The sequence below is a fragment of the Vipera ursinii genome (genome assembly GCF_947247035.1).
Source record: "Vipera ursinii genome assembly, chromosome: 3".
Taxonomy (NCBI): Eukaryota; Metazoa; Chordata; class Lepidosauria; order Squamata; family Viperidae; genus Vipera; species Vipera ursinii.
The window spans coordinates 81,457,569-81,564,472 of NC_139516.1; the positions used below are offsets into that span (position 1 = coordinate 81,457,569).

Below are 106,904 nucleotides of genomic sequence, written 5' to 3' on the forward strand. Positions count from 1 at the left end.
GTGTATAATATATGTTCTTATTTGTGGTTTTTACTTGTGTGTAGTGTGCACTGTGGACAGCACAATTTCATTGTTACACAATGACAAAGATTATTCTATTCTATTCTATTCTATTCTATTCTATTCTATTCTATTCTATTCTATTCTATTCTATTCTATTCTATTCTGATAGAGGGACAACGTAATTTGTACCTGAGTGATCTGAATTGCCCATCTAAAGTAGTGATGCTGGGGAAGATACAGTTAAGCCATCTTTTGGCTCCTACCAGGATTCTACTAATCCATTCACTTTGCCTACTAAAATTCTTTAAGAATATAATCTTCAAAGCACCCTTTTTTCTTTTAATAATGAGGAAATTCTGTTCTGTGCCTGTTTTCATGTCTGTTTCTAAAATTCCACATTACATATGTTTCATAATTCAATTCCTTTTCAAAAATAAATATATCAGAAATTAATTAGCAAGGCAGCCTCGCCAAAAGAACTCAAGGTTCAAGCAGACTGCTCAAGTTATTGGCAAGACAAGGAAACAGGAACTTTTTCCATTATCTCAGCACATGAGTATCTCTGGATTCAGTAAATGTGGCCGGAGATCATTGTAGGTGACTGATCTACTCCAGGGAAGCATTTTCTATTCTTTATTTGTAGATATAAACCTTTGTTATTGTACATCTAATAGTCTCCAACAAGTACAGAGAATGATACATTACCATTATGCTAAAAGCACTAGCGTTACATTTGCAATTTAGTATAAAACAATCAGAAAAATGGTCAACGGAAATGTATTCACCTACCATATCAAGCCATGGTTTAACCATGATTTATGCAGTGTATTTCCACTGGTTTGGATATACCAAATAAACCAGGGGTCCTCAAACTTGTCCCTTTTATGACTTGTGGACTTCAACTTCTAGAATTCCTCAGCCAGTGTGCCTGGCTGAGGAATTCTGGGTGTTGAAGTCCACAAGTCATAAAAGGGACAAGTTTGAAGACCCCTGCAATAAACCGAGCCACACATCAAACGCTGTTATTATCTTGGGCACTCACCTTGTTTTTTTGTTGAGATGCTTAGAATTAAATCACTAAAGGTCATGTCCTCACATGGAGAAACAATAGACTATTAGACCCAACCAGAGGTACAGAATGTTCTCTGTAGTACTGCGAAATTTCCAAAGGAAATACTGTGCAAGGCAGCCTGAACTACCATATCTGTTTTCTGAGTGAATCTTGGCTCAGGAAAGAGCACAGTTCATGAACAAGAGATATGGAGGATCCCAGAATATTGCTAAGGACAGGACTTTCCCTCTTTTAATTCATTTCTGATCTAACTACCCTGTTGTAAACTGTAATTCTGTAAAAAAAACAAAACCCAATGTTCTCTATGGAAGCCAGCCTCTTAAGGCTAATTTGAAACAGCAGACACCTGAAAGGGATGAAAATATTGCTCTGATATGGGGTACGCTAGCATAGATTTAGATTTAGATTTAGATTTTATTAGATTTATATACTGCCCTTTTCCCTTAGGACTCAGGGTGGTTTACAAGGTGTTTAAAACATCAATACAATACAAAAATTTAAAACAATTAAAAATGATTAAATTCGATCCCTGAAGTAAAAATATAAAAACCCCAATTAAAAACTCTCAGCCTGGGCCGGAAAGCTCAGAGCCAGGTCTTTAAGTCCCGGCGAAATGAACAAAGGTCGGGGGCAGTCCTAAGCTCCATGGGCAGCTGGTTCCAAAGGGCAGGCGCACCCACAGAGAAGGCTCTCACCCTGCGTGTCATCCGCCGGCAGTCTTTTACCGGCGGCACCCTGAGAAGGCCCTCCCTGTGGGAGCGCACAGGACGAAGGGAACTTGATGCCGGCAGCAGGTGTTCCCTCAAATATCCCGGACCCAAGCCATTTAGGGCTTTATAGGTCATCACCAGCACCTTGAATCTCACCCGGAGGGCAACCAGAAGCCAATGCAGCTTGCGGAGTACAGGTGTTACATGGGAGTATCGGGAAACCCCCATCACAACTCACGCGGCTGCATTCTGCACCAGCTGAAGCCTCAGAGTGGTCCTCAAGGGCAGCCCCATGTAGAGAGCGTTGCAGTAGTCTAACCGGGAGGTCACGAGCGCATGAGTGACTGTGCGTAGGGCATCTCGGTCCAGGTAGGGTTGCAACTGGCGCACCAGGCGAACCTGGGCAAAAGCCCCTCCGGTCACGGCTCCTATATGATCTTCAAAACTGAGCTGTGAATCCAGGAGGATGCCCAAGTTGCGAGCCCTATCAATGGGGGGTAACACCTCACCCCCCATTGTTAACGATGGAATAAATTGGTTAACCCGAGATGCCGGTATGCACAGCCACTCAGTCTTGGCAAGATTGAGACGAAGCCTGTTTCTCACCATCCAGACCCGGACCGCCTCCAGGCAACAGGACATCATGGCGAGGGCATCACTGGGTTGGTTCGGGGTGGAGAAAAAAAGTTGGGTATCATCAGCATACTGATGATACCCCACCCTGAAACCACGAATGATCTCGCCCAGCAGCTTCATATAGATGTTGAACAGGAGGGGAGAGAGAACCGACCCCTGAGGAACTCCACAAACGAGACCTCGGGGCAGATCTCTGCCCTCCTGTCAACACCGACTGCGAGCGGCCCAGGAGATAGGAGAACCACTGTAAAACAGTGCCTCCCACTCCCAACCCCCTGAGACGCCGCAGTAGGATACCATGGTCGATGGCATACAGGTATAGGTTGTTGTTGTTGTTTTGCTTTTTGAGTTTATCAGTTTCAACTATAATGAGAAAAAGAAACTTTTTTAAATAAATGTACAATAAAATCCAGGAAATACTATTAAACACACCCATCAAACGCAATAGATTCCTCCTGAAAAGCACCTGTTATCAGCACTGCAACATCAAAAACATCAGGGATAATTAACATCAGATGTTTATAAGGATTATTTCTCCCCCAATGCCCAGTGAATACTGAATTGGACAGAGATGTAACAAATGATATCGCGATGCTAATGAATCATAATTCTGCATCGTGAGATGAAGTAAAACAAAAACAGGCAGTAATGGTTCCCCAAAGGACTATGAAATCAAATCTAAAGGGATGTGCAGAATATACAGATGATGTTGCTAAGAAACAGCAGTAATTGTTGAAAGGTTCAGCTCCAGAAGGCAACATCTTTGATTGGCCATTCTAACTAGCTAGCAAAATATTTAATTGGTGAGGAGGGAATAATGACCTGATAGCAAAGCCTTCTCCAATTTGACAATAGCTCAAGCATAAGCTGTTTATTTTAGTCAGCCAAAATATTTAAAAGAGTGGTTATAGGGGAGAAAGTGTCTTCCATTTTCCCCCCCTTTTGGCCCAGAACTGGCCCAGTGATTCTATGGGGGCAAAAAATCAAGACAAATTGAATTGGCTAAACAACGTTAACAATTTAAAGTTACCTGGAAGATACAGTCAGTGTTATTGGTACAATAAGGATAAAATAGGTGATACACTGAGATAGGCAGTCATGCGTGGATCTGTTTTATTGCTGATATTTTCACTAGAATTCCAGGACCCATTAGCCTGAGTTCCAGGAATAGTTTGTTATGGGATGGCCTAGTTTATATAGACATGATTTATTTGGTTCTGGCTTTGTTCATAGTTTAATATGCTGTTCAAGTCTATGAATAGCAAGCAGTATGTTCTGTTCTACCAACTGCAGTATAAGGACTTTCTGAAACTTGGTATATTAAGGCATTTTAAAAATGAATAATTGTGCAGCATGAAATAATTGGCATTTTAAGGACTGTGGGAAGCTCTGTTGCATTTTATTAGACTTGCAACATTCGAGGCTGACAGTAGATAAGTCAAATAATGCTACTAAATAGAACAAGTTGAAATAATTATGCTTGCTGTCTGGATCCATGTCACCAGGGATAGCTTTAATTCAACCATGTGTGCATGTGTTAATATACTTAATAGCTCTTTTGCCCCCCCCCCCAAGATTTACTTGATTCGATATTAGATAAAAATAAATATTTTATTTAAAAATAAATAAAAAGGAAGCTTATAGACTGAATTTTATTCTCAGACCTTTTCTGTAACCTACATGAAAACCACAGTCACGTTCTTTGAAACTAAAAATGGAGGGTTGCATCTCAGTGTGTTGTCTGGAATGTACCAACTAAAGATATGGTGAACATCTGTGGGGCAGCTAGGGAGAAATAACATCACTTTACCTTCTGGTAGGTTGGTTCTTCAGGATTCACTGTTCCATCCATGACCACCATTTTGTAAAACCTCTCATGAGGATATGCCCATTGGACCATAAAGCTTGAAGACCCATGAACCAAATATTGATGTCTGTCACACTCTTTGGGCTTCCTGATTTTAATTTGGCCAGGGTTCTCATCTGACTTAGCTTACTTATAGTACAGCCTTCTTTAAAAGCTACTGAGACATTCTAATTTCAATCTGATTTGACTTCCCGTCGAGGTTAGCAGCCAATCTTGCATCCATGGTTATTTTTGGAGCCCAGTCTTTGTAATTTGCCATTCTACCTTGCAGCCCCAACTTTCACTCTCTATTATTGGCTTGTTACCTAGTTTCAGCTTCACTTCAGTTGTTTATGATCCAGTTCTATGTATCAGTCATCAACTATATTCCATTTTGTTTGAAATGTCTATCCATATGCTATTTTCTACTTTGTTCTTACACTGGAAATAGTGACTAGTGTTTTGGAGATGAGATAGAAATATGTTCATAAATATAAGAGTAATAAAAGTATAATTTGGCAACTAGAAAATATTGTATTTATTTCTAATTTATTAATAAGGCATGATAGGAATGATATTCTTCTGGAATAAGAATATTCATTAGCTCAGATGTCATTTCTCATTCCTTGACTGTCTGTGTAAGATCCATGTTTCTATTGCTTCAGCTGATATTATTTTAGCATATGGTCTCCTGTTCCTTTGAGAATTTATTTTCCATGTCATCCTTAAATCATAAAAATGAACAGAAAACAGGGCAGAGTCACCATTAATCTATTTACTAATTTACTCATCATCTGTGTGGAAATAAGAACAATCTGATTTCCTTCTGGGTTTCTGCTTCCCATCAGAAGGAAATGCAGTAGAAAAATATGACTTTTCCCTATCTTATATTTACTTTTTTATATTTTTCAGTGTAATAGTTAGGGTTATAATATTAATAGCATAACTAAATTAAACTACAGTTGCATCTAACATTTGTAATGATTGGTTCATTCAGCTCCTACCTTATGCATAATCTGGTTTGGTTATACATATACATTTTAGTTTTATTCGTTCAGACAAATATAGACGCCAACATCAAGCTCAGATAATGTTCAACAACAACATTCAATAAACAAACATCTCCTAACAAAGTAAGAATGGAATGGACTGATGGATGGATACAAATTGTTCAAAAGAAACAGGTCTACTGTACAAAAAGAGGGGGAGGGGGAGTTGCACTATAGGTAGGAGAATGCTACATATCTACAGAAAAGCACATGATCAAAGATAAAATCTCTCCAGAATGCATAAGGGTCAATATAAAAGAGAAAAAAAGTGACATTGCCATAGGTGTGTACTACAGCCCACCAACCAATCAGAAGAGATAGATGAAGTCTTTGCCAACCAGTTAACAAATGTGTGTAGGAAGCATACCACAGTAGTAATAGGAGACTTCAACTATCCAGATATCAACTGGGAGACAAACTCTGCAGTGAGCAGGAAATCAAACAGATTCCTAACCAACATAGCTGACAACTTTGTCACTCAAAAGGTGGAGGAGGGAACTAGATGCAAAGCTATACTGGACTTAATCCGTACTAATAGAGAAGAGATAGAGGGAATTGAAATTGCCAGAACCTTGGGTGAAAGTGACCACATCATACTGGAATTTAATATAATGCAATAGAAAACAATCCAACCAGTGTCTTAAACTTCAAAAGAGCTGACTTTAACAAACTCCGCAAAGACCTAGGGAAGATCCCATGGATGAAAATCCTAAAGGGGAAAACAACCCAAGAAGTGTGGGAAACTCTGAAAAATGTGATCATAAAGGTCCAGACCAGCACAATACTACTGAAAAAGAAAAACAAGAAATTCAAGAAGAAACCAGCATGGCTGCACAAAGATCTCTCTGACAAACTGAAAGACAAAAAGAACAAATACAAAAAATACAAAGAGGGCCACATAACTAAGGCCAATTATCAGCAGACAGCCAGAACATGCAAAGATGAAGTCAGGAAAGCAAAGGCTCAGAACGAACAAAGACCTGCAACAGAAATCAAGGATACTAAAAAAGGTTTCTTCCAACATATTAACAAGAAGAAGAAAATCAAGGAAACTGTAGGTCCACTAAACAGAGAAGATGGCAAGGAAATAACAGGCAACAGGGAGAAAGCAGAGCTGATTAACTCATTGTCAGGACCCACCCCAATCCACATCTTAGGAAAACAACAACTCTTGGGAGTCAGTTCTAGTCCAACAGGAATCTTTACTAGGACATGCTTGGTTGTGGGAATACAAGACAGGACTTAGTATTGTTTTACAAATTGAAATTTTATAAAGGGTACCCGGTTCAACCCCCCTTCCCTCAACCCCATTTGGTCAGCCCCCATACTTCTACTTCGTGTCATCCCTTTCGTGGGGAAAAAAAGGAACTTCGAATCTTTATGGTTATTGCCTTCTTCCTCTCCAGAATTAAAAGAAGACACAAGCCAGAAGCCTTCTTCTCTAACCCTCCCTTTTGTTCCCCCCAGTTCAAAAAGTTCCCTTGGCCTTTGAAATAACCTAAGGCAGGCTGAATCCACATATGCTCCTCCTTCCTCGGGAGATGGCAGAATCCATAGGGAGGGGATAATGTTTTAAACATACATTTATGAATGTGATATAAATGGATTCTGACACTCATGCTTTGCATCAGTCTTCACACAAAAAGAAACTATAGCCCAACATACAAAAAAAACCATGCAAAAGACAAACTAGAAACAAAAATTAAAATAAGAAAGAAAATGGTAAGAGAACACTTATCCGACCTTGACAAATATAAATCACTTGGACCTGACAGATTACATCCCAGAGTTCTGAAGGAGCTGGCAGATGTTATCTGAGAACCATTGCATCACATCTTTCATAAATCCTGGAGCACTAGGGAAGTACCTGAGGATTGGAAAAGGGCTGATGTGGTTCCCATCTTCAAGAAACAAAAAAAAAAAAACCCGGACCCAGTAAATTACAGACTACTCAGTTTAACATCAATACCTGGGAAGATCCTAGAAAAGATAATGAAGAAACGGATCTGTGAACAACTAGAAGCAAACAAAGTTATAACTAGTAGCCAGCACAGGTTTGTTAAAAACAGATCATGCCAAACCAATATTTCATTCTTTGATAAAGTGATTAAACTAGCTGTTGTTGTTAGCTGCGAAGTCGTGTCTGACCCATCGTGACCCCATGGACAACGTTCCTCCAGGCCTTCCTGTCCTCTACCATCTTCTGGAGTCCATTTAAGCTCACGCCAGTCTGAGATGGTATAGGTTCTCCTGCTTGAGCAGGGAGTTGGACTAGAAGACCTCCAAGGTCCCTTCCAGATTCTATTCTATTCTATTAACGTTTATGCATATTTTATGCATTGTAATTGATAAACAAAAACAAGGCCTCAGTAAATGCATAAAGGTTTTCACCTATCTTCAGTTTCACTTTTTATTACTTTAAAAAGATAAATGTTTCCTCTGTCCAGTTATGTCCTGGAGCATATACCATAATGTCACTTGAAGTTTTAAAGTCAGATCAGTGAGTATGCTTTTATTAAGGAGGAGCACTGAAGTAATATTTTTCTTCATTTGTTTCAAATGAGGTTGGTGCCGCAATTCTTGTGGCTGGGGTCTTTATACAAGGACACTTGGTCAGCAGAGGGAGCTCTTTGAGAAGCAGAAAAGCCAAGTCTGCTAAAGTCATTAAACAGCAATTTGACTAGTTGATTTTGAAATATTGTTTTTAATCCTAATTGTTTGAATAGTGATTTTTTTTTGAAAAAATTCAACATTGAGTTTGGGGATGCAAAAATAAAGGCAGAAGCAAGTAAAAAAAATGAGATTTTTGTCTTGGTCACTGTACTCAACGTTCTACACACTGTACTTACATTCAGACTGAATTATTGATAAGTTTAGTGCATTGGTAAGGTAAACATATTTTGAATGAACATTAGATGGCAACATGGTGGTAGAGAAAACCCTCAACTCTCTGCTGCTATCTATTCTGGATTTTGTAGCCCAGATCTGGTAGCTCTGTATGCTGGGCCTCCCTGAAAGAGGAACAGCCCACAAAATGTTTTTAGACTCTCAATAATAGTTAAGATTTTAAATTTTGTTGTGCCCTCTTCAATAGTGCAGAAATGGGTTAAATATTTCCCAAATCATGTACAGCTTGTAAAATGAGTCTGTCAAGTTGTTCCCATGACATAAACATCTCCCACTTTTAGCTTCACCTTTTTCCCCCCCAGGCAGTGATAGGAGAAAACTCTAATGGGCCTTTACGCTAGTTTTCAAGATACCTCAGAATCCTCCTGGGTTCTTAAAACTGTTCTGTAAAGAATTAATGCAGGGTTAATAAAGTTTATCTTTCAGTGTTTATGTCTATGCTACTAAAACTCTCATTGTCATGATCTTAATTTGGACCAAATGGTGCATCGTAGTTCTATTTTTTAATGTGTCCTCATGTACTGTATATTTAGTTTTCCTAAAGAGTTAATAAAATTAAAGGCCTTCTTTATGCTTGAGCTGCCAATTAATCTTTGAGCTGTTGTAATTTAAGTTTCTATGTTTATTAATGCTTTGTGCTGAGTTAATTTGGAACTTTGAACCTTTTCTATCTCATACCCTTTTATTTATTATTGAAATTTAAAATACATTTAGTACTTTTAATGGCACTTGCTTATCCTTTATATTTATAAGATGTTTGCCCTGCCTCTCCTCCAGAAGTTCAAGGCAGTTTATGTGGGGACTTCCCTTCATTGGATTCCCACAACAGTCTTGTGATCTAAGTTGGACCAAGACAAAATGATTGACTGAAAATCATCAGTGAGTTTCCACACCTGATAGTAGTCTAGAACCTGATTCTTTCCATTCCACTCCAGCAATATCTGAGATTTTAAAAGCACCTCTGTATCTTGTCAAAAGGGTCTGTAAAATATCAACTTGCTGTTCTATATATTCTTTACTCAGCATTAAAGCAAAATTATCTTCTTTTGTATCAGCAGTGATCTAAAATACAAGTCATGGAAGTGGAATTCTTTAAGGAAGGTTGAAAGAAATGGTTGTAAGTCGAGGATTACCTTTAGTTATCAATTGTTATCTAATACAGTGTGGGAAGATTCCAGAGAAAGAAATATTTTGGGGAATATTAAAAAGGCAGAATATGTTTTCCCAAAGGAATAATGGAGAAGATCTTTAAAAAGACAGAAATCAGCCCCCAGAAACTTCTTCCTCCTCACAGCCAAAAAACTCAGCAGAAACCAGCTTTTAGAAATGCAGATGTAATAATCCATTCAGGAAGGTTGGAGCCAGGAAGCTAGAAGCTGATGAGATTAGGAAGCCAAAGACATTTAAACTAACCTGAATGCCTAACAGCACATAATGTAACCTAGGTTTACAAACACACTCACATGAACCGTGATTGCCTGTTGAATATATATGGGTTGCAGCTTAACTGGTTCAGTTAAATATTAGTTTTTTTAAAAAACAGTTATTGTGAAATTGCATTCCATTCTGCAAGCAAGCAAACTGCATTTTAACTCTATACCTTGGGTGAACTCAAGTGAAGGAAAAGTCTTCATCACAAGCCTACAAATAATTAGCAAATTCCCTCAGAACTGTTTCTGATTTAACAGTGAACAGAACAAAACCTTCCATCTACATTGTATTTTTTTAAAACTCTTAACACATCACAAAACTTGTTTGTTTTCAGCCTGCTCAGTCCTAATCAAGCTTAGGGGTTTTGTTTTAGACTCTAAACCATCTTTTAATATATTGTGAGAATCCTCCCCATCGTGGCTTTTCTATAAACCACAGTGAAACAAACCATGATTTAGAAAAACATAAGCTTTTCTAAGGAAGATGATGGGCTTGGTTTAAGGAGTATCTGGCCCCAAACCAGCCCAAGCTTCAAGGGAAAACATCAAATTCTACTCTCCTCCTTTTCTCAAACCAAAATCATACAATATGAAGGGACACGGTGGCTCAGTGGGTTAGGACGCTGAGCTTGTCGATCAGAAGGTTGGCAGTTTGGCGGGTCGAATCCCGAGTTCTGTGTAACAGTGAGCTCCTGTTACTTGTCCCAGCTTCTGCCAACCTAGCAGTTTGAAAGCACGTAAAAATGCAAGTAGAAAAATAGGGACCACTACGGTGGGAAGGTAACAGCGTTCCGTGCACCTTTGGCCAGCCACATGACCACGGAGACGTCCTCAGACAAGTGCTGGCTCTTCGGCTTTGAAACGGAGATGAGCACCGGCCCCTAGAGTCGGAAACGACTAGCACGCATGTATGGGGGAACCTTTACTTATACATACATACATACATACATACATACATACATACATACATATATATATATATATATATATATATATATATATATGTAAATTTTAGATTGCTAACAAAGAATTAAAGGGAGACTGATTAATTAATTCTTTGTTAGCAATCTAAAATTTACACAAATATGAGCTGTCACTGTTGTGACTACTGCCTGTTGATGGCCTTCGGTTGGGCTGAAACAGGAAATAAAGATTTGTCCCATGTTTGGGGCCTAGCAAGGTAATCTAAATACTTAACAAACATTTTATATATATACATACATACATATATATACATATATATATATATATACATATATACATATACATACATATATACATATACATATATATACACACACACACATAATCACGTCACTCCGCAGGAACCAAGTTCTGCTACTAATGGAAATCTCCCATTAAAGGCAGGCCTAGACTCAAATCCTCTTTTAGCCCTCATAGCGCATTGGGTGATCTCGGCAACACCGTGTCCAGCTCATCCGGCTCACAGGGCGGCTGAGCAAGGCCTGGCCAGGATGCCAAAGGGATCAAGGTCACAGGCTGCAGAGTAGCTGGCAGAAGTCTCCTCCTCCCGAGCGCATCTCTGCGCGCTCTACCACGTTCACCTGTCTCCAGGAGAGGGGGCAGAGGGGGCATTCCCGCCCTTGGAGACAGGCGCCCGGCCAATCTGCAAAAAAAAAAAAAAGCAAGCCCCCGGGCACGAGCGGGGAAGCGCCGGCGGCCACGCGCCGGACTTTCTTCCTTTCGGGCCCTGGCTCGGTTTGGCTGCACTGCACCTGAACGGCGAGAGGCAGGGAAGGAGAGGAAAGGCGTCGCCGAGCAATCACATGGGCTCCCTGCTTCGGGTGCCATTGGATAGGGGCCTAGCCATTAGCTTGGCTCTGCGTTGAGAGAGGCGAGGGAGCCAGACCGGGCGTGCAAAAAACAAAAACAAAAAAAATGGTGGAGGTTTGCTTTTTCCTTCCTCCAGCAAGGCCGAAGAGGTAAGCTGTGTGTGTGTGTGGGGGGGGGGGGAACGGGGGGCTTCGTCTAGCTTGCCTCAACCGTGATTTTAGCCCAGCGCTTTGGCCCCGCCTGCTGCATGGCTCGGCTGCTAAGAGTGACTCGCTTCGCTGGGGCTCCCGCCGCCAGCTGAGGCGCGTAAAATACCCCGGTTTTGCCAGACGATTCGTATTATTTCTAACCGGGTGCTTGGATGGTCTACGGCAGCGTTTTCCAACCTTAGGAACTTGAAGATGCGTGGACTTCAACTCCCAGAATTCCCCAGCCAGCTATGCTGGCTGGGGAATTCTGGGAGTTGAAGTCCACGCATCTTCAAGTTCCTAAGGTTGGAAAACGCTGGTCTACGGTACTCGCCCCGTTGTATTGCGGATAAGGGATTTGGTGCAGTCTCATCCATAATGCTCGGCGGTGACGGTTTTCCAAAGCTCTCGCCACAATGCCGTGCATCCCTTTTACAACAATCTTGTTCGGTGGGCCGGCGTTGGCGTCCCTTTTGGGGGAAGAAGGGGCGCTGAGTTGGTGAGAAAGTGATTTGCCTCGGCCGCTCGAAGCACAAAGCTCAGGTTTTTGTGGCTGTTGGAAAGTAAAGACTTTGTATTCAGTGAGTCTTGTGCTCAGGTAAGTGAAGGTAAGATTATATAGCCTTAGACTTCAAACTTGCACCTGATTGCCTGAAAGTCAGTGCAAGTAAACGCAGCGCAGCTTATTCTTGGTTTATTTAATGAGTCAGAATTGACCGGTTTCAAACGCTTGCAATGTTGACAAAGCCACGTTATGGCAGTGTGCGATACTGAACACGACTTTTGCTGGTATTAATAGATGTGCTTATTCTTGCCCTGCAAATAAATTTGGATTTGAACTTTGGATTCTCTGATCTTTATTTTGGGTTTTGCTACTGTGTGCTTGCACCACTAGCTCTCTTTTGCAAATAGAAACAGATAGCTCTGCTCCTCACGTTTCTGACTGCTTTGGGAAGGATGCTCAAGCTGCTAGTTTCTTGAGTATCATACTTCTCTCCTTTTGTAAAAGTTAAGAAATATATGAAATATTAACAGACTAGTTGGCTTGTGACACAGTCCGTAAACTTATCTTGTGTGCTACTGTATAACTATATGGTATTAACTATCTGAATGAGAATGGATTTTCATGGTAAAGATGAAGCTTCATCTCCTTGTAAATTAATGAAATAAAATTCAATAGTCTATATAGTTGGGTTTTTTTTTAGCAGAAACCAACTTCATTTATAATATGAGAAAATGAAATACTGCAGACTTTCCTTTGAAGAAGATATTGTGTTTTAAAGATGAGCCTTGCAATGCTGGATTGGATTAAATTAAATCTTATTCAGAAAGCTGTACCCTTATGACACAGTTGTATGACTTCATCTTCTGGGGGAATCCTCAGGTCACTCCCTTACCTTCTTTCTCTGGGCAGAGGTAAGAGAAGTGGAGTTTTTTGCCTGAAGAACATGTAAAAATAAACTGAGGTATTAGTACTGCTGAAAAAGACATCAGCTACAAAGCCAAAGCATTCTAAAGCATATGACACCAATGTATGAGAAATGCTTAGGGTTTTTGCCATACCAATACACAATACAGTGACATATCATGTTGCCAAGATCTGATGCTTCCCATTCCTGTCATGGAGATAGACAGTTATGAATGGAAACTGGAACATATCCAGACTTGTAGCAAGACCACTGAAATTGGGAAGGCTAATATCCTCAGATTAAATTCCATTGCAAAAGTCTTTTGTTTGTTCTCCCCCACTCTCACCCCCCCTTTGGCTGCCAACAGAGACTTGCCCAAAGGCATCCGTAAATGTTGAGAATAGCAGCTGCTGCTGAGAACAGAAAGTAACTAATAGTACTGCTGATATGGGAAGGAAAGTAATTGAAGGGAGATGAATCTCTCCATAGTTGAGTACTGTATGTGCCAGGAGAAAGGAGGAAGTGTATTGCAGTCTAGGTGTGGTAGAAATGAAAGACTATAAATACGAAATGTTATTTGTCATGCCCTCCAGGCATCACTCTTTTAATTTGTGAAGCCTCAGGTGGCAGCAAATGCATTCGTGTCCTTTTTGTGCTGGGAAAAGCATCATAAAGACTTTGTATAGTTCAGTGCTATGTCTTCAGGAAGTATGATTTTGCTTATAGCAGGTTTAACAGTTTTCCGCTGGATTAAAGATTCTTTGGTTGGCTTTGATTCTTAAAGATTCTTTGGTTTCTATACAGGTAGTCCTCAGCTTGCAACCAAAATTGAGCCCAAAACTTACGTTGTTAAGTGAAAAATTTGTTAGAGTGAGTTTTGCCCCATTTTAAGACTTTTCTCACCACAGTTGCTAAGTGAATCTGCAGTTCTTAAATTAGTAACACTGTTGATAAGTGAATCTGGTTTGCCCATTGGCTTTGCTTGTCAGAAGTTCACAAAAGGGGATCACATGACTCTGGGACACTGCAAAGGGACACTGTGTGTCAGTTGTCAAGCATCCGAATGTAAATCATGTGACCGTGAGGATGCAATAATGGTCATAAGTGTGAAAAGTGGTCATAAGTCATTTTTTCAGTGCTGTTGTAACTTTGAACAGTCACTAAATGAACTGCTGTGAATCAAGGACTACGTGTAATCCAAGGTATCATTTCAAAATATTGTGAAACACTCTTGGATGGTTCCTTTGGTTTGCCACCCTAACGGTTGTACCAGTTGAATGAGAGATGATATTTTTAATAACCTTTCATACAGTTTCCACTGGAGTGATTGTATCTTGACTTAAGCCATGTTTTTACAATTGATTGGGGCCTTTGATCAATGTAGAAATACAATTATAGGTTTAGATTACTTTTTTTAGAATTTTCAGTGCACAATGGAAAAATTGTACATTATGAAAAATGTACATAAAAATGCTACTTTAGCAAGATGAAACAAATGTATGAAGAAATAATGAGAAATTAAGAGGAGTGAAATAGTTAATCCTGTCCAGTTCTAATAGGACTACACTATAACAGCCTCAAATTTCCTATTTTGGATTAAATATGAAAACAATCCGTCGGCGATGTTCACATATGAAACTAGTTGAAAGCTCCATAGTGACATGACTGAAGTTACTTATTCTGGTTAACGTAAGCATGGCTAAGCATATATAGAGGAATCCAGTCATATGATGTGCAAAACATAAATGCACAATTCTTTTTCTAGTTGACAAGCTACCATGACTGTTTTGAAATGTAATGCTAAATTATATGTGAGAATTACTCTTGGCCTTGTTCAGTTATCATTTCTCCCTTTTGCCGCAGAGGATATTAGGCACTTCTTTTAGACTAATCTCAATTTAGCATGTCATCTGAACTTGAACAAACTAATTGACCTTAACTCCAAGTTTATTAAAAACAAGCAAGTTTCATAAACTATGGTTTGAAGTATACAAGTAGTTCTCAACTTAACGACCAAAATGGCATCTGCCCATTATGGTAGTAAAGTTGTGAAGATCATAAAGTGAATCATCCACATTACCAACCTGATTTCACAACTTTTTTGTGTGTTGATCACAAAAAAGAAAATCACTTGCAGTTGTTAAGCAAAACTGCAGTCATTAAGCAAAACCAGTGTATGCTATGTAAACACAGGTTTTCAGCAAAAACATTATAAATCACCATCGCATAATCACAGGAAATGACTGTAAATGGGAGGGGGGTTGCCAAGCACCCAAAATGTGGGAGGGGCAGCTGTCAGAACTTTAGAATTGTGTCATAAATACTTTGGGGGGGGGGGGAATTGTAACTTAAAACAGTTGCCAAGCAAATGTGTAGTGTTTGCGGCGGGTTCCCGGCAAAGATACGCGGACAGCAGGCTTCAACTCAAACAGCTGTTTATTGCCTCACAGGAACAACAAGCAAGTGTGAACCCCCCTTATATAGAGATGCCGGTGAGTCTCTGTCCAATCCCTGTCCTAAGATATTTCCCGCCGTTTCGGTTTCCTCCAATCCGCACGGACTGCGTGTGCAGCTGTCAGATTCAGCTGTCACTTGTAGCCGCGTGTGGAGCTGTCATCGGAAACCGCGTGTACGGCTGTCAGCTGTCAAAAGAGCTGTCACTTGCATTTCTTACATTGAACAGTGTTTCACTGTTCAATGTACATATAATGTACATGTACATATAATACATCCCTTCCCCCCCCCAGAGTTAAATTGACGTGGTGGGGGTGGTGGTTCAGGTTCAGTCGTTACCCTGTCTGGGTGCAGTCTGTCCAGTCTGGTGGTTAGGCGATGGCCCCAACGTAATTCCGCTGGGCTTTTGCCAGTAGCTGTGCAGGGGGTTGAGTGTTGTGCTAGCAGGAACTGTGCCAGCCGCTGGTGCCAGTTGCCGGAGATGATACAGCGCAATGAGTCCTTGGTAGCTCTCACCATAACTTCTGCCAGGCCATTGGTGGAAGGCCAGAAGGGGGCCGATGTGATATGCTTAATTAAGTTGGCCTTGATGAAAATGTGGAAATCAGCAGAAGTGAATTGCAGTCCGTTGTCAGACACGATAATATCTGGGAGACCATGTGTGTCTGAAACTTTGTGTACTGCTGTTGGAGTGCGTTGATTTCGTTATCGGGTCCCGTGATTTCCTCCTCGCTGTCAGCTTGAAGGCATTGATGGACCGACCTGTTGGCCCCGTTGGTGGGGAATTCTTGATGTTCCTCGTGTGTGGCTTCATAAGCCCTTATTTCACTCACTACTTCAGTGAGGCTTAAGGTCGGCTTGGCGACTATTTTCCTCTGTAGTCGCTTGTCCAAGAGTCCAAGGACAATCTGGTTCCAGATCCTATCCTCTAGGTCCGGGAAATGGCACCATCATGCGGCGTGTCGAACGGCTGCAATGAAGTCGGTTGCCGCCTCGTTGGACCTCTGGGTTCGATGGGCGAATCGGAGCCGCCAGTAGAGCTCCGATCGGGCAGGCACAAAGTGCTTGTTTAGCATTTCCGTCAGCTCTGCATATGGGATGGCACTAACTGGGTCTGGATTGCAGAGGCCGGCCGCGACATCGTATACAGCTGTGCCGCTGAGGCAAAGTAGAGCCGCAGCTTTCATGCGGTCTTCGGTTATTCGGTTGAACAAGAGGTAGCCTTCGACTTGACCTAGGTGCAACTTCCATCGCTCTGGGTATTTGATGTCGAACTCCTTGATTTGTCCAACTGCTGTCATGCTGTCTCGTTAATCACTGCTTCACGGTTATTACGGGAATTAGTTTCCCTCAGTGACTCTGCTCAGTGACTAGTCAGCTTGTGACTTCGCTCTTGTTTCCCGTGAAGCAGTACCACCTTCGTCGCCAGTTGTAGTGTTTGCGGCAGCAGGCTTCAACTCAAACAGCTGTTTATTGCCTCACAGGAACGACAAGCAAGTGTGAACCCCCCTTACATAGAGACGCGGGTGAGTCTCTGTCCAATCCCTGTCCTAGGATATTTCCCGCCTTTTCGGTTTCCTCCAATCTGCGCGGACCGTGTGTGCAGCTGTCAGATTCAGCTATCACTTGTAGCCGCGTGTGGAGCTGTCATTGGAAACCGCGTGTACAGCTGTCAGCTGTCAAAAGAGCTGTCACTTGCATTTCTTACATTGAACAGTGTTTCACTTACATATAATACAAAATGGTTGTTAAATTGAGGACTACCAGTACTTGCTTCAACTAGCCTTATAAAAGGTTAATCACTAAGATTATGCTAAGCAAAACAGTTAAATGTTATGTCCCATTTTATGATCTTTCTTGCCACAGTTGTTGAATGAATCAATGTAGTTATAGTTAGTTTATAGTTTATAGTTTATTTGATTTATATACCGCCCTTCTCCTTGGTAGGGACTCAGGGCGGTTCACAGGGCATATATAAAAAAGACAATACAAAAATTAAAAAAAGATTAAACCCATGCCCAATTAAAACAGTAATACAAATTTAAAAAACAATTAAAAACCCCCATCAGGCCAGACCAGCTATTTCAAACAGGTGGGTCTTCAGGCCCCGACGGAAAGTTCGGAGGTCTGGTGCCATCCGGAGCTCCACCGGCAGTTGATTCCATAATGCCGGAGCGCCCACAGAGAAGGCCCTCCCCCTGGGGGCCACCAGTCGGCATTCCCTGACTGGCGGCACCCTGAGGAGGCCCTCTCTGTGGGAACGCACAGGGCGGAGGGGAATCGATGCCGGCAGCAGGTGGTCCCTGAGGTATCCCGGACCCATGCCATGTAGGGACTTAAAGATCGTAACCAACACCTTGAACCTCACCCGAAAGACAACTGGTAACCAATGCAGCTCGCGGAGCAAAGGTGTAACATGGGAGTACCGGGAAACTCCCAAGACAACTCTCGCGGCCGCATTCTGTACCAGTTGGAGCCTCCGAGTGGTCTTCAAGGGAAGCCCCATGTAGAGAGCATTACAGTAGTCAAGGCGAGAGGTCACGAGCGCATGAGTGACCGTACACAGGGCATCCCGGTTCAGATAGGGCCGCAACTGGCGCACCAGGCGAACCTGGGCGAAAGCCCCCCTAGTCACGGCCACTATATGATCTTCCAGGGTAAGCCGTGAATCTAGGAGGACTCCCAAGTTGCGAGCCCTATCCACGGGGGGGGTAAGAGCTCACCCCCCATAGAAAGAGATGGAACATTTTGAATGTCCCGGGATGCCGGAATGCACAGCCACTCAGTCTTGTCAGGGTTGAGTTGAAGTCTGTTCCTCCCCATCCAGACCCGAACCGCCTCCAGGCAACGGGACATCACGGCGAGGGCATCACTGGGGTGGTTTGGGGTCGAAAAGAAAAGTTGGGTATCATCGGCATACTGATGATACCCAACTCCAAAACCACGAATGATCTCACCCAGCGGTTTCATATAGATGTTGAACAGGAGAGGCGAGAGAACCGACCCCTGAGGAACTCCACAAACGAGAGACCTAGGGGCCGATCTCTGCCCCCCTGCCAACACCGATTGCGAGCGTCCCAGGAGATAGGAGGAGAACCACTGAAGAACTGTGCCTCCCACTCCCAATCCCCTGAGACGCCGCAGCAAGATACCATGGTCGATGGTATCGAAAGCCGCTGAGAGGTCTAATAGGACTAGGACAGAGGAATATCCCCTATCCCGCGCTCTCCAGAGATCATTCACCAGAGCGACCAATGCCGTCTCCGTGCTGTACCCGGGCCTGAAACCCGATTGGTAGGGGTCCAGATAATCCGCTTCATCCAGGACTAGAGGGAGCTGATGCGCCACCACACTCTCAACAACCTTCGCAAGAAAGCGAAGGTTGGAGACTGGACGAAAGTTGTTCAAAACAGCTGGGTCCAGGGCAGGCTTCTTGAGGAGAGGTCTCACCACCGCCTCCTTCAAGACGGTGGGGAAATAACCCTCACTCAGAGAAGCAGATATAACCGCCTGGAGCCAGCCTCGTGTCCTCTCCCTAGCTGCATAAACCAGCCAGGAAGGGCACGGGTCCAACAAACATGTGGAGGAGCTCAGCCTCCCCATAATCCTGTCCACTTCATCAGGGGTCACAGAATCAAACTCTTCCCAGATAACATTGACAAGACCGCCCGTGTCCTGATCGCCTGACTCTGCCCAGCTGGAGTCCAAACCGGTCCGAATCCGAGCGATTTTATCTGACAGATGTTGACTAAATTCCTCGGCACGACCTTGCAAGGGATCCTCCCTCACCTCCTGATTAAGAAGTGAGCGAGTCACCCTAAACAAGGCGGCCGGGCGATTATCTGCGGACGCGATGAGGGTGGAGAAGTAATTACACCTCGCCATCCTCATCGCTGTGAGATAAGACCTAATATAGGTTCTTAACCGCAACCGGTCGGGTTCGGATCGGCTAGACCTCCAGCAGCTCTCTAGGCCCCGTTTCCGTAACCAACACCTTGAACCTCACCCGAAAGACAACTGGTTGTTAAGTTAGTAACAAGGTTGTTAAGCGAATCTGGCTTTCCCTTTGACTTTGCTTGTCAGAAGGTCGCAAAAAGTGATCACATGACCCTGGGACACTGTAACTATCCAGTTGCTAAGCAGCTGCCAAGTTTTGATCATGTGACTAAGAGGATGCTGCAACGGTGGTAATTATAAAAACCGGTCATAAGTCACTTTTTTCAGTGTTGTAAGTGGAGAATTACTTGTAGCTCATTTTTGTAATGTTAAATCAGGGATAGACAACCTGTGACCTTTCATATGTTGCAAACTAATGAAATAAAATTAAGTAGGCTATAGGGTTTTTTTGCAGCAACCAACTTCATTTATAATATGAACTATATTGAACTATAACCCCCAACATCTTTTTGTTATCCATGGAGTTGGGTATCTGTCACATTTTCTAACAAACCTAATACCAAACAAGCAATAAATAAATGAATCAAGATTCATCCATACCATATAGCAGCGGTTCCCAACCTTTGAGGCACCAGGAACCGGTTTTGTGGAAGACAATTTTTCCAAGGTCCGGGGGAGGAGGGGCGTGCAACCTTGATCCCTCACATATGCAGCTTATAGGAGGGTTTGAGAATCTAATGCCTGATCATCTGAGTGGAGCGGCTGCAAACACAGATGAAATTTGCTTACTCGCCCGCTGTCATCTCCAGCTGTGCAGCTTGCTTCCTAACAGACCATGGACCGGTACTGGTCACATGGCATGGGGGTTGGGGACTGTATTATATGTAAGATTGTTAACGTTAATAGTTAAACAGTTGTATTATTCGTGAGGCAAACACCATGACAGCCGAACACGCGGGAGTTTTGACAGCTGTCAAAACCTCCCCAGCGAAGGCGCAGGCGCAGCCAGTTGACAGCTCTCTGCTGTCAACACAAGCACGGAACCACGCACGCACCCAGCCACGCGGACGAAGGAGCTGTCAAACACAGCCTACAGTGGATTGGCTCCGGAGTCCCGGCGGGAGAAGAACGGCCGCTGATTGGACTAGCCGGCCGGCTGCCGGCTAAAAAAGAACGGAACCTAACACCTGTTTGTCCGATTCTAAATAAACCAGTTGACGTTAAGCCTGCTGTCTCTGAGTGGTCTGTCAGCCACTTCAGGGACCCCTACCATATAGGGCCTTTAGCAAGTTTTTCTCTGTAATCCTAAGTGTCTTCATTGTAGATGGAGAGCCTTACCCAGCAACATCTGAAGGGTGAAAACTGCTGGGAATTCAAGGAACAGAAGTTGCTTGAGCTACGTTATGGCTTAGCATTGTGACACAATCAAGTCTGTTTAGGAAACAACTAAGGAGGAAAAAGTGTATCAGCCGGCATAATGTAGGCCGAGCTGCAGCTGCCTTGGCAATAACACGTCCGTTTTTCTTGATAAATAAGCAAAAGCTCTTGAAGGTGAGGAATTATGCATGTGGATTGTTTAACCATTAACATCATTGTACAGATAAACAATCTATTGGCCCTGTCCTGATTTAGGAAGGTATGACTTATGATACTTTAATAGTACCATGAAGTCCATTATGTTCAATAGGTTTATAGCTATTAAATACAACATTTATATCCCTCGTTTCCAGTAAAAATATACTGTCAAGGCAGTTAATAATAACATTTGGATAAAATAACAGCCTTTAGAATTAAGCTGTTACATCTCAAATAAAAACATCCAATAAAAGAGATTGTTGAAGAAGCATATAAAGGTCTGAGAGAGCTGCCAATAGGGTTTGAACAGTGCAGAAAAAAAAGGAGACCGGGCTTAGTTAAGGAATGACCAGGGTGAAGCTGAAGAGAGAAAGAGACTCCTAAGGTCAGCCATAGTTATCTCTTTGGACTCTACAGCTGGTCTTGTGGCCCAAACTATGAGATGGAGTAGCCCTCTCTCTAGCATTCTTGTGAAATGGCCCTCAAGATTAGAGGGATTTAAGAAAGCTGTCCGGTAATTTTAGCAGGTCTTTGAGTGGGAGATGAATTGGGGGAGATACTTCCTCTGTACAAGTGCACATAATATGGTTTTTTTTAATGATTCCTCAAGATAGGAGTATTCAACCGTGTATTGTTATTTATGTGGTTTATTTCTTAATTGTTTTAATCTGTCTTACGCATGGAAAGGTTGTAAGCTGCTCAAAATCAGGTAACAGTTGAAGTGGTAGGTAAGCCCCTAGTAAAAGAAATAAGTGCTCTTCAGGGAATAGTTTTCTACTTGTGAGTATTTCCTGAACAGCGACCATTTTTAAAAGAGAAATCATCAGAAGGGAAGAAAAGCAGGATTTTGTGTTGCCCCTTAGTGGAATGAGCCAGCCCATATATCCCTATATTCCCACTGTGCTAAGGGTATCCTTGGCTGGACTCAAGGAAAAAGTCAAAATGGCAACCACAATGATCAAAGTCCTGCCCCTTTTAAGAAGGGGAGGGGTTTCACTGAAGTTGTGGTTGACATTCCCCCCTCCCTGGCTGAACAACTCTGCACAGTGCTGAAAAATGTTACTTGTGTTTCTATTGAATTTACAGCAGCCAATTCTGAATTTGCATGTATACATCTTAGATTTGCAAATGGAAATAGGTCAATCTTTTTTGGGGCAATACAGGAATGGCCACTCTGGGGCCTTTTCACTGTGTCTCACCAAAGCTGTTTCACCTAGGAAGGAGAATCAATCTGCTTTTTCAAAAACTCTTTTCTCTCATCATAGCAAATGAGAACTAGATTGCTTCCTCGATTTATGATTCACACTATTTCCCTTTGCATAAGGCTTTAACCTACTTTTTTCAAGGCCTTTTTAAAGGGCATTAAAGGAAGAAAACTTTTTTTCTGCCTCTCTTTAAGCTTTGTTGAGAGGATTAATCTGGCCTTTCATGTTTTTTGCATTATTACTGACATTACAAGACATAAAACCCCATAAATCGTCTACCTAATGTAGTGTAATCAAGATTTAAATTTTTTAATATTAGTGCATGATAAAATCATGTGCGCCTCATAGTCTTTGAACCCTTGAAACTTTTTGCTCATTAACCTTAGTTACCACTAATTTTTATCATCTGCAGATTTTTCTGTTTATCAGCTGTGCACCAGCCCACTCTAAGATGTGGTAAATATGGGACAGTTGGTCCTCAAGGACTATCTAGTCATTATTTTACAATCATAGCTTTGCTGAAAATGTAACTAACAACAAATTGCATCTGTTCCTTTTGGCATTAGAAAAATGTTTTTCTTCCTTCCACCAGAAGTAAAAAGACTAAGGAGTCATCCAGGCAGCTGCTTTAATGTGCTTTCCTTCAATCAGTGAAGTGGCACTAAAGTATGTTGGCAGAATTTGGACTGTCCTGATAGCTGATCTTTATTGATTTAAGGCCATATTTATGTAACTCAACCGACATGATTCTGGGTGACCTACACTAAATGTGAACAATAAGAAAAAAAGTTATATTATTAAAAGACAACCAGGATGTGTAAAATGACAAACTGAATGGAATAGATGAAAACAACCAATAGTTGTTGACTGCGAAAAAAAGTCGAGTCTTGACTGCTTTTCCAAAGGCCAGCAGAGTTAGGCCTGTTGTATGTGGGAGAAGATGTTTGAAGACAGCACGGACACTGAGAAGGCCCACTTCCTAGGTCACATGACATAGCAATACTTAAATGAAGGAACCTGGAGTGTTCCCCCCTTATGGGGATAAGTAGCCCTGGTGGCGCAGTGGTTAGAATGCAGTATTGCAGGCTAACTTTGCCCACTGCCAGGAGTTCAATCTTCGAGGTTGACTCAGCCTTCCATCCTTCTGAGGTCTGTAAAATGAGGACCCAGATTGTTGGGGGGCAATATGCTGACTCTGTAAATCTGCTTAGAGAGAGGGCTGTAAAGCAATATGAAGTGGCATATAGGTAAGTCTAAATGCTATTGCGACTATATTGGAAGCAGGCAGTCCTGCAACTTACTCGGCCCTGTATGCCATGCAGGGCTTTAAAGTTAACCAGCATCTAGAATTACATCTGGGTTTGTTGGAAGCCAGGTAACTTGAGGAGTAGCAGTGTGCATAACAGATTGGGTCTGTAACTACCCACATTGCTGAATTCTGGGCTAAAATAAAGAACTAATACAAACTAAAATCAGGAAGAAAAAAACAAAAACTCAGAGAAAGCGAAAAGTGCAAGAAAGAAAAAAAGTTAAAGAAAAAAAGATACAAAGAAGTGTTTTCTGATATTCTTCACAGTACAATTATGCTTTAACCTCTCTCTACATCATGATACCCTTTTAGGCCAGAGGGGAAACTTGTTAACATTAAAATAAGTCATAGGTTGCTCCTCTTGTTTGTTCTGGCTTAAAAAGGCCATTACGCTCTGTTCAGCCCCAAGGGGCATTGCAAATAACTCTAAGCTGGCATTAGTAATGCCACCGAGCTATAGTCGAGAGTTGTCTGAAAAAAAGCATGGTCGATTTTTGTAGATAATCTAAAACTATAAAATAGTTTTAAAAATGGTTGGAAATAGAAGTCTTTAAGTAAAAAATACTCTTGTACTGTATGTTATGAAACTCATCTGTTTAGGATACGAGTTTACATTTGGCTTTATAGTTCACTATGCAAAGTTCAAAAGAACATTATTTTAAGAGAGGGTAGGTATTACCTTAGCAAGATTGCATAAAGAGAAAGCTACAGTGCCTTTCCAGTGTAAATGTCAGAAGCAAGAGGTACAATGATTATTTCTGTGTAGAGAGAACAGGAAAGATTTTTGCTTGGTAAAAAAATAATCTTGGCTTTCAGAAGTCAATCTATGGCTGCCGCCATGATCATCTATTTTATTTTGTGCCTTTATTTTCCAGGATTTCCTAACCTTGGTAAATCTTCGGTATGTGGACTACAACTCCCGGAATTCTCAGTAAGGGCTATACTGGCTAAAAAGAATGTAGGCTTTGAAATCTACATGCCTGGAACTTGCCCAGGATGGGAAACACTGAGTTAGAGTAGGCAAAACTGTTTGAGGGTATAACCAAAGTGTTAGATCAGGGGTGTCAAACTGCCGGACCACGGGCCGGATGCATCATGACGAAACCGCGCCCACCCCATTGCCGGCAATGGGAAAAAGCTCCGATACGTTGCGAGTTTGACATGTCTGTGTTAGTTGTTAATTTGGTATATAGTTTTATCTGATAGAATTGACTCTACAAGAAGCAAATTTTGGAAGGTAAGGGAAAAAAATACAACTAAAATTATTGTTTTAGTTCCTGTTATTTTCAATTTTTAAAAATATTGTTACCTCCCCTTTCTTAGTGTAGTCCTAAAATGTTAATCAGGATTTATATTTGGAAAATTACAGATATTTTTAAATATTGCAGTATTTTCCACTGAAATATAACACTACAGTCCAAGATTAATTTCTGTGTGCTAAGTGACTACATTAAACCAACATTTTATTTTTTAGTGTGCGAAAAATAAGTTTGTTTCTACCAGGTGACCAGAACTATTAAGGCTGGTAGAATTAACTAATATCACCAGAGTTTTATAAAAGTCTTGGGCTGCAGAAATAGCCTGTTCAATCAAGTTTAGGATTTCATAGTAGAAATCAGAAGGAAAGAGACTGAAAATAAAATTGCCAACATTCTAATGTCCTTACACCAATTTTTAAAATACAGTATTTGCGTATATGCAATTTTAGTTGCCAGATTTGAAAAAAGATATCACAAAACTGGAAAAAGAACACTTGAGCATGTTCCTTACAGGAAAAGACTGCAACATCTGGAATTTTTTAGAAAAAAAAAGATGACTCAAGGAAGATATGGTCAAGGAAGATGTATATAATATTATGCATGGGGCAGAGAACAATTCCATTAGGACTAAAAGCTCCCTAAAATGGGACTTGGCATGATCAAACGGTGCAAAACATGATTTGGAAAACAGAACAATGTTCTCTGGAGGAATAATTCTCCCAGTGGTGTAGAGAAACAAAACATATATCTCAGGTGATTTTGATTCTCTGTTGAGTCTAATTGAGAAAAGACTCTGAGAGCAGCTGCTGTGTCTGCTTTTCCCAGAGATGCTTAGTGTAAAGAATTATGGGGTAGCCATCCCCTTTTTTTAACCCTTCCCTGTTGGACAACCAATGCCATACAGCACAGGTGTCAAACTCACCACGTCACGTGAATGTCGCGACATATCGTGACTCTTTTTGCATTGCCGGCAATGGGCTGGGCCTGGTTTCGGTATGATGAAACCGGTCCACAAGCTGGCAGTTTGACACCCCTGCCATACAGTCTCTCAAGAAACATTAAAACAAAGGTCTGCATGACAAGCTGTCACCTTCAGATGACATACAAGTCTTGCCACTAAACTTGCTAGAGAGTAGGAGGAAAGGAAAAATTGATAGTGTTGTTCCAAAGCCTAATGACTACAATGACCTAGCTTGACTCCAAATAGCCACCTTTTGAATCAGATGTGATTCTGTAGAGACATCCTGCATTGTTTTGGGGAACAAAGGTGCCTTCAAACCTCAGCCACTACATGTTTTGGCTTCTTCTGCTGTGTCCTCCAAACTCCTAATAAATTCTTTGTGCTTGCAGTTGAATGATTGGCATTGCTCATTGATGACAGACCCTTTCCTGATGACATTGCCCATCTATTAAAGGCACCACTCATGGACAGGACAGATGGGTTGATCATTTGGTCCAGTTTTCCTCCCTCCTATGCCCATCACCACTAGTTTCAGGACAGTGGCATTGGAGCTTTGCAGAGATTTTGACAGATATCATAGCGAATTGGAACTATTTATTCCTTCTCAAGTAATCCAACATCCATTCTGAATTACCCTGATTACCCTGATTTGGTCATCCTTCAGCTGCTTTTATTACTGCAGAACTGTGAAAAAGTTCCAAGAACTTGGTTGAAGGAATATCTTTATATGGTCCTTATTTCAGCTACCAACTAAGGTAGAATACTCTACTAAAATTTAATTGTACCTTTCCTTTTGTACAAGGAAATAAAAATACTTACTGCTCATAATCAATTCATTTACAATTAACTTTTAACTATGACTATAACTCAAACATTTTGAACTTTGAGAAATGTTTTGGTATTGATGCTGTTCAAGTTTACTGTTTTATGAGAATTTGATGAGGGGAGGAGGGCTGTGTTCTACCCTGATTTTGTTCACAACTATTGTGTAGTGGTTTCTGGACCGCATGGCAATGAATGAACAGATGAGTATCGCATGTCAGCTCTTTATTAGTGGTAGGCGCGTACTGAACAAAGGGGTTACCTGGACCCCTTATATACCTAGCCAGGTATCACTCTGGCCAATCCATCCATCCGTATCTCCCGCCGAAAACACTTCAGCCAATCCGGCCACAGCACAGCACCACCTGCTGGTACATGCAGAGCTGCTGCTTCTACCCCATACATAACAACAACAGTGAGCAAGCAATTCTCCAGCATGACGAATGGAGAATCCACAGATGGGTTGATCTTGCCTTTCTGCCCTAGAGACTAAGTGAATCAACCTTTTCCATGCCTCTCTTCCTCCAGCTAGGAATCCCCAGTCATGACTTAGTCTTAGCCCAAGAGAGACATGGTGAAGATTGGCTCTTGTTTCTAGCAGAAAGACAAAACTGTTGGATTTTCCCAGGTTGTACCTTTCCCTTCCCTTCCCTTCTCTGCACTGATATCCGCGCTGATGCGTAGGACATGATTCTGGTTCTTAAATTGACTTGAATGTGCTGAGATGAGGACCTGAGCATTTTTGATTGACACATTTAAAATGTGACCTAAGCAGTTATGGCTTGCAATACTCCTGGGCTCTTTCATTGGGAAGAATCCTAATACAGGGCTTTTCAACCAGTGGTATGGGTACCACCTGTGGTACATTGGCACCTAGCAGGTGGTACGCGGCCATCCTAGAAAAATGGTAGTGGGGGAGGGGAATGAGCTGAACTGGTGGTAGCACCGCACAAGCCTGAGCGAGAGACGGCTGGAGCTGCAGGGCTGTCAGGGCTCAGTGGAAGCGCCAGGATTGGAGCCAGGTTCCAGCTGGAGCTCAGTGCTGATCCTGGCACGTCTGCTGAGCCCAGAAAAAGCACCGATCAGCTGGAATGTTGCAGCATCTCCAGGGTCTTTTGATTTACATTTAGATGCTTGGCAACTGATTCATATTTATGATGGTCACAGTGTCCCAGGGTCATGTGAAGTGACCAAAGCCTGCTGCAACCACCCAGCAGATGGGGGGAATAAAAACAAAACACCCCCCACCCACCCCCGCTGCCAATCCTCAACAGAAATGCTCACAATGAAAACCTCGGACAGGAGGAAAAGCACTGCTGGGCAGGCAGGCAGGTGTCTTGCTCAGCTGTGGCTTGGGGGGCACTTTTTCAGTGCCATTGTAACTTCGAACAGTCACTAAGCAAACTCTTGTAAGTTGAGGACTACCTGTAGTTTATCACTTTTTTTCCTTTTTTTTGTTTTGTCATCATGTTTTTGACACCTTGCTAGGCGACTGGTGGTACTCAGATGTTGCTATATCCTAAAAGTGGTACAATGGGTGAAAAGGTTGAAAAGCCCTGTCCTAATACACTCTGTGTGTACGGCTTATTTCTAAATAGATTGAGCTGTGGAACCTTTCCCATTATGCATATTCTATAAAAGCCTCAAGTTTTACAAGCAAATTTGTTGTTTTCTACATTATCCAGCAACTGCAAATATAATGTCAGCTAGATGATCCTTTTTGAATCTTCCATCGCTTCTATTAAAAGTTGATCTACTACTATTGATCTGTAGCTTTATCATATAATACCCAAATGCATATTTTTTTCTCTTTTTTGGGGTCAAACTAGTTATACTGTACTGTAATTCTTGGTGTTATGTTATGTAGTCTGCTTTTTGTTTTAATTGCTTAGTAAATAGTTGGTATGGATTGTAGAGCAGGCCAGATAGCTTTGAACACAAATGGAATTAGTTTATCCCTCCTTTAAAAAAATAATGTAAATTTAAAAATGTGGTCACATATGATCAAACCATCATTGGTTGGGTTCACACATCAAACTAAGTTGTTATGTAATAAATCACAGAGGCCTGGTTCATATGTAACACAAACCAACTAAGTTAGAATCATGCTAACTCAGCTATTGTATCTACTTTGAATTGCACTGAGCATCTTATTCATCTCCTGCCTTGAGGAACAGATAGAAGCTTTGATGGGCTGATTTTAATCAGGAAATTCCTTCACACTTTTCCCCAGAATCACTTTTTAAAATAATAATTCCAGTTCCCTGCTGCTGTATTTAATTAAAAATAATAATTATTCTTTTTGTATGCATACTTTGACTATTTAGGATATGCAATAATAAGACTAGTTGGAATAGTATGTCTGCTGTAACGGAACAAAGCCAGCCTTATTCAGATTTAACTTGAATAATCTTTTTGTGTTTGGGCAAAATGTGTTTCCCAAAGTCAAGTTGGCTGTTCAGCACAGTAAGTAATGCTTACTTCCCCATTCCTAATTTTAACTGACATAGCCCCTCTGTCTCTAGTGGTAAAAATTATTTTAATGTGGAGGAATCAACACTGTTTTTGAAGTACAGGCCTTCACTGTTCTTCAGTAAAGCATTTTCCATCCTCTTATAAACAGCCATGGAAATCTGCCAGAGAGGATTTAGGGGCTACAACTGTTGAGAGAGAAAAAGCTTGGAATGTTCTTTGAGAAAGTGAATTATGTATTTCCTGGAATGCTTCTATTAATAACGTTTTACTGTCGTATTTTAAAGAATAGAAGATTTGGTTCAGAATTATTGCCTATTATATCAACCCTCTGCATTGTTCCTCCTATGTTGTAGGTGTGTGTGTATAGGAAAGAGCTTTATTTGTCAATATTGCCACTGACTTCCTTTATTTTTCTTCTCCGTTCTTACTTCTTGCCTGTTCAGTCTGTGGTCTAGTACTCCCACCTCCAAGTAAGCCATAATGTACTTTGTTTGGTTTTGGTTAAGTGTTGTATGTGAATCCAGTCAGTTGTGTTTTAGTAAGTCATGTTTAATGGCTTAGAGCAACATGTAAGCTCAACTCTTGGGGTTTACTTAACAAACTGTGGCTTGGCTTGATACATGGATCCAGACAATATCTTTTCAAGGAGATGAAAGGAATCTGTGTTACGTCAAGTGTCAGGGAACGTTTTACTCAAAGCTGAAAACCTAATTTCAGTTGTGGATGATCCACAATGTAACAATAATGAAATTATACCATATGTAACTTCATTAACAACCATAATGCAGCTAATAAGGTAAGTCATGTCAGATTTGATTCATGATGACTCCATGGACGTTGATGTATAATTCTGGGCAACAATATTAAAGTAGCTTGACTTTGCTTCTGAGATTTTTTTTTCAGATCCCTGATATTCCCTGGCAGCTTCCCAGATTTTATCATACTTAGATTCTGAGTCCAAACAAGGCTGCCCAGGTGCTAAAAGGTAGATTTCTGGACCACCTTTAATTATGGAATATTGTATTAAATTACCACAAGTAAACTACAGAGATTCCAATAATTTGTATCATATTTCATACAAACGTGCATATATTTGATAGATATTAATCTAGATTGGATTTCTTTTTGTACTTAAAAGTGCATAAAACCCACTTACTATAATTACACTCTTTAATAATGTTATCATTTATCAATACAGGTTTTGAATTTAATAAGGGCGATGAACTGAAGTTACATTGGCTTATGCTCCTACAAGACTAATAGGTTGAATTTATCAGCCTTTTTTTTCTTTTCAAACTGTCAGGTTTCAAATATTTTTCCTATTAATAATTCAAAATTTGCTGTCCTCTCCCAAGGTCCTCAGTTTTGTCTTTCCTTCAGCCTGTACATCATTATCAAGAAAAACTAGAGGCCTGGTTGAACATAATAGTGCACTATATTTTAACTTTAGCAAGATACACACCATTTTACAAAGTAGGATCTATGAGGATAGACTAACAATTGTTTCATTTAGAATGTGGCCAAATCATCTGTGTCTTGAAAAGTTGAGCTCTTGTGTTTTGTGGGCCTGCCAGACTCCAGATAAATGGATCCCAGAACATATTTTTGATTTGGTGAAGAGAACCGTCCCATCAACTAATGAACCGTCCCATCAAATATTGAAATTGACTACCTCACTGTTTTCCAGGCGTTACAAATATATATTTTCTCTTTAGCAAATGATGCTTTATGAACAGTTTCTTTAAATTCAGGGCCCCTTTTTGGATTGAAACTGCCCTTCAATATTCTGAAGAGTTGAATAGGGAGAAATACGGGTAGTCCTTGACTTACAACAGTTTGTTTAGTGACCAAAGTTACAACAGCACTGAAAAAAGCGACTTATGACCGTTTTTCACACTTACGACTGTTGCAGCATCCCCAAGATCACATGATCAAAATCCAGACGCTTGGCCACAAATTCATATTTATGATGGTTGTGTTGTCCCAGGGTCATGTGATCCCTTTTTGTGACCTTCTGACAAAGTCAATGGGGAAGCCAGATTCACTTAACAACTGTTACTAACATAACAACTGCAGTGATTCACTTAAAAACTGTGGCAAGAAAAGTCATAAAATGGGGCAAAATTCACTTAACACATGTCTCAGCAACATAAATTTTGGGCTCAATTATGGTCGTAAGATGAGGACAATCTGTAGATGATATTTACGCTGTATTCCTGTTGTCCTTGTGACTCAGCCTTCCATCCTTCTGAGGTAGGTAAAATGAGGACCCAGATTGTTGGGGGCAATTAAGCTGACTTTGTAATAATGCCGCTTGGGGTGTGTGTGAAAGCCCTAATAAGCAGGCATATACATAGAATGAAGGCTACTGCTAAGCTTGTAAGCCGCCCTGAGTCTTCGGAGAAGGGCGGGATATAAATGGAATTAAAATAAATAAATAAAATAAATAAATACACCTTTTTTTGGGATCTGCGCATTCAAAATAAAATAAAAAAAAACTTAGTTTCATTCCTCTCCATATATAGTGTCTGGTATTTTTATTTGGTATGCCCTTACATCTAAGTGCAATGAAAGACCTATTTTTTTTCTCATAACCAAAATCACATAAAGTACGTTGGGTTTAGAGAGGATGAGTGGCTTAGGCCAGACACCCCCAACCTTTTAAGCACCAGGGTCCGGTTCCGTGGAGAGAAGTCTTTCAGCAGACCGGAGGGGGCATGATTTTGTGTGCTGCCTGCATCCCACAGATGCGGCTTTGCTTGTTTGCACGGACCGGTTTATGGAATGCCGCAGCCCGGTGCCAGTTCATTGACCAGAGGTCGGGGACCCCTGGCTTAGGCAACTTCCAAGTCCTAAACTCTTGGTCTCCCATTCCTAGTGCAACACTGTTAGGTTGGTATGCAGGGAAGCTTACATTTTTCTCATTTTAATTTTGTTTTGAAAACATATCAGCAGCTGACTGGTGGGCATTGTAAGAGGTTGAGGGATTCTTCTGCCTGTCTACTGTGATCTGGATGGGTGTATCTAGATTTTGGACTTCTATCGACTCTGTAGTGGATGACCCATCGCCTCAATAATTTTGGAACTCCTGTGGTCACAGGAAAGCAGGAATTCAGGGTAAGTCATTCCCATTTAATGAAAAAGCCAGATATTCATTTTTAGTTATTTGTTCTAATATTACCCTTGAGTAAAGAACTTTAATTTTGTTGATGGCATGATAAAAATATTTTATGTAATATATGTTCTAATTACATGACACATTCTAATTTGTGCATTAATAAAGAAAAATAAAGTATGTGGCTGGGAACGTTTTCTGTAGGCATTTCCAGCTAGCTTCATAAAGCATTCCCAGGAGCTTCAGGGCTTAATAGGAAACATACATGGCTGCAAAATCTGGGATTATCACATGTCCTACAGTAGAAAATGTTAAGAATGATCCAGCTTTGTTCTATTTAAAGGCTCCTAATTTCATAATGGAATTCAATACTTGAAGATAACGTAATTTGAATATTCTCTGTCCCAAACTACAAACTTTCCCAGGAAATCCTAAAAACTATTCTCTATCACATTTATTTCAGAAGAGTAGTTAAGCACATAATTATTTTAAAAAGTTTGTTAATGTTAAATCTTAGTTAGATCCATTAATTTTTTTACACTCTTTCACAAAACATATACCGTATATACTTGAGTATAAGCCGACTCGAGTATAAGCCGAGACCCCATTTTCACCCCCAAAAACTGGAAAAAGTTCGTGACTCGAGTATAAGCCGATCCGCCGTTCTGCAAGCCTCCGCCGCCAGCAGAGGCTCGATCCGCCATTTTGCAAGCCTGAATACACAGGAATACCCTGTGTGGCCGCGGCTCTCGGGGAAGCCCTGGCTGTCCGCTTCCTCGCTCCACGCTGCCATTCAGGCCCGCGCGTTCCCCGGGCAAATCGCGGCGCCCAGCAGGCGAGGAAACACGCCCGCTCCAGTGGCCCCCCCTTCCCTCAGGAGACGCGAAGCAAGTGACCGCCCGGAGCTTACCGAGGACTTGCGCGCGGCCGAGGCTTCGGTGCTTCCAGGATCGCGCGCACCTCTCCCAAGCCGCTGCCGTCCGGAGACCTGCCGAAGTTTGGGGAGATTTGGGGAGGTGCGCGCGCACCTTCCCAAACCTCCCCAAACGTCAGCAGGTCTCCGGATCTCCGTGACCTGCCTGCCTGCTTCTTTCCGCAGCGGAAAGAAGCAGGCAGGCAAGGCACGGAGATCCGGAGACCTGCCGACGTTTGGGGAGGTTTGGGGAGGTGCGCGCGCACCTCCCCAAACCTCCCCAAACTTCGGTAGGTCTCCGGACGGCGGTGGCTTGGGAGAGGTGCGCGCAATCCCGGAAGCACCAAAGCCTCGGCCGCGCACAAGTCCTCGGTAAGTTTTTTTTGTTGACTGGAGTATAAGCCGAAGTGGAATTTTTCAGCCCAAAAAGTGGGCTGAAAAATTCGGCTTATACTCAAGTATATACGGTAATCAGATATCAATATTTAACAAAAAATATCAGTCTATATAGCTTTTTCAGAACAAATTACTTACTAACTTCATGTAAAATGCCACAGAATCAAATAGCCCAATATTATTAAAGTAAGGAGATTTGAAATCATTATCGCAAAGAAGATTAAGACTAGCTAACCAGGATCATTTTGATTGCTTACTTTAATAACAGATCATTAGTTAAAATAGTATCCCAAAAATATTGAATGAATACCAAATTTCAATTGATTTCAACATTTTTTCATTCTTTTTTAAAAATTTATTTAGTTAATTCATGCATTAAGACTATCTTTAATCTTAAGGAAAAAATTAAAAATACAAGTTAAAAATACAACTATGGAGGAAAAAAACTTTTTATAATAGTCATTGGTTTACTAATGAGTTCACTACTATAATATGAGCAATACAATACAGTATAAGACATTACAAAATCCATGCCATGCTAACACACATTTCCGCATTCTTTGATTAATAGAAAATAATTGTTTTTTTCCAAAACAGGTAAATCACTCATATGCAGCAGGCATTTATTTTTCTTGATATCATGAAGTGGCCATTTCAAAAATTTAGGACTACATAAAATATTGTGCCCGGAGCACAAATTAAAAAGAAAATAAAATAAAATCACCAGGACTAGCAACAGCACATCTCTGAAGAGGAAATTGTTACATATATTTTTTTTTGTCAAACTAGACTCTGGGGCCACAGATAATTTCACTGAATCTTCCTTTGCATGCAGATAGATATGTTGTGCTACTCGCCTCATCAAATTTTCTGTGGGAATGAAAGTATCTTACAGAATACTCATGGAATTTACAGGATATCTGTATAGAGCTCCTGTAATAATCTAATCTAATCTGAAATTTCAGAACACTTTTAAAGCGGTGGCTCATAGAATGTGTGTAGACACTAGTCTGGTGGGTGAGCAATATAATTACTTGCTTACCAGGTCTCCAAAGGAGGGCAAATCTATCCAAGACAGACTGAATCTGTTCCATGATCTGCCTCCTGAATGATTAAAAGCATCGCTATCTTATCTGGAGTCCATGTTAGGTTCTTCGCTCTATTTCAGTCCATTGTCACTAAAAGACAGCAGTTCAGAACTTAAGCAGCTTCCTTCTAAAAGGCATGGATTTCATTGTGTACCTATATTTATATGGAATTTATATGTATTTCTATGGAAAGAGGTGTGTATTTAACTAGTGTTTAGTAATATCTCTGATCCTCCACTATTTCTTTCAGCAGTTCAGTAGAACTATCAAATAGCTGGAAGGATAAGATAGAATCTTGAGAAGCTCTACTGGCTGATGACCACATAGACGTCTGCTCCAACCTCACACAAACTGTATAGAATAATAAAGCAGTTGTTTCCAAGTCCCAAACCAGTTAAGCAGCCCAGAAAGGTAATACGATACAAAAACACACAGATCAGTTAGCAAACTGGCAAGGGTGTACTCTTCTCTATCCAGTTTCAAATAAAGATTGTCTCCTAAGGCAGTCAACCCTTTTAATTGCTAACCATGGTAATTACCTCAGTCTAATCCAGCAATTCATTGCATATATTGATTTTAAAAAAAATGTCATTGTATGAAATTGCACCAACCACCTCTGTTACCTGCCTGCTAAAAAAAAGTGCTGGTATTCTGAAAAGCACCTGATTGGTATAAATCTCTGTACGCAAACATTTCACTCCCACAGAACTATTGTTCCATAGGCGGCTCTTAAACATGAATCTCCTGGGCTTTCTTCATCCTGCTGTGCTGTGCAACCCAAAGTCGTTTGTCCCCAAATTGGTTGACCCTCAAATAATATTGGCCCATGACTATCTAATGGGAAGAACTGCAGTAAAGCCTTTGAACAGCATGAACCTGAAAATTGTTTACATAAGCTGCTGCTTTTATGTATTTTGCATGGAGAGTCTCTCAGATTGCATCTGAAGATACTTAGGAGTTCCAAAGGAGTTCTTGTGAGTTTCATGAACACACAGCCCTTCTGTTTTTCTAGAATCACTCTCGAAAGAGATACGTAGCAATTTAGCCACCTTATTGTATAATAATTACCACTGGTTTACAGGACTCTCTTAATCAGTTGAAGGTAAAGATGATAAAAACAGTGGAACAATAGCTAGACCTGACTAAGTCTCTAGAATGGGTCTGATGTCCTGTTCAGTGACAGCAATGACAGCAAGCAAAGCCATCATTGCATCTGCAGAAAGGGGTGTGTGCCAAACTGTGATGGATGCTTGTCCGTTTCTCTTTTAAAAATGGAAAAAATATTATTGAAGAAGTGAAACCTACCATGCATGTATCTAATGTTTTTCTTCTTGATGTTGGAAATTAGTAATGTAGAGCAGGGGTCCCCATCCCCTGGACCGTGGCCCATTGGGAACCGGGCTGCACAAGTGGCAGGAGAGCACGCAAAACTTCATTTGGATCATTTGACGTAGAGAATGAGTGGATAGATAATACTTTACATGAAAGTATTATTTACTTTAAATAATATTTACATGAAATCAGATGTTATCTTTTTTTTTGTTGTTATAGGAGGAAAACTTGTTAGTCTCTATACAAGTATGCAAATCTGTACCTGATTTAGTAGCCAAAAATCAGGTAGCACTTTTTCCAACTAACTCCTTTTACAGTAGTCCTTGATTTATATCAGTTCATTTAGTGACTAAATCAAAATTATAACGGCACTGAAGAAAGTGACTTATGACTGTTTTTCACACTTAACAGCTGTTGCAGCATCCCAGTGGTCATGTGATAAAAATTTGACACTTGTCAACTGGCAAGTTGCAGTGTCCCGGGATTATGTGATCCACTTTTGTGACCTTCTGACAATCAAAATCAACGGGGAAGCCAGATTCACTTAGCTGTGTTACTAACCTAATAACTACAATGATTCATTTAACAACTGTGGCAAGAAAGGTAGTAAAATGGGACAAAACTTACTTAACAACTGTCTTACTTAGCAACAGAAATTTTGACTCAATTGTGGTCGTAAGTCAAGGACTACCTGTATTAAAATGCATAGCATTTTTGAATTGCAGCTCGTTTCATCAGCTCCAGAGTTGGTATGGTATGCTTTTTAATAACATTTGTTATCTAGAAAAATTGGTGCTGGATGTGTTCTATAAAGCTAACTTCTGTGTGTTTTCACTAGCTAATCCTTCTTGAACAAAGAAAATCAAACAGCAAAAGAAATAATTGCTGTACAATGCTTTCTCTTTAGTGGTCAGCTTAATTTCTTTTTTCGTGAGAGTAGTAAACTACGTTGCAGCTCTTTTGACTTATTTAAAATTTTCATTTCGTCACTCGTGAGTTAATAGAAAATGTTCAGTAAGAATCTTGTGCAATGATTTGAAGAAAAAAAAATCCCTTACAATCTGAAGAACTTGTAAGGATGTTCCGTGAAGTCCTGTTAACTATGGAATAAAGCCACGTAATTGCTGATATTGCAAAGCGCCAGAAAGCACACTAATAACCTCAGCAAGTCAATATGAACATAGCCATTACATAAGGGTGGATCTGCTTCCTATCTGATGATTACATAAGTATGAATTCTGAAAGATTCACTCTCATTCAACAAATAAACCTGTGAATGGAGGAGGTGAATATTAGGTAAGCAGCACACAAATCTTAAGTCTCTTTGCTGAAAGGATGAACAAAGGATACCTCTTCAAAGAATACCACAGGGTTTTTTGGGGGTGGGTGGGCGAGGAATGCATCAATCAATGATCAATTATAGAATCCCCATTGTCAAGTATCAGGAAAATTTTTCTCCATAGAATCCCAGTTCTACTGCAAATTCATAGGTAGTCCATATATCTCAAGCTGCAGGAATGGAACCTATTTGATGCCCTCTCCTTAGAGAAGTATATGGAATTGTGATGCTGTACGTGTTGCGGAACAATTGCCACCAGAACACCAGTGATACATACCAGTGATCTGAATCTTTTCTTCACGAGGGACCCTCTTTAAATACCTTTTGTGGTCACGGAGCCCCAAGGCTTAAAATTTAAGTCACAACATTTCTTAAAGTCTATGCAGATCCCCTGTGATGACATCATGCCCCCCCCCCAGGATCCCGCAGGTCACAGGTTGAGAATCGCTGGAATAAACAGAGTGTAGTTTAGCAACATGAAGAAAACAAATTCCTTAACCTGACCTAAGAGACCAGCATTCTGTTCTTCCTAGCGTCTAATATTCCATGTACAGGTGTATCTTAATATGAGGCTGTGCTAAATTCACCTGCAGTTTGACATAGTAAGGTCTGGATATGGCAGGTCTGGAATGGGCAATGGTTTTTATAGCCTCTTAATGGTGGCTCAGTGGGTTAGGACGCTGAGCTTGTCGATCAGAAGGTCGGCAGTTTGGCAGGTTGAATCCCGAGTGCCGCGTAACAGAGTGAGCGCCTGTTACTCGTCCCAGCTTCTGCCAACCTAGCAGTTCGAAAGCACGTAAAAATGCAAGTAGAAAAATAGGGACCGCTCCGGTGGGAAGGTAACAGCGTTCCGTGCGCCTTTGGTGTCTAGTCATGCTGGCCACATGACCACGGAGATGTCCTCGGACAAGCGCTGGCTCTTCGGCTTTGAAACGGAGATGAGCACCGGCCCCTAGAGTCGGAAACGACTAGCACGCATGTGTGGGGGAACCTTTACCTTTACCTAATGGCTGCAGGGGAAAAAGAAATGGGTCACTGGAGAGGATGGACCTGATATTTTGGGGTCTTGAGAAAAATTATTTCATCCCTTAAGTTTTAAAAAGAATAATTTTGCCGTTGAATTTTGAAAGTGCAAATTAGGAGTCCACAAAAACAGGCCTAGAAGTTTACTTACAATCCATGGGCTTAGGTAGGTTGTCCCTGTTTTACGAACGGTTATTTGAAATAGTATATTTATTATATTATGAAATGTTATACAGGCAGTCCTCAACTTTCAGCAGTTCCTTTAAGTGACCGTTCAAAGTTACAATGTTACTGAAAAAAAGTGACTTATAACCATTTTATACACAACTGTTGCAGGATCCCCCTGATCAAAATTTGGACACTTGGCAACTGACTGATATTTATGATGGCTACAATGTCTCAGAGTCATGTGATCACTTTTTGTGACCCTCTGACAATCAAAACCAATGGGGAAGCTAGATTCAGTTAACAAGGATGTTACTTAATAACTGCAGTGATTCACTTAACAACTGTGGCAAGAAAGGTCGTAAATGGGGCAAACTTCACTTAACAAATGTTTCACTTAGCAACAAAAATATCGCAGTCCCAAGGACTACCTGTAATTATGGAGTCCCAGAATATATGTATTTGTAGTTTTCAAAAAAAAATTATGGTCTTGAAGCAGTAGTGGCAGGCAGGAGAGAATAACAAAAATTGTGAGAAAAGAAATGCTCATGAATGCTCAAAGCCAGTTTTGAGGGCATGAGCATGGAAACACTATAGGAGTTTCCTGCTTTCATCAAAATAATTATTATCCCATAAGTCTGTCTTTCGGAGATAGATATGCTGTGTCTCTCATGCACAGACAAAAGGTAGATTTACAGCAAACAGTTTTGTCATTCTGCATCTTCCCCCCACCCAAGTTCATTCTCATAGAATGAAGCAATGAGGTTTTTTTTGTAGCCTACACACCAAAAGTACAAATATCCATTTTCCACATTACCAGATACAACTGTGTAGTTGTTACAACTGCAAGGTTTATTTACCATAGTCTTCCTTCTTGTAGAATGGGTAGCAGGTGCAAATCCCAACAGAATATTTTTAGCTCAGGGTTGAACTGTGGAGTCCTTGGTAGTCTCTGCATTTGGTTGTTTTCTTGTAGATAACGCGAGATGCAGTAACATTGTGCAAGAAGAAAGTGGGGTTGAACCCTGATGAATGCACAGCAATCGTGTCTAGAACTCAAGGCCTTCTGTTCTGAGATTTATGATTGTGTAGAAACAGCTGCTCTTCTCTCAAGAAAAGTAAGATTTTGCTTGTTAGAATAGTGTGGAGCAGAAAGTCTAGCAAGCAGAATGGTGGATGTTAAAGGAGTCTTCAGTTGAACAGGCTTTCTTTTACTAGTCCTAGATAATAGCCATGCAAGCTTGAACCGAGCAGGTTTAAACTAGTTAAACTTCCTGTTTCTTGCTCTCTTGATATATTCTAGTTCATTTAGGTGCCAGATTATGGACTTTGCTCTCCTAGAGGTTGAGTAGGATTGTATCCAGAATTTTTTTATGATGCAAAGATACTTTAAGAACTGGGCCATAGACACAGCAGTAGTGAGATGTTTTTTTTAAAAAAATACTAAATTAATTTCCTGAATGTTTGTACCACTTAATTGGTCTTGAGCTATCTATTCATTATGCACCTTCCATTATTAGTGAGAAATCCTGCTGCTTTTAAAATTGTATTTAATAAAGAAGAAAGGGAATGTTCAAAAGGTGATAAATATCTACATTTAAAAAGGTTAGTCTGGCTTCTGATTCAGAAGCACATCAACGTGGATTAAAAGAATAATTGCACATTGCTTACATCTAGGAACATTTTAGATCAGAGGTCCCCAACCTGTGGGCTGCGTTAGAGGCTGGCTGGTGCACGTGTTTATGCATGTGGACAGCCCCACTTATGCAAGCATTGCAGGCATTTGCAGCCCCAGTAGCGTGAGCGCTCATTTCCACTCACGTGAGCCATGTGTGTGTGTGTGCATGCACATGTGCACACATGCATTCACCCCACACACACAAAACCATCCCTCACCACCCCCACCGCCGCTCTGCGCCACCAACCATGAAAGATTGGGGAACTCTGTTTTAGATGTTTCAAGAATATGGCAAATCTACAAAATCTTTTCTGTAGGATGTACAGATAGCCCTCAACTTACAATGGGTCACCTATTGACCATTCAAAGATATGATGGACCTCTCCAGGGCTACTTATGACCCATATTCAAAATTCCAACATCCCCCAGGTCATGTGACTGTATTTGAGGTGCTCGGCAATCGTCACTTTTACTGTTTGCAGGGTCCTATGGTCATGTGACTGCAATTTATGATACTTTTTTGCTGGAAATCAGTGCTTCTGGTTGCCGACAGTGGATTTGCTTAACAATTGCTGCAAAATAGAATAAAGTCGGGTGCAGTTACCTGGTGGCCTGCTTAGGGACTGGAACAACTTACTTCTGTAATTCCAAGCTCAATAACAGTTGTAAGTTGAAGGCTACATGTAGCGAAGTTCAGTATAGTATAGCGCAAGTACTTATGTGGAGACTATTACATTTAGCCTACCATGTCAGTAGTCCACCAGACTAGAAACTGGGAGACTGTGAGTTCTAGTTGTGCCTTAGGCACAACTGGGTGACCTTAGGCCAATTATTCTCTCTGATCCATGAAGGAGGCACTGTCAAATCTTGCCAAGGAAACTGCAGGGGCTTGTCCAGGTATCTCCCAAAACAAAGACAATTATATTGTGCCTTTTGTAGATGAGTTCAAGATACAGAGTGCTCTCTTCTACTCTTCTCCATAACAACAACCCTGCAGGATTCAGCTGCACGAGAGTAAGTTGGACAAAGACACCCCCTAGAATAGAGGGAGTAGACTAGCGCAGAGGTCCCCGGGCCGTGGGTTGGTAATGGGCCGCAGCATGCCAGCAACCAGGCCACACAAATAAGCAAAGCCCCATCCACGGGATGCAGGCAGCACACAAAACCATGCACCCTCCGGTCCGTGGAAGAACCTCTCTCCACAGAACCGGTCCCTGGTGCCCAAAAGGTTGGGGACCTCTGGACTAGTGTGTATTAGAGCAGGGCTTTTCAACCTTTTCACAGATTGTACCACTTTTAGGACTTAGCAAGGTGTCAAAAAAGGGGGGGAATTTTGGGTTTTACTGGTTAGATTCATTTGTTGTTACAGAAATGGTTAATTTATACTATTATGGAAATGTAAAAAGTTGAGGTTCGATGTTAATGCTTCATTCTGCTGCAACAGAGGAAGTTGGAAGTCAATGTCTTTTCTTTTTCCTTTCTCCCCCTCACTTTTTCCCCCTTCTTCCTCCCCGCTGTGTCCTAATATTTGCTTTTGTATTTTTGTATTTTATTCCATGATCTAATAAAATGTTACAAATTGTAAAAAAAAAAAAAAAGGAAGAAAGTACCGGTTTTAATTTTTTTGGTGGTGGCGTTTCCTTTGCTCTCAGGCCACACGGAGGACCCCCGGTGTTGCAGGCTGCCCAGAGTCCTGGGCAGTGGAAGGCAAGCGCCCAGGTCAGCCCAACCTTCCCCAAGGGGGTGTCCGGCTGGGCTTACCTTCTCTGCGAGGCTGCTGCTGCTTGGCTCACTCTCCTTGGCCAGGTTGCTCATGGTGTGTGTGGGAGGGCAAAATGTGTGGGTCAGAGGGAGGCCCACTCCCTCTCCATGCGAGGAGACTCAGCTTTGTAACCAAAGCATCCTCAGCGATAGGATGGGAGACCACCAGGAGAGTCAGGAGGAGAGGACAAGGGGATGGCAAAAGGGCAGCAGGGCTGGTCGTGACCAAGTGCTAAAGCAGGGCTTCCCTCAGACCCTCCCTCCCTCTCATAATCTCCCTCCTTCCCTTCCTTCCTTCCCTGCTTCTCTTTCCTTCCTCCGCGCTCAGGAAGGCATGACAGCGGGGGAAGATTGACAGCGCTGCCAGTGGCCATGCTGCCGCTGGCCGTCGCTATGCCACGCAGGCAGGGGTGGTCCTGGTGAAAGGGAAGCCTGGTGGCTGCGAGGCTAGGTCAGTGAGCAGGCATGGCGCTGATCTACTGGCGGGGGCCATCAAAGCTGAACACACTCAGGCTTAGATCCACGGGGCCGCCCTGGAGCCACTGAGCCCCCCATTGGTCATCTCTGCCCTTGCCCCCTGGGGGTGCACAGAGAAGGCGGCGAGTGCTGGCATCCTGGGGGAAAGGGAAGCACTTCTCTTACCTTTTTTCTTTCTCAGTGGTCACCAGGGACGGTCAGCAGGGATGCCAGGTGCGCTCTGCCTCCTCTTCACTTGCCCACGGGGTGGGGTGGCTGCAGCCCCTCGCTGGCCCTTTCCTACTAAAACAATCTTTTATATCCTCTCCTCTCCCCTCCTCCTCCTCCTTCTCACTTCAGGGCACCTCCAGCTCCCAGAAGCATCAATCAGCTGGAGCCGGGAGCTGATCCTGGGGCTTCTGCTGAGACCCGACAGCCCTGCAGCTCCAGCTATGTCTCCCTCAGGCTTGTGCGATGCTATTACCGCTTCAGCTCATTCCTTCCCCCCCTCCCCCGCTACCACTTCTAGGATGGTTGCCAAAGTACCACTGGTGGTATGCGTACCACCGGTTAAAAAGCCCTGTATTAGAGGGCAGACTAAAATCTGGGTCTTCCTTATTTAATCCAGCACTGAAAGGGCTAAACCACATTGTCTGGCTTCCAATTTTGCAGTCTTGTTATTTGGGAAGGATTGGGGTGCTAAAAAGGGACGGATGCTAGAATAGATATTCCTAACCAGTGGACAATTCGGCTCCGGTTGCTTGCATGGCACCAGCGCAGGCACATTCCCAAGTATTCAGGTAGGCTTTTCTGTCATGTAGTCCAGAAGAAAACAGAACTCCAAGTTGCACCCAGCAAACAGGAAGTGTGGTTACTTCGCGCTGTTCCCCTGTATATCAGTAAAACTTCCTGCCCATGGCCTTATCTTGTCCACAATACTGGAGGAATGGATAACCTTGAGAGGTGGTTGAATAGCAGACAACTGTTGTGAGATAAGCCGTAGATGGCAGGGAGAGGGAAACGATCACAACGTAGACATAATATAACAGCACTCATTTCACCTTCCATTTTAACTCGGCGTGCTGTGATTAACGTGGCCGCTTAGGCTAAACCCGTTTTGAACCCGCGCCAAGCCACCTTCAGATCCGTGGCCAGGGCGGAGAGGTGTCTAGCAGGGCAACACTCGAAAGTCTTCGTTAAAAGCAACCACCTATGAAGTTTTTGGCCTCGACATAAGACAGAGAGAAAACGCTGTTGTTAAAGTGGGATGAAATGTAGGGAGTGAGGCCCGCTCTAACTCGCGCGCGGAGGGCAACTGAGGGGAGCGTGAAGTTTCACCACCTTTTTGCTCAAGCAGGCGGGCCGCCAAGCCCGCCCGGGGAACGGTGAATTTATTTATTTTTTCTCCTTAAAAAAAAAAAGGAGAAAAAAATTATGCAAGCCGATAGATACTTCGACGCACAGTCCGGCTCTCGCGTTTTATGCAAAACGGGGAGCCGGTTGCAAGCAGCCCTTCGCTGTAATACGTCGAGGGATCCTAGTTCCCGCCTCACAGCAGCTAGCAAGGTGCCGGTGTGAATCCGCTTGGGCTTTGGCGATCCAACGGCGGAGAGCGAAGCAGCGGCGGCGCCAGGCGAGGAAGAAAAAAAACAAAAAACAAAACAACTTTGCAAGCGATTCACGGGTGCCCATCTCAAAACTCGGCGCTGGATCCCGGTGAGAGGGAGCATCAAGCGAGGATCCCGCGCGGCGGGGTGGGGGGCAGCCGGGACGGGCAGGTTTTGTTTTTTTTTTTTGCCGGGAAGGGGGTAGAGGGGGAAAAAGAGCTCCGCTTCGGGTTCCTCGGGGCAACCTCGAGGGAGAAAATGGAGGTCCGGGTAGCAGCTGCCGAGGACAAGCCTGACAGCCCACCCTGCTTTTTGTTTTTCTCCCCCCTCCCCCCTTGTCTTCTAGGAGACCCTCGCGTCTCTGCAGGGCTTGAGCAAAATGACTGAGTGACTCTCGGGGTCGCCGCCTTCTCCAGCTTCCCCCCCTCCCCGATCCTCCAGGAAGCCGCAGCTTTCAGCCCCGCTAGGAAGGAAGGAAGGAAGGAAGGAAGGCGGCAGAGAGAGAGAGAAGAGCGCGGCTCGGTCAGGTACCGACGAGTCCAACTGAGGAGCGAGCAGTCTGCACCCGTACGTACGTTTACGGTGCGTGCCCGCCTGCCCCCCCCTCCCCCCCGCTGCCTGCTTGCTCAACGCCAGGCTCGGCGCTGCTGCTGCTGTTGCTTGCTGCTGCTGCTGTTGCTCGGTGCAAATGCGCAGTTGACAAGTTTGGTTTGGAGGGAGGGAGGGAGGGAGGGAGGGAGGGGGGAAGAGGCGAAGGGCGGGGGTAAAAGGCACGTTGTTTTCCCCGGTTGGGGCTTCCCGGGGAGCGGAGCTTTTCCGGGACCGGCTTATTCCAGCCTGCGAGGGCCGGTGGCTCTTTGTTTCCCCCCCCCCCTCCTCGGCCGGCCGCCACCTGAGCGCCTGTATCGCGATCCGGGGAGTCTGGGCAGACAATGGTGGAGGAGCCGCCGCCGCCGCCGCCGCCGCTCGCCCAGCAGACCGAAAAGTAGCATCAGAGCAAAACCGGCTCTAGCCGGGAGGCGCCGGAGGAGGGGAATTGAATTGACGCCGGACTGGGAGAGCGCTTTTCCAGGAGAGCAGGCGCAACTGGGGCTGAGGTTGGCTCTGCTCTCTCTCTTTTTATTATTATTATTATTATTATTAAAAAGAAAAGGGGGGGGAGAAAAGAAAAGGGGGGGTGGAAGGGCCCGCCGTCGCCTTTTGTCACATCTTCTCTCTCCCGGCAGTAAGTTCAGCCTTCGGTCTGTGGAAGGAAAAGGCAATCCGGCCGGGCGAGGAGAGTGTTTGGCTGAAGCCTTCGGGTGCATTGAAAGGAGGAGAACGAAGGTTTCCGGCGTAAAGTTCTTTTGGCTCAGCCAGGAGGGTCGGGAGAGCTGGGTCTGCCCTGCGTGCGTCCTGCCCTATCAGGAGGGGAAGCTCCGGTGACATGTGTGATGCGCCGGTGGCTTGGAACAAAAGATGTATCAATCACTTCCTTTGGCACTGAAGGGGGCAGTGTGCAGGGTACAAAATACACCCCCTTTCCTCGGGTAAAAAAAAAAGCCTTGTTTCATAGGGATCATTGCCACTGCTTACAGTAAGGAATGACCAATTTTTTATTTATTTTTTTGTGGTAGCTGAGAAGCCTCTGCCATGATTGATGCGAGCGCTGTTTATGTGCCCTTTTTTGCAAGCTGTTTTATAGCCTGGCAGAGCAAGGAGTACTTAGCTGATACAAATATATATATCTATATATCTATATCTCTATATCTATATCTATCTATCTATCTATCTATCTATCTATCTATCTATCTATCTCTATATCTCTATCTCTATCTCTATCTATCTATCTATCTATCTATCTATCTCTATATCTATCTATCTATCTATCTATCTATCTATCTATCTATCTATCTATCTATCTATCTATAAATCAAGGCCTGGATGGGGGTGAAAAAGCCATCCCATTTTTCCACTGAAATATAAATGGAGAAGGGTGACAACCTGACTTTCTGTCTACTCTCTTCTCGCTTAGCCCATGTAACAGTATAGCTTTGCAACCAGAGCTTTTGTTTTGAGAGTTGTAGATGTATTGATAAGCAGTCATAATATGGGTTAAATATTTTTCATTGAAGGATCGGGTTTAACATGGAACTCTTACTCTTTTCTCTGGAAGCTCTTGTGACTTTATTAATAATTGTGCAGCATTCAGCGTGTCAGTTTTATTTAATAAATAAGTCAACCTAGCAAGCCAATAGTACGTGCACAAAAACTTGGTCCAAGTGAATGTTTTCTTTTTTTCTTGTTCTTTTTGCTCTGTTAATAAAATACTAATGTTATAATCTCGTCTCCAGATTAGCTTTTGAGCTGGAATTTTTCTGATTTAGGCTGCAGTCACGAGATACTCAGTACTTCTGAAAGTGAGTTCAATTTGCTTATCCTCTATATCCCAATCCTTTCTGGAAGATAAAAGCAGATGTTTGACATTCTCTGGTTCAGGAATGTGTATTCCACTGGTCCTTGCCGTGTCGAAAATGGTCAAGACTTGTTTTAAATTTGCAGTGTCTAAAAACGAAACTGTTGGTTAGATTTGTCACAGGTTAAATGAAGATGATACCAAGGCTTACTACTCTTTTAAGTAGTAAGGGTGAGTTGGATAATAGTATTTATGAATAGTTACCCCATCCTTGGATATCTGAGGCCTAAATTGCATACCAACTCTTTTTCTCAAAAGACCAAACTAGATATTTTGATAGCAAATCCGTTCCCTGAAAGTATGCATCTTGTTCAAGGGATAGGAGACCATTCCTGTCAGAAGGAATAACCAAAATAAGTCCTTTTCTCTTTCTTGGAAAAGGTTCTGTCCTATTTCAGTTTGATAGAACCCAAGATTTTTTTTTAAAAAAAAGTTTTACTTGGGCCTCTGTAATAACTTCATTTTTTCAGACTTTTTATATTTATCTTCTTTGAACTGTCTCTTCTATGCCTTCACTCTTTTCTTTTTTTTGCATGATAATATTTGGCTTTATCCTCTCTCCAGGAAGGCTAGAAGAAGGTGATGCATTCCTTTTTCCTTCATATTTACTCTCAAGAAAATGTTTAATGCCCTTAGCGGTATTGAGATTGGAAAATTCCTGGAGAATTTGGTTGTAAAGAAATATGGCAATGAAGACATTTTGGATCCCCTTTGCTTTCAAGCTGTTGATTAGAATATCCTTGGAAAATTCTGCAGAGCTAAAGGGACGTGGTGGCTCAGTGGGTTAGGACACTGAACTTGTCGATCAGAAGGTCGGCAGTTTGGCGGGTCAACTCCTGAGTGCCGCGTAACAGAGTGAGCGCCTGTTACTCATCCCAGCTTCTGCCAACCTAGCAGTTTGAAAGCACGTAAAAATGCAAGTAGAAAAATAGGGACCACTATGGTGGGAAGGTAACAGCGTTCTGTGAGCCTTTGGCGTCTAGTCATGCCGGCCACATGACCACAGAGACGTCCTCGGACAAGCGCTGGCTCTTCGGCTTTGAAACGGAGATGAGCACCGGCCCCTAGAGTCAGAAACGACTAGCACACACGTGCGGGGGAACCTTTACCTTTTTAAATCTAGCTCTCAGTGATTCCTCAGGCTTATCTTGGTATACCCATCATAGTTTTAGATAGTAGAGTAGGGTATAGTTATCCAACCTGTCTGGCAAAATGTACATTCTTCCTGCTCTTTTCAAGGCTTATCAGATTAACAAAATAACTTGCATGTTACCAGAAAGTCCTAAAAAATATAATTACCCCCTTCATGTTCAGTCTCAGTTACAGAATGTTATATTATTATGAGTAAGCATAGTTCTTTGAACTTAACTCTTGAACCCTTAGGGATGATTCTTCCACTCTCCGGCGTCCAACAAAGATTGGACAGTAATTATGTTCATGGACCATCCTGAGCTCATGTGTGGCTTGTTTCAGATGTGAAGCCAGCCCTTGAAGTACATTAACTATAATTTACACATGAATTAAGCCATTATAACTAGTTCTACAAGTCATGCCTAAAAGAAAGCATGGCATAATGTAATGCCATAATGAACCTATATTGCCTCTGATGATAGATCTTAGATAAAACTTTATGCCATTTATTTCTGATATGTTATCAGAATACTGCTTATGTAGTTTGCCAAGAAAAGAAGAGGTAAAGTAGAATCGCCCTCCTTGAAATATTTATCAACCAAGTCAATATCAAATGGTTTGGCAAACTTGGTGTTCTCCACATAAACATTCTTAATGATTTCAGAAGAAGTATTAAGATAATGGACTAAGTTAATGGAGATCTAAAGCTGTTGGCATGATGATCTGGATATGACTTAATTTTTAGGGAAAGTATATACGGGCAGTCCTTGACTTACAACATTTCATTTAGTGACTGTTCAAAGTTACAACGGCACCGGAAAAAGTGACTTATGACTATTTTTCACACTTACAACTTTTGCAGCATCCCCACGGTCACATGATCAAAATTTGGTTGCTTGGTAACTTGTTCATATTTTTGTCCTGGTGTCATGTGATCCTCTTTTGCGACCTTCTGACAAGCAAAGTCAATAGGGAGGCCAGATTCACTTAACAGCCATGTTATTAACAACTGCAGTGCTTCACTTAACAAATGTAGCAAGAAAGGTCATAAAATGGAGCAAAACTGACTTAACAAATGTTTCACTTAACAACATAAAATTTGGGGCCAATTGTGATCATAGTTTGGGGACTACCTGTACTTTTGACCTTCAATGATCATGTATTCTCTCTTTCATGGTTATTTATTTGATCTTATAAAAAAGGTGGATATTGGAAAATACTTTTTTTCCTAGCCCTATTGATTGATTTTTTTTAACTTCTTTACTGTAGTTAGAGGTGCATCACTACTTGTATGTTTTTAAAATATTTTTCATGCAGGAATAGACTTGTACAAATTTAATACAATACTTTGAATAGACATTCTGTTTTAAAACATATTTGTTATCCAGCCCTGGGGAACAGGCCATGTTAAAAATCTCTTCCAATTAAATGGCTGATGTGAGGATTTCCAACTACTTTTATTACAGGGTTAGGGTTAGGGACCACAATTGAGCCCAAAATTTCCATTGCTAAGCGAGATGGTTGTTAAATGAATTTTGCCCCATTTTACGACTTTTCTTGTCACAGTTGTTAAGTGGAGCACTGCAGTTGTTAACTTAGTAACATGGCTGTTAAGCGAATCTGGCGTTCCCATTGACTTTGCTTGTCAGAGGGTCACAAAAGATGATTACATGACCTTGGGACATTGCCATTGTCATAAATATGAGTCAGTTACCAAGCGTCCAAATTTTGATCACATGACTGTGAGGATGCTGCAATGGTTGTAAGTGTGTAAAATGGTCATAAGTCACTTTTTCCAGGGCTGTTGTAATTTTGAATGTGTAGGAGATATGACCAGGCTGAACCTGAGGGAGGGTCAAATGCGTCATTAGACATGAGTCCCTGCACTCCCACAAAAGATCTGAGTGCAGCCCACCTTGAATTCCTTTCTTAACTCTTGCATTTCCCCCAATTTTTCTTGACTGTTAGTAGTTCAGATTCTTGTAGAGAGCTTAAGCTTGCAATAAATCTTTATACTCATTTGAACTGCCTGGATCTTCTAATTTCCCTGGTGCTTGACAGAACGGTCTCTAAATGAACTGTAAGTCGAGGACTACCTGGGTTTATATCTTGATCTAGCTTTTTAATGAGGTCTTGGGTCAGAGAGAACTATGATAATCCTGAATGAAGCCCATGTAAATTGCCAGGTTGAACATTTTAGATATTGGGGATAGTTAGGCAGATGGACAGACAGACAGGCAGACGATTTTACATTTAAAGCATTATCTGCATGCATATAATCTTACCCTTAAAGCATTTTAAATTATAAAAGTTTACATTTAAAAAGACAGTTGCATAAATATATTTAAATCTTCTGTGTGTGTGTGGAGGGGGGGAGGTTACTGTGAATTGCAAAAGAGGAAAAGTAGGTAAATGCTTCCAACATCTTTTCTTAGTTTTATTTGGGGTTTTGTTTGGTTTTTTTTCCAGCTATCCAGGTTTTGAAAAAGTGTTGTTTCCATTTTGTTCACGGAATTTATAGTGAATTATATTTTCATTGAAAGCAGGGATATAAGGCTGCATTTATTCATATTAATAGTTAATGTGTATTTTGCATGATACAATTTGTCCTTAAGCAGGGCCATTTCCAGAAGTTTTGGCAAAGACATATTCTGGCGCCCCCTGTGGTTCAGTTCATCTTTTGATTTTGTTTGGAATTTTGAAAAGGCGCCCTCTTGTTTTTTTTCCTTTAAGTTTTTAAGGTTTATGCTTTCAATTTTCAGCTTGGAATTTTTTTTCTTTTCTTGAATGGAATCAGAGTCCATAATCTTATTTACATCAACATGCATTGTTATCCTATGGCAACAATTCCACAAAATTACATATAACCCTTGAGTAGGATTGCTGGCACATGGAATGTGCTATTATTGCTTTTTGCCTTTTTTTCAAAATTGTGGTTTTTAAAAGTCTTTTTCATTTTGGTGCCCTAGGTCAGAGGTCCCCAACCTTTTGGGCACCAGGGACTGGTTCCGTGGAGAGAGGTTTTTCCACGGACTGGAGAGTGCATGGTTTTGTGTGCTGCCTGCATTCCACGGATGAAGCTTTGCTTGTTCGTGCGGACCAGTTGCTGGCATGCCATGGCCCGGTACTGGTCCACGGCCCGGGGATTGGGGACCCCTGCCCTAGATAATCGTCTTGATTATCTAGATCAGGGGTAGGCAACCTTGGCTCTTTTATGACTCATGGACTTCAACTGGCTCAGGAATTCTGGGAGTTGAAGTCCATGAGTCATAAAAGAGCCAAGGTTGCCTACCCCTGATCTAGACCTAGCACCAACTTTGCCTTAAGAAATGTTTTGAGTTAATAGATGGAGGTGGAGTCTTCTGAAGTGGTGGGTGGAGTTAAGAGATTGGATAGCATGAAATCCCTGAAGGAGAGGAAGTGACAGAAACCTGACTTTCCCTAAATCCCTAAAGGGTTTACCTGGTTGTTCTCTAGAGAATGCAGTTAGGCTGGCGAGATTCCTGTAAATATGCAAGTAGCAATCAAGAAACTTCTCTGATCAGCTCATAGTGTTGTTCTGGTTCCTTGCACTTGACAAGGAATTTTTGGAAAGAAATTCTTAATTTGTCCTTTCATTACATTTTTTCCCATTAAACATGTAAATTAGTTGGAAGTTTGCCTAGCACAACACAAACCACTTTAGTAACATTCACCTATTATTAAGCTGTTTGTTTCTGCAGTAGCTTTCAGTGTTACTGAAAAAGTACAGTGGTTTCAAAAACTGCTGAGAATGTCTGAATTTAGCTGATATTGTTGCTATAACATCTAAAGATAAGGTAATAGGCAAGTCTCCTATTGCAGCGGTCCCCAACCTTTGCGGCTTGGCGGTCCCCCGGGGGGGGGAGAGGGGAACTGGGCCACGTGAGAGGTGGGCTGACCCGCATGTTGCACATACAGCTCAACTTACGCAAGTTGAGCTGCGTGTGTATGTGCACACGCGCCGGTCCGCTGCTCGTGCAAATCAAGCTGCTTGTGTATGTGTGTGCACTTGCCCACTGCTCATGCGGCTTGGTTCCAAATCGGCCACAGCCTAGTAGTGGGCCGTAGCCCGGGGGTTTGGGACCCCTTCCATATTCGACAGAAACTGCTACCAGATTATAAAGAGAACTGATTGTAAACCTGCTGAGCTCTTTTTGTTTGGTAATTAAAATGGCTGTGTTGTACAGGTAGCAGAGACATTGCTAGATGTGAACCCTGGCGAAAGATTAGAGAGTGCCACTTACTAATGTGGCTTATTGATCTTTCTGAATTGCAGAAAGAGGGAATTACATTGGGTGAAGGTTAGGAGAGGGTTAAATCTGATCCTGATGGTGTGGTCAGATTGCGGCACATTTTTATCACATTTTCATCTTCAGATAATTTTTAATTATGAGTGGAAGAGATGATAACGTGTATAAAGATAAGAATGATGTAAACAATTACTATCTTTTGTGAGACACCTTGCAGTTTACAATAAGGTGTGTGAAAGTTAAAGGGGAGGAGTATCAGAAGAATGTTTGACCTTATGTGCGTTGTGTATGTGTTTGTATGTATATATATAAATATAAGGCGTGTGTGTGTGTGTGTGTGTGTGTATGTATGTGTGTATATATATATATATATATATATATATATATATATATATATATATATATATATATATATTTATGCAACGGACGTGGTGGCTCAGTGGGTTAGGACGCTGAGCTTGTTGATCAGAAGGTTGGCAGTTTGGCGGGTCGAATCCCGAGTGCCGCGTAACAGAGTGAGCGCCTGTTACTCGTCCCAGCTTCTGCCAACCTAGCAGTTCTAAAGCACGTAAAAATGCAAGTAGAAAAATAGGGACCACTACGGTGGGAAGGTAACAGTGTTACGTGCGCCTTTGGCGTTTAGTCATGCCGGCCACATGACCACGGAGATGTCCTCGGACAAGTGCTGGCTCTTCGGCTTTGAAACGGAGATGAGCACCGGCCCCTAGAGTCGGAAACAACTAGCACGCATGTGCGGGGGAACCTTTACCTTTTCTATCTATCTATCTATCTATCTATCTATCTAGGTATAGGTATAGGTATAGGTAAAGGTTCCCCCGCACATGTGTGCTAGTTGTTTTCAACTCTAGGGGCCGGTGCTCATCTCCGTTTCAAAGCCCAAGAGCCAGCGCTTGTCCAAGGATGTCTCCGTGGTCATGTGGCTGGCAAAGGCGCACGGAACGCTGTTACCTTCCCACCGTCGTGGTCCCTATTTTTCTACTTGCATTTTTACATGCTTTCGAACTGCTAGGTTGGCAGAAGCTGGGACGAGTAACAGGCACTCACTTTGTTACGCGGCACTCGGGATTTGACTCGCCAAACTGCCGACCATCTGATCGACAAGCTCAGCGTCCTAACCCACTGAGCCACCGCATCCCTTATACATAATACATACATACATACATACATACACACACACACACACATACACACACACACACACACACACACACACACACGTATATGAAGAACTGCAATTCATTCAGAAAGCTGTAATAGTCTTACATCCAAGCATACAAAGCCTATTGAATTTCAGATTTTCTAAGAGTGGGATCATAGAAGAGTTTCAAACAAAGCAGAAATTGTTTACTATTTCAAAAGCACTGATATGTATCTCAGTTGCCCTATTGTTAAAGGTTATAATTCTAGTGGTTCAGAAAGAAATACATCCACTGTGTAGAATCTTTTGGGTTTGGAATGCTAATCAGTGCAATGTTTTAGAAGTTACTAACTACTCAAGAGATTTTCTGAATGCTTCTACTGAAACCGGTGTCATTATAAACAGTAATAATTTCAGTTTTGTCTAAATGCACACAGATATAGGTAGCCCTCCGTTTATGACCGTTCATTTACCAACCTTAAGTTACGATGGCACTGGATAAAAATATGGCATACATCTGGTCTTCGGACGTAACACTGTTGCAGTGTTCCTGTGTTCACGTGATTGTGATCTGGTCACTTGGCAACTATTTACGATAGTTGCAGGGTTACATGATTGCCATTTGTGACCTTCCCAACTGGTTTCTATCAAGCAAATTCAGTGGGGGAAGCTGGATTCATTTAATGTCCATAGCAAAAAATCCAATAAAATTGGGAATAGTGACGTGATGACTTTCTTCACTGCCTTGCTTTGTGATAAATTTTGGTCCTAATTGTGATTGTAAATTGAGGATTATCTGTATAAATGTTTAGATGTATTGTCATGAGAAAAAGACTTAAGAAGGCCTCTATTCGTACAATCGCTGCCATTGGCAAGGGAGTTTCCCTATGTCTTCAAAACTTAATTCTGAAGATTTGGGAAACACCCTGATTACGGAGCATGCAGAAGAAAGGAAGGGAGAATAGGCTTCTTAGCCTTAAAGACTTCTGCTTGTATAATGTTGTGAAACCTCTAATTTGAAACATAGCTCTACAGTTTATGCAATGTATTTTCTTTCTTCTTTGTCCAGATCTTCTTGTTAAAAAAAACCCCAAAACTTGAAAAATGACAACTGAGACTAGTGAAAAGTAGAAAGTTCTCTCCCATTCATTGCTGGTTTTTTTTTCCTTTCTTGTCTTTCCCTCTATTGTTTTCATCCTGAGTTACTTGACAAGAAGTTTCATAATATATGACGCAAGACAAGGAAAAGGGCAGAGTTAGTTTTGCAAGTTTTAACCCATAGAACGGGGGCATTTTTTTACTTTATTCTGTATGCCCTGTGCATGCTGTAATCTCTATCTCTTCTATTTTTTAATTTTTTGTTAAATTTTTTTAAAAGCTTTTTACTGTCTGCCATTCATTAAAAAAAACCTCAAAGGAAGTGGCAGAAGATATACATGCTATACATTTTGTAAATATATAAATATATGCTGCCATAGACTTCGTTCTTAATAACAAAAAATGAGGAATAGAGGTAAGAATGAGTCTAAGGTCTTTCTGAGTCCAACAGTAAATCTTAGAGGCCTTGTTCATGTGCTGTATTTTTAACCCCATTTTTAGAAGCAACCTTGGCAACAATATCCCATATGTTGCACAGAACAGACTTAAATTTATTTCATTAATTGTAATGAAATAATCTGCTTGGGTCATTTTACCCACTCTTGGGTCTGTTATGCACTGTGATTAATCTTAATGTGGCTTGTTTGGTTTGGATCTAGTATGATAAGAGTCCAAGCAGTATGGTTTTCAAACATTGGCGTATGGTTTTGTGTTGCTTGTTACTCAGCAAACCGTGGGATAATGTGATCATGTGAAAACCACCATATCATCAAAGTGCTCATGTAGGTGGTCCTTGACTTACGATCACAATTGAGCCCACAATTTCTGTGTGAAGGGAGACATTTGTTAAGTGAATTTTGCCCCATTTTACAATCTTTCTTGCCACAGTTGTTAAGCGAATCACTGCAGTTGTTAAATCAGTCACCCGGTTGTTGAGGCTTTCCTATTGACTTTGTTGTCGGAAGGTCGCAAAAGGTGATCACATGACCCCGGGATGCTGCAACCATTATAAATATGAGCCAGTTGCAAAGCATCCAAGTTTTGATCCTGTGACCGTGAGGATGCTGCAGTGGTCATTGCAATGGTCATAAGGGTGAAAAAAGTCATAAATCACTTTTTTCAGTGCCATTGTTACTTCAAACAAGTCACTAAATGAAATGTTGTAAGTCGAGAACTAGCTATATGTGTATTCTGTTGTATTATTGTAAAAATATAGATAAAAACTGTCAAGAACAATGTTTTGTACATGGTAACTCTCTTTTGTTAGTTAAATTTATTTTGTTTTGGGTAGGAATCCATGAGGCTCAGTTACTTATAGCAATTAAGTAAAATGCACTCTTACTATATCAATAATTGATTAAATCATCTTATTTGTTTCGAGCATTTATGCAGAAATGTTCGGAACAGGAGAGTGGAAAGATGAATGTACCTCTATTCTTCTTCCTTGCCCAATTGTGATGAGACTGTGATTGGAGTATAAATTGGGACTGGGCAACAAAAGGTCATCGTGTTTGTAATATATTTAAATTTCCAATTATAAACATGCATTGCCTTTTTTCCCTTTGTAAAAGCAGAAGAATATTTTTCCGAAATTTCAAGCAAGCCTACCTCTACCTGGAGATCTGTTCTAAATCCTGACTTTCTGCTTTCATTATGCCATGTACAAGAAGTTGCCATAAGCTATCAGGAGTGCCAAACTGGCTGTGTTGGCTTTGTAAAACATCCATATATGATTTTCCAATGCCATCAGTTTCCCCACAGTCATGCCAAGTCCCAGTATGAGGAGACAGAAGTTAGCACAAATTGTGAGTTGCCATTATTGATGAAGTGTTACGGGAGGGGTCTTCAAACTTGGCCCTTTTATGACTTGTGGACTTCAACTCCCAGAATTCCTCAGCAAGCGTGCCTGTCTGAGGAATTCTGGGAGTTGAAGTCCACAAGTCATAAAAGGGCCAGGTTTGAAGATCCCTGTGTTATGGACAGTGGTGATATTGGAGATGATACAGAAGGATGGGTTCCTTCTTCAAAAAATGATCTATCCAAAATTAGGTATATCAGTACAAGATAGTAGACAGAAGAGACCAATGAGGGACAGAATCTGAACACAGTGTACCTGTTTTGGGAATGAAGTGAGCAAAAGGAAAACAAATGTAACTCAATGACTAAATACACTAACATGCACTGTAACTGTATCTTTCTATTCTTGCAAATCATGCTTACTTTTGCATGCCACTCATACTTTGCCTTTTGTTCTTTAACTTTCTCGCTCTTTTTTTTTTAAGGTTTCATCTCTTGTGTCTACTTAGTTTTCATGGTCTTTGTCTTTCTTTGAAGCCGTTCACTCTTCTTTCACATATTTAGTTTGTGATTCAGTCATTATCCATTCCTTCTATAGAATTAACCTTATATTATATTTTTAGATAGAGAGCCAGTTTGGTCTACTGCAGGGGTAGGCAACCTTGGCTCTTTTATGACTCGTGGACTTCAACTCCCAGAATTCCTGAGCCAGCCATGCTGGCTCAGGAATTCTGGGAGTTGAAGTCCACGAGTCATAAAAGAGCCAAGGTTGCCTACCCCTGGTCTAGTGGTTTAGGGCTTCAGGTAGAAACAAGGAAACTGTGAGTTCTAGTCCCACTTGACAATGAAAGCATGCTGGGTGACTTTGGGCCAATCATTTTCTCTCAGGCCAACTAACCTCTTAGAGGAAACCAGGAGGAGGAAGGAGTATTAGGTATATCACCGCCTTGACATATTTATAAAATTGTTTAGTTACAAAAATAATACAGGTGGGATACACGCACAGATGTAGACATAAAGGTGCAGTCTTCGGCTTACCACCACAACTGAGCCCAAAATTTCCATTGCTAAGCAAGGCATTTGTTAACTGAGTCATGGCCCAAATTATAACCTCTTTTGCCATGATTAAGCAAATCGCTACAGTTGTTAAGTGAACCATTCAGTCATTACTCCAATCTGACTCCCCCCATTGACTTTACTTGTCAGAAGCTCCCTAAGAAGGTTGCAGATGACAAACCCAGAATCCTGGGATGCTGCTACCATCGTAAATACATGGCCAGGAAGCTGAAGTTTGATCACGTGACTATGGCAATGTGGTCACAAGTGTGAGGACTGGGTCATAAGTCACTTTTTCCAGCGGCGTTGTAACTTTGAATGGTCCTTAAATGGATGGTTTGTAAGTTGGAACGCCCACACCTACAAACACACCCCACCTTTACTATTTTTATAAATAATTCAAGGCAGTGAACATGCCTAATACTGCTCCTATTTTTCTACAGCAACAACCACACTGTGAGATGAGTTCAGCTTAGAGAGATATTTCTTTCCTCTGTTAATTTAGATTTGCACAATCAACACACTTGCGACGCACATTGTTTTTGATCTATCCCTTCATGTTTATGATAGACATGTCAGCCCTTTTAGGTAAACCAGACCCGAAACGTGACTAGAAGAACTAATTCCAGTTTATTGTAAGACTAGATTAACAGTTGCAACTCTGAAAGAACGAACTTTCTGCCACCACTTTTAACTCCTTGATCAATTAAGGTGAATTCTTAAATTTCATTCTCTGACCAGGAAGCCACTGGGTGACCCCGGCCTCTCTTATCTGATTATTTCCTAGGTAGCATCTCTTCTTCTCTTTCCCCAAGGTCATCTGCACATTCCCCAGTACAGTAACCCATTTCTGCTACAGTCGGTTTATTTTTATCCTTCCGTATACCAGTCCTCAGTTTTCTATAACAAAATGGGCAGAATGGGACTGGTATACAGATGGATAAAAAGAAACCAACTGTAGCAGAAATGGGTTGCTGTGCTGGGGAATGTATGGATGACCTTGGTAATACACAACCATCATCATTTTTTTCAACAATCACTCATCCCTGGCAATATAGAGCACCAACTAAAGATAAAAGGTTTCCCTGTCCAGTTGTGTCTGACTCTGGGGCACAGTGCTCATCTCCGTTTCTTGTCTGAGGAAGCCAGCGTTGTCTGAAGACAGTTTCTGTGGTCATGTGACCAGCATGGTTGTATGCCAAAGGCACATAGAACACTTACCTTCCCACCGAAGTGGTACCTATTAATCTACTTGCATTTGCATGCTTTCACACTGCTAGGTGGGTAGGAGCAGAGCATCAATTTTATACATTACTTTCTTATCAGTATTTGGACATCTCCGTTTTTCCAACCGTTTCCTATCTTTAACAAATGCTCTGCCTGGCTACACAAATTCAACTACAGGTAGTCTTTATTTAGCAACCATAGTTGGGGCCGGAAATTCAGTTGTTAAGCAAAGAGGTGACTTAAGTGAAACCATGACTGCATTTATGATGTTAATATCAGCTTTCCTTGATGACCCGTGAATGTCATCATGTGAGGATTGGCTGGAAAGTTAACTTTTCATCTCCATTGCAACTGTGAATGGTCACTAAACAAGTTAACCACTAAATGAAGATTACCTGTATATGTAAATATATACCTGTATGTGTTTGTTTGTGTGTGTGTGTGTGTGTATCCACAACCATATTTATACATATTTACATCTTTCTCTTTGACTACATCCTTTACAGCTATCTCCCCCCCCCCACCGTTTGCAGTATACAGTGTCTTTTTAAAAAAAAAATAATCCTGAGTTTTGGTAGCAGTCATTCTCTTAAATACATTTTTTTCTCATCCACAGTCTTTCTTTTTTCATTACTCCACCCAGCATTTCTTTTCATAGTTCCCACTGTAACTCCATACACTTCTGTAGTAGTTTGTAATACAACTCTTTTCATTCGGTTCCAAGCAGCTGCCACATATTTTTATTTTTTCTTTTATGTCTGCTTTCCATTCAGCCTGTTGGGAGATTAATCCATCCTTTTGATATTCTTTCATGCAGAACCCCTATGTTTTCTTCCTCCAGTTGTTCTGCTTTCACTTTAATTTCTTTCCTTCTGTGATTTTATTTATTTAAACATCTATGGAGCCACCCATGTTTCAACCAGCTCTGATGCACTCTTGATACTGTAAATAATGGTCTGTTCCTTTTTTTATCCTTCACAACTCTTCTGAATCTTCCTTTGTAAACAGTTAAATTAATCATGCTTTTCGCTTCATTTAGATCCGTATATATACATGAATAGACTTTCACATATATCGTTTAATTTGAAACAGATATTTTGATAAGAAGAGATTCACCGCATAGTCACAGTTCTCTTTCATTCTTTGGTCTCTGAGCAGCCCAGTTTTTTTATTTGTATTGACTCATTTTTACCCACTGATTCTTGTCTCTTTAAGAATAATTAGAATGTTGCACAGCTGTCCCTCAGACTGATTTCCAGTTGATCTATATCACCATTTTCTGGAGCATGTTATGCTATCCCCAATTTATTCCTACTTTCATGTGCATCCATCTCAACCTAAATGACACCAGTTTATTTTCCCTGACTTTTTTTAGCCCTTTCATTCAAAATCAAACCTAAATTTACAATTCTATTGCTTTGCAAGTATTAATCAACTGTGCCCAACAAGATTCAGGCCTATTCTATCCGTTCTATTTTTCTTATTCTTGTTTTCTAAGTCAGGGGTGTCAAACTGCTGGCCCGCAGGCCGGACGCGTCATCAAGAAACTGCGCCCACCCCATTACCGGCAATGGAGAAAAAGCTCCGATACGTCACGTGACATCACATGACATCGCGAGTTTGACATGTCTGATCTAAGTGGTCATTAGGAGTCGAAAATGACTCGATGGTACCTAATCCATCAATTTGTCTTATTTTTGTAGATACACAACTTTTTTTTCCTGTTCTGTTCATTTCTTAATTCATACTTTTTACCACATTTTCTTTTTACATTCCAAGGCAATTTTCCATTCGCTGTGGACATCATTTTATTGACCCAAAGATATTAACTTCAATTTTCTATCATGGCTTTGGTCAAGAGGCTATTACAAACTGCTAATAAGTAATACTTGGAAAAAAGATAGGCTAAGACATCAACCTTAACTATCTTGACAATACATGTAGCACAGGGGTGTCAAACTCAATTTCATTGAGGGCCGCATCAGCATTGCGGTTGCCCTCAGGGGGCCGGGTGGGTATGGCCAGGGTGGGCATGGCCTGCTGGGTGGGCGTGGCTAGAGTGCGTATGGCCTACTGGGTGGGCGTGGCCAGCTCTACATCGTTCGCATCAAGGGTGCCTATGGGGGCCTGGGCAGGAGTGGGACAGATCTGAGGGTCTCTGGCAGAAGGAGGGTCTCTGGGCCAGGGCCAAGGCAGTGGGGGCCGTTCCCTCCCTGTTTCCAGGATGGCTTCGCGGGCCGCATGAAACCACTTCGCGGGCCGGATCCGGCCCCCGGGCCTTGTGTTTGACATGTCTGATGTAGCATTTCCTGCTAATGTTCAGAGTAATGCCAGCTGGTTTTGGCACATTTTGGTCAGTGTCCATTTTCACTGCATGTATCCCCATGCTATTCCATGCAAACCAGGAATTCTGATCTAGAGATACCTTAAAAGCCACCATACTGTGAATCAAATGCCACCATCTAGGAGGTGTATAAAATATACTGCCACCACCAGATGTTGTGGCACAACCTAAATGATGGAGTCTTCAATATCTATTTATTTGTTAGATTTCTATCTTGTCTTTCCTCCTGGAGATCAGGGTGGCCTACATAATCTACTCTTGCCTCTTCAGTGTTGTCTCCTTCTGTGACAGTTTCACCTCACTCAAAATTGCCCAGTGAGTTTCCATGGCAGATGGTAGTTAAAAACATTTCTTTAAAAGTGTCATTCCAGTCCCTTAAGGCAGGGCTTTTCAACCAGTGGTACGGGTACCACCTGTGGCACATTGGCACCTGGCAGGTGGTACGCGACCGTCCTAGAAAAGTGGTAGTGGGGGAGGGGAATGAGCTGAACCGGTGTCAGCACTGCACAAGCCTGAGCAAGAGATGGCTGGAGCTGCAGGGCTGTCAGGGCTCAGCGGAAGCACCAGGATCAGTGCCAGGCTCCAGCTGGAGCTCAGCGCTGATCCTGGTGCTTCTGCTGAGCCCAGAAGAAGCGCCGATCACCTGGAATGTTGCAGCATCTCCAGGGTCTTTTGATTTATATTCAGATGTTTGGCAACTGATTCATATTTATGATGGTCACAGTGTCCCAGGGTCATGTGAAGTGACCAAAACCTGCTGCAACCACCCAGCAGACGAGGGGGGGGGGAAATAAATAAAAACCAAACACTCCCCCCACTCCACCCCCACTGCTAATCCTCAACAGAAATGCTCACAACAATGAAAACCTCGGACAGGAGGAAGAGCACCGCCGGGAGGGCAGGCAAGTGTCTTGCTCGGCTGTGGCTTGGGGGGGCCACTTTTTTCAGTGCCATTGTAACTTCGAACAGTCACTAAGCGAACTGTTGTAAGTCAAGGACTACCTGTATTCATCACTTTTTTCCTTTTTTTCCTTTTGGTCACGTTTTTGACATCTTGCTAGGCAACTGGTGGTACTCGAATGTTGCCGTATCCTAAAAGTGGTACAATAGGTGAAAAGATTGAAAAGCCCTGCCTTAAGGTAATGATTTTCGTGGCACCTTTTGAGTCAGGAGATCCATATTTGATTTCAATTCATTTTGATAAAGTAAAAAAATAATAATAATGGAAATTTGAATATCTACATTATCTTTTCTTTCCTGTTAGAACCCACTTTGCTATTTGATACTTTTTGCTTATTTCTACTTTCTGCTTTTTGGAAAAATATTTTACAGTGGAAGCTTTTACAGAAGTTTACAAAAGCTGTTTTAGTATTAAATATACTGTGCATACAGGCTGTAACTGCTGCTAAAGATGCTTCAACCAAGTTCTGAATGAAGAGTATTAAAAATTATGCCAATGTGATATTTCTTTAAAGAGTGCTCCTAATCTCAGCTCATTACCTGTATAAAAGACACCTGGGAGCCAGAAATCTTGCTGATTGATAGGGGATCAAATACTTATTTCACTCATTAAAATGCAAATCAATTAATAACTTTTTTGAAATGCGTTTTTCTAGATTTTTTTGTTGTTATTCCGTCTCTCACTGTTAAAATACACCTACCATTACACTTATAGACCGATCCTTTCTTCGTCAGTGGGCAAACGTATAAAATCAGCAGGGGATCAAATAATTTTTTCCCTCACTGTAGCTAGCTGTCCGGGGCCACATGTGGCCTGTGGTTATACACAACTGGTCCAAACCTTTAAAGCAAGAAAAAATTGAAGATCTCATGGAATTTAAAAAGAAGGCAGCTGAAAAAGATAATTCATTTAATTATTTTTGTTTATATCCCACTTTTATTTTGTAAGTAATTATTAATATTTAATTATTAACTTTGGCCACCTAATGAGAAGGAAGGACTCACTGGAGAAGAGCCTAATGCTGGGAAAGATTGAGGGCAATAAAAGAAGGGGACGACAGAGAATGAGGTGGCTGGATGGAGTCACTGAAGCAGTAGGTGTGAGCTAAAATGGACTCCAGAAGATGGTAGAGGACAAGAAGGCCTGGAGGAACGTTGTCCATGGGGTCACGATGGGTCGGACACGACTTTGCAACTAACAACAACAACAATTATTAATAAACCAAGCCTGGGAATGCACCAAATAGATATGATGTGTTGAATTGGGACTCACAGGATGAAAGTATAGTGGACCATTCCACTTATACTGTAACAGCAGGAAACCCAATTCCCTGGGCTCCATAGACAGAACAGTTTTCTCTTCTGAGGCACTGCAGCATGTTCAATTCCAGCATTTGTGACCAAAAGTTGTCAGGAAGAGCGTTTTCAAAATGAGACTAGAGATCTTGTGTCTAGGCAAAACTTAATCACGGCGCAGACCTTTCTATCTTTTTTAAAAAAAATTAAGAGAAATAAAAAGAAAGTGGATTAATAGAGTCCCTTATCCACTTGGTCCATTTACAGTAAGTTAACATAGATGGCTGAAGAAGAAAACTCTTGAGTCCCCAAAATGATCAAGCTGTTGTGACCCAAAGTAAAGACTCTATATCTGAATCTACTGAGTAAAGGGACCAACGTCTGCAAACAAATCAGATGGGCCTGCAAAGCACCCATAACAGAAGCAACAGCGGATGGTGGGATTCAAAGAAAGCAATGCGTTATTCCCAAAGTCAGTTCCTTCAGTGTCAATTGAATGTCAATTTCAGACACAGTTGGGACCAGAATTTCCATTGCTAAGCTGGGCATTGATTAAGTGAGTCACCCCTGATTTTATGACCCTTTTTTGCCATGGTTGTTAAGCAAATCATTGCAGTTGTTAAGCAACCGTTCAGCGAATCTGGCTTCCCCATTAACTTTCTTTGTTGGAAACCATCTAGGGAGATGACAAATACCCCAGGACATTACGTCAGTCATAAATACATACAGGCTGGTTGCCAAGTGCCTAAATGTTGGTCACATGACCGTGGGGATGCTGCCATGGTTGGAAGTGTGAGGGTCATAAGTAATTCTTTCCAGTGCCATTGTAACTTTGCACTGTCACTAAACAAATGATTGTAAGTTGAGGATTACCTGGGCTATGCAACTAACTTACATTTGGCGGAGAGGCATTCTAGTAATGTGGGGGGGGCTGTAAGCAAATCCTACTGACATTCAAGCAGTCCATAATTCCAAGTATGCTTTTTAAAATGAAGCTTATGCCAACCACTTTCCTAATATTCCCAAGGCCTGTGTTTTGTCAGACTCAGATCTCACCACTTTTTTGAGTCACTACATCAGGATGCTGCCAGCACCTCAAATGAGAACCCAGGAATGGATCCTGATGCTGCTGCCGAAGATAACAAACCAGCCCTTTCCCTGGAAGAAGTTTATTCAAATAAACATTTTCAGGCAGAGAGAGGAGGACAACTTGCAACTGAACCACTGGAGGCAGAATTAATTGACACCTTTGGAGCTTTGCTAAGCAGTGAACAGAAAGATTTATTGAAAAAGTTGGAGAATTGTATGCAAACGTGCATAAGACAGCTGTCCCATTAATTGACTTGATGTCTGTGCCCTTATACAGAAGGCTGCAAAAGTAGTACTAATCTGAGTTTGTCTCCGACACCCCTCAACTAGACAGATAACTAGTTTGTGTCACTGAAGATTCAAATACACCATCGGGAGATGCAAATTCCGCCTGCAAATTACAGAGATTGCAGATCAGCCCTTACAGGCCTCCATTTTAACTATATTAAAAGGCTCTTAGATATTTGGTGCACGCTGTTTCCAGGAAGTGTGTACAGCAATAACTTTGGCTGCCCAGACTGAATGACATTCAACTATTACTTCCCTTCATTTCCTGCAGAGCCTTTTCCCGGGATAAAGTTACCCATTTTCTTTTCCTTATTTATTGTTTTACCTCATGAGCAAAATGATCCATTTATCTTGGCCATTCAAAAATAAAGGTTGACACCTTGAAAAGTGTTTGTTGCTTAAAATTCCTGGTCCTATCCTGGTACAAAGTAGGCTTCTTTCTCTCATGTTTGGTATTTCACGCTAAATTTAATCCTAAATATTTAATTATTTATGTACCTATGCACATGTTTATATAGTTATTGGTATCCTCGTACCTTCATTATTTTTACAAATAACTCAAGGTGGCGAATACACCTTCCTCCTCCTGTTTTTCCCACAACACCAACCCTGTGAGGTGGATTTGACTGAGAGAGAGAGAGATTTGCTTTCATACCTAAGGTGGGACTATGATGCCTACCAAGCTGGGTTTTGTAATCAATCACTATGATGGTTTTATTACTATTTAGAGACCTTACACTCCTTGAATTGCATGTGGTTCTCTAGTAATTTAATAACAACCGACTTTCAGTTTTAAAGGAAAGAACAAAAGTACAAATAGAAATAGGCAGATAAAGTTGCATTGTATGTTTGTTCATTCTGAAATGTGTGTTGTTTTGAATATTTCTCTTTATTTCCTCTCCTTTACCTGAAATGCTTGTCTGTTTCAATCTCAGGATGTATCTGTTGACGACTGATAATATCAAATGGTGTTTGTACAGTATGTGCGTATCTTAGATGAAACATACAGCTAGGCCAGGGATGGAGAACCTTGGCTCTTTTATGACTTGTGGACTTCAACTCCCAGAATTCCTGCTGGCTCAGGAATTCTGAGAGTTGAAGTCCACAAGTCATAAAAGAGCCAAGGTTCCCCACCCCTCAGCTAGAACTTTTATATGCCACAGATCAAACACATAAACAGAGCTTTCATGTAAATACTGGGGCCACTCATGTTTTAGGAATCTTCCGGGCATTTCAGAAGAGATGCAGTCTCTATTAAGATACTATTTTACTCAGGCAGCCATCCAGTTTGTTTGTGCCTTACCTTCCCACTGCAGTGAGAGGTTAATCCTACCGCATTGTTTAGTTTTTATTTGTAGTATGGACAAGCCAATAGACTCTCAGTTCCTTGTAATCTTGTTGTAGTTGAATTTCAGGAGTTTCACATAAAGGTAAAGGTTCCCCCGCATATGCGTACTAGTATTTTCCGACTCTAGGGGCCAGTGCTCATCTCCGTTTCAAAGCCAAAGAGCCAGTGCTTGTCCGAGAACGTCTCCGTGGTCATGTGGCCGGCATGACTAGACACCAGAGGCGCACGGAACGCTGTTACCTTCCCACCGTATTGGTCCCTATTTTTCTACTTGCATTTTTACGTGCTTTCGAACTGCTAGGTTGGCAGAAGCTGGGACGAGTAACAGGCACTCACTCTGTTACGCAGCACTCGGGATTCGACCCGCCAAACTGCCGACCTTCTGATCGACAAGCTCAGCGTCCTAACCCACTGAGCCACCGCGTATATAGCACAAAAGGAAATTGAAGCAAAAACAATGCAAGGATCCTAATTTTAGTAACAATTGAATAGAGACCAACTATGATTCAAGTAAGATTAAAATAATTGCGTAAAACCTAAATATAGGAAGGCTTTCAAGAAATATCCTGGGAACCAGACTCTCCTTGAAAGGGGAGCAAAAGAGTTATTGGCCTCAGTGGATATGCTTTAGCTTTGTGAGGGCTTTTTGAATCTGCCAGCTTCCTGCTACCCATCGCTCCAGGTAAAGCATTAGGGGTGATACTGCCCCCAGGAAAGAAGATCCTCCACAGGCAGGATCTGTAGTCTGAGCCAGAAGAAAATGCAATGAATAGAAATGGCAAGGATGACTGACTGTTCAATATCACTGTCCATGCCTTTCTGGAACTTGCTGACCTTTGCTGTTTTCTTTTGGTAAAGATGTAGACATTATTAAGAGAAGGGGTTTCCCCCCCCACACACACACACGAAAACTAATCTCACTGGAATTCTGAAAAACACTCTTTAATTTACCAGTATTATTTGATAGGGATTTGGGGAGAATTAATTCAGCCCAGTGAGTTTGCCTTTTGAATATTAACTCATACTGTCAGACAAGCTTTGAGAACAGATTCCAGAAAGATCAAAAGCCCTTTTATGATCACTTTCTCTGTTGTAATCGCATAAGCAGCAACAAGGGTTTCAAAAATTAATTTAAAATGTGAATCCTTGGAAGTTTTAAAGCTTTTTCTTTTCTTTTTTTTTAAAAGTAATTGTTTTTAAAAAATAATCACTGTTGCAAAATTTCCCAAGTCCAGCAATTTTCTCCTTCTCTCCTAATATGTAATTGTTTAAATCTGAGATCTAACCAGAGACTCAAATATTCAACAAAGCTTTAAATGATATTTCAAAGGTGCCTGGCTTGATGTTTCTTAGATTCATTCTATAATCAATAGCAAAGTGTTCTTTTTGCTGCAAAGGTCAAGCACTTCTAGGAATATTGTCTTTGATGGAAGTTGAAAGGATTGCACCGTCTTTTATAGTTATGAAAAAAATTGTTTTCAGCTTGTAAATCAATGAAATGAAGTATTTGCTCTGTTCAAGGGCCAACCAGTGTATCTCCATTTGCAACAGAAAATACTAAAATAATTAAACTGAGGCTTCTCTTTAATTTGGGCGCCTGACAAAAACTGGAAGAACCGGATTTGTTCTAGATGTTTCTTGTTGCTTTCTCTTCACATAACGGGAAAAAAACTTTTGAAAGAAAGATATCTTAAAAGCCTTCTTCTTTCAGGAGAAATTTTGTTTTGTTTTTCCCCCGTACTGTTATCACAACAAATTTTGACTGACCAAACAGTTTTATTTCCAAACTGTTACAAGACTGCAGGATGATAATGAAAGGACAAGCGTTTGACATTTGGAAACTAAATTTGCCCTCTGTATTGACTGCCAAAAAGGCTTTATGTAATAATTTAACCATTTCATCTAGTGAAAGAAAGCTAATCAACTGCTATTCCCAGCCTGTTGTTCGAATGAAATTCACATTGAGTTTTCTAGCATGTATTTTACAACCTTCCAATTCCCAGACGTATGCAGGATTCACTATACTATTTTTTTTCTACTAAAATGCTGACTCGTTTTTTCAGATGTTAAAATAAAAACTGTAGAGGTATATTTTTGGAATGGAAATGGAATGCTTCTAAATTTGGCTATAAAAGATTGGAGACATAAGATGCTGGGTTGAGTCATTAGCCTATTTCTAGTGTTATAAAAGACATTGGTAGTTCTTTAAAATAGACATATGAATATCTTTGCAGACTGTAGTCTGGGTGTATTGAACAATATGCTCCACTCTCCTGAAAATTTCTGGGGGGAAAACCACCACAATGTGTTTGGTGGTGAAAGTACTGACCTTGAAAATAGGGAGACCCAAATCCATCCTCAGAGTTCAGTGGGTGAACTTCAGCCAGTGATTGTCTCTGAATTCAGCCAATCTCATAGGGATGCTTGTTGGGAAAATGGGGGATAAAACATTACAAAATGTTCTCTTGAGCATCTAACTGAAAGGTGGGATAAAAACCTAACAAGAAATCAAGGGACTGATTACTCCTAGGAATAAAGTAGTGGCCTGCTTCTGTATCAAGTTATGCCATAGTTTGCTTTACTGTGATTTATTGACTGAACCACAATGTTTGGATATACAAGACATGGTGAGCCATAAATTACGGCTTGAAAACCACAGTTTGCCTAACTAAATAACATTATGACAACATGGCAGTGCTTTATATAAATTCAGCAGCCTGTTATTACACTTGATATCTTGAAAGCATTCTGTAAACTTTTATAGTCCTCCTTTGTTTTTCTTCCATATAGTCTTCCTTCGATTTCCATGCCTTTGGCAATATCAAGACAGTAATGCTAGTAGGTAAAACTGCTTTTCTATTAGTCTTGCAGTCAGAGAAGCTTATATTAATTCTTCTCTTGAGTTATTAAATTAATACATAATTTGTAGCGTCCTTCTTAAAATAGCAAATATCTTGAGAATCTTGCCTTGGGTAGCAGGTTGGATTAGAAATTCTCCCAAGTCTTTTCCAGCCCAATGTTTCTGTGGAATGCTTTTCTCAGTTGGACACTTTAATATATCTGCCTTACAATTGGTAAAAAAAAACAAGTATGGGATATGAGTATGGGGTATATATATCACATACATACATACATACATACATACATGTATGTATATGTATGTATGTATGTATGTATAAATGTATAAGGAAATCAAATGTTATGGTGCAAAAATGAATGTTTTAATTTTAATACAATTCATGGATAAACTAGAGAAGATGTTTGAATGTGGAAGGCATAGACTTGTATGATTAATAATATTTATTTATTTATTTATTTTAATCCCATTTATATCCCGCCCTTCTCCAAAGACTCAGGGCGGCTTACAATTTAAGCACAAACCAATGTGCTTAGCAATAGCCTTCATTCTATGTATATGCCTGCTTATTAGGGCTTTTGCCCCCTCCCCCAGCGGCATTATTACAAAGTCAGCTTATTGCCCCCAACAATCTGGGTCCTCATTTTACCTACCTCGGAAGGATGGAAGGCTGAGTCAACCTTGAGCCTGGTGGGACGCGAACCTGCACTAATTGCAGGCAGCTGGTGTTACTTAAGGAGGCCTTAGCCCACTGCTCCACCAAGGCTCGTTATGCTTTTTCTTGTGCATTTTCTTGTGCCAAATCTCACCAATGTATAAGGCTGCCGACATTTTGTAGCTAGAAAATAAAACTAGACACACTGTAACAATCAATTTTAATTCTACTAAGTTTATAATTCTGTAGAATTGCAGTTTGCATGGATTCATAACCGTCCTTGTGTCACTGCTGAGAGACTTTTTTTGCTGGGTGAGTCTGGGACACTGCGTTCCACTGTTGTCTCTTACAGATGTTTCATGGGTACAACTCAAGTGGTACCATAAATTGAATACAGAAGGGAATGAAAATATCAGACTAATCAAAAAATGCTTGATTGTCTTGGATAGGAATAAATGAAGGGAATTTCAAATGCATGGCATACCTTTAGTCCTCAACACTTCTCAGAAAAAAGCTTTCTTTTTTCTTCTTTCTTTCCTATTGCTGCTAGGCTGAATGATTACAACTTACAGCCATTCGTTTAGTGACTGTTCAAAGTTACAACAGCACTGAAAAACTGACTTATAACCATTTTTCACACTTACAACTGTTGTAGCGTCCCCATGGTCACATGATTAAAATTCGGGTGCTTGGCAACTGGCATTGATTTATGATAGTTGCACTGTCCTGGGATCATGTGATCACCATTTGCAACCTTCCCAGTTGTCTTCCAAAAAGCAGTCAATGGGGAAAGCCTAATGACAGCACGATTCATTCAACAGCTGCAGTGATTCGCTTAACAACTGTGGCAAACAGGTCATAAAATGGGGCAAAAGTCACTTAACCTTCTGGCTTAGCCATGGCAATTTTGGGTCAGTTGTGGTCATAACCCGAGAAATACCTGTATTTCAACATAAATGATGCCTTTTAACATAACCAACTCCCTTGGTACTTTCACAGCAAAAATGTATTCTTCCTATATGTGAAACTATCAAAGATTTCCTTTACACAAAGATTATTTCCATATAGATCCCTTGCCAGAGATTTAAACCTCCCTCAAACATCCTTCATAAACTTTTGCTTCCTTAGATCCCTTTTTAAAAAGATGCTGTTCAATCTCTGAGAGTCCTAAAAGCTGCTGAAGGTGCAAACAAATCTCAACCAGGCACTTGGTGGAGAAAAAATATCTGCCTTAAGTGACCATAACCCAGAAGCGGTTATTGAGGAGCTGTTTGTGATGAAAAGATAAACCTAAATGTAAATCAAAATAAAAATGCTCCTTTACTTTACAAAAATACAGTATTAACAAGAAAAGATGATATTCATTTATCTGAAATTGATAAAAGTATAGCTGAGTAAAGTAACATTGGCTTGATGGAAGCTCAGGTTTTTATTCCAGCCAAGGGAGAGTAACATGAGCTCTCAAGCCTGGCTCCAGCCTCAAGACTTAGTGATAGAAATACATGGAAAATGTAGTGGATGAAATTGAAGTACAGTTTGAAAACAAGAATCCAGAATTCCTACCAACAGCAAATTCTGGATCAATAATGTGTTATATAACTAATCATTTAATGCCTTGTTTGGTTACTGTCAAATAAAAGCAATTAGATATAAAAGATATGTTGGGTTCTATTAGAATGAAACTGCTTGTTATCAATAAAAAGATAAAAATTTAAATTTAATTTTAGTCTGAATAAATTATTCTATCTGGCAGCCCTCTCAGTATGTGTAAGTTTCAATATTAAATTTGTTTTGTTTATGATGGTTGAAAAAAAAATTACTTTCTATATTGTGCTTAAAAAACCCTTTGTTCCACATTATTTTATAAAATTCTTCCACAAAGTAATCCTTCTACATGTATGTCTTCGGCTTTGAATAAATGATTCTTGAATGCATGGTAGGTGTATTTGCATGTTAACAATATACTAAAACCAAGGAGAAATGAAAGCATCTTTGGACTTCTGATTTGGTTTGTAGTGGGTTGTTTTGTGGGAGGACAGCGGGGTGCAGGGCATGAAGTCTGTTTTTTCCATATTATGTCATGTGTCATAATAAACTGTTTGTCACAGGAAGTATTCCTGTGGAAGTCAGAGCTATTGCTTGCATCAAAAATCATTACTCAAACTAAGCTAGAAATAGAAGTGACACGGTTTTTGCAGACTTTGATGATTTTTGCATTCTCTTGTGTTTGTTGTTAACTTTGCACTATTGATTGTGTGTCTATGTGCATGAACCTTTGAGTCGTTACTGACCTTTGCCAACTGCCCGGATGTGCCCCTGCATTTTTCTTGGCAGGATTCCAGAAGCCATTTGCCTTTGCCTCCTTCCTAGGGCAGAGAGAAACGGGCTGAAGGTCAACCAGATGGTTTTGTGGCTAAAATGAGACTAGAATTCACAGACTCCTAATTTTTGATTTGATGCCTTAACCACTACTCCTAACTGGATGTCACTTTTGAAATTCCATAATTAACAAAGGCTAAACCAGGGGTAGGCAACCTTGGCTCTTTTATGACTCATGGACTTCAACTCCCAGAATTCCTGAGCCAAGTCCACAAGTCATAAAAGAGCTAAACCATTGAGTTAAAAAAAATCTAAAATAAATTTGTGGAAAGAACTGAATTATATGTTTTTTTTGTTTTATATTGTCCCCTAAATGTAATGAATGATTTTCTGACATACTTAAAATCACAACTGAAAGATTCTGGCAACTCTTTTTGAAGTTTTGGGTGGTTCCCCAAGACCCTAAAATTGTGCAACATTGAGATAAGCCTCCCGAAAACCATTAAGGAAAACCTATTTTATCTCTATTATGTATAGGAGTTAAGCTTTCAGGTGACATGGATGGTGACTCACTTATTTGTTTCTTTTTTGAATTTGGTCATATCCTTGTTAATAAATGTTGTCATGCCAGCTCACACAAGGGATTTCTTTGTTGTATGATAATTACCCGATCATGTTAACAGAATTTTACAAGAGTTCTGTTGCTGCTGCTTTCATGTCTTACATTTATCCACTGCTTCTATTACTTTTACTGTTATCAAAAAAAAGCACAGATTAAGGAAGAAAAGCTAGAACAGTAGTTTAGGGGCTTAATTTTTTTTAAAATTAGGAGCTGGTGGCATCATAAACATGAAATGTTCAGCTCTTAAGCAACTCTTTGCTCTAAACGTAGAGCAAAGGAGTGCAGATTACCATTGGACTGATATAACACAAGAACAATTAAATCAGAAGTATCCAGTTTCCAAAAGCAGCGTTTCTCAATCTCAGCAACTTTGAAAGATGTACAGTAACATTCAAAGACGAAGTCAGGAACGCAAAGGCTCAGAACGAACAAAGACTTGCAACAGAAATCAAGGATAATAAAAAAAAGTTTCTTTCAACATATTAATAACAAGAAAAAAGTCAAGGAAACTGTAGGTCCGCTAAATAGAAAGATGGCAAGGAAGTTAAAAGCAACAGGAAGAAAGCAGAGCTGCTTAACTGATTCTTTGCATCAGTATTCACACAAAAAGAAACTATAGCACAACATACCAAAAAACAAATCCTGCAAAACATAAACTAGAAACAAAAATTAAAATAAGCAAGAAAATGGTAAGAGAACACCTATCCGACCTTGACGAATATAAATCACCCAGACCTGACAGATTACATCCCAGAGTTCTGAAGGAGCTGGCAGATGCAGAACCATTGCACCATATCTTTCAAAAATCCTGGTGCACCAGAGAAGTACCTGAGGATTGGAAAAAGACTGATGTGTTTCCCATCTTCAAGAAAGGGGGAAAACAGACCCAGGAAACTACAGACCAATCAGCCTAACATCAGTACCTGGGAAGATCCTGGAAAAGATAATAAAAAAAAAACAGATCTGCGAACAACTAGAAGCAAACAAAGTTATAACTGATAGCCAGCACGGATTTGTTAAAAACAGATCATGCCAAACCAAAGTGACCAAATTAGTAGACCAGCGAAATGCTGTGGACATAGTATACTTAGATTTCAGTAAGGCATTCAACAAAGTAGATCATAATCTACTGCTTGGTAATCTAGAAAAAGGTGGAATACACAACATCACCACCAGATGGATTTGTAGCTGGGTGACAAACCATATTCAACTAGTAGTCCTTAATGGTACTATATCCACATGGAGAGAAGTAAGCAGTGGGGTACCACAAGGCTCCGACGTAGGCCCAATACTCTTCAATATTTTCATCAATGACTTAGATGAGGGAATAGAAAGGGAACTCATTAAATTTGCAGATGACACTAAACTGACAGGAATAGCCAACACCCCAGAAGATAAGCTCAGGATCCAAAAAGATCTTGACAAACTTGAACAATGGGCTCTATCCAACAAAATGAGTTTCAGTGTGGAGAAAAGCAAAGTTTTACACTTAGGCAGGAAAAATCAAAGATATAAGTACAGATTAGGTGAGACCTGGCTCAAAAACAGTAACTGTGAGAGGGACCTTGGAGTCCTAATCGATGATTACTTGACTATGAGCCAGCAATGTGTAGCAGCAGCCAAAAAAGCTAATACAATCCTGGGTTGTATAAACAGAGGCATAGAATCAAGATCACACGAAGTATTAGTACCTTTTTATAAAACCCTAATGAGACCACACCTGGAATACTGCAACCAATTTTGGTCACCATACTACAAAAAAGATGTTAAGACCTTGGGAAAAGTTCAGAGAAGAGCAACTAAGATGATCCAAGGCCTGGAGACTAAAACAAATGAAGAACAGCTCCAGGACTTGGGTTTGGCTAGTCTAAAGAAAAGAAGAAATAAGGGTGACATAATAACAGTATTCCAGTATTTGAGAGGCTGCCATAAAGAAGTGGGGGTCAAATTATTCTCCAAAGCACCAGAGGGCAGAACAAGAAACAATGGTTGGAAACTAATCAAAGAGAGAAGCAACCTGGAATTAAGGAGAAAGTTCCTGAAAGTGAGGTCAATTAACCAGTGGAATGGCTTGCCTCCAGAAATTGTGGGTGCTCCATCACTGGAAGTTTTTAAGGAGAGACTGGACAGTCACTTGTCTGAGATGGTATAGATTCTCCTGCTTGAGCAGGGGGTTGGACTAGAAGACCTCCAAGGTCCCTTCCAGCTCTATTCTATTCTTACAATTTCCGAGGCCATCAGCAGGCTATTCACATGGTTGCTGAATGAGTGGTCATTAAATAGAAACCACCTTATTTAATAGTGCCCTTTAACTCTATTTTTATTAATAGAGTTTTTCTTTATCTGTCCACTGATCTTGTTAAAACCTATAGGCAACCAATACAGTTGAAAATGCTATCGCAGGAAAATCTGAGGACAAAGTCCTATTAGATATTTCTGCTGATGGATCTGTTTCTATAGGCAGACGTAGGACCTGGAATTTTTCTGGCTTTACAAATTTGTTCCAGCTAATCACTTTTCTTCCAAAGCAGAGTCTTTCAATACATAGGTCTTGTCCCTAATCTATCAAGTTTGGTCTTCTGTACATTCATAATTATTTAGTGATACATTAAATATAAAACAATAATGTTAATGAATGTGTGTAATATTCTTCTCAGAACTAAAAAAATGCTACTGTTTCATGGTGAATAATAGCTGGCTATATACCCTTCAGTTTACTCTCTTTCTAGAGTACAAAAGCAGTGGAAAGTCTTAATTGCTTTTAAAATAAAATTATATAGTAATGAATTATTTACTGCTGTCAATAACAGCAGTGAGATTTCTGGATTTGCATTATGTTAGGAATGAACTATAGAAATATTTGCAGAGGAGATGAAAAATGTTTAAGAGTTATAGAGGGAAGAGTTGGATTTTGCTGAGGATATGGTTTTTATATCATTTGTAAATCTGCTTTTCTCAAGGCCACAAAAACAAACCTTTGACAGATACTCCATCTTGAAGAATTCAGACCCAAGGCAGCCTGGTTGTTTAAAAGGAAATACATATGAAGTAAAAGGATTATAAATCTGGCAGCATTCCTCAAGCATGCATTTCCCAAATATATTGGATTACAACACATAATCCTGGCCATAACAGCTGAAAAGTGCTGATCTATGACATCGCCTTAAAAGCTTTAACTGATTCCTTTTTGTTTTTACAACTTGCTTTCATATTATGTAAAATAAATATGACTATTTTTAAATTAAAGGTTATATTAAGTCAGATCCAGAGCCATGTGTAGCCTCCAAAAATACTCCAAAAATTGCTGCCAAGCTGTAATTTTTAATATGGCAGGATGAACAAACACATCTCTGGGGAAAAATCACATTAACTTTATTTAATGGAACTTAATGTCAAATAAATTTATATTAAATTAAATTTAGTTTTTGCCCCGGCCCACTTTTGTATCATGGGCTCGCTTTCTTTTTGAATGTGCCTCTTTACACAACAGACTTAATGGGGTCAGTGGTCCCACATCTGAACTCTGAAACATTTTCAACCTTACAATTACAGCTGTGGAATCTTGAATAACTATTCTTTCAGATAAATCAATAAAATATCAGCCAACTTCTCTCCTTGATACATTTGATATGCTTTCACTAAATAATGTATGCATTTAATTTAGAAATGGATTAGATGGACAAGAAACTGAAAACTCAGATATAGGGCAACACATGTAAGATATTACGTTAGTGCAAAAAGTTAATCGGGATGGCTCATATTTTAAAATAAGTATTGGAAACAGGACGCTTTATGGGAATAGACTTATTCAGTAGACAGATAAATTAGTAAGCAGACTAGTAATATTGCTGTTGTTCCAAACCTGAGATAATATCACAGTGTTTTGTAATTCCTGCCCCCAGAATTCACTGGGGAACAGATATGTGTGTTCTTTGTGCAGTTTAGATAAAAATCTTTGAAGAGCTTGCTTAAGGTTCCTAAAAGTGTAAAAACCTATGCATTGCTTTCTCTGTTTTTGGAGCACTATTTATTAACCAGTGGGAGTATTGGTGTTTATTTCTTTAAAAACAAATGAAATTTTAAAGGGTTTTCTTTGGCTTGTGGCCAAACAAAAAATTGATGTGTGTGCAATGCTTTCTCCCCTTAAATAAAGTGTTCTTTATAAATCTTTAATGTTATTTATATTCCTTTAAAAATGGTTGTGTAATCTCTCAGTAAGAAAGACATTAATAGGACCCATCAGCTAATGTTCAGAAAACGTTGCAAAAGTGAAGAAGAAATGAGATCTAGTGTTGACAGAAATGGTGATTCTTCATCTGTAGCTACCTTTTACTTGTTGTGGAATTGTGTACTGTATATTAGCCCATCCTTTTTTCACAACTGTTTTCTTGCAGGGAATTCTGTCTCCGAGATGGTGACCTCAATTCCATTGACAGAATGAGATATTTGGAGATGAAACGGTTGAGTCACGACTCCAACAGCCTCCAATTAACCTCTTGACTTGTTTACATGAAGAAGTTTCAGTTCTTTAGTTCAGAATAAACAGTACTGGAGTTCCAGTAAGTTTTAGTCTTCCCTTAGGCATGAAAGCTAGCTGGGTGACTTTAGGCTACTCACTTTTGCTCAGCTCAACCCACTTCACAGGATTCTTATGGATAAAATAGGAAGAAGGAACGTTAATTGCCTTGAGAGATGCAAAATAATGGGTGGGTGTACATCTAGTGAATAAAATAAAAGATGCATCTGGAATCCAATACCAGATTTTTACTTTGTATCTGGCCTTGCTTAACCATAGCTCTGTGAGATCAAAGAGAAAATGGAGGTGGAGAGATGGAGTAATAATAGCACAGTAGCCATATGTAACCTTTCCCAAACATTGTCTCTCAGCATTTCTACTATTTCCACCTGAAATGATTACGCTGGCTGGAGAAGATTGGTGTACTTGTACCATGCATCTAGGGAAGGAACCCAGTAGATTTCATGCAGTTCTCGACATCCTGTTTTGCACCCCATTTCTTTTCCCTTTCCTGCTGCAGCCATAATTAAGCATTCTGGAAGTGTCGGAAGATGCTGGGATTCAGCTTTGCAAAACTCTGGCCCTGCAGGTGGCAGAATCTGAACGGATTCTGTTGTCAACCATAGAGTTTGCAGAACGATGGCCAGAGTGGTTATTCCGCTGGGCCTAACTAATTTTGCCAGCAACTGCGTTTTCCTACTGAGGAACAATGATGAAGGAGGGTAAGAGTGAGAGGATAGGCTGGGGTTATCATTTATTCATTTATGATAGTGATTTATATAGCCTTGCTTCTCATTATTGCGAACCCAAGATCAATAAACCAGCAGAACAAGAATAAATAATCACAAAACAACAGTGACACTATAGCGGCATAATGGCCGCCGAGGGCAATCTTGCTCTCACCACATAATCCTAGTCATAAGAAACGACAGTGACAAACTCAACTAACCTACAGGCCCCATGTTTGTTGTTGGTTCTTCAGGATCTCAGCAGTAAAAAAAAATGGCAATGTTGATTACTAGGGAGTAGCAAAATATAAAGCCTTTTTCTCTCACTAGCGTGTGTATGTGTGCACTCACACAAGGGAATATGGGTGTGAACGTAAGGGAATGTAACATAGTCTTCATTTAGCAACCATTTACAGATATGTGATGACAAAGTAGATTTGTGACCAGTCCTTGCATGTATGACCTTTATAAGTTTGTAAAGCAACAGGAATAAAATCATAAGCACAGTTGCAGTTTTTAGTGTCCACTTAATGACCTAATTGTTGGTCCCAATCGTAGTTTTATTTAGCTTTTTTTAGTTTGTCTTTTTCTGTTCTTTCTAGAAATAAAGGTAAATTGATTGTCATAATTTATATTATGGTTAATTAATATTTTCTGCCAATTATCTTAAAAGTATGTGGCATGGCCAGTTTGGGAATGTGCTCACAGATGTTGGAACTATTGAGATTAACACTAATTTTAATTTTAAGATTATATTTTTCCTCTCTTCTGTTGATATCAAGCTGCTGTGGAAGTTTTCATAATGCTTTAATTTACCTTTAACATTATTATTTAGCAAAACGTCTAAAAACAATGTTCTGAATAACCAATTATGGAGATTTTATTAGTTTTTTGTAATTGTTAATTATTAGTTCCAATAATTAGGTTCTGCAGGGCAATTTTTTTTTAAATAATCATACTTAAAGGTGTTGGGCAATTTTAATAATAGGCACTGATGTTCTCTGTAATGCAATTAGCTAAACAAAAATGAGTTTGAATGGGGTTTTTTTTCCTTTTATGGAGACAGCTATGATAAATATTACATGTACCTTCTTTAGTTTTGTAATGCTTATAAATTACATAGTTAAAGGACAATGGAAATGATGCTAATATACTCCAAGAACATTCACCTTTAAACCTTGAATATTTACACAACTCATTCTTGTTAAGTAATTAGGAATTTGAGTAAGTTGAATAATAAATTCCTTGGCATTTGTTAGGGTTTTTTAAAAGATACATTTGTAGTAGTAGATGAACTATACATACTTTGGAATGTTTTGAAGCTATACAAGGTAGAAGAGAATCCCTTTGTGAACTAGCATCCTTGAAATATATGTGCTGATGGGGGATGAAGAAAACTGTAGTCCAGGACATTCAGATGTACCAGACTGGGGGAAAATACTTTCAGGTTTTCAGTGCCCATTGTCTGTTTTTCTTGAAGCATTTAAAATTAAAGCTGATTTTGAATTAGCTGTATTTATCATCGTGACAATATATCTCTACATCTTACATTGAGTCTTGCAGCTTTTTGTGAACATGGATTGGAGTATAGCACAGGTCCCACTGGGATCTGCTTTGCTTCATAGTAGATACGCTCTTGAATATCTAGTTTTTGCCCTTGAATCCTGAGAACTCGCACATATATATAAACCTGTGCTGTTCTGCAGTGTTTTTCTGATGGCAAAACAACTGTGCTTTAGTGCACAATTACTTATGCAGACGTTCAGCCTTTTTCATCTGAAGAGTGTTGATGAAATATGTTTGTTTTTTTAAAAAAAACCAGTTGCAATGTGCAGTTGGTTTGCAATATAAGACACGTAGCCTACAGAATGTATAAAACTTGCAGTCAAAGTCAGTCAAGTTCATTTTCAATTTATGGTTCTAAAGGCTTGAGGACCCTTGGCAAATTGCCCTTGGTATACCTTTTCCCAAAGTATCTGGTATGTGTGTTTCCCAGCAGCGTTGTTTCAGTTACGAATTTCCAGCTACCTGTTGAGCAAACTGGCAATACAAGCTTTGGATTTTTTTTATTTTTTATTTCACATCTGATTGGTGCAGACCATAATTTTTTTTAACTCAAGGATGTTATAATAGATAAAATTAGTCACTTTTAATCATATTGAATAACACAGCTGCTTAGCTTCCATCCCTTTACATTGCTGCTTAAAAAGATTGTGTGAATGGGATCGAAACGCATTGGAGCAGTGCTAATACTAGAGTCCAAAACTAGTACTAGAACAGATGTGAGGGACAGCAGGAAAAGCATTATCTCTAATCAGTTTATAATCAAACTCCTTAGTATATTTTTAATGCCTTCCTCAAACCTTAACTAAGTACTACTCTAAATTTTAGGGAATCTTAAACATTTGCATTGTTTACTTAAAAGAAGAAACTAAGAAAAGTGCAAAAAATCACCAGGAGTATCGGCCATCCTCCAATTTAATTTGCTGTAGCCTTGTACAGAAAATGAATTAATTACTCATAATATTTAGAAATTATATTTTATATGCAAGAATTCCTTGATTTCATTTGTATGATAAACAGTAGTTAATACCTGTTAGCATTTTGTTCATAGAAAAGGACAAATGCCCTTTAAAAAACGTGAAAACTTCGTTCAGTGACAGCTGTTGCTTTGTTAGCTTATATGGAGTTATGGAATGTTAAAGCCTTGCTTGCAAAAACATGTTTCAGTGATTAACATGTGCTTAGAAAAACATGTGCCAGGAGAAGAAAACACACAGGACTGATTCTCTGCTTGATTATGTACCTGAACGGCATGTTAGTCTGAAGATGTAGATGCTGCCTTTTCACCTGTAGCGTATTAATGAAATATAATAAGAAAAGTGATTAAAGATGTAGAAGAACCAGTGGAAGACCTCTGAAGGCATTTTGTAAAACCTGCAGATATTTGAGTAAGAAATAAAATTGGAGGTAGTGCTAAGGAAATGAAAGTAATTGCAGAATAAAATTACGTGATCTTATTTTTTCTAATTTATGTTTTTGTTTTCCAATTTATATTTTTCGTGTCAATCGAAATTCTGATAGATGTTTAGAAGGGCCTTTTTTTTCTCTTAGACAACATTATTTTTAAAGAAACAGATTTAAAGATGTGGTGTGATAAGTTATAAAATTAGAGGAATGACAGCACAATAAAGGAAGCAAATCCACACTATAAAGAGTATCTTTCAAGATTCTTACGTTTGACAGCATGAACTATCCTCTTTTATTAAAAATAGTTTGTGAAACATTTTTCTTGTTGCTGTTTCGTAATGTGTAGAGGCGCATCCTTTAGAAATTCCATTCTAAATCTATTAAGAGCCTAAGAATTCCTCTTGAAAGAACAGAATTATGTTGTGGGTATGCACAAAGATTTCTCAAAAAGTTTAACCATCCATTCTGAAATGTATTCAGTAAATAGATTGCACTGTCCGATATGTATTCTGCTGTTTGAGCTAAAAAAACAGTAATAGGTGACTAACACAACTGGCTTTCTAGTAAATTCTGACTAACAATTCATTATTACGGAATTAGAAGTGCATTATGCATTCTTTAGGGCTAAGCATTTCTAGTCAAATAAAAAATTAGTTGAAATATACTAACCTGATTTTTTTCTACCTGATCTGATGAAAATGCCCACTGGTATCTACAAAACTTTGTATTTAAAACTCCTGAACTTTTAAAGACTTGCTACTATAGTATTTAACTCCGCTTTGCTCCAGAATATTGGAAAATAAGTGTAAAATACAAGAAATCTTTTAATGAGATACATCTAGTAGTTTAATATTTCCATATATTTGATTATGCAGCATCTTCAGGCTCGTTCTCCTCTTCTATGAGATGCATCATGTCATACAGAAGATATGAAAAAATGTTTGCATATTTTCATTCCATTTTTATTCTTGCATACAAGTACATTATATACGTTTAGAGAAAGAAAATCTGAGAAAACAATGAGGTAAAATATTCAGAAATGATACTTTGCATTAGCAAGAATTGGTAAGCAGATTTTTAATATAAAAAAAAATCAAACAGTGCTTTTAGAAGATGTTTTAAAATCCAGGGATATATTAGACTAACTATTTTATTATAATTCTGATTCTTTGACGTATTTTACTTTATGCAAAATGAAATTTAGTTAGAACAACACACATAATCAAAGGAATGACACTCTAAATATGAATCTATAATCAGTTAAGTAGAATTGTACTTCATTTGCTTTTCTTTAGGGTTTTATACCATTTCCTTCTCCAGTCAATGTAATTTCATCAGTTCTCAGATTTTCTTAAAGATAACACCTAAGGACTTGTCCAGACCATCAGCAGACTATAATTTATAATCAAGTAGAAACTTGAATTAAACTTTCTTGGATCTTAACATTTGAACTAAACTACTGTACACAGAAGCTAGGAGACATTTAAACACATTTCAAACAACACCATTAAATAGTGTGTGTCTCATAACTACCACTCTGCATATCTATGTCTCTCTTGAACCCCACTATATTCCTTCTTAAATATATGCCTGTGGCTCCACAATCAATCTCTAAAGGGCAACTGAAAAAGCCATGTTCTAATCAGTGTCTGGGGAGCAGTTGTTTATATATTGTTTGTTTGTTTGTTTAAATTTTAAATTGAGAGTGTAAGCCATCTTGGGTGTGTGTGTGTTGATGTTTCATAGAAGGGGAGCTGCTTCTATGAGGGCAAGAAAAGAGATCAGGTTCCTTTTATTTCTGAAGCATTTTGTACAACTTTCATAAAGTTCACCTTAGCTAATCTAATTTCTTGTTTTCAGTTGATTTCCTTTTGGGTAAGATAAATGAATTGTTATTCACAACATTCTTACCCTTAGGTAACGAATCCATAGTTCACCCAACTAACCCATTATTTTTACCATAAGTTAAGCATATTGGCTGAATTCACACAACAGATTAGTTTAAAATATAGATGCCTATTTGTTCAGTGTATCTTGTAAAAGCAGCTAATTGGGATGTCGTGCTTTTCTGTCTCTTGGCTGAGCTTTGTTTTGTAAAACCTGGGTAATTAACCCAGTCTGGATTACTGCTATTTTGTCTCCATCCCGTGTAGCACCTTAACTACAGTTGATGGCTCTTCTTTGCATAAATGTGTTATACAATTCTTAGTGGTCATTTCTGATTAATTGTTGGTTCGTATTGTGGTCACTAGCTAGTTATTAAGAATGGTAACCATATTGAGACATGAATATTTTGTGGGACCAAAATAAAATATTACAAGAAAACTATTGTTTTAGTGTGTTCATCCCATATAGATCAATATTACTAATGCTAAGAAAAGATCAATTTATTTGAATGTCCACCCCAAAATAAAGGATTAGAGCTGAAATTGAAGAAAGTGGATAGCTCATGTCTGATATTGTCTGGTCTTGAATGCGGTCAGAGAAGACGTGGCAAAGCTATAGACAAGAAGGGGAAATGGAAAAACATTGGAGAAGGCAGCAATGATTAACCATTTTCATACTTTTGTCAAGAAAAGAGTAAGCGTCTGTTCATAGAATCACCAGTGATCTTGGCTCAAAGGAAGCCTTATCCAGTTATCAGTTTGGTGCTAACTGCTTAAACTAGAACAGGGGTCGGCAACCTGAAACAGTGAAAGAGCCACTCGGAATGCAAGCAGCTGGGATGGCTCAGCAGAGGGAATGGGCATTTCTCCGCATGCAGGAGAGGTCTGTTAGGGAGGCGGTGGTCCGGCGTTGTTTACCTCCCTCCTGTATGTGTGTGTTGGACCCGCGGGGAATGGCTGGTAGAGGTGGCCGTCTGGCTTCCCCCCCCCTCTGTGTGTGTGTCGGGCCCATGGGCTCGACACACAAGAGAGACACAAACACCAGACTGCCGCCGCCTCTACCAGCCGTTCCCTGCGGGACTGACACACACACACACACACATGCACAAACGAGAGGGGGGGAAATGCCGGACTGCTGCCTCCCTACCAGCCGTTCCCCGCGGGTCTGACACACACACACACACACACACACACACACACACACACACAATGAGAGGGGGGAAAATGCCAGACTGCCACCTCCCTACCAGCCTCGCTACCAGCCATTCCCCACGGATCCGATACACACACACAAATGAGAGAGGGGAAAATGCCAGACTGCCACCTCCCTACTAGCCGTTCCCCGTGGGTCCGACACACACACACACACATACAAACGAGAGGGGGGAAAATGCCGGACTGCCGCCTCCCTACCAGCTGTTCCCCTTGAGTCCGACACACACAGACACACACACACACAGAGAAAGAGAGAGAGAGAGAAGGGGGAAAAGAAGGAGGGGATTTGGCAGCACCTGAGACTCCATATGCTGCTCAGAAACACCACCACCACACCTGCACGCCCCATCCGACCGACCCACTACTTACTTTTCCAGCAGTCCTCCCGTCTCTTCCTCCGCTGCCGCCATGTGCAGTCCAAAGAAGAAGAGGTTTGTGGGCAGTGCCACAAACCAAAGAACTTCAACCAATCAATTCAAACTTCACAAGTTTTTTCTTTTCCATGAGAAGTTTGAATTGATTGAACTTTTTTAGTCCCACTTTTAATTTTTTGGGACTACACATGGTGGAGGACTGGGAGCCGCAGGAGGCAGCTGAAAGAGCCGCATGCGGCTCCGGAGCCACGGGTTGCTGACCCCTGAGCTAGAAGAAACCAAATTATTTGCACTCAAGTTGGTTTAAGTACACCTGCCAGTCGGAAGTCTAATGGAACCCATGAAAGTTAGAAAAAGGGGAAAAAATGGATCCTGTTCTCTATTCCACTTGCATCCCTCCATGCATTTAGCTGAATGCTTGAATGTAAATAGACTTAGATTCTTCTAAGTCGATATTCTTTCTTCAGAAGCTGTTTAGATAAAAAGTAGCTGCTTTTGTAGATTAATGTATACCTCCCAGTTTCTATGTTCAATACAAGATTACTGCTGCCTCACCAGTTATCATTTTGTGCTCTAATCTGGTCCAAAGTGCAGTTCATGTAGCAATTAATGAGTGACAAATTAGCTAAGGAGGCTGGTTTTGTTTTTGTTTTTTAATCTTTCATTGATCTTTTGTTGCCCTTATTCTTTCAGGTGTAATCAAAAATCTAGCAAACATTCATAGTGATCTGAGCATAACTAAACAGATCCTATAACCTTTCTAAGGCTCCATATCATCATGTTTCCATCATTCAGAATACTGGCTGAACTAATATGTATTTTAATTTTAATGCCTACAAATGTAGGGATTAGCAGGGATTACTTTTGAAATAACACATTTGAATCACATGCAATGAAAATACTTTATCTGAACTGTTCATTTATGGTATAACATAGGAAAGTCCTGTGAGTACAAGGCAGGCAAAATCTACTATGTCTGATCATGTATTTACATAGTTTATGGACAAAGGAAAGGGAAAAGAGTGTGCATTTGAGAATTTTCCCTGGTGTGCTTCATTTGAAACAATTACACTGCATCAGACTCTGTTGTCTTCAAAGGGTGGGAAAGGCTGATTATTGCCAGCTCTCCTTAGAACGTTTTAAAAATATTTGTAATGACAGAATTAAAAATATCTTCTCTTTTTTAAAATTCAGAATGGTTAATTTAGAAATAATGAGTTTATGTAGATAAGCTCTTGTAAGGAAGTTGAATCGCTGCTTTGAAATTCTGGAGCTTTTATACTATTTCCAGCAGAGATTTAATTCAATCCCCAAGGGTTTGATTCCCTGCTTGCATTTTAACAAAATGCAAACAAAAACTAAAATCCTTACTTTGTTTCGTAATTGTATAGAGTGGAAAAAGTTAATAGGTTTTCATAGAAAAGGTATTTAGGATTTTGATGATATTTACAAGGTATTTTAGATGTTCAGACAAAATGGTGCACATATAACACTTGAAGGAAATCTTTTTTTACAAGCAATTTACCATTAGGCACAAGTCATCAAAATATTTCATTTTAGGTATGTATGTTTTTCATTTTTCAAATCTTGGGAATATGTATTTGTGAGGAAGAAGGAAAACATTCAAAATTGTAACACGAGATGCAGAACCAGAAACTGCTTTAGTGTCATACTTTCTTCTTAAATACTTGCTGGTTTTTACCATGATGAAGACTCTGTTCCAACAGAAGAGTTCTGATACCAATTGACATCATTTTATACTTTGTCTCTATAAATGATCCATCCAAGATAAAACAGAACGGGAGAATTGTCTCAGGTAATTTGGAGACAGCAATGCTCTGCAGTGCGACTAATTGTTATATTCATCTTTGAACCATGAACCAGTTCTGTATATGCGTTTATGATTCTAATCAGAATAGATTTGAAAGTGCAAAAGGAAATGCTAATTTAAGAATATTTATAACTGTAATTCTTTAGGTTGTCATTGGGCATAAGGCGAAGTGGATCGGTAGAATTAGACAGAGCTAGCCCCACCTATTTAATAGTATATGTGATGATTTTGTATTTCTTTTATATCTTCTTCTACCTAGTATAGAAACTGTCTAGTTAATTTTGCACTGGAAATAAAATTTCAGATTGCACAGCTTACTACAAACAATGTTGTACAAAACCGATTGGCCAGGAAATATGGAGTGACTCAAAATGAAAGGAAGGACAGAGCCGACTCTTGTGGCCATACAGAGGTTTATTTTCATCTCTCCTCCATTTTAGTAACTTGTCATTTGAAATCTGGGAATGTAGGTTTGGTCATTAAATAGTTTACTCTCTTGGGGGTTGCGTTATGAGGAATTTTCTAGGCATCTAGTTAGAAGAAATGTAACTGACCAAACAGTATTAATAAATAAATGTTTATACTTCTGAAGTAACCCAAGGCTGCAAATGAGTTTGTTGAATTACCTTAGTAGATATGATGTGACACTTCTTGTTCTGACCTGACTCTCTTATCTGCATGTAATTTCTTTTGAACTTCAAAGCCTCAGTTAAGATATTTTCTTTCATTTATCCTCCCTTGTTCCTATTACAAGTTCTGATATATTGAATTATCTTGGAATTTTTCCCAATATATTTACATAGCTTTGTTATCAATTCACAAAATAAACTGATTATCTCTTGTAATATTCTGCTGGTTTTATTGTTAGAACTGCAGACAAATAGGACTAAAGCCACAAGTCAGATGTATTTTTAGTAGCAATTGGTACTTTATTTTATTCTTGAAAATAGCAAAGATTGAAAGACGGAGCTGTCCAACTTGTTTTTGTAATAGTTGGAGATAAATTTAATCTGGAGATGTTGGTCTAATTTTAAAAACACTGCAGGAAAACAGTTCAGACCTTGGATAAGCATTGTTTTCTTTACAGCAAGGTGTTTAGAAGAGAGAGGCAAACATTGTCCAAGAAAAAAGAGGTTGGAAAATAAGCTTTCCCACTCATTTTTACTCTGAGCTTAAGTAGTGTTTACTTATGCTCTGCCCACTTTGTGGCCTCACCAGATTACTCTTGAAAGAATATGGTCCCCTAGTAAAAAAACAAAAAACTTGTCTTTGCCTTATGTAGGGGCAGTCATTCAAGGGAGAAATCTCTGCACTGTTCCTTTTCATAGGGCAAATAAGAATTACATAGTAATAAAATGAGTACAGGTAATCCCCGAGTTATGAGCCTTCACTTAACACTCATTCAAAGCTACACGATAAGTGCCCCTAGTGCTTACGAGCAAGTCCTGAAGTTACGAATATTGCAGCACCACGGCAGTCGTTTGTCCTTACGAGTGACCGCAGAGGTTATTCCGTCCCTCCCCACCCCTGCCCTGGGTCTCCCTAGATACCAGGCCTTCAATTGAGATCCTTTGCTTTCTCGGCTTCTCCAGGTCTTTGGTGTGTTCGCAGAGGATGGAGACTTAAAGTAACGCAAGATCACACGAGATCAGTGGGGCAAGATTTCACACTACTGATCTTGTGTGATCTCATGGTACTTTAGGCTTGGGTTTTCTGCAACAGAGAATGGAACCAAAGCCAGGGGACACTTCCATGTGCCTCTGGAAGCTGGATCAGGGTGTCAGAGGCCTTTTCCGGGCTGCTGCCACCCAGATCTGAGGCCAGAAGATGCTTCTGTGGCCTTCCAGTGCCTCGATCCAGCTTCTGGAGGCATCTGGAAGCGTCCCCTGGCTTCAGATCCGGGTGGCAGCAGGAACCGCAGCAGAGAGACGGACCTTTTCAAGGTGACTCCAGCACGGCAGGAAGGGAGGGGAAAGCATGAGGTACCTTAGTGGGTCGGGGTGGCCTTGTGGCCCTATTCCATCACTAGACTCTCCATGGCCTTCCCCACCCTGACATACCTCATGTTCACTTAACGAGCCACATGCGTCTTAACGAGCAAGGGAGTGATCTCATTTGAGATACGAGATTCACTCCGAGTTTTCGAGTTATGAGTAGAATGGGCAGGCTTCATTACACTCGTAACTCGAGGACTACCTGTCCTTTGAAGAGCTTTCAGACACATTGATTTCAATAGTTCTTTGAGCAGTTTTGATGAATTTGTTCCACATTTCAGTGAAAAGTGTTTGAGAGCAGCTTTTTGAAATATGTTTTTAGAGTTTGTAAGTAAAACAAACCAAGATAGCACAGTTTCATAATTTCTGTGTTTAGTCATAGCAATTCAGTAACACTGCGAGCATCAGCTTTTTATTATTATTATTACTATTACGGTTAATCATACAGTCAGCCAGATGTTTAGACTGGATTTGGCATTTCTATCCACCTATTGCAGGGGTAGGCAACCTTGGCTCTTTTATGATTCATGGACTTCAACTCCCAGAATTCCTGAGCCAGCCAAGCTGGCTCAGGAATTCTGGGAGTTGAAGTCCATGAGTCATAAAAGAGCCGAGGTTGCCTACCCCTGACCTATTGAGTCCTTCCCCAAGACCTGGGATAGGCAGATGTTTAATGGAGCTAAAGATATCATAATGGAATGTAAGCTGTTCCAAGTAAGACTGCCTTTTGCAGTTGACTGATGGTGATTTTGTCAATGTTGGTGTTATTCAAGTGGTGCTCCTGAAGTCTTGGGATTGCACCCAAGGTGCAATCCCAAGACTTCAGGAATAACACCAACACCAATAACACCAACATTGACAAAATCACCATCAGTGTCTATTACTTTTGGTACTATCTTTGCTTTTTTTTGGTCACTGTCATTCTACATCTGTTTGCACATCTTTGGTTTTTGTGATTTCCTCCAGTTCTTTCTCGTCTCTTCTGTTGTCTGCGGGAATTGTCACATCCACTCTCCAGATGTTTTTATCTTTCTTATAAACCATTGTTAAATCTGGAGTGTTGTGTGGCAAGTGCTTTCCTCTTCGAATTCTAAAGTCCCAGAACAATTTAGCTTCTTTGTTTTAGAAACAGTTAGATAATCTAATAACATTAGAAATAGTTAGTGATTCCTTTATCCCAACATACTTTTGTTTCTAAACATAAAAGCTCCTGGGGTTTTTTCCAGCTATATTGTATAAAGTTGATACCAGTTAAGTATTTAATTAGTCTCACACAAAATGGGGATGCAGTTCTGTTTTAAAACTGGGCTTTTTTAAAGCAGAAGTGCAGAGTGTGGTTAACCTAGGAGCAGAAATTCCTGGGTTCAAATCCATCATTAAACTCACTTGCTTACCAGCAAGAGGCCAGGTGCTTGAGTGGTTAAGAACCAAAATCAAGGTTATTATCCCGAGATTTATGGAGGAATGATGAAGATACAGTATTATCATAGGAAATGTTAATTGGGTGATATGATGAGATTTTTGTTACATTGGTTCCTGTAGCACAACAATTCTTAGGATTCTGAGAAAAGAATATAGCTATTATTCTTACTTTTAAAATGCACTGTGGATAAGTGAAGGTGAAGAGGTGACCTAGAAAATACAAGAACAGCCAGAAGATTCTTTATATGATACAAATCTATTTTAACTGGAATTAACTACGTTAGCTGACTAAGTATAGTGTTCCCTGGATGTTTTCTTTTACTGGATTTTTTGAAGCAGTATGTTTTGCTTACAAGGGTAACTTTTCTGAACATAATAAAAACCCAGGTTTTAACCTAATCATGCTCAAAATGCATGCTATTATTCTTTCATTGGAGAAGTGATTATGCATAACCCCTGCCAAAAATCACAGAAAGTTTTGAGATACTAAATGTTTCCCAGCCTGTACAGGCTATTTTCAATATACCAGACTAAACTGGCTTGCTAAGTACATGCCAATCTTGAGGTAGTGTGTTTGTTTTGCAACTGTTTCTTAATACAAGTAGTCTTCACCCAGCAGCCATTCAAAGTTGCGACTGGCCCTTGAAGTTGTGGCGGTGACAACATGGCCGCAGTTATGTAACTGTGATCTAGGCACTTGCACCTATAGTTACAATGTCCTGCGACTACATAATCACCATTTATGATATTTCCTGTAGGCTTTCCAGATGCACAGTCAATGGGGAAACCTGCAGGAAAAGTTGTAAGTTACTTCAGTAAGGCACTTGCATCCTCCCCACCCTGCACCAGGCACTCCTGGCTATACTCTTACTGAGCCTAACAGGACACTCACACATTCCCATATCCAGCAGTAGCCACTCCTGGCACCACCATGCCTTACCTGCCTGCATCCCTGCTTGCAGCAACCTGGGAATTGCTTAACAAACCAGGATCCTTACTTAACAACAGCAATGGGGAGTGTGGGGTTGTCATCACTAAGCAGTGTATTCAGGCGATGTTATGTTTTATAACTACATCACTTAGCAATGGAAATTCTGGCTCCATTTACCTTGTAGTTAACTGAGGACTAACTGTAACTCCTTTAAATGAACATCTAATATGTCTATGGTGTTATTTTGCAACGGTAATCTCTCTCCAAAATGTGGACTTTGCTGTCTTCGAATGAGTGACCCCTCTTTTGAAGACAGCAAAGTCCACATTTTGGACAGAGAGGACTGCTGGTTTGAAAGAGGGGTCAAAGAGGCCATCGATGTCAAAATCTCTCCCAGAGGGGAAGGGATACGACATGAACTATCTCCAGTCTACAACACAGTCTTTTCAACACTTCAAGAAGGCTCCACTCCCATTTGCACTATTCAGGTGATCCTGATGACACAGATAAATCTCCAGGTGGCCTCAACGACACTAAAAGAATGCAAATGTCTGCGAGGAGTATAAATCCTTCCATTCCTCATCATCCAGTCAGAGCTGAAGAAGCTTCTTGGATGAGAAGCGAAACGTCTTCAAAGACTTCAAAGTCCAGTTGCATGTTGAAAAAGCACCTTTGGGGTTAGCGATCAGATAGATTTTTGCAATCCATACTAGACTGAATTCAGTGTACTTAAAATCTACATGTGTAAATATATCTAATTGGAATAAGGAAATAATTATTTTTGCTTTTTCCTCCTGGCTTCAAAGTTTTAAATTATTACAGCATTAACAATTAAGTTTTAACTATATTTACTCATTCAAGAAGGGACGCAGTGGCTCAGTGGGTTAGGATGCTGAACTTGTCGATCGGAAGGTCGGCAGTTTGGCGGGTCGAATCCCGAGTGCCGCGTAGCAGAGTGAGCGCCTGTTACTCGTCCCAGCTTCTGCCCACCTAGCAGTTCGAAAGCACGTAAAAAATGCAAGTAGAAAAATAGGGACCAATACGGTGGGAAGGTAACAGCGTTCCGTGCGCCTTTGGCGTCTAGTCATGCTGGCCACATGACCACGGAGACATCCTCGGACAAACGCTGGCTCTTCGGCTATGAAACGGAGATGAGCACCGGCCCCTAGAGTCGGAAACAACTAGCACGCATGTGCGGGGGAACCTTTACCTTTACCTTTACCTTTACTCATTCACACTAGGTTCAGTAATATTGCAACCTTAAAACTGATGGTTATTTAGGAAGCAAAACATGAAAGATTACTGTATACTTTTCATTTCCCCCCAGTCTCACACTGCATATAAAAGTCAAATATGTATATGATTTGGAGAATGCTGGCTTATGATTAGTGACCTTCCTAACTTATATCAGTTCTGCTTATATGACATGCGGTTTTTGGTGTGGCTTTTTATTTACACTATTGTAAACCAGTGAGTAGTAAAGTGCTGCATTCTGTTGTATTAGTTGTGACAGGGGTCCCCAATCATTAACATTATTACTTGAAGGCTTTAAAAGAATAACTAAATTACATAGTGCTTTCTCATTGGATTGTCTAGAGCTCTTAAACTACAAAGATTTGATTGTATCAAGTAGCTAATTTCTGATAATTGGTATTTTCAGAACTTGTGTTTCATATTTATATCATATATTTGCAACTCAGATGACATCAAGACTCCAACTGTCTCCTGATTATTTGGAAATAAACTTACACTGAATATAGGGAATTGTTTTTTTCATCAAACAATTTAGGATTGAGCTAAATAAGGACAGGGCAATTAGATCATTCAAGTTCATGATCATGAAAACATTTTCATTCTCTTGTTTTTTAGTGGACTAGAGTAAAGATGTGCTTAACTCAAATTGAAAAATATGCTGAATTACATTAATTATACCTTCCTACTTTTAGGCCTTCCAGTATTCCAAAGAAATATCATTTCTTTGGCAGTTCAAAGCAAACTTTGATTCTTTTGATTTTGAGACACTTAATCCTAAAATCAGCCTGCAGGTTATTGGATATATAGACCATAAAACCTTGAGTATAATGCCTACCTTATGGGAAAAGATTAACAGGAGGATTTACATCTGCTAATTATTTAATAGCATTGAAGCATTGCCTGTCCATTACATTAGACTGATTTTTCCTTACCATAAAAAATGTTCAGTGTTTTGGAAATGAGAATATAGCAATATATCTATATATGAAGTTGGAAAAATAAAATCACATATGTACTGCTTACTATCCCTTTTATATGGACTTCTGCTCTGATGTAATAATACTATTAATGGCTATAATTTATAACATAGACCAGGGCTTTTTTTCTTAAAAAAAAAAAAGGTGCCGGAACTCTCATCTTGGCAGACGCAGGAGGCGGGGGGTGGGGGCGGCGCTGCTGCGGTCATGGGTGCGAGGGGTGTTGGCGGGCTGCCCCCTGGGACCGGAGCCGGCGCGGCTGGTGCAGTGGGAGCAGCAGGGCCTGCTTTATACGGCGGGGCAGGCGGCGGAGGCGTGGGGGGCCAGGCGATGCAGGGCGGCCACTTTGGCGCGCACTGAGTAGGCCACCAGCCTGGCTGACATGGGTGAGCACAAGGAAGGAGTGCACATGGACTCCGCAGAACCCACCTCCCACCCCTTGTCCTCTTTTACTTACCTAGTTGAGATGCTGTAGTTGGGCAGCAGGGAGGGATGCAAACTTCCTGCCAACTCAACTTTGCTGCAGACAACTTGCCGGTGCAACGTTTGCCGGCCGGGTCTTTTGGCGCGCTCAGCAGCAATTCCTATTGGCTTTCGAATAGCATAGCTTGTGGGAGGGAAGGAGTAGCATAGCTTGTGCAAAAGCTTTTTTTTTGTGCAAAAAAAGGTGCCAGAACGCCATTCAGAGCGTTCAATGAGGAAAAAAGCCCTGCTTTTATGTTTTAATCTTATGATTTTAAAAATATATTTTTTCTATTGTACATTGCCCCAAACCTCGCCATGTGGATTGCATACAAATATTATATAATCGGTAAATAAAGGTATAACATGTTAAATATACATCAAATGATAATATGCTTCCCTACAAAGTCAATTCTTGCTCAATGACAGACCAAGGAGTTAATTCGGAAAGGCAAGAGGAAAATCTAGAAGAGGTCTGTGCAACTTGTAGAAGGGAAAGGCCCACACTGATAAATTAAAAATCTTTCTGGTCTGCAAGGGAATGCTGGTGGGCTAATCAATGATTTGGTGACTAGAGGAGCATCTACAGTGTTGGAGCTCATGGTCATGGTAAGCCATGGAGGCACTAGGCAACATGACTTTTAGGGCAGTGGTGGTGGTTTTATTACTTTTTTTTTAAAAAAGAAAAGTCTGGGCTCTGTCTAAGGGTGCTTGGCAGGCTGCATGTACAGGCCTGGTCTAGAATTTATTTTGGAGCATTCAACTATCTAGACCAGGCATGTCAAACTCATTTTGTTTGAGGCAACTTCTTATAAAAGAATTGCCATTAATTTGTTTTAATAAAATAATTTAAATCAATTTTTCACTTGATTTCAAATTAAATGAATTATATTGGTTGACAATGAGATTTTTTTTTAGTTCAATTGCCAAATGCAATAAACTGGTTTTAGGTATATGTTACTGGAAGGAAAAAGCTGCTGCGTTACTGATCCCAGAGAAGCATTTGCTTGTATGCAGGTATCCTTAGGGTGCCATAGTTATGGATGAGAAATATTGGTTGCAAAGTTGGCATTTCTGGATGTAATATAGATATTTTGGACTTATTTTTGTTTCTTTGCATGTTTGATATTTTTAAAAAGGCATATGCTACTGACTACACTTATGCACATATGTAACATCTTTTGCTAGAATACATGACCACTGTTTGTCCAGAATGTGAAAAGTGAAAGATTGTGACTAAACAAAATTTTAATGTACAGATAATACCACCAGAAATTATTTTAGCCTTTTTAATAAATGTTATTGATGTTAAGCTCACCATGGAAAATATCATATATTATGTATATACTAGGTTAATTATTTAAAGACTGAAGTGCAACATAACTAGATTCTAAATAATGTATTTTTCAAAACACACAACAGTCCAAACAGTAAAAGTAAAGTCCAAATTAAGAATATTTCATTCTTAAGAATTGTTTAATTTAAAGTGGTTTAGTTGTAATAGATGGTAAGATTCAAAATAGTTTTCAGTAGTACAAAAGATACTAGTTTTCTTCTAGCATCAGCTAAATTAGACATATTACATTGAGAAAAATGTTTCTCATTTCTTTCCTGTTACCTTTATGAAATCATCATTGCAGAGATTTTAACATAGGAAATAGATTATTTTGTTATCTAATTTTACCTTCCAAAAGACAGAAGCAGATGAAAAATCTGAGGTTCTTTCCTGTTGGCTTTTTTGAATTAGCTGCTTTAGATTCTAAAAGTTTAGTTCATAAAGAAGCAACCCTGTAAATAATTTTAATGTCCTCCTCTAGTGCAGGGGTAGGCAACCTTGGCTCTCTTATGACTCAAGGACTTCAACTCCCAGAATTCCTGAGCCAGCATGGCTCAGCTTGGAAACATCTCCCTTTCCCCTCAGCATGGCTGGCTCAGGATTTCTGAGAGTTGAAGTCCACGAGTCATAAAAAAGAGCCAAGATTGCCTAGCCCTGCAATAGGCTTAGGAAAGCCAATAGAGAGAGCTTCTCTTTTTTTGTGGAAAACAAAGGTGCCAGAATGCCGTTCTGAGCGTTCTATGAGAAAAAAAGCCCTGACATAGACTATTATTATGTAACCCACACATTACTATTAGACTGATTCTCATTGAAGGTCATTTACTCTGTATTATTTTCTTTCATTTCTGTCCTAAAATGTTAAATTAAGATAATAACACCAAAACATCTACTAGTGTCACAGTCTTAATTTCTTATCAGTACAGCTTGAGAGACCTTTATATTTATTTTATATTTAATAGTGGCTATTGCCCACCATTTATATTTTAATTGTGGCTATCGGCCACCATTTATCAGAGATAACATTGAAATTAAAACAAGTAGAAAAAAATAGAAATTACAAATATAAGCATAAATTATTACTGTGCCTCTCAGCAGCAAATAATAGAAACTTTTGTTTTGTTACAGGAATGTTTACCCTTGCAGAAGTTGCATCTCTGAATGACATACAGCCAACTTACCGAATTCTGAAACCATGGTGGGATGTATTTATGGATTATCTGGCAGTTGTAATGCTTATGGTTGCTATTTTTGCTGGAACCATGCAGTTGACCAAAGATCAGGTGGTTTGTTTGCCTGTGTTACAGTCTGCTGTAAGTGCAAAAATGCAACCCAGCCCCTTGGGAAGTGCCAAAGCTGCCAGTATGCCAGAATTGGAAACACCAGCTATTCAAGACAAAGACAAACAGGCACCCATGACTGTATCTCTTGACCCAACATCTGTCACTACGCCTGATGTACATAGAACTGCCTACCCACCATTACAGTCAACTGCTGCAAGTCAGGAAGTAAAGAAGGAGCAGAAAAATTTTCTGGGCCGTAAGACTAACTTGGATTATCAGCAATATGTTTTCATTAACCAGATGTGTTATCATGTGGCTCTTCCTTGGTATTCGAAATACTTTCCCTACTTAGCTCTTATACACACAATTATTTTAATGGTCAGTAGCAATTTTTGGTTTAAATACCCAAAAACCTGCTCAAAAATTGAGCATTTTGTCTCTATTTTAGGAAAATGCTTTGAATCCCCTTGGACTACAAAGGCATTGTCTGAAACGGCGTGTGAAGACTCTGAGGAGAATAAACAGAGACTAACTGGGGCCCAGTCCCTGCCAAAGCACGTATCAACTAGTAGCGATGAAGGAAGCCCAAATGCCAGTACCCCCATGATCAGCAAGACTGGTTTCAAGTTTTCAGCAGAAAAGCCAGTTATTGAAGTCCCAGGTATGACCATTTTGGACAAAAAAGATGGAGAGCAAGCCAAAGCACTTTTTGAAAAAGTACGAAAATTCCGGGCTCACGTGGAGGACAGTGATTTGATTTACAAGCTCTATGTTGTTCAGACTGTCATCAAAACTGTAAAATTCATATTTATTCTCTGCTACACAGCCAATTTTGTCAATGAAATCAGTTTTGAGCATATTTGCATGCCCAAAGTGGAACATCTGACTGGCTACCAAGAATTTGAATGTACACACAATATGGCGTACATGTTAAAAAAGTTGCTTATTAGTTATATTTCTCTCATCTGTGTCTATGGTTTTGTCTGTCTGTATACTCTCTTCTGGTTGTTTCGGTTACCCCTGAAGGAATACTCTTTTGAAAAAGTTAGAGAAGAGAGCAGTTTCAGCGATATTCCAGATGTTAAAAACGATTTTGCTTTTCTCTTACACATGGTTGACCAGTATGATCAGCTTTACTCCAAGAGGTTTGGTGTATTCCTGTCAGAGGTCAGTGAAAACAAACTGAGGGAAATAAGTTTGAACCACGAATGGACTTTTGAAAAACTGAGGCAACACGTTTCTCGCAATGCTCAGGATAAGCAAGAATTACATCTTTTCATGCTATCAGGAGTCCCAGATGCGGTTTTTGATCTGACAGATTTAGATGTGTTAAAACTCGAGCTGATTCCCGAAGCAAAAATCCCTGCTAAAATATCCCAGATGACTAACCTTCAAGAGCTACATCTCTATCATTGCCCTGCAAAGGTGGAGCAGACAGCCTTCAGTTTTCTTCGTGACCACCTGAGATGCTTGCATGTGAAATTTACTGATGTTGCAGAGATACCAGCTTGGGTCTACTTGCTTAAAAATCTCCGAGAGTTGTATTTAGTAGGCAACTTGAATTCTGAAAACAATAAAATGATAGGACTTGAATCACTTAGAGAGTTAAGGCACCTTAAGATTCTCTATGTGAAAAGCAATTTGACCAAAATTCCATCTAATATCACAGATGTAGCACCACATCTAACCAAGCTGGTAATTCATAACGATGGTACCAAGCTTTTTGTACTGAATAGCCTTAAGAAAATGATGAATGTAGCAGAATTGGAGCTGCAGAACTGTGAATTGGAACGTATTCCCCATGCCATTTTTAGTCTCACTAACCTGCAGGAACTAGATCTCAAGTCAAATACCATACGCACAATTGAAGAAGTCATTAGCTTCCAACATTTAAAAAGACTAACTTGTCTGAAATTGTGGCACAATAAAATAGTTAACATTCCTTCTTCCATTACTCATGTTAAAAACTTGGAGTCACTTTATCTCTCCAATAATAAACTCGAATCCTTACCTGTTGCAGTATTCAGTTTACAGAAACTCAGATGCTTAGATGTAAGCTACAACTCCATTGCAGTGATTCCTGTGGAAATAGGGTTGCTTCAAAATCTCCAGCACTTGCATATCACAGGAAATAAAGTGGATATTTTGCCAAAACAGCTGTTTAAGTGCTCCAAGTTGAGAACTTTGAGTTTGGGACAAAATTGCATCACCTCAATTCCAGAAAAAATTGGTCAGCTGTTGCAACTAACTAACTTAGAGCTGAAGGGGAACTGTTTAGACCGTCTACCACCCAGTTTGGGTCAGTGTCGGCTTCTCAGGAAAAGTGGACTAATTGTAGAAGATCATCTTTTTGATACATTGCCCTCAGAAGTTAAAGAAGCATTGAATCAAGATACAAGCATTCCCTTCGCTAATGGGATTTAAACAGAGCTCAGACCTGGTGACCAATATAGATCATATTAAAGAGCACACTAAGAAAATGTTGTGTTGAGAATTTGGAACTCTTTCTTTTTATAAGAAAGGACTGTTAAGGCCGGCAGATCACCTTTGGTGTTTGTAGTATTTTTAAACATCACTTCCAGAATTTTTGGAGAGCAAAGAAGAAGGGGTGGGTAATCCTTAAAACAATCTTGATTTTTGTTTCCCTTATAAGATGTTTGTAACATGGATGCTGCCGCTTTTGAATGTTTACAAATTGCTTGCCTGCTTAATGTACATGATTAAATTGGTGACCTTTTCTTACTATAAATAATTTTAAATGGCTCTGTTCATTTTAGCATTGTGCTAGAGGCCATAGTTTTCTTTACTTTATAAAATTGGAATGATATTCAAGGAACTATTATTGCTATTGATCAACAAGAAAAACCTATAGATAATTCAATAATAAGTAATCCAATATAATTTTCATCTGCCCTGCAATATCTAAATAGAAATGCATTTTTTTTATAAACCTAATTGCAATATAGCCGAGAAGCTCATCATGAGCTGCTATTCAGATGTTGAAAGGTAAAAAAAACAAATAAAAACAAATAAATAAATAAATAAAGGTAAAGGTTCCCCTGCACATGCGTGCTAGTCGTTTCCAACTCTAGGGGCCGGTGCTCATCTCCGTTTCAAAGCCGAAGAGCCAGCTCTTGTCCGAGGACGTCTCCGTGGTCATGTGGCCGGCATGACTAGACGCCAAAGGCGCACAGAATGCTGTTACCCTCCCACTGTAGTGGTCCCTATTTTTCTACTTGCATTTTTTTACGTGCTTTCAAACTGCTAGGCTGGCAGAAGCTGGGGACGAGTAACAGGCGCTCACTCTGCTACGCGGCACTCGGGATTCGACCCGCCAAACTGCCGACCTTCTGATCGACAAGCTCAGCATTCTAACGCACTGAGCCACTGCGTCCCTGGAGGTCTTACTGTATACCATTTCAGATGGGTGGTTGTCCAGTTTTTTCTTAAAAACCTCCAGTGATGAAGCACCTATAATTTCTGAAGGCAGGCTGTTCCACTGGTTAATTGTCCTCACTGTTAAGAAGTTTTTTTCTTAATTCCAAATCGCTTCTTGTTTCCATCCATTGTTTCTTGTCTTGCCTTCTGGTGCTTTGGAAAATAAGTTGATCCCCGCTTCTTAGTGGCAGCCCTTCAAATACAGGAATACTGCTATCATGTCACCCCTAGTCCTTCTTTTCTCTAGACTGGCCATGCTCAGTTCCTGCAACCATTCTTCATATGTTTTTGTCTCCAGGCCCTTAATCAACGTAGTTGCTCCTCTTTGCACTTCTTCCAAAGTCGCAACACCTTTTTTGTAATGTGGTGACCAAAACTGGAGGCAATATTCCAGCTGTGGTATTACTAAGGTTTTATAAAGCGGTACTAGTACTTCATGTGTTTTTAATTCTATGCCTCTGTTAATACAACCAAGGATTCTATTAGCTTTTTTGGCTGCTGCCACATCCAACTGGCTCACGTTTAAGTGATCGTCCACTAGGACTCCAAGGTCCCTCTCACAGTTAATGTTTTTGAGCCAGGTTGTGCCTAATCTGTACTTGTACCTTTGGTTTTTCCTAGTTAGGTGTTAAATGAACATATTTTCTCTGGGGCAATACTTCTGAATAGAAACACACAGCATTCGACTGCAAATTTTAGCTGGATTTGGGGCAAAAGTTCTATTTGCTAGTTGTCTTTGAAATTTAAAGTTTATTCATGGAATACTAAAAGAATTATTTTTATTTACCATCCTTCACTTTGAAATAATACTAAAATGTCTTAATCTTTCTATGCTAAATGCTTCTTAGAATATTTAAAATAGATAACTCCTACTTTATGGCTATCATTACACATCATGAAAAGTGTTTTTTTTTTAAACTGACACTTAGCTTTTGTTCTGAATCAGGAAATAGAAATGACATGTAAAAAAATTTAAAATCTAGAAAATCTGTAAAAAGCAGTGAAACGATTTTCTATTAGTGTATAAAATGTTACATCCCATAATGGTTAAGGTAGACCAGCAAGGCCCGACTAGGCCAATGGCACGTAAAGCTGTTATACTCTGCAGTGCTAGCAGCTTGTGGAAGAATTTTTGCTTTTATCAAATGACACAGAATGTACATCATCAACGAGCACACTTCGGGTATCTTTGCCAAGATGGATTTCTTCAGAGCAGATAGTTGTGCATTAGTAGCCTTGTTTTCTCCCTCTTTTAACTCTGCAGCTAGAAGTCAGTATGAATGAACTCAACATTCTGCCCGACACATGGAGAAAGCATTTTCAGTCAGCAGAATACAGTTTCCATAGCGCTTTAGATATAAAAGCCTCTTTGGCACAAGTACCAAGGACAAAGAAGCCACAGAGGTTCCTGGTTAAATGAGTTTATTTTCGATTTTACTCCCTAAAATAGGGGTGTCCAACTTTGGCAACTTTTAAGACCGGTGGGCTTCCACTCCCCTGCCGTAAAACAAATATACACGCAGCATAAATACTGCTGTTTTGTCCATTTAGAATATGGCCAGGAGGACAGCCGGACCAACAAAAGAGAGGGTGCTTGGGAGAAAGCGAATCAAAAGGCGTCGACTTTCCTGAAGTGGGAATTCAAGCCTAGTTGAGGAAGGAAATCCCTTTATCAGAATAGAAGGAATCATCTGGGAAAAGACATACTATAAAAATGAGTGATGCCACAGTACATGTCTGATGGTCACAAGCTGTCATTTCAATGCATAGAGCTGGGAAAGCAGGCACTGCATTTTCATTGGCCGTCAGAACCAGCTGTGTACATCTGGACCACAGTGACCATCACAAAAGGGGGGGGGAAGCCACATCAGTTAAAGAGCAGCTCTGATCAGCAACAGCCAAATCAGATGCGGCATTAGAACTCAAACTGGCGCTTCCGTACTTGGCTTGTTTACTACTTTAGTTGTTACCTTATGTAAGCTGGTCACTTACCATAAATAATAAATAAATAAATAAAAGTCTTATCACGTGGCCATTTAATTATTATCTGCAGCTGCCAATTTCTTTTGCTTTGCACTGCTCTGTTGCTATTTAAAATCAAGGGCCCAGCAAGAGGCAATATCAGGCCATTCGCTAAAAGTCATTCTGGGGCGTGGGGGAAAATGCTTCAATAAGAGGATCAGAGGAAGAAATGTACTGTACAGAACAATTAAAATCCAGTCCCCATTTCACAGATGGAAATGCTGGAGCCTTGACCAAAGGATTCTTTTGTCATAAAACACTGCAGTTTTTGCATAAATCGATCCCAGATTCACACCCTGAATATGAATCGCTTCCAGAAAATAGAGAGCAGCAAGCTAGGGCAGGGCTGCCTCTGAGTCTTTTTGCTGTGTTTTTCTGGCCTCATGCTGCACTCACCGAAAATCCATGAAGAAATGACATTACTGCTGTGAGAAGTCCTTTGCGCAATCGACGATGACTTGCACACAATGGCCAGGCCCCTCATCAGTATTTTTCCATGATCTCAGAGTATGCAGTTGCTTCAAAGGATTTCTAAAGAAATATCTGTAAAAGTGAGCAGTATTCCTTGAAGAGAAATGAAGCTGTAAGTGCCACCTAATTCCACATCTAATTATACATGTCATTTGAGCAGAGCCTAATCTAGAAGCAAGCCACTGTTTAGACCTCTTTGATAATCCTTCACCCATTTGCTGTACCTGCCAGTTAAACATTGATTGGCCCATTCTGAGGTCTCAAAATGCTTCCCTGGAAAAAAACACCCAGATACAGGCTCGATGTAACTTAAGGAGAACTCCCCACCCACCCAAAAAATCAAAATCAAATATCTGCACGATAACCTATTTTTGAGGAGAAGGTATACAATAAGCACTCAGCACTTTAAAGCTAGCTTTGTCTTATTGCTACTTGTTCCAAAAAAAAAGAACCAACTCTCACTGCAAAATAACAAAATTATTATTTCAAATTATTACATGAAATTCTACCTCTGTTGTCTTTACATTGGGCAAAACAACGTACATGGTAATGAAAGAAAACCTACATGTAGTAAAAAGTATCCTTAAAATTTTTAAATTTCTCATACCCGTGGCATTTAAAACAGAATTCCCATTCTCAACTTCTTTATGATTAGTTAATGTACAGTATCTATTCCTCCAAAGAACAAGAGGGCATGTCTACAATTTCCCCACCATTCAATTTGATTTATACCAGCCATTGTGACACACAGAGCCAATTTGGTATAGTGGTTAACCTAGAAACTGGGAGACTGTAAATTTTAGCCCCATCTTAAATACTAAGCCAGCTTAGCGAACCAGTCATTTTCTCTCAGCCCTAGAAAGGATGCAATGGCCAGCCACTTCCAAAGATGTTGTCAAGAAAATGTATGAACTGCTCCATATTTGCTAGGAGTCAATACTGATTCAAAAGCACCAAACCAACCAAAATCAACTATGGTATAAGCCAGGGGTCTTCAAATTTGGCCTTTTTATGACTTGTGGACCTCAACTCCTAGAATTCCTCAACCATCGTGCCTGGCTGAGGAATTGTGGGAATTGAAGTCCACAAGTCATATAAGGGCCATGTTTGAACACCCCTGGTATAAGCTAAACAGCTTTGGTTCCAAACTCAATCAGTGAAGACTTGAATTCAATCTTCTATCAACCCTGTACTGTCTTCTGTTGCTAAAACACATTGCAATGTGGTTATTGTTATGAGTAAGTCTCTTCTGTATGAGAGGTGAGAAAATTTCCTAATTTCAATTTTCATTAGCCCTAGCTGGTTAAAGCTGGGATGTTGGAAAATTGCACATGCTTGAGGTCAGTGCTTGCATTCATTTGTTTTATCCCTCTATTATTTTGACAAATAAGGTGGTGAAAATATTCAACACACCTTCCTATTTTCCCCACAACAACAACCCTGTGAAGTGAGTTGGGCTGAGAGAGTGTGAATGGCCGAAAGTCACCCAGTTGGCTTTCATGGCTAAGGTGGACTTGAACTCATGGCCTCCCGCTTTCTAGCCGGATGCCTTAAGCACTAGACCAAACTGGCTTTTGCATGAAATCTGACATTTAGAGGATTCCAATTAATAACACAGACAAAAAAAAGGATAGTGGACATAGCAGTATCTGGAGATAGGAGAAGAGAAGAGATGAACTGGAGAAAAATCACAAACTACAAAGACCTGCAAATAGATGTAGAGTGACTGTGACAAAAGAAAGCAAAGATTGTACCAATAGTAATAAGGCATCTCGGGTGCAATTTCAAAACAACTGGACACCATTTGACCACCATCAACCTTGACAAAATCACCGTCAGTCAACAGCAAAAGGCAGCTTTACTTGGAACAGACGATACCTTTAACACCATCGAACATCTGCCTATCTCAGGATGTTGGGAAGGACTCGACAGATGGACAAAAATGCCAAATCCAGCCTAAACCTCAGGCTAAGTGCAACTGGCCATGAGGATACAGAAATGTGCAGTACTTTTTGACTGATAGCCCTAAGATGTCTTCTTGGAAGCCTCCTGGAAAAGTTGCTGTCAAAATGGTTTAGTCTAAAAGTAACCAATCTTTGGGTCTAACCTGGCCGCTGTTGATTGTTGCAATGTTACATGATTCACATTTGAATTCTACCTTTTGTCAAGGTGCTCAAAGCTTTCTCGGCCTCACTTTTCTGAAGTCATCTAATTAGCTTTGGGTTTGTTGCAACAAGTTAAGGCCAGAATTCTGACCTTCACACTCTGCTGGCTTAATGTCCAAACAGGATAGCCTAATAAGCCTTCCATTTGGCTGGTTCTGCCTCCTGTTTAATAAATAAATGAGTTGGTGGCAGCCAAACTGCTGCACTATTGCTGTGGGTAGAGGTATATGAATTTAATATGGTTTGATTCAAAATGTTTTGCCGCATAATCTAAGCACAGGCCGAGTCACCCTGTTTCTCCATATATTACAGCACTTTCTTCTCTGACAAGCTGCAATTCTCCAGAGCTTCAGACAAAGAAAGGTTTTGCAATCACTTGCCAGCTAATCCTTTAAACTGAACTGATGCCAAGGATTGCGCTCGGATGCATTTCCACTTTGCGAACCATATGCTCCAACGCTGAACTACAGCCTATCCTCTTTAAGCCTTTCTGTGGTATTATCTGTCTTTAATCCAGCTATCATGCAATCAAACCAATTATTAAATGCATAGTCCACCAGCCTTAACGTCCCCTCCCCCCCACCCAACCCCCCCCTCCCCAGGAAAGAATTAATCTTATTTCTCTTGCTTCTAATGTAGAGTTAGAAGCTTAAGCGTGAGATGCAGCCCCTGGATTTAATTTCAAAGACCATTTGCAAAATTGTAAGCAATTTACTCCTTAGCTAGAAGCCAGCTGAGGAGGAAGAGGGAAGCAGGTCAGTCAAGGAGAGGAGGAATGGGCCCGTCGCACTTGGTTGCTTGGCTTTAACCAGGCCAAGCAGATTATTCCTGAGGATATCAACAGAAAAAGCAAGTACCCAGCCCTCTTATAATGTCCAGTTGTGTCCGACTCTTGGTGATTCTATGGACCAGGTCTCTCTCCACATCTTCTGATCTTGCGCTACTAGTTTGAGTTTTTCCATGCTCTGGTTGGTGTCAGCTTTGATGGTGTCCAGCTTTGATGGCGGCCTAGTTTCCTTTTACCGTTAACTCTTCCAAACATAATTGCTGTCTCCAGTAAATTGCCCTGCTTGGCATGGCCACAATAAGTGAGACGTAGTTTTGTGATTTGCTTTCAGTGATGTCTGGCATTAGGCGATTTAGTACTTGCTTGTTGGTCACCTGGGCTGTACAAGGAATATGCCGGATCTTTCTTCAGCACCACAGCTGAAGAAGCTGAGTCAATTTTCATCCTGTCTCATTTTTTAAAAGTCCAACTTTCACATCTCTCTCTCTCTCTCTCTCTCTCTCTCTCTCTCTCTCTCTCTCTCTCTCTCTCTCTCTCTATCTATCTATCTATCTATCTATCTATATTCCTCTAGGGACTTCTCAGAACTGTGATCGAATTGTTAATTTTAATGCAGTGTAGGAGGAAAAGGTATTAGATACACGACCGGAGAACAATATTTTAATACAAACAAGGGATGAAATCAATTTTAAGTTTTGGCTTCCCATCCTACTTCCTCACCATTATATTTTTTTATGAAGTGGGGGGAGTGGGGGTTGAACTGGTGCCTGGCAGTACCTTCAAGAACCAAGATTGTGCAGGGGAGAAAAAAATCCATACCCGGTGCTAGTCAAAATTATAAAATAAAGTTATATAATAAAAAATTATATGGCGGCATGCTAATTTGAGTGACAAAAAAAAGCCAGGGTCTGCTGCAGCAATTTGTTTCTTGTTGGATAATCTGCCTAATTGGAAGTTTTAGCATGACTTAATTCGGAGAGGGCAACTAATTGCTAAGCTGTTCTGTGGGGTATAATTACCATCAGCTGCAGAAAGGTAGCGCTTAGATGCTAATGAGTTCTGTTCACCGGTCTTGCAGAATCCAGAGGCTGTCCTTGGAAAGTGGGGAGCATGTCAATTCACCCAAAGCTAATCTTTTCCAAAATTGGGGGTTGAGATACTACTAGGTTTCTCTAGGCCAGTCTTTCCTAATCTGGGGATTGCAATTCCCAGAATTCCCAACTAGATGACAAAATCAATGGCTTTGGCCTGGATCAAAAAATGAAGTATGAAGGAATGCAGTACAGGTGGTCCTCGACTTAACAACAGTTCGTTTAGTAAACATTTGAAGTTACAACTGCACTGGAAAAAGTGACTTTCGACCGTATTTCACACTTATGACTGTTGCAGCATCCCCCTGGTCATGTGATCCAAATTCAGTTGCTTGTCAACTGATTCATATTTATGACAGTTGCAATGACCTAGGGTCATGTGATCCCATTTTTACGACAAGCAAAGTCAATGGGGAAGCCAGATTCACTGAACAACTGTTTTACTAAATTAAAGAACTGCAGTGATTTCCTTAACAAGGAAATTCGTTGGCAAGGAAAGGAAATTCCTTGGCAAGGAAAGTTGTTAACAAATGTCTAGCAAATGTTTCCCTTAGAATCAAGATCACACGAAGTACTAGTACCACTTTACAAAGCTCTAGTAAGACCACACCTGGAATACTGCAGCCAATTTTGGTCACCATATCACAAAAAAATATGTTGAGAGTTTGGAAAAAATTCAGAGAAGAGCAACTAAGATGATCAAAGGCTTGGAGGCTAAAACATACGAAGAACAGCTGTGGGACTTGGGATTGGCTATTCTAGAGAAAAGAAGAAATAGGGGAGACATGATAGCAGTATTCCAGTATCTGAGGGGCTGCCACAAGGCAAACGGGGCCAGGTTGTTCACTAAAACACCAGACAGAAGGATGAGAAACAATGGTTGGAAACTGATCAAGGAGAGAAACAACTTGGAATTAAGGAGAAACTTCCTGACAGTGAGGACAATCAACCAGTGGAGCAGCTTACCCCCAGAAATCGTGGGCACTCCATCACTGGAAATTTTTAAGAAGAGACTAGACAATCATCTGTCTGAGATGGTGTAGGTTCTCCTGCTTGAGCAGGGGGCTGGAGTAGAAGACCTCCAGGGTCCCTTCCAGCCCTATTCCATCTATCTGAGAGAAATTTTGGGCTCAATTGTGGTCATAAGTAGAGGACTAGTTGTATTCAGTCAGATAGTGGAATGGTTATTTTGTTCAAAACAATTCTGTTGTTTGGAGCAGAGCATCCTTAGCATCCAGGTGTCTCAATTTCCATCAACCCCAGCTGGCTTTGCCAATGGTCAGACTTTACAGTATTCTATATGTCAGCCAGTTTCAACTGCAGCAACTACCATTGGATTCTTCACAGAATAACCTCTGTTTCAACTAGCTAGCTGTAGGAAAAGGACAAGTGAAGATCTCCAGAAGCTGGGCTGGAACCACAATTTCAACCATAATTTCACCCCTCCTTTCTTGCCTTCTCCTCTTTTCTTTGTATTTTGGCAGAAATTACAAGCAGAAAAGCAACGTATAAAAGGAGTGGCCTAGCTTTTTCTGAGCTGCTGTCCTCCAAATCAGAATTCCCAGCCTTTTAACTAACCATCTAATTCAGGTGGAAACTTGTCTGGCTGTACAGAACTGGGAGGTGTCCTCAAATCCTTGCATCCCGCAATTATTAGCTGTATCCCAGTTGGCGCCCTTGAAATGAAGGCATAAGAAAAGCATATGCCATAGCATCATTTCCAATCCCCCTTAGGTTGTATTTTTCTAACCTTTTATAACAAAAGTACCGCCCTGAATATAAAACAAGCCTGAACGTGTATGATGATTTAGAAAAGACGCACAGATAGTTGTGGGAAGTTTGATTCTTCTGGATTGCAGATGTTGAGTCTCTCTGAAGGTTGGTGTTACAAGGTTCCTCTGGACCTGT

General features: G+C 40.4%; 1 protein-coding gene across 5 annotated transcripts; it reads left to right on the plus strand.

Annotated features, from left to right (window-relative positions):
* Positions 1-11,273: 11,273 nt before the first annotated feature.
* Positions 11,274-97,868, plus strand: LRRC8D (leucine rich repeat containing 8 VRAC subunit D). Of its 5 annotated transcripts, none has more exons than XM_083359314.1 (3): positions 11,274-11,596; positions 44,221-44,456; positions 94,868-97,868. In XM_083359314.1, the coding sequence occupies exon 3, from the start codon at positions 94,870-94,872 to the stop codon at positions 97,444-97,446; it is 2,577 nt and encodes an 858-aa protein (XP_083215440.1). In that variant the 5' UTR covers positions 11,274-11,596; positions 44,221-44,456; positions 94,868-94,869; the 3' UTR covers positions 97,447-97,868. The 5 variants fall into 5 exon arrangements, with proteins under 5 accessions (XP_083215440.1, XP_083215437.1, XP_083215438.1 ...); XM_083359311.1 differs by lacking the exon at positions 11,274-11,596 and adding an exon at positions 43,715-43,983; XM_083359312.1 differs by lacking the exon at positions 11,274-11,596 and adding an exon at positions 43,715-43,983 and having other exon boundaries at positions 44,221-44,441.
* The last annotated feature ends 9,036 nt before the right edge of the window (positions 97,869-106,904 follow it).

Bases quoted from the DNA above. Each gene is read 5' to 3' on its own strand.
- LRRC8D (XM_083359314.1), top strand. From the start codon at position 94,870: ATGTTTACCCTTGCAGAAGTTGCATCTCTGAATGACATACAGCCAACT.